Source organism: Symsagittifera roscoffensis, chromosome 1 (assembly GCF_963678635.1).
Source record: "Symsagittifera roscoffensis chromosome 1, txSymRosc1.1, whole genome shotgun sequence".
Classification (NCBI taxonomy): Eukaryota; Metazoa; Xenacoelomorpha; order Acoela; family Convolutidae; genus Symsagittifera; species Symsagittifera roscoffensis.
The window spans coordinates 52,823,854-52,968,032 of NC_087062.1; the positions used below are offsets into that span (position 1 = coordinate 52,823,854).

The window sequence follows — 144,179 nt, forward strand, 5'->3', positions numbered from 1 at the left end:
TATAGGTTTCTATAAATTTAATAGTTCCTGTCACTGTAACTTCTAGAATATTGTGAAACGCCTTAATGTTATAATCAAGGGATTTGTGAGATGTGAAACAAAGAGTTGTTCACGTGAGCTATAGCATAACGCAGATTGAAGAATACAGTTGCAATAGAACTTGGTCAACAATGACCTTGGTCTGAACAAACAACAAAATAAATATGTTCATTACAAAATTCATCAAGGTTACTGCCAGTGCAGTACCACATTCCCCGCTCAACATGACAGTTATAACAATACATATTAGAAAACTTTATAACAACAATAGCATTTTAGTGCTCAGATTTTTAGTTTTTTTTTGTAAGGGTATCCTGGTACTTTTTTCTCCTTTTTCTTCAATTGTCTACTAGTTCCAACCTTCAGCGCGGAAATTTTCTTGGGATCCAACAAGTTCTGCTCAGCTTATTTTTCTATTGGATGCCTTCTCAGCAGCCCACACAACTCTCAGACAGAGGCCAGTCTGTCATGTTTTTGACTTTAGATAATTTCCCTCTGTACGCTGGCAATGGTGCTTTAACTTCTCACTTGTGGATCTTTTTGACCTATGCTTTTTGAACATCCCGGTGTAGGGTCAAACTTCGAGTCCCCTTCCTCAATATGGTTGTTTTTCCTGGCTATTTTAAATGAGATCTTCTGTATTCCTCTGCTAGGTATTCACACTCCTTTCCTCCTTTCTCCTTTGTTACAAACCCTGAGGCTGAAACGCGTTGTCTATATCCTCTGGTTTTGTAGTTTTGTTTTTCTTTGCTCCGTTTTTTGAGTGTCTAGCAGCTTTTTAGATGTCAAAATAGTTCTCCTATTCGATCCTTCAGTTTCATCAACGTTAGTTTTCTCTCGCTACCCTTTAACTATTTGTACAGGTTTTTGCCTCGTTGCTTCTCGCACTTTTGGTTTCTTGCTCTTCTCCGATTGTCACTTGATACTCTAACTTCAAAGTTATTGTTTTTTATCCCACAGTTTTCGGTTTTGCTTCTTTGATAGACAAGTTTTAACTGCCCCTGCTTCGGTTCCGCCCTTCGGAGGTGACATGTGTGGGCTGATTTCGTTCTTTTGGGATTCTGGAATCGGCGTTTTGTTGCTGCCTACGCAGTTGTTTGTCATCCTCTGAGTCACTTCCTTCACTTCTCCTGTATTCTTCCGCCTTTTGGAGGTTGATATTCGCTTCTGCAACAAGGCTGTTTTTCGATCGTTGAATCGGCTCATTTGGTAAACTGGTTTTTGCTTCCGCGATGTCACTCGGCCTCTGGATGTCACAATTGAAACTCATGTTTGCCGTGGTTGCGCTGCTGGCGGAAAGGAAGTACGATGTGAAAATCCGTGACCCACTCGAGAGATGGAGAAGAAAAATTTGAGAAATGCTACAGAACGAAGCTACAGAACATCAGAACGTGAGATAGATGGACATTAAATTAGAGGCTTTGGTTTTGAATACTAATTCAGAGTCGAACAAGTGGTTGCGACCAAACATATACCCTGGACACTCACGCTACTTGATTGGGGACTTCATGAAACAGTCAATGGACTATCTATAGTATTAGTCCTGGCCTTGTTCGTGACGTTTGGAGCTGAGATTTTCCAGAAGTAACCTGTCGTACTGCTGACAGAGGGAGTGTGAAACCTTTGGCTCGATGTTCTGCTGAAATTTGTTGCCATAAGTTAGACATCAGACGCCGAGCAAAATCACGAACCTTTCAAGAAATTTGACATGCAAAAAGCAACGGCGTCAAGGACGAAGAAACTGAATCTAACATTTGTGTTTTCTGACCCTAAGTGGGTAACCTACAGGAGGTCAGTACAGCACCTGAACCTCATTTCAACATTTGATGAAACAACACTAATTGGTGCGTGCAGAGCGTTCTTAGAGAACCCATGATCGAGGATCTGTTGTTTGGAAAGAATACAGAACCAGAGTTGATAACAATCAACTTCAACATTCTTTTCTGTGACAGGATGGATTATGGTGACATAGGACCTATGGAAGTACACCAGGAATTCTGGAAACTTTGGCAGCACAAAAATATGAACGTGAAATTGACTAGGATTCTGAGACTGTTGAAAGAGAGTCTGAACCTCCAGGAGTATCGTCTAACTAAAAGAATGTTTCTCGATGCAGTATCCGATGTATAAGCACCAACGTTAAGAGCATTTAAAACGAATAGAAAAATACAGTTAAGAGTTACGACAGTTACGAACTGAACTGTCCTTTTTGAAAAGTAAAAAATGAGAAAGATCTGTAGTATGCAGAAGCGCGCGTTTCAGGGCCTGCAACACATGTTTATACATACCACAAGTCTTTCTTCAGCAAAGTTAGTGAAAAGCAAATCAAGTTTTTGTTTCTCTAATTATGGCGAGGAAACCTTGTTTATGCATAAACGTGCGTTTCGGACTTTGAAATGGACGTTTTTGCATACCGTTGGTCGTCTGACCCTATTTTTAGAGAAAAGATTATATTTATCAATTAATTGATCTTTTTCTTCAAATAAGATAGGGTAAGAATGATTAAAAGCATGAACGATTGTTTCAGAGCCTGAAATGCACGTTCATTCATTCCACGGGCATTCCCCGCCATATTCAGAGAGAAAAAATCAATTTATCAACCAAATGATTACTTTCTTCAAATACAGGGGGGAAGACCTTCGGTATGCATACACTTGCATTTTAGGCACTGAAACACGTTCGTGCATACCACAGGTCTTCCACAAGATAATCAGAGAAACAGCGATTAGTTGCAATTTTATGCGCGTTTATGCATACCGCAGATTTTTCCCCACCTTATTTATCAACTAAGATAAGGTAAGACATTATCAATTAAGATAAGGTAAGACCTGTGAAAAAATTAAACCAGCGTTTCAGAACCTGAAATGCAAGTTTATGCATATCACATATTTTAGTTGATTTTTCAAAAAATTGAAACTTACCGTTCCTATAAAATTGACTGTTTTGTGAACAAAATTATTCGCGGAAAAAATTCTTGGTTCCCGATTGCAATACCCTTGCTTATTGCAAGGGTAATTAATTCAAAACAATTGGTCGCAGGTGAAGTTTTTAAAATCCTTCCTGGCAAAAGAAGTCAGTCGGAGCATAAAATAAAAAGTGAAAAAGTAGGTACCGATATTCAGCAGAAGTACGCGTAGGCTTCAAGAGAGCATTGTTGTAAAAATGATTATACGAACTAAACAAACCATAGCGGACAGCAAACCCTCGCTGTCTGAAATTATGTCACTGTCTGAAAATATCATCCCTCAAATGTGGAAGATAATCCCCCTACCCAAACCCGAAAAGGACCATAAATTATCCACTTCTTATAGGCCCATCTCTTTACTCTGCCCCGCTGTTAAAATTTTAGAAAGGCTTATTCATCCTTTTTTTCACAAAGTATCTCCTTACCGCCACACATCAACATGGTGTTCGTCGTTTACTTTTAAATCATTTTTAAAATATGATTTAAAAATGATTTAATAGGTGTAAGCCAGCCTCGAACATGGAGAAAATTTTGGGCATCAGGATGATTTAGAGAACCTTTGGGCTGACCCAACTGTGATCTGTTACTTGAAGGCGCTTGTGTTAGGTTTCTGATAAACTTTTAAATATTTTTTCAATAAACCTTATCTACTATATTGAAAAAAGCTAGTTTAAGTACATTAAAGGGCGTTTAAGTGAGATCAGTCAAGGCTTCATCATTTTCAGAGCATTCTTTTTTAATATTGTGGCTTAGCGTAGATAGCTATTTAAATTGGCTCCTAAATGAAAATCTTTGCCCCCCCCCCCCCGGCACTTCGTAATATGTAGCCCATTAGCGGATTGATTAAATGGTTGAGCATATGGTATGTTTCTACTTAACAAACAAACGTGTCCTTTTCTTGCAATAGGAGGAGGCAGACTAGTTAAAAAGATTTCATACATCATTCCAAAGTGAGGTTAGAAAAGTTAGTGTAATAATAAACGCTGCTTCGATGAATCTTTTTTCTATACTATACGTTTTCGGTTCGTCTCGAAATTCATGTTTTCGCCCTGATACGAGCAGTCTTCTCTAGTTTCTGATGCACGTAATGTCTGAATCATATTAACCAGCGCTCAGAGTTAGGGTTACGTCTTCGTCTCTCAATGTCAGATAATCGAGGCCCACTATGATCCGTGCTTGTTGCTTGAAGGTGATGAGGCAACATTACCCTGCCCAAAAAAAAACAAAAAAAAATTGAATGCAATTCTCTGCGCAGAGCTGAAGCTGAGCAGCTTGTACGTTGCTCATTTCTCTTGTGGATGAATCGTCTCAACATTAACTTCAAAATACGAGACTTTGTTTGCTCCAATACTTTCCTCGAAACCTCATCGCCATCTTAGGTATAATTTTTGATTTGCGTTTTTGAAATAATCCCCCCCTCTTTCTCGCAAAAACCGTGGTTACCTACGTGAACATTCTGTGAGAACCGTTGATGACTAAAAACTATGTGAGAATCATTGCAAAAACGTTGGATTCATTCGTGATTAGTAGCGTAGTTAGTCAAACTTTCAATGCAGAAGCCTTCATTCTGAGAAAAGAAAGTTTTGAACTTACAACTTAGAATTAATAGCGATAAACTCAAATGTATTGTATGTTTAATGAAATGAATGAGATCAAATTATGACACAATCGCATGACTCATATATGACAAGAAATCACTCTTTCGCGGCTCTATTCTTAAAAAAGATCTTCTTTTTTAAAAATGATCAGCGGCCATTGAGATCGTCATACTGACTGCTCTTTCTGTGCCACACACAGGCCACGATAAACACCACGAGACCAAACAGGATTAGAAAGCAGTGAATTGAAAGGACCAGGACTAGCGAAAACAGGTAGAGAGTGTGGGTGCAGTATTCAAAGGGGGGCTGGCTCGGCATTCCGTAATGAGGGGGGTATATTCTGAACACTAAGTAGTTGCCCCATGCAAACCACCCGAGGAGGAACACGAGCATGAACATGTTGAAATATTTGGCGCCCTGCATGTTCTCTTGGCTCTCGTCCTCGCTTCCCGTGACGCGCATGGAACTGGAGGTGCTGTCGCTGTCGTTGTCATCATTGGAGTTGTGACGTAAGCCACTGATGTTTCGCAGCTGTATCACCAGGCAGAACAGTGCCACTATGCCGAATACTATAAGCCACAGAGGCAGTAGTTCCTCCGCAGTGCATTGATTGTAGCTGGAGCCTCCTGAAAAAAAGTTGGTTGTTAGAAGCGAAGCAGAGATTTTGATTGACAGAGAAAAGATGAAAAAAGAATACTCTGGCGTTTTTGTTATCATGCGAAAGCGTTGATTGACATACCGTATAAAATCTGTTCTTGCTAAAAACGTTTATCATTTGATGCTAATTTGATTTCAAACTGATAAATTCTTCTAGAAGTTTTTCAGTCGCCATCGATTGGTTGTTAAGTTGTACTGCTTTTACGTCAGAAGTGCGCTTCTACTGAGTAAATTAGATACACGCGGGTAAAAATTAAATACACACTATTGGGCAATTTCCCATTTACGAAAACAAACTTTTTTCGTTTCTGCTACTCAGGCAACATTTAAACTGTCAGAGGAGTTAAGCAGTAAATCGCAGTTTTGTTATATTAGTTGTAAAATCTTCTACCGACCGTTTGTGTAAACTCTGGTTTAATTAGCAAAAGTAGATCCTAATGACAGTGGCACAATTTTGATTTTGATGGTCTGCACAGTTTTTGTTATAAATGTTACTATTTGAGAAATATTGAAAGAACAATACTATTAATTCAAAGATGATAAGAAAAAAAATTTTTAAATAGTGACCGAAACGTAAACATTAAAAAAAGAAAAACAACCCACCAAAGCAAATTCCTGAGCATTCAGATTGCTTTTTAATATATTTTTTTAGATATTGCCTTTTCCAAAAATTATTCGTAGATAATAATCCGGCTTCGTGAATTCGGTTGAGTGTGATGTAATGACTCACCAATGGCGATCATGGCAACTGGCAGTGTGAGCAGGAACGCGTGGAAAATGAGGAATGGCCCTAAACATACACATCACCTAAACTTCAAACCCGGTGTGCCAAAAAAAAACGAAAACGAAATATAAATCATAGTTTTTTTGCTGAAATAATGTAGTAAATTAGACTCACAGTATGCTATTAAAACAGCACAAGGGTTTTCTCGATGACTGAAAATTTTGATAGATTGGATTGTGTATTTTTTTTTCATTTCATTCTATTTCATGCGAAAACAAGAAAAGTCAGTTGCAGTGCAAGTAGCTCGGAGTATTTTGGCAGAAAAACTTAATCAAAGCACAAATCAAACATCGAGTAGTTTTTTCAAGAAATGGATCACCTTGCTGTTATTTTTTTTAAGTAGAGGGGATAACTGAAAGACAATAAACAGCACAAATAAAGCGTAAAAATTGCTGAAATTAAAAAAAAAGTAGTTTTATAACATTAAAACTGTAGCAAAAGTGTTATCCGTACGGATATATCGGATATCAATAGAAAACTGATTAATACTAAAAAACTAAGCTTAAATCTTATGTGATAACCATACTTGATGATATTGAAACTTAACTTTTTCATACAGATGTCTGATTTAATTGAGTAACTATTAAAACTAACGCTATATTCAATAGGTGTTTTTGAGTCTCTATCTCTCTCATGATTTTGACGTAACTTTAACCGAATGAGTTCAAGTTGCTAAAGAATCTTCTGATTTTTATTTAAAACGTTTTACTTAGTTAATCTGTCAACGCATAGATCGCTTACCTATAAACTTTACAGGAGTAACAAAAAACCCACTGGTTATCGCACCGTTCTGGCAGAAAGCCTCAGCGGAGCCTCCGATCGAGTGGGGAAAATCGAATCAACAACTTATCATAGGCTTGATCGCAAAAGATGATTGCAAAAGCTGCTACGAGATCCACCCCCAATTAGAAAACCACAAGAGCCTCGATAGGAACTCCAAATAGAAGGAGAAACACAAACTCAAACAAGAGATAGAGGTATTCGTAATCAAGAAAAGAGAGTCTAGTGGGAAAATCAATCCGTTCAATTTGAAATTTTGGGACCCACAGTGGGCAGAATACCGTGGGAGGAAACCAATATTAAGGTTTGCAGCTACGTATATCTTACAGCCTAGGAAACGAAGGGCAATGACGAGTAAGTCAACAGTACCCAGACTTAAAAATCAAGGAAAACACAACTAGAAACTTTTGGACAGGACTACAACATCTATTCAACAAAGACCGCAATAATTCTTTTGACAGGTATGAAAGGTTCACAAGAAAACAGTCAAAACAGAAATACTCGAACAATTCCATTGCGGCTTGACAGAATTAATGGTAAAAGGAAACTTTAAAAGCCCTTATTGCCAGGATGGTGGTCTGGAATCATAGGAGAAATTTTACCGCCAATATAGTGAACAACGAGGTACAAAAAGTCTTCCTGGCGGAAACGGAAACTCCAGAACAACCTTTTGAATTCGCAATACGCAGAGAAAAGGGACGTGACAATCACATTCAAATCCGCAAACAGTTAGCACGAGGATTGTCAAATCAAGACAAATCAAGAGACGGGAATAAAATTTGAACCAGCTGGGATTCATACAAAGGAGAGGAAACAGAAGCAGGAATGCTTGAAGAGGCGGTAAAGGTTGTTCGCAACCGCAAAGGGGAAATTATTATCGCCAGGGAGCCGATCAAAAACAAATCTGTTTCAAATGTGGGAAACCTTTTGGACCTGGTCACCTTCAGCAATGCCCAGCGAAGGACAAAATTTGTAACAGATGCACTAAACGAGGCCACAATGCCATATCCTCCAAGATTAACGCTATCCAAGACGAACAAAGCCGAGAACAAACGACTCAAGACACAGATATGGCTGCATATAGTGGCTACCTACAGGCAGGGATGCAATTCCAGAATGGGAACTTTTCCAACCGAATGACACAACAAAAAAAGCTGTTCACTTCCAAGATCGACAGGTAGATCAAATAACGGGGACGACCTGAAAAGACACCTAAATAGAATCAGATCAGTCAATAACAACCCGGTCTTCATTGCCAATACAAGATTCCTTAAGTCGTTTGATAACAAAAAACAGCTACCACACCGCAATTATCGGTCAAAACGTCAAACGAATTCAACTGGGAGATAACGACGAGGCAAACAGAAGGGTGTGCTGCAACGGGTACAGAATACCACCATTCAGAAGAATTATTACCCAAAATGAATCTGGAGGCTGGACAGTGATTACCGCTTCTTTCATCGTGGTAGAAGACAAGAGGGCAAACATCTTGGGTAGAAACCTCTTAACCCTAATCGGCATCCACCTAAACCAACAAAAACTACCTGGTAAGTCAATGAATTTTGTCTCAGATGATAACCAATGAGAAACAGTGAAAACCTATTGGGTAAAATCAACATACTCAGGACTTCGCTTACGTATTGGACGTTCACAAAACCGCATGGTGCATAAAAAATACTTAAGCGACAGAAAAGCGCTCAAACAAAAAGGACGAAGAATCCCAATCAACATCCAATTAAATGTCGAAAAAAAATAAAATCTCTAATTGACCAAGGCCATATTGTGAAGTTCAGGGGCTGCAGCAATAAACAATTTATCAACCCTATATTTATAACTGAACTGTCAAAAAAGACCAAACTATAAAACTGGCCATGGACTGAAAACAAATAAGCAAGGCAATCCATATGAACGAAAATCAAATGCCTAATGTAAACGTTTTTCTACGCAACGTGGCTCAATCAGCGCAAGAAGGCAGCGACAAGCCCGGCTCCTCAATTTTTTTAACAATTGACCTCTGGTATGCATACAGTCAACTAAAACTAAATGACACAACTAGAACGCAGTGTAATTTCAGCATAATAGGAGGCCAAGCAACAGGAACATTACTTATCAGTTAGAAATTGGGTTCTACGGGCTAACGGATATTCTCGCAGAAATCCAGAAAGCCATTGATCTAACTTTGAATAATGAAAAGGACAAAGTCGGATTTTTAGACGATATACAGATTGTATCTCATGCGATAAAAGAACACCACATTGAAAAACTGAAAAAGGTTTTAGATAAATTAGATCAAGAAACCATGGTCATCTCTATAGACAAGCGCAAGTCGAGGAACCCTGCACAATACCAATGCATAAGAAAACCAAAGCCCTTACTTAACTCCAACATCCAACAAAATTGAGCAACTCAAAAGCTCTATAGAACCAGTTCACCGAAGCCATTACTTAACTCCAACATCCAACAAATTTGAGCAACTCAAAAGCTCTATAGAACCCGTTCACCATATAATTGATTTTATATCAAACCTTGCCAAACTATGCGACCCACTAAGACCGCTATCATCAACAGCTAATAAATTTCTTTTCGTATGGTAAAAAAAAACACAAAAAAGCTTCCAAAAACATTCTGGACGCGGTACATAATTTTACAGAACATTTGCACTTAAGCATTTTTACAGAACATAAGCAAGTAACCGTGAAACTAGAATAGTATGTGACGCAAGCCGATACGGTGTCAGAGCGGCTTTAGAACAAGAAACACCCGATGGCTAGGCTAGCATAGCGTACGCAACTCGCTTTGTGAGTACTCGTGAAAGTAAATACTCCGTGAACGCGTTGAAGTTACCGGCCGCGGTATAGGCCGTCGAACAGTTTAAAAGTCACCTATACGGTAAAATTTTTACCCTAATTGCTGACCATCAAGTTTTTGCAAGTGCAATTCCGAGCAACAAAAACGAAAAAACATATCAACTTCCTCTAACAAGATGAGTAGAATGTCTCCTTCCCTCCGACTTTCATATCAAACATCCTTCAGGCAGTAAAATGGGGCTAATCGACTATGTTTTATGTCACCCAGTGGGAAAACCCCAACTCGGCGTCCTGGGATGAATACTTCGTTGTAGCTTTTATTGAAAATTTCATAGCTTGCCTCAAAATTCAAGACAAAACTTTGTGTCGATTATAAAAATGAACTCAAATTCAACTGCAATCACTGTTAAACCTCAAATGCACAAGTTCAGTTGCAGAATTTGCTCTAACTCAGACTTTAAATTTCATAGCAATTCAAATCGATCAGTCCCCTCAAAATATATAGTGAATACAGTTAAATTATGCCAAACAACAGATTCAAGCCAGAACGTCGAATGCCAACTGATCAAGATGGACGTGGCGAATATCCCAATTTACCGAAGGAATTTGCGAACAGCCCTTCATATCGACTTTATAGCAGCTGCCACTAAAAGATACAGGCCTTGCCAGTAACTAATCAAAATGGTACGCCAGCAGAAATGGCAAAGCATGAAAGCCTGCTACGGACCCTACTTCTACAACGTACGAGACGAATTGTCAGTTTGAGACAATATCCTAATTTACGACGAGCGAGTGGTCATTCCGAAGTAAATGAGGCAAAAACTACTTGACTAATTTCACTTGACACATCCAGGTATCCATACCTGCTCCGAGACATTGGGTGAACAGCCGAAAACTGCCGAGAATGCCGAAAAAAGGGCAAGAACTTAAAAGTAATCTACGGGAATAGCATTTTACCACATTTGATGCAGTGGTGGAACCTATTGAACAAAACTAGTTGGACTTCGCGGGACAATTACCGGATGAAAACAACAATGTGTATACCCTAGTCTAAGTAAACAGCTTCTCGCGATTGCCGTCGGCAAAAGCTGTTGCTAATAATGAGGCTGAGGCTATAATAAAGTTCAAGGAAACACATATCGTAAACCGCAGCGTGCCACCGAACATTCGTTGCGATCAAGACAATCAGGACAAAGGGCTTGGAGCGAAAAAATTTATAACGAACTCTAAAAATAAAAATGTTAATTTGATCTTAGCACCGGTCGATGATCACCGTTTAATGGTATGGTCGCAAGATTAATTAGAACTCTTAAAAACTAGACTGTCAGTCATGACAATCGAAAAAAAGTTTCAACCGCATGAACTTGCCTCCGACGTAGCAGATTTACTCAAGGCATTGAGCATTACACTAATTGCGACCACAAAAACTACAACCTTCGAAGCCCACTCTGTGTGTAAGCTCAACGGACCACTAAGTGCTACATTTGCACATCACCTAAAGCCTCTAACCTCTCATGGGAAAACACAAAACTTTCGTGTTTAGTCAAAAAGATCCTAAAGAAAACTGCATTACCAGCCGTGGCAATGCGGATTTGGGAGCAGAATAGTGAAGATGAACTGGGCCATGTATATAGAGAAAAGAGTTGACATGCCCGAACCAACTTACAAACCAACGGAGGAGAATTCAGCGCAGGACACAACAACACCCAATCAGGGAGATCAAATGGATACAGGCAACCGTATAATTGGAAAAACAGAAGAAGACAACCTGGGACAGCTTGTGTCTAACAGATAAACCAGTCAGACTAGATAGCAGCGACAAAAACCAATCCGTTGGCTAACCGTACAATAAAAACAAAGATTAGAAGGAGCTCATCTAGTCTTTCTAAGAGATCGTTTTAAGGGACCACAAAACACCGTTGACCCCAAACTGCGAAAACATGTCGAACCAGAAACTAGAAAATTCGAAACAACAGCTCGAAAAACAAAAAACCACGGAGTGTTCGGTGCACAACTTAAAATAATTGAAAACGGATCAATCGTTAGCGTGGATACGGGAGGACGGTAAACAGCCACGGGTATTTAGGCATGACGTCCTAGCATTCGTACTGGACCCAAGAGTCTACGGCAAGTAAAGACCGGCACAATTAAAACAATTTGTTGCATATTACCAAGGGCAAAACCACATTTTCAGACGTAGGAGAAAAAGTAACCTTCAAGAAAATGGATGAAAGTCAACCCCAAAACCCGCAGACAAACCAGTACTACAACCATTAACATCAAAGAGTCCAAAATGCTAACCGATTGAAAACAAAGATGAAGTGATATGTCAGTCGATGAATAGAAAATTAAAAGAACCACAGCGAATCTTTAAACCATTCATGACAAAGGCGAAAAAGGCCCAGATCGATAAACAGAAGAAAAAGGAGGAGGCAAAACCCCTGAAAGCTACCGTTCAGAAAGGGGACCCCTGACGAGGAAGCCCAGTGTTAATCCCGAAAAGAGACTACACACTCATTCAGTTTGACTGCGATAAACCAATCTCCTTGTCATCGGACGGCTGCGAACTACGATGTAAAACACCGTCACCACAAGAGACAGCGGCAAAAAGAATGGACCTCAAATGTACGACGGATGAAAGCATCGCATCTGAAGTCCGACGCTCTACAAGAAGAAAAGCAGTAAACGCAATTCCGATTAATCAGGTCGATGAAGCAAATTCCGAAACAAGCATCAGTATAGGAAATATCGCTCTTACCAACACACCACCCCAATCTGAGGGCACAAAAATTTTAGTAAAATCAATCCAGGAGGACACACGGGAACCCCCGACGGATACTGAATGCATTAGAGCAGAAACAACCACTACAAACTCCCAGCCACACTGAGAACTGACATAATTTCCACGCCGAGAACCAACCAAAAAGAGTAAGGCAAACAGCGCCGAAAAATCCACACCGATTAGGTCACCTCAATCTTTATTGCAAAGGGCGGTAAGCTCGAGGTTTGTCATTGATCGACAAATTAGTACAACATCTCCGGATAGCGAATTCCTCAAAGACTTTGATGCCGCGATGAGGACACTAAAAGCTATTTCACCTACTAAATGTTCAATATCTTTTCAAAGGGAGTGCGAACAACACCATGCTCGAGTAAAAGCGGACAAGAAACAAACAACATTAAACACGGAAGAAAAACGTACCAGTGCTCCGCAAAGAGCGTTCAATACGCAACCAGCAGCAAGAAGTCCCAGCAAAGAAACACCTACAACGAGAAGATCGGAAAAGAAAACATTTTTTTAAAAAGTGCGGCAAAAACAGAAATATCACGAAAACATTATATCCAAAATGGGGGATTGTTATCCGTCAACATCATATATCGGATATCCATAGAAAACTGATTAATACTAAAACACTAAACTTAAACTTTATGTGATAACCATACTTGATGATATAATTACTTACAGTAATCATTTAGATGTCTTATCTATTTATATAACTAGTAAAATTAATGCTATAATCAACAGCTATTTATGAGTATTTATGAGTTTTCAGATTCGAATCAAACATAACTTTAACCGAATGAATTTAAGTTGCTAAAGATTCTTCTTGTTTCTTATTTAAAACGTTAATGAATCCTATCTGGTTTCCCAAAAACTTTTGTTCATCAAAGTGCTTATTTTTGCAGTCGGCAGCAACACTTTCCAAGTTGTGATGATAATTTCTTGAAGCTGGCTTTTTTGAAAGTTCACTGCATTGTTAAAAAATAATGGGATAAAATGAAGTAAACAAAATTTTCGAATTAGTTTCTCTCAAATTAGGTTATATTTAAACTAGAATTGATACGTGATACGGGACAAAAAGTGCCGAAAGTTATAGCAGCGTTTTCATGGTGCAATTTGCTCAGCAAAATTTCAAATCAAAATTACAACGGTTCACATCGTTTGGTTCTGATTTAAGGATGCAAAAAGGCACAAATCTTGTTATTCTCACATCAATTGAGCCTGTTTGCCTCCTTTATTTTAAATCGAACGAATTGACCTGTTTTAAATGTGTGATTTTAGAGTGAAATTTTCGAAAATCTAAGAAAATACATCATCAGAATTCGACACTTTTTGCTGCCGACTCTAAAAAAATCCTGAGCTATCCAAACAATCATGCTTTCTCGAAGATCCGCCAGTTTCTTGTCCAGTGGTACATTAAAAAATGGCACTCACAGGACAGCACTATAGCACAGAGGACCTTTGAGAGGAGGTCTCTGAAGCTGACGGAGGTCTCGTCTGCATCCCGCATGTACTCGAACACAGTCTTGCCCCCGTTGGGATCTACTTTGGGGCAGGGATGGTGGTGCCGTCTGTTCCCTCCCCCTCGCACTATCGACTGTCGCTCCTCCTCTACCTGCAAATACAGGCTTGCTTATCAAGCTAAATAAAAACAATGGGAAAATACACGGACTGACCAGGCTAAAGTTTGACACTGCATGCGTTTAATACTGCGTCCCGACAATTGTTTTGTTCAATCCTTCCTTTAGTTTTGCTGAAAGTGAAAACTATGGGATCAACCGTGCGATCATCTCTCCACACCAGCCCCATTCCACTTAAAAAGGATAAAAACGATACTTGGCGAGCATGATAAATCTTGTCAAATTAATGTTTCAAAAAAAATTGAGTGAATCAATTACTAAAAAAAGTAATATCCACAGAGTGCACTTTTTCGTACACAGTACAGTCGACCAAATTCTATATTGCTGATTAATCATATTGCAAAAAGGGGGAATTGGTTAAAGGCACAATTTCGTTTACGCTTAATCGTTGAATTAGTTCCTTTCTAAGGTGGAAACTCTATTTCGGGATTATATTATAAAGCATGAAGGCATAGGTGCATCTGCAATTTTCTGTGGGATTTTCTCGAAAAAATTTCGTCGACCTTGTTTTAATAGATTTTCCGTGCTCTCTCCAAGACATTTTACAGGTCCTAATTTTTCATAAATTTCTGCGACGCATGCATACGCTTTTGAAAAAAACAAGCCAAAAGTCAGTTTTTTGATGCTCTCCCTCAAATTTAGTATTAATAAGCTGCGATTTTAGCATATTGTACCCTTTTTAATTTAGTATTTGATGCAAATAAATATTTTTCGTTTTTTTTCAGAATGCGCCTCTTTTGGGTTCTCACTTAAATGAGTCTGCTTTGCTATTGAAAAAGTGATTTTGGCTGCGAATCACGCCATCGTCTCTCACATATTTTAATGTTATTTTACGTATCTGCAGTTTTTACGGGTTGCCTAGCGCGATAATCATGTGTGCCCGTTAGCATGCAATCATTGCTTCGATTAAATATTCAATCAGAGAAAAAGTTATTTTGGTTTTTATTTGATTATAGATATCATTGATTTGATGAATGAATAAAAATCATCAACTTCACTTCATCAAATATTCACCTAATTATTTAGGTTACCGCCAAAAAGCGGTAAAATTATCAATTCCCCATCATATGCGTTCATTATATTTATTGTTCTGAAATTCAAAGAAAAAGACGGATTATTTTTGCTCGGGGTAGTTTTTTTTTCTCCAGACAAGTTCCGGCTTTTTAACTAGCTAGCAACTTTAGACGGATCTTTTTAAATATCAGCCAAAGATACTTTTATCTAGAGAAAAACTCTGACAAGTTAATTTACCTAAGAATTTTTTTGTATTGACTTGAGTAGTATGCATATAGTGCGTTAGGATCGGGGGGGGTTGTCATACATGGATGACCATTAGGTATAAATCATAATGGTCACCATGTATTAAATGATCAGCAATGGTCACCATGTAATAATCCTAATTGTCACCACATATAATTTTATACCTAATGGTCACTATGTAATAATCCTAATTGTCACCATAAATAATTTTATACCTAATAGTCCTCATGTAAAACTTCGGTATATTATTGAGTATTCCCACTGAACGTTGTGGAAACGGGAATGGAATTAGGTTTTGGTCGGTGCATGTTTTCCCTTCTAAAGTTTGGGGGTATTGGTTTGTTTACATGTAAAATGACGTTATATACCTATTATATGCGACCAAACTATATGGTATATAGAAAAGCACAAGATTTTGGCAGCGTAGCTTAACTGTTGGCTGCGGTGAACGATTTCCTTCAAAAATGCATGTTTTATTACTGAATCTCGAAGAAAGCAAAATTCGTCAAGTGCGGCGGCCGCCACCTCTATTTAGGCAAAAATTAATAATCAATTTGACCAAAATAAGAATGAAAAATTTCGTTCAGCCAATTGAAGGTAAAAACAAAGAAAAATTATGGAACACTGAAAACTCTAAAATGATGAAATTGGCTTGAAAATTTTGACATTTCCATTTTCCGTGTCTACAAGAGACTGAAAAATAAACGTCTGAAATCTATGACAAAAACTTTGATTTGATAGAAAGGTTGAAAGAGCTAAAAGGTTGAAGTGGCTAAAGATCTTGAAAAACGAGAACACTGATGAAAGCCAAAAGTGCCCATTAATTTTGCTGCAACCATTTCTAAGACGTGTACCTAACTTGTTACTATAAAATTGAAGTGGAACAAAATTTCTTGGGGTCCGAGTAGAGGAAAACGCATGGCGCTCGACTCTCAGCCGAAAGGCGGCGTTTCGAAACCCGTCCGGAAATTGTACTGAAAGGAGGCAACAGTAGCTGGTATGGTGATATCCCCCCATAGATCGATTTTGTACTTTTTTTCTCACTTTGATAAAAAGCTTAACTTCTCGAATTACTGCTATTCAGTTAACAATTGGGTAAAATTTCAATTACTAAAAGAATGTATTGTTCAAAATTGAATTGTAAAATGTATAAATCAACCATATTAAATGGTTAGTTAATGGGTACGCATGTGAGTTAGGAAACGTTTCAAAACATGATCAGTTATATAAACAAAATCAGAAGCATCACCATTAAAGTTTTTATCAAAAATCAAATGTGCAATATAAATACAAAAAGAACCGCACATGGTAGAGTTTGAGTCTTGCATGGGAAAGTTTGTCATCAATTCAGTCACTTGATGAAAATTCTCGTTCAATCGTTTATACAGATTGGTGTACTGCCAGAGAGGAAGACCGAGAGGATCAGCGAAGTATAAAACATTTCTTCTGTTGCATATCACAATCCAATGTGTCCCCGGAGAATCTGATTTTGAAGTGTTCACAATCATAAAGATGTTGTTTGGGATGTGAGGTGGAAAATTGTCGGCTGCAAATACTCCAAAAAACTTATATTTCAGATGTTTACAATTCTGAATGAGGTCCTGCAACTGGATTTCATCCATTTTCAGACTGTCGAAATGGGAAGGACGTTCTTTGTAACTTTGCGGTCGGAGGTAATAAATACATTGGATGAGCGTATACCCCAAACAAAAATTTCCAGGTTTGCTGTCAAAGCGTTTGAGAATTGAAGATCGAGTGAAACTGAGCAGTTAGTAAGTTCTGGATGCAAGAAGTCATGAGCTGCCTGCTGTGTGCTAGTGAGATCAAAACACATAATAAAGTGCTGTTGGTAGTTATCCAGAGTGATTCCCAGCCCGCAGTGCAACAAACCCAGCGCTGATAGTGTGTTGAAGAAGAGACGCTTATGATCTTGTGTACTGATTGGTGTACTTGCTATTGGTAAACCATTTCGTCTCAAAGTAACTTGCTCCAGTCCAAATTTTTGATAATGAAAAGGATTCGTTCGGTTTGTTCCTAGAAATGCATTATTTGTGTTCAATGCTATGATAATTTGTCTCACCGGTTCACGAGCAAAAATATCTTCCTGTTGCCAGCTGCGCTGACCAGCTGTTGCAAGAAATGTTTTTGTAATTTCTTCTTGATATGGGTAGTTCGCAGGAGTTTTGAGCAAAGTTGATTCAATGGCAGAGAGCACATGGTCGGTCACAGTCATTTTTCTAACATATAGGTTCGCTTCGAGTATTTGCAGCTTGTAATGCTTGGCAGCATCTTCCGATATAATGAGAAAATCTTCATGAGAACGTCTGTAGGAAAGTCTGAGGGTAACACCGCTCAACAAATGCTTGTCACATGTGAAAAAATCAACTCCAGCGGGTCCATAGAACCAAATTTCCCTCGATTCACGGACCAGTTCTCGTTGAGATGTGAAATCAGCTGCATCTATTGCAGCGGGATTGTTTTCAAAACGATATCCCTGACACTTAAGCCATGAGTCCTTGGCTCCTTTGCTGTTAGAAACTTCTGTTCCAATAAAGCTTTTATGCGCAAAATTACTATTGGCATTTGAGATTTTGAGTCCATTAGCAGAGAGGGTACAGTCAGAGAAAAGGGAATACAGGGAGTTGTTTACGAGGAACGGTGAATCAGACACAGTAGGATCAGTGTTGTCGTATCGCAGATCAGCTCCACTTGATTGCGTTACTTTGCATCGTATTTCCAAATAAATTTTTTGCAGGTCAACAAAATTATTACGGTCACCGGTGATTTCAAATTCAAGCATTGGTCCATTAGGTGAATAAACAGGTCCAATTTTTTGATCAAAAGCGTTTTCAAAAGTAATCAAAAGAGGTTGTTTTTCAAACAAATCTAGAGAGCTATGGGTAGCTTCATTGGGTAACAAATTAGCGATCATTTTTTATGTTTGAGAAAAAATCTGCTCGACTTCTCACTGGTCTGGTTTTTCTTCGAATGGTTGTTTTTCTTTTTCGAGCCCCTACTGACCTTCTTCTTCGTAATCCATTCATTGGTGTCTTTCGACGACGTCGTCTACCACCACCGAGTTGTTTTCTTGCAGTTTTTGTGACAGTGTTTTTCAATGCTTGTTTAGGAGACTTCTTTTTCATAGCGACATCAATTAGTTCTGGCGCTGCACTCATCAAAAGTTCTCTGCCCAGTTTTTTCGCTGCCGGTAGAATAACCCGTCGTGCAAACGGTATAGCAACACGACCAATACCAGCAGCCAAAGCGCCAAATCCACTGCCGCGTTGTCGGTAGTGTCCAGAGAAATGAGGAAGTGAAGCTTGCTTTGCATAATATTGTTCCATTGGTTTTCAATCAAAACGCTTGAATTTTAGAGTCAACACAACTTTACCAGTTCCTGCAAAGGGCACTAGTCTTCCAGTTTCTGTGCGCAACTGTACCGATATTGATTGTACAGATGAAGTGAATAATTTTTTGTAGTCTAAATTAGTGAAGTTTTTTCGATGATTAGGTTCAATGCTGCAGGCACTACCGTTTTTGATGCGTCTATTTGAATCAATGACGCGTAACAATGGGGCCTTTGCATCACCAACAGTTTGGTATTGAATAATGTCAATATAGACAAAAATAAGACTTGTCCCACTTGATAAGTCATATGGGAAATGAGATTCGTACAGTTCGTTTCCCTCATAAGATGCATCGAAGGAGGGTATCATTTTGTAACCAATGTGATATTCACCGTTCTCATCAAGCTTTGCATTGTAGCCTAACAGACTGGGTATTTGGGGACTTGGGAATGAGATTCCTTCATTTGCGTTCATCCAAATGCTCATGCTATTCGTGATTTCTTGAGGACTCGCATCAAAATGAATTTTGTCTTTGAGTTTTGTTTTTATCTCATTAATCAATTGTTCTATAAAAGTGTACTCTCCTGATTTGATAAAAACTTTTTCGCCATAGTAGGGTCTGGAAATTGTATTCCGATTGCCAGCGTTGGATTTACTGGCTACTACTTCGGATGCTCTGAAGTACGTAAATTCCTCATCAGTAACATTGTTTAATTTTGTGGGGAAAATTATTTCTGAGAGAGCAACTCTCCAATCTCCGTCTAAAGCTATTTCTTCTTTACAAAAATTTCTAAAACTGGCCAAAGTGTTGCCTGGGAAATAATCCATTGATGCTGTTGAAATCAAATGTACAGTAAACTCATCACTGCCCATTTTCGTTATAATCAGCTTTGTTTCCAATTAAACTAAGTTCTTTTTCATAAATTTTTCCGCTGATTTCTTCCTTTTCCGCATCAATGAGACTGTATGTTGGAGGGTTTACAGTAGGAATGGCAACTATTTCAAAAACTTCGTCTGTAAAAATCTGCTTGTAACCTTTTCTAAAAGGCAAGTCAGTCTTCGCTATTCGAACATAGTCACCAACATAAAATTTTGGTTTCTGTACCAACTTCGATGAACTGTTTGCAATTAATGAAACTAAAGCAGGTACATGTTTTCTTGTGACCTTGTTTGGAGCCAATTTTGTTACTCTATTAACGCGTGAGTTAATCGTTTGAACAAAACTTTGTAATTTTTCAATATAACTGTAAGTCCATTCAAACTCCAAGTATTTGTACATAATACTTTTCAGCGATCGAATGTTTCTTTCGGCAAACGCTGATTTTTTTTCACTGTGAGTATTGTATTTGATGATTTCTCGTTTAGTACATAACTTTTCGAACTCTCCTTTAAACTCGGTGCCTTTGTCAACCCAAACTTTTTTTGGTTGTTTTGTTTTGATCATTTTTTTGAAAGCTTCGGTTGTTTCCTTAGCATATTTGGTCTTCAGGGGTTCCACTCGTAAGTAGCGAGAGAGGCAATCGACAGCAACTAACAAATATCGTACCCCTCGGTTATATTTAGCCAATTTATCAACATAAGCCAAGTCAAGAGACCAAATTTCGTTGATATCGTTAACAATCACTTTTAGCCGAGGATATGTTTTACGAAACAATCCATACTTTGTATGTGATGATTGAGATCTCAGAAATTTTTCAACTTTTTTTGGTGAGAGTTGACTAGCATTTGTTAAATTTTTAACGCTACCAAATGCAGCTGGACCTTTCGTGTAGAGTAATTTGAGTTTCTTTTCTTCACTGATAGTAGGATTTCCATTCTTTTGTTGACGTCGTCGCAAACGATTCTTTACTGCTTTCATAGTTTTTATCATCGTCGTCATCGTCGTCGTTGGTGTTGGGGAAAAATTATTTTTTCTGGGTTTTTCTTTTGTCTGATTGCTTGGTTCTGGGTTTGAGAGTTGTCGATCGAGTCTTCGAAGAGGAGGGTTTTGATCTCTTCGAGTACTCAGTTGTCGGGTTGTCGTCGGAGACGAAGGAGGAAGAAGTTGAGAAGGGCTTAGCTGCTTCGCTCTTAAGCGAGCGGAGAATCTGTTTGGCATAAGTGTTGGACACTAAGCTAGGATCAAGATTCAGTTCTTTCAAAATTTGTGGATAAAAAACACCCTCAAGTTTTTTTGTGTTTTGCTGTGTATCGTACAAAAAAGATTCAATTTTAACGAGTGTTGGTTTTCCTTGAATTAAAACATATCCGTCAACGTCTAAAGTCAAGGATTCAACTTTGAACAACTGCTTTAGCACGATGTTTGCCCTTTCCAATTTATTAGCTTCCAATAGCTCTTGAATGGATTCCATAACCTTTCGAAACACTTCAGCGGTTTTTCCATTCCTTTTTTCATCGTTTTTTTCTGTTCTCTTTGAACTTGTCTGCTGCAGTGAATTGTTTGATTCAAAATTTTTTTCTGCTTCATCATCACCGTCATCACTGAAATTAGTAAGTGCAGATAAATTTCTTTTTCGGTGCAGATTTGGTACTACATTATTAGGGGTTAAAGGAATAGGAGATGTTGGGTTTAATGGTGGTGGAGAGTCACGGCTGATATTTCGTTCTCGAAATCGTTGTATGTAATTGAGTTGAGATGATTTGTCGTTAATTAATGGATTATGAAGGATTTGAGATTGTGGTGCAGTTTTTTCATCTGGAGCATATGTTTTTCGAGGAATGAGGATGAATTCTTCAGCATACATGCCTGAGATTCTAGTTTTTCAAGTAAATGTAACACGATTCTCCGATTGATTTAACCAGTGGAATATTGTTTGCCAAAACTTTTCGTTTTTCTCGGATACTAAACTTAGGGTCAACAATTTTTCCAAATGGTATTTTCTTACTCTCGATGAAACTCTTGTTAGCTGGAACATGTCCCAGAAAAACATTTACAAAACAATCGCAAAGAAATCTAATAAAATTTGAATCAGCTTCTGTCAAAATTGATCTACAATGGCGACTATTGAGCATTTGCTTCAATATACATAATTCTTTCTCTTTCATTTTCAAGAGATGTGATAACTGCTTTCGAGGATGGTAAATAGAAAATGGTTGGTGATGGTGGAACTATGTTTGACGAATAACGAAGACATTCTGAAGTTTTGGGATCCAAGTCTATCAACAGATGACCAAAATCTTCTTTCGTTGCCAACTGATACGCATGACGGAGGAATTTTGCATTATTCAACTGTCTGCCTAAATAATCAATTTGTTGAATGTCTCGAGGTGATTTGAACAAAATTAAGTGAGTTGTATTCAAATCTATTGTACGTGATTGCTTACTTTGCTGAAATAAATTGTGCTTGACATAAATAACATGAACATTTTTATGTCGACCTGCTGTAGCTAATTTAACAAAATCTTTTTCATTAAAAATTTCTTCACAGGTATCATCAAAGACAATCATACAATCCCGTAAGTTATTAACAATTTCAAAGCTGGATAATTTTATAAATTCAATATCAAATTTGTTGTGAGAAACAAAGGAACGGTATTTGGGTTGATCGTGAAGATAAAAATAAAATATCTTGTTATACGATGGATAGAATGTACCTTTGAGAAGCATTTGAAAAATTAAATCAGTTTTGCCAGATCCTGAGGGACCTGAAACGGACATAAACAGACGATCTTTTGTTGAAATGATCTTATTCATTATTATAACTTGGGATTGGGTAACATGTAACCAACTGTACTGGATAGTATTGAAAGCCAAATGGCAGTCTCATCACAACTAAGGTTGTAAAAAGATAATTTTGAAATAGATAAAGAGAGCAAAATGAAAATGAAACAGACTTGCGTGAAAAAGACAACTTCTGCAGACGGAAGAGAAACAGAATTACAAAATTTCCAAGATCTGTTTTCGTGAGATAAAGACTTTTCGGCAACACCAATGTCAACAAAGTCGCAATCATTGTTCTCGACAGTGGTGGTTTCTTCAATTTCCATGTTTACCCGAAGACTTTTTTTGCTTATTTCTATCAAGGTTGATAGTTACAACTGCATACCAATCGCCTTTTTTTCTCTCTGATCTATTGCCGTTTGGTTTGTATTTTATTATATATCTTGCTATGTTTTTGTCTGTCAGAAGTATCCGAACAATTTTTTCTACGTTTCCGGTACTGATTTCGTCTAATAACTCTTTTGGTAAATTCTCACCTGTTAAACTCACATTTTGTGTGTTTTCTTTTGGCAAAAATATTTTTTTGAAATTTTGAATTTTCAAACACGACATGTTAGCAACTAGTAATCACACAAGATCAAAAGAAAATGAAGACAATCAATAAATATATTTATTATGATTCACAAAATTTGGCATATATATATATGTGATTCGTCATTTCGGTTCAACAGGCAAATCAACTCCTCGTTCAATGAAGAAAAACTCATATTTTGTGAATTTGTCATGGTTACGATTAGATTTGAACTTTACAACAAAATGAGCAGCAACTCTGATAGTGGCTTGAACTAAATGTATTTCCTCAACGTTATCAGTTTTGACTAATTCTTTCAGTTCAGCTGGAAGCTGATGGTCATGCAAATGAATTTGTCTTCTCTCTCCCAGCTGAGGTTGCAGCCCTTCCAGGTTGAGATTGAACAACGGAATTGACTGGCGAAATTCCTGGAGTCTGGACATTGTACAGGTGAAAGTAGTCAAGAACTGTAAAAAATTTCCGTAAATTGTCGATTTCGATATCGTTCAGTGTAATTTGTTCGAGTTTTTGCAGGAGAGGTTTTCCTCGACAATCTAATATGCCTGTCCGCGTAAGAGTAACTTTAATTCTTGGTGTTAAATTGTTTTCAGGACTCTGATTAGTCATTGAAGCGTAAACCACCAAATTTGGAGATAAGGTTGTTTGCATCATTGGACAGTTCATTTTGTAACCAATCGAAAAAAACTTTGGATTTTCTACGGGTACAATGCTTTAATAATTGATGTGAGGGAAGTAAATGAGAATGTCGTTTGCAAATATGTTTTTCTTGACCCAATAACTGTTCAATCTTTGGGCAGCCAAAATCTTCCAAATTTGTCACGGGTAATTTCAAGTATTCAGCTAATAAAACAGATTTTTGTGTACCTTTAGCAAAAAAATGGGAATTTGGGTTCCTCAAACGAATGCTGTCAAAAATTTGATCCAAGTATGAGTAAGGGTATTCACCTTCGTCCCAACGAAGCCCGTGTAGAAATTTAGATACCCAATTGTACGCTTTTTTCTCTTCTTTTGATAAATTGTTGAATTGAACTGGTGGCAGAAAATGAATTGTATCAATTGTATTAGCAGAGCAAACGGAAAGTTCCTTTATGATCAAAGGTTTCTTGCCACATTTAAATCCTTCAATATCTAAAATAATGAGATGGTTGAAAAACAATTTTTTAGTTTTCTTTCTTTGGGTTAACATGACTTTCACTCAACATTCCAACAAACGAAATAACTTTGGTTTGAATGCTTTAAGAAATAAGCAAAACGCAATACCTGTCACGTGACCCAGGTAACAGTTTTTTATTGGACAAGGCAAAACATATGTGTACCCAGGACCGGTATGATTTTTTTCTTGCAAATATCCCGCTGCGTCATGCAATATAGCATGTATTCTAAGAAACTTGAAATGTTTCAAGTGTTTGTCGAGCGACGAATTGTCTATTCCAATTAAACCACCATATGGTCTGTTTTTCAAAACAAAATCCAAATTAATATCAGCATCCAAATACAAACAAGTGGCTAAAAAATACTGAAATCTGACTGATTTGTCTGGATATTGTGATTTTAAGTCTATAAAAATTTCATGAATGAGTTTTAAATCGAAAGTTGAAATCATGTTTACTGAACTCAATATAATAAAAAGGGAATAATGAAAAGTATGTATCAATTAAAACTTAACTTTCTCTTCAACAATAAATTTCACAAATAGCACATCAGTATCTACATCAAGTTTTCCATATCCACTTGTCAAAATATCCATTATTTTGCAAAAAGCGGCAGAATGGGGTCCATTAATTAAACTTTCAAATCTTTTCAAAGTTTCTGTATTCATCTCATCTGTTTGAACATGTCTGCTTTCTGTATGTTTCTTTGAAACTGAAGTCGAAACTCTTACGGATTTGTTTGACGTCGACGATGCAGCAGGCGTAACTGTATTATCAATTCGTTTCTGTCCCCCAACGGCCGGAGATTTCTTGCAAACGTTTTGATTTGGTGAAGTTTGTTTCTTAGATGATGTTGCAGAAAGCAATAAATTGGGTAAACGTTTTTTGATTGCAGTGAAATCTAACAAATCGAGATTGGCTGCAACAGGTTGTGCTGAATAAGTGAGAGCTAGTTTAAGTTTGTCAAATAACTCACCGTTTCCTTTGACATCTTTAGCAGGAGAAACTAAGTATTTGAAGCAAGTGAAAATACAAGGAACACTGAAACATTTTTGGGAAGGAAAAAATTGGTTTAATTGTTCCTCTGAATCTACTTGAATCAATATATGGTAATGAATTTTTTTTTCATTCTCGACTGAAAAAGGGCAATATTCAGATTTGAAGTGGCTTCCAAAAACATAATTTTTAAAAGTAGATAAATTAGGAATTTTTTCAGTGATAACAAATTTGAAATTTGGTTGAAATTTTTTGAAATAATCAGGTAACACAACTTCGAACATAGCTTCTGCCATTTTGTAAAGGAAAATTAATTCGGGTCGTGCTTGAAATCCTTTGTGTTTGAGGAAAGTTGAGATTTCCTGGCTCGTTTACAGTTAGATTGTGGTTTGTCTTTGTTTTCAACAGTATCAGAAATTTCACTTGTTTGCGCTCGGATTGACTTTCCCGACTTTAGTAATTTTGAAAATTCTTCGCTGCCTAAGGAAAGTCTTTGTACACATTCAAATTCAGCGCCTTCAGCTGCTTTTTTGAAAACTTTCAGGAATACATAAGTTCCAGTTTGGTCATATGTTTTCAATGTAGCACGCACTAGTCTTTTACTGTTTTCCGAAATATCGAAATAGCAATCGCCAAAATCTTTATCTGCATCTGCTGTGGTGCTTGTTTTGGTTTTATTCATTGTAACGAGTAAATTTTCAAAGTAACTTGATTCAAAACTGAATAGAAAGAAATGAATGGTTCCGATTGATTGTATATGTCTGCAAAAGAAAGCGGCGTTGTATCTATTTTAATTTATATACACATGTAATTTATATCGCAAAGATATTGGATTGCAATTTAGTTCACATGGATAAGTATTTTGTGCATGTACAACTGATAAGAATTTTAATGGGTGTTAAAGGTCACAATGTTTAAACGTTATTTTTGATACAAGCTATTTGTTTGAATGCAATTTAGATAAACATAGAATACCACCCAAGGTAACATAAGTATTTTACACGCCCTCCCTTATTAAACCGATTAAAAACTACATAGGAGGTCTTGAAATTTCTAATTTTAGAAGAACCAATCCCTATTTTAATCTCTTGAGGCGTTTTCACAATTCATTTCAGTTTCATTTCTCTCCGCGTTACGTTTGTCATTTTCTTCCAACTTTTCTTCAAAAATGCCTTGTTATATTATTGCCGGATATTCCAATTACGAAAGAACCTTTTTTTATGAAACCGTTCACGGTAATTTTGTAGCAATAATTAACGAAGAAAAAAGTTTCAATTCTGATGAGTGGACTTGTACTCATCACGTTATGATTCCCAAAAATTTTTTTTTACATTTATTCAGTAAACTTTCCTTAAAAAATTCAAAGAAAGACGAAGAACTGAATATAAAGTATTTGAGTTACCTTACAAATTCTGGTAAATATACGGATCCTGACGAGCCTCTTGCTCTTCAGGTTGATATTTCAACTTTATCAAAACCAGTAAAAAAATTTTTGTATAAATACGATTGTGATGTTACTCCGATGTGTGAAAACCAATTAGAATACTTTGAAGAAATTGAATTTTTTGATCGTTTATGGGGAATGGAACAAATTGAGTCACCATCAGTAGTTACCCCGAAAGCTGATCCTTCCCCTGTAGTTTCACCATGGCTTGACGAACCGGGTTGCTCAACTCCAAAGCGTACCCCTGTGGCTACTGTGAGCAACCACATGGAAAACTTAACCCCTTCTCTCTGTCTAGCGCCAAAGAAAAAAAGGAAGTTAACAACACTAGAGAAAGCGCAGGAGTATTTGGACCTTATATAACTTTGAAACTGAGGTTGAGTTTTTTTGATTTTTGTTTGTATTTATTGTGTATAATAATTTAACTTTAAAATTGAGTTTGAGTTTGTATCTTGTATTTGTTCATTAATTATCACACGATTGGGTTCTGATTAAAAATTTATTTCAAAAGCCTTTAAAAATTGAAGTTACAAAATCATTTATTTTTATTAAATTGACTATTTTTTTTTCAATTAAAAACAAAAAAAAAAATCCGTAAAATTTTCATTTTTTCCACAAATAGGATTTAACATATTAACATTGAAGTTCTTATTTACATTAGTGATCTTGACAAAAAACTGAAAAGCATCCATATATATATGCTAATTTTTAGAAAACAAGATTAAAAAAATCAAATTCGTTTTTTGAAAAAAGATAATTAACGTCAAAAAAAAAAACTGTAAAAAAATAATTTTGGATGAAAACTTATGTTGTCATATGTTTATTCAAATAGTTATCATACAAATTAAACATAATGAAAAATAGTATAAAAGATGTTTAAAACCAACTTTTTGATAAAAATAATTATTTTTTTTAAGGTTTTTTAGTTAAAAATTTGATTTTTTAATTACAAAAAGGAAAAAAAAGCATTAATTTTTTTCTTTTTTTACAAATTGGAGTTACCATTTGATCATTGATACTGTTGTCTCCAAAAATGGTCATATTGAAAAAAATACAAGTATTCATCATCATGCAAAATATTTGAGAAAAATAATAAAAATCAAACTTTTTAATTGATGACTCATCGTTTTTTCATTTTTCCGAAAAAATGCGATTTTCAACCAAAGACGCAATTTTTTATTATGAGCAAGTGGTGTTATTATGAAAGTGCATTGAGGGGCACGACTAATGAGATTGTGGGAGTAGATGTTTTTTCATTAGTCTTCGAGAAAAACGCTAATCCCCTTAATCCCCCCCTAAAACAACGAACTCATTTCTCTTTACAGAAAAGTATTTTTTCGGACTTTTTTTTCAACTCGAAAGACAACTGAGACAAATTCATGGTGATATGGACCGTGCGACCGCTCCGTGATTGACATCATTGATAACAATGCGCCTGGAAAGTTAAAAAACTGTCATTTTTTAGATTTTGCTTTACTTATTCATCATTTCAACTGTTTTTGATACTAATTTTGACGTTTTTATAGGATATTCTGTCCCCATGACAACTGGGATATTTAGGATCTATCATGTGTTGTGACATGCTCAACTTTTATTTGCAATTTCGAAAATTTCATCAATTTATAATTTGAATTGATAAAATATAAAATTAAAACTTTTCTATCTTGGCTCTAAAATCATTTTGGATTAAAATTTAGCCCAAACTTGGTTGGCTTAGATTAATTTCTATCGTTTGTAATAATTATTAACGTTTCAAACAACAATTTATCTGTTTCGTCCAATCGAATTTGAGTTTGCCAGTTATGGCGGGAAATTCAAATCTAATTCAAATTTTGGCGGGAACTTTAATTCAAATTCAAAATTACGCGCGCAAAACACAAACCGTTTTCTCTACAATTGGTAGACGAACAGTTATGCTTCTCATTTACTGTTGTTTCTGAGTGTAATTTGAGATCACTTGATTCTTTTTCTTTCTTAAAATCAATAGCTTAACTTATTTCAAAAAATGTTCAAATGCAATTTTTGTCCACTGAAATATGCAAATAAGAGCAATAGAAGTCGCCATGAGCGTGACAAACATTTTGTTGAAAAAGGACTTATTGTTTATCGATGCAATGAGTGTTCATTCACGGCTCAAATGCTTTCAAATTTACAAAAACATATTCTTCACACTCATGGTCAACTTGGAGGTGTTTGTGATTATTGTCATTTGGGATTTCATTCGCCCAAAAACTTATCAGCTCATTTACTAGCAACCCATGGTCTACCTGTTATGAGAGCTGCCTCTGCTGATTTAGCCACTACAAGTGCCGCTGCTAATGCTGCTCTCGGTGATGTGCATGCTGTCGATGAAGACGAAATCAACGGCACCAATCTTCAAAAAAGTGAGTCTGCTTTTTTCGGTGTTCTTGAAACGTATGTGATCGGCGGAAACCAACCCATGGATGAAACTCAGCCGATTGACCTTTTGCAGTTTATGCAAGAGAAAAAAGATGAAATTCAAAGTCTCATAATCGATCGAGTTGCAGAAGGACCTAGAAAAGTTCAGTTCAGCGCTAATTTAGGTTTGGTAAAACCTAAAGTAATAAATGACTCTAGTAAAACTGAGCACGACGAGCGGATTGACATTTATGCAAACTCTGATATGAAACCTGTGATGAGCTTAGGATTAGAAGATGATGAGTTTTTTGAAATGGTCGAAAAAATGCAAGCAGTTTTGGAGACTTTTGCATCTTATGGAAGCGGTTGGGTTTTGCAACATGTAATTCAAGTTTTTGTTAAACTTGCAAAGTTTTCACCAATCCGTGGGTCATCTTATATTGACTTGCCTTTTCGAATTCGAATGTCCCAGAATTTGATAAACATTAGAAATCACGAAGATAATAATTGCTTCGAACTTTGCTTTACCGCTGCTTATAGTCTGAAGCATGGTGTTGACCTACTTCTAACTGATCAACAAAAAGCGAACCCAGCAGCTGCGCGGACACAACCTGATACATACACTGCAGAAAGTGCACACAAAGCCCAAGGTAATTTTGATTCACCCATGAGTTTCGCTTCAATTGGAAAATTTGAACAACTTAACGACGTGCGGGTAAATGTGTTCCAGTACCACAAGGGAGATTTGTTGCCTATGTATATATCAAAACGACCAAACCAAGATAACAGCACCCAAACTGAAATATTTGACATGGACCTGCTTCTCTTGTATGAGCCTGCAAAGCATCACTATGTACTTATAATCGATTTGTTAAAGTTCATCTGCGAAATCAAAGGGTGTAAGTATCGCCCAATTGCACGTTTATGTAGAAACTGCTTTCACATTAGTTGGAGTGATGAAACTCACGAGCAACACATCCAGTGTTGTAAGGATCATGAACCTGCTCTAGTAGTCATGCCTTCAGCAGAAAAAGGTACCAACAGATACGAGTTCAAAAACCTCCAGGCCTTGTGGTTTGTACCACTTGTGATTTATTTTGATTTTGAATCATTTCTGAAACCTGTAGATTCTTGTCCTGATAATCCATCGCGATCATCTACCCGAGTTGTACAAAAACACGAAGCTTGTGGGTATTCATTGGCTGTAATTGAGCACGGAAATTCACAGCCCTACTTCTTTGACTATGACAGCTCTGATCAATGCATGAAAAAGTTTCTCAATCAGTTGCATCAATTAGCGAGAGAGATATATGATCAAAAGCGACGGTTTCCTCAATTTCTAGAAAGCCAAGAATCGTTGAACAAAGAAAACACATCAACATGTTGGATTTGCTGTATACATTTTACCAATGAGCACGAAAAATGTCTTGACCATTGCCATTTTTCTGGAAAATTTTTGGGATGGGCACATGAAAAATGCAACCTCGCAAGACGAACTGTAAATTTCACCCCAGTCATTGGACATAACATCCAGAACTATGACCTTCACCACATTTGTCTCGCATTGCATGAATGCGAGCCAACAAGTACAATGAGTGTTATACCTAGCACCGACGAAAAATATATATCGTTAAGCATTGGAGTCCTAATTAAAACTATAAAAAGGAAAAACGGATCCGAGCAAAAAGTTTTTGAATACCTCAGATTTATTGACTCATGCAAGTTTTTGAATTCTTCCTTGCAAAAATTGGTTGATAATCTACCAGCGGAAAAAATGTCAGTTTTGAACAAGTATTTTGCAAACGAGACGGAGGAGCAACGGTGTCTGATACGACAAAAAGGTTTCTACCCTTATTCGTACATGACCAAAAGAGAAAAATTTGCAGAAAAAGAATTGCCTCCTTTGCAAAATTGGTCCGATGTTTTGAATGGAGGAAAAGTTGCAGTTTCACAAGCGGATCTGGAGCATGCAAGGAAAGTTTTTAGAATGTTCAAATGTCAAAACTTGGAGGATTATCACAACTTGTATCTCAAGTGTGATACACTCCTTCTTGCTTGCGTCTTTGAAGAATTTCGACAAATTAGTCACCAAACTTATGGTCTGGACTGCGCGCACCATTTTAGTGCTTCAAACTTAGCTGGAGACGCCTTCAAACGTATCTGCAAAGACTCGAATGTTCAGCTTTTATCAGACCGCAGGCATCTCGAAATGGTCGAGAATATGATGCGAGGTGGTACTGCATCCGTGTTCCATAGTCGCTTTTTCAAAGCCAACAACAAAGAATGCCCCGACTTCAACCCAGATCAACCTAGCACCTACGGGTTTATGATCGATGCAAATAACCTCTATGGCGGCGTCATGCAAACGGAGAAATTACCGGTGCGTAACTTTGAGTTAATAGAGCATATAGAAGACGAGGTGATTGTGAACCAAATCCTCAACATGACTGAAGACTCTTTGATTGGATTTATATTGGAAGTTGATCTCGAGTACCCAGAAGAACTGCATGAGGATCATCAAGATTACCCTTTAGCTCCTACTAAAGAAAGTGTACCCCAGGATTGGTTGAGTCCCTACCAAACGAATTTACTCGAGCAGATGAAAAATCAAGACATTGCAAGACGTTCAATTGGAAAGACCAAAAAGTTACTGCAGACGCTGCATGACAAGTCAAACTATACAATTCATTACAAACTATTGCAATTGTTTGTTAGGTTGGGACTTAAAGTTAAAAAAGTGCACCGTGTGCTGAAGTTTGAACAAGAAGCATGGTTAGAACCATACATCACATTGAACACGACTAAACGACAACAAGCTAGAAATAAATTTGAGGAGGATTTGTACAAACTACTGAACAATTGTGCTTATGGGAAAACATGCGAGTCGAAGCGCAAACGGATGCTTGTTCGAATAGTTAGAGATTATCATGCCGCTTTGCGAGAAATTAGTGCATTCGAATTTAAATCCTACAAAATTTTTGGAGAAAACTTGGCAGCGTTCACTTCGAACCCAACAAAAATCTATTGGGATGTCCCAACAATTGTGGGAGCTAGTGTTCTTGAGTTAGCAAAGTTTCACATGTATAAATTTCATTACGATATAATGAAACCAAATTTTGAATGTCAACTACTGTATTCTGATACAGACAGTCTCCTGTACCAAGTCAAAAGTGAAGATTTATACCGAGAAATTTCCGAAAAAAGGAATATTTTGAATGAACTTGACTTGTCAAATTACCCGAAGAACCACCCTCTCTACGACCCAAAAAACAAAATGGTTGTTTTAAAATTCAAGGATGAGTTTCCAGGAGACATTATAACCGAGTTTATATCCCTCAAACCCAAGCTTTATTCCATTTTGTCCAGAGGTAATTAATTAATTTCTATTTGCCTTATTTGTGAGCACGAATTTCAAAAAATTTTGATTTTTTGTGGAATTTTTTTTGGAAAGCAATTTCTATTTGTGGGCGAAAAAATTTTTTTTTTGTGGGCGAAAAAAATTTTTTTTGTGGGCGATTTTTTTTTGTGGGCGAAATTTTTTTTTTTTTTTTGTGGGCGAAAAAAATTTTTTTTTGTGGGCGATTTTTTTTTGTGGGCGCCATTTTTTTTTTTTTTTTGTGGGCGATTTTTTTTTTTGCGGACGATTTTTTTTTTGTGGACAATTTTTTTTTTTTTGGAAAAAAAAAATTTTTTTTTTGTTCGAAAAATTTTTCGGGCGAAAAAGTGTTTTTTTTTTTTTTGCAAAAAAATTTTTTAATTTTTTTTGGGATTTTTTTTTTTGTGTTGGTCGATTTTTTTAATGATGACTAATTTTTAAGGTCACACCTGGCCTTCATGTCATTTTTTTTTGTTGCACCTGACCTTCAAGTTAACATGATGTAGCTCCTAAAAAACACAAAACCACAGATTGCATTTGGTTCTTTTTTTACCACCACACATTAGTGATCATCAAAAAATTGATTAGAAATCATATAATTATATTTATAGATTGCAGAAAATTATCGGCGAAGGGTGTATCGAAAGCTGCTCAGAAGATGTTGAGCCATCAGCGATATCGAGACACCTTGACCTCTGGCTCGTTATTCAAAACTGAAAACAGTCGAATCGCATCCGAGTCACACAATCTGCAAACAGTGACTTCGACGAAAACATCGTTATCAGCTTTTGATGACAAACGCTACATCCTCGATGATGGTCAGCAGACTCTTCCCTACGGTCACAAAAACATCTTGGGTCAAACTGTGATTGGCATTGATGATAGTGATGACAACACAGCCGCTGTTAATTCTGACCCAACCGATGATGACGATTTGGAAAAATGGATGCCATTTTTTGAAGATCGTCAACAGCCAGTGTCGTGGGATTGTGACGATTTCCTAGATGGGGTGTCTGAAGAATTCGCTAACACTCAAAACATTAATTGGGACCATCCGGAAATTGATGATGAATACTCTGAGGATAGTTTTGCTGTTGAGAACACACAACCACATCGCTCGCTTCGACAACTGATGGACCAGGTCAATAGCAGTTGGCAAACTCCAGACCCCGGTCTGATTCGGGCAGCAGAAACCAACGACAGTGATATTGATAGCGGGGATATCGCGGATCTGGAGGCCAATACTTCCGATGAGGACGAGTCGTCATTCTTCAACGATTCGTTTTTCGATTATGAAGCAGTTGAAGTAGAAGAACCACGGTCAAAAAATCGACGAATAGATTAAAACACAAAAAACACCACATTAACTTTTGTATAGTAAATAAAATTCAGTTATTTAATATGAGAATTGTCTGTACATAAAATTTGACCTACCGTTTATTCCGCGTTTAGTGTGTATTTAAGTGCGAGATTTTGTTCAGCTTTGGAACTCAGTTAATCTGGGATATAAACATTTTCATTTAAGCGATAGTGTCTTAAGCATACTTTTGTATGTATTTGTATGTAATTTGAGTTTGAATCAAAGTTTTAAGAAGAATTGAGCAAACAGTCTATAGCGCAGTTAAACACTCCGGCTGGTTTCAGAACAAAGATTTGGCAAATCCTTTCCCGCTCCAAACATGTAACCACAACGTTCAGTGGGAATACTCAATAATATACCGAAGTTTTACATGAGGACTATTGGGTATAAAATTATATGTGGTGACAATTAGGATTATTACATGGTGACCATTGCTGATCATTTAATACATGGTGACCATTATGATTTATACCTAATGGTCATCCATGTATGACAACCCCCCCCCCCCGATCCTAACGCACTATATGCATACTACTGACTTGGGAGCTTAAAGGTTGTCAAGTTGGCTAGTTCGAAATAATTAACGCGCAATTTACTTCTTGCTACTAACGCGTAGGCGGAGATTAAGTCGTGGCATGGAGTTCCCCAAAATTTAAGAAACATAATAAATTTCCGGACATCAAAGCTATGTATTAGTCTTGGGTGTAGAGCCTACATGTTATTAATATAAGATTATAAATATTAAGACTTTTAATGTACCATATTAAGAAAATGATTTAAAAAATGATAAATTGTGGCTTTTGAGTGAGAATCTCTAATTTTCTGCAGGGGAACGTTACGATTTTTCGTTTCTTTCTATATCATTAGGAAGCGTTTTTGCAGAAAAATGAGTTTTTCCTCACTTTTTATAAAAAAAAATAAAAATAGGGTAGGATTTGAAATATTTTGAAATGTAAGTGGTTTTTTGAGAGTGTTAAAAACAATGTTGCTAACAGTATGTCAAAGTATACTAAAAAGTTCAGGAAAAAGATCAATTTTTTTCCAGATAAAAAACTAAATTACGAAGAAAGTATATAAACTACTGCATTGTGTATCAAATTTATCGTTACTTGCTTGTTATTTCTCATAAAATCAAAAAAAATACAAAGCGTAAGCAGTTTCATTACATTGCATCAGTTCTTAAACTTCAATGGTTTTATATTATTTCCATCATCTTGAAAATTTGTTTTGGATAAATTAAAAAAAGCATTTTTTTTTTCACTTATTTGTAACAAAATTATGATTTGCGGTTCCGAAAAATATTTTTTATAGTGTAAAAATGACTGCTTCCGGAAAAATCTCCTTTTTTTAAACAAATAACTGACTCTAGAATCTTCTAAAACCCAATTATTCAATTTTCTTCTGCTAAATCAAAAAACATATGATACGCTCTAAGAGCAGCAATCGGTTTTGTTACATAAATTTAGCATAAATATCCACCTAATTTCTCGTTTAAAAAATCAGGTTCCTTTTTATCATGCTTTATTTAGTGTTTCAACATGCTCGAGGAAGGAAGCTAGATTTAGCATCTGCCTGGAAAAGTCTATGAAGTCATATTCCTTCAGTTTTAACCATTCAGCTTTTTAATCTGGCTAGAAACTCCCAAAAAAGTTTTCTTCTGAATGGACTATTTGAAACAATTCTGAGTTCATCTTTGATTCGGCAAACCTATTAGCAACACAGAACTTGTCAATGAAGTTATAGTAGAGCTTCAAGACTCTCCGCTTTGCATAGTGCAGTATAGAAAAGCACAATAAATTATAGTTTTCTGCGCTCAATTGTTAATTTTAACCGTTTCACCTCAAACAAGTCAAGTCTTCCTCAATCGTATTTTTTTTCAATAACGTTTCACTGATCGATCGTTTTTCATTGTTCATTTGTTTCGTGTTTGTATACCTGGATGCACACAATTTTACATAACGTTTAGAAGAGTTACCTGTAAGATTCAATGCTTCTGCTACAGCTCCTTATAGAAGGTTATCAATTTCTGTTCTACCATCAACCATCGACTAGACGAAATAACTGTATTTTTTTGATGAAAAAATTGAACAAAACGGTAAGTTTTGTTACTTTGCATGTCAAGTGCCATATACCAATTGAGGATCGGAGCTGAAACTTTCCATTTTCTAGCTTGCAGCTGAAAGATAATACCCTTCCCTGGTGATGTTTTTCTTTTTTTTTCTCATTTGTAAAGTTCTTCATAAAACCACCGATATCATTTATTCCAAGGTCAGTATTTTTGAAAAATAGAGGAAAACTACAAATTTCAGTTTCAGTTCATCTGGAACAATTTTATCGCAGACAAAAAAGCCTAAAAAGATCCACCTTATATTCAACAAAATTAAAGAAACAGAACAAAATTCTAAAAAAGAGTAGTGTGACCCACAAATTAAAAGCAATCATAACAGAGCTAATGAGTTTCTGCACTAAGTTCTATGCTGGTACAGAATTTTTCATGGTTCTTAATTTTTCTTGAGTGCGTTCTGTTTTGCGTTCTATGATAGAGATTTCAGAATGGCAAGAAACCGAGAATAAAAGAATAACGGAGCTCAAAAACTGTTATCTTTATTTCAAATTTTTCGAAAGAAAAATACCGAATTTCCCATGAATCAAAGATGAAAATATTTTTATACAAGAAATTTTGATTTATTGAAAAAGTTTTAGCTTGCTTGAAATTATTATTTAAAACAAATGACTATTTTAGATGAAATAGTTAAATTTGATCTAACACAAAAGTATTCAAAAAAATTTTCAACCCTCTAAGTGTTCCCCTTTGTGATTGTCGAAGAAAAAGAAACAATTTGTGAGACAAAGTAGAACTCTTGAACTCAACAAAACGGAAAATCTCTGCTGTGAAGAAAACCATTTGTGGCATTTGATGAAGAAAACAAAAACAAACATGAAAACTGACTTTTATCAAACAAATACTATTTTATTTCTACACTCCTAAATAATTTCCTTGTTTTTTGTAAAAATAAGGTTTTCTACTTCAAAATAAACATTCAAAATCAGGTATCGCAAAATATAATTACTCACAATATACAGAAATAAGACCTCTAAGAAACCATTAACAATTTTCATCAATTCTTTTGTATAAAGTTGAAATTTTGATTTCTCTCTCGGAACGCTGAGCCCAGAGTTTAAGCGGATTCAAATTGTTGATTAAGTTTCAGGTATTATCCCACAAAATTTTTTCGGAGAGTCGTTTCCCTGCAAGTTTGGGCGTTTTTTCTGCTAATTTCATCCCAAAAAATGTTGAACTGCTCAACTAAGTTGATTGAATAGTGTATGTAACATTACTTTAATTGAGAATATATTTGTACCATAAGTCAAGTCTAATTCTTGATAACTGCAAGGACTTTTATCTAATCTCTGGAAAATTTGACCAGAAGATCTTCAAATTAAAACTAACTAGAACATGCAATTAACCAAGAAACAGAACGCAAAAGCTTACTATAAAGTTTTCGTAAAACTTATAGGAAAAAAACAGTGATTTCTCATTATAATTTCATTGAAAGCTCAGAAGAGCAAAAAAGATGGCAGCTGCAATCTGAAAAAAAAAATTTTGTTAACCACTACAAACTTCTGAAGAAGTAACACCAATGCAGTTAACAACCTTGAACAAAAAATACAAAACCTTCCATAATTGATATCTGTTCTATATGTGATAATCAAGATGACTCATTCACCCAAGCTCAATTTCTTCTTTTCCGTGTCTCTTCTACTGATTAGTTTGCCTTTCTATTTGAAAATTGTACTACAGAAATCTACTAGTCCCAACTATGGTGAGATTAGTAAAAATTAAAAAATTAAGAAAATTGCTTGGTCCGACAAATCCGACACAGTAAAAATACTTTGAACTGTGCTTCCAACTATTTAAAAAAAATTGAATATGACAAAGGAGAAGCAGCAACAAGGCTTAAAAAGATGATGAAGCAACCTCGGCAAATAGAATTACTTACGATGCTGAAAACCTTGGTCTTGTTCCTATAATGGAACCCAATTCAGGCAATGAGTCAACAATAGATCACGAGCTTGCCATCTGTAAAACACAGATATGACATAGCATCACCCTTCAACAGATAGAGTTTGTCAACAAATCTACAAGTAAAAATGATGCTGCCAAATCGAAAGAAACCTTCATAATGAGATAAGTGTTTCAACACAAAGTGTACACAATCACTATAAACAGAACCATGACCATCAAAAAAAATTAAAAATTTTTATAAAATCAGGTTCAGATATTGAGTTTTGAGATTTTGGATTGATGGAAACAAAAAGCCCAAAGTTTGTGGGGATGGTATTTTTATAAGAAATGTTTTTTTTTTCTTATGTAATTGCAACTTTTTATAAAGGAAATCAAAGAACTGTCTCAAGTTTTAACAATCTTTACGCTTAATGAGGGCTATTTTGCTCAATTTACTTTTCTCACTTTTCTAATTTAGTTTTTCACTTGGAAACGTACATTAGGAACTAAAATGGAAGTTAAAATCTAGTTTGACAAAACATCTAGTCAAATCTGAAGCCTGAATAATTTGATTTAATTCTCGAGCAAAACTAATACACTTATGGAGGGGCTCATAAAACGAAAAATGACGACAAACAACATCGCTTTGATTAATGTTTTGAAAATTAAATTGATACAAACTTTCAATTAAGAAAAACAGTTTGAACAATTATGCTCGCTTTAATAATTTCCTTTTGTATCTGCCAAAAAGACCAAAAAAAGCTGATAATGATGATTAGTCTGGCAGCAACATTGTTTTCAACTGGTAATAATCTTATAACAAAGAAATTTTGATATGAATCCAAAGTTTGTATTGAGTATGGATTAAGTATTAAAAAAGAAAATTTCCTGTCTCACTCGTCCTCATCTTTATGGTACCAATTGTATAGGCTGGATGTGCGTTTTCCCAATAATTTGAGAAAATTTAAATTCAATTATCGATTTACAATTTTCATAAACATAACCTATTTTTAGATTTCAAAGTATTGAAAAATCAGAGCAGTGGATACTTCAATTGTGAAAACCAAAAGATTCGAAAATTTCACAGGAAGCAATGGTCGTTTCGGTCAAATTTTGAGGTCAAAAGCATTAAGAATTTCATATGACAAAGCTCAATTCTGATTAGTTGACATCAACGTTGACAAACTTTTCTTTCAAGTGAATTTAATTTTGTTTTTCATTGCTTTACTCTAAATTATTCCAGGCTTTTGTGAGTTTTTTTCTGGAAGTCTTCAATTTCGGGACATTTTAGAGTACGTCTAAGCCTACAAAACTCTACAGTAGGTCTAAAAAGAATAACAGAACTAAAAAAACTGGCTTTGTATAAAAACTCTTCGAGAAAAGAAAAAGACTTTCCTGCGTATCAAAAAAGAGATTTTTTTCGGAAAAAATTTCTGTTTGCTTAAAACTATTATTGAATCGAAATGAATATTCTAGTTTAAACAGTTAGATTTGACATAAAACACAAGTATTCGAATCAAGACTTCCGTCCACTAAGAATTCCCCTATGTGGTTTGCAAAGAAAACAAAAACTGTTGAGACCATTGAGAAGAAAGAAAATCTTTGGTGAGAAGAAAACCTGGGTCACATGAGGAAGAAAACGAAAACAAGAATTAATTCAAGTTTTTTTCAATTAAAAGTTATTTTGTCTCTTCACAGTCTCAAATAAATTCTTTGTTTTTTTTTCAAAAATGATTTCGATACTTCAACTTAAACCTTGAAATTTGTAGTTTGTTTGATCACAAAATACATTTTTTTTACTATTTACAGAACTATGTCCATTTGTTGCATGAAGTTAAACTTTCGAGTTCTTTCTCAAAATCCCCAGAGTTCAAATGGATGCAAATTTTGGACTAAAACTCGAATATTTTTTCATGGTTTTTATTTCAGAGAGTCGTTTCTCTTCAAGTTTTGGCGTTTTTTACTCTTTTTTTTCCCAAAAAATGTTCTCTCTTTGATGCAACTTTACTTGATTGGAGACTTTTCTTGTATTTGAGACAAATTGTAAAATCTTTTTCTTGATAACTGCAAGGATAATTGTCTACTCTCTGAAAAAATTGGCTAGAAGATCTTCTTATTGAAGCTAACTAGAACTTAAAATTACCCAATAAACAGACCACGTCATGAGTAAGCACGAAAAAACCTTGCTTTATGATAATATTTTCAAAAAAACTCGTCATCAAAATCTAAATCAAGCTGAGAAAAGCCTAACAGATTGCAGCTGCCATTCGAAAGAAGGATTTTTGCTAATAATTATAGACATTTGTCGTAGTAACACCAATAAAGTTAGCAACTTTGAAAATTTCATACAAAAACTTCCATAATTGGTAACTGTTCCATAAATGTTATTCAAAATGAGTCATTCTATTTATTTCAAGTTTTACAACGCTCACATTCGTTTTCTTTTTTTAAAATTTCTCTTGTAAAGATATTTTACTGAACTATAGTCAGGTAACTGAAAATCTTACAGAAGAAGGGAGATTTGCGTGGTTTGACCGATCGTACAAGGAAAAAACTTTGAATGTTGCTTCCAAGTTTTCAAAACAAAGGAATATGCACGAAGGGGAAGCAGCACCAAGTCTGTTTTGGTTAAGAGGTAGAAGAAGGAACCTCGGCAAATAGAACTCTTTGTTACTCACGATGCTGAAAACTTTAGACTTCTCCCCATATTGGATCCCAATTCAGACAATGGGTTAACATTAGATCACTGCTTGTCATCTGTAAAACCAGATCTGACAACGCATCTTTCAACAGAGTTTGTCTACAAAACTAGAAAAAAAACATTAATTAAAAACTAACTGTTTCAAAACAGAGTGTACACAAACACTATATACAAAACTATGAACATCAATAAGGCAATCAAAAAAATTTCATAATTTGAGATTCAAATTTTGAAGTTTTGGATTTCTAAAAAAGCTGAGCCTAATTCTCGAGTAGATAGAATTTTTTATTGGAAAAGTTTTTTATGTAGATGCTCTTTTTGGGAAGGAAATCAAAAAACGGTCATTATTTCCAAGAGATTTTATGCTTTTTGAGCATTCTTTCAATCAATAAGTTTAGTGGATTTTTTTGTAAATTGTAGTTTTTTTGTTTAAAAGAAATGTTCCACACGGAAAACTCTATTAAGAGCTAAAACATGAGATTTTAAAAAACAAATTTTGACAAAAAATCCAATTAACTCTCAAGTCTGACTAGTTCATTCCAAAAAAGTTTGATTTGAAAAAAAAAATTTTCATGAAAACTTGATCAAATTTGGTGAGCTGATGGAAAACTGTACACTGCTGAAAATATTTTGAGATTTTTTTGGTCAATTTCCAGTTTTTTATGCAAAACATTTTAGATGTTTTGCGATTTTGATTGGTTACTTAGAATACTGAAAAGGGAGTCAATCACTAAAATAATCGACAAGTAAAATTATTTTTAATTGGTTAATCACAAAAAAATGAAAGGAGATACATATCAATTTTTTCACAAATCTTTTTCAAAAGAAATTTGTTTCATTAAAGCTGGTGTTCTTCAAAGTATTTCGAACAATGTGTTTTAGTTTAAAAAAGCTTCTGTCGAAAACAGTTTTCTTTTATAAAATGTACATTCAATAGATTTTGGTGCTAAAACTTTACAAAAAGAAATTGAGATCGGTTTGGTGACATGACGTTGATGAGCATCGTAGTAATTGGTCTTTGTGGAGAAAAGCTGGAGGGAAGATTTCAAAGCAGTAAAACTTTGCAAAATCTTTGAAACACTTCATGTTACGAAACTTGTCTCTGATTGAATGATCAAATAGAAAATAATACTCTTCAGAAAAAACTTTAAAAATGGCGACAAAAAACTAAATTTTGATTATTGTTTTTTGTTTAAATTTGATACAAAATCTCGAATTATTAGAAAATCTTTTGATCAAACACCCTCGCTTTAAAAACTGCCTGTTATGAAAAATTATACTACAAAAAAAAGCTGATACTGATATTTAGCTTAGCAGCAATATAGTTTTCACGATTCTGATTGGTTGATTTTTGCATCTACAAAAAATGAGAAAATTCGATTTTTTTTATGATCTCAATTGTTCCGGCCATTTATACAGTTTTTAAAAATTCACTCAATTTTTGGAGGATTTCAAAGCAAGGGTAAATCTTCCACAATCCACAATTTTTTTTAGATTGTTTTTGAATATCCTAGTTCGTAAACTAAGTTAAGTTATTTCTTTGCTCCAATTAAATTGAGTTGTTGTACCTGGGGAGAAACGGAAGAGTTGCATGTCTTGAGTGTGATCAAAAATACGCACGTCAGAAAGAGTTTAAAAATTTTAAAATTCGATGAGTTTTCAAATGTTTGTTCTAATAGTATTTTCATAAATACAGTAGCGAGTAGTGAAATTTGTGTCAGGAAGAAACAACCAACTCCTGTTCACTCTTCTTGTCACAATATGTTGTAAGAATTAATCAAAAACAGCGCGGATTAGCTGTCAAAAAAGATTGACACGCTCCACGGGAAAGTAAACCTCAAAACTATTACAGTATCGTAACGGAATCTATAGAAAAACTAGCAAAATTATTTATTTTTACATAAAATTGTACCCAAAAAACAATATACTATTCTAGAACATTTTGCCGAAGCAACAAAAGCTATACTAAAAACTAGCCGATAGGTTTCATTTGAAAGCTTTACTTGTGCTTTTGTTCAAAGAATAAGGTTGTTGGATAAAGCAATGATAGCAACAACAGCATGATAGCAATAACAATTTGTTGTTCCAAATTGTTTTAAAAACAGCAATGACTGTAATGATAGCAAACTTACGGAGACTATAGCATACTAAATTTCAAAAAAAATGAACAAGTAAACTTATACGTGGACATGCATGTACTAAAACTGTGTAAAAGTATCAAACATTTGACTAACTGAATTGTTTTGCTGAGTCATCATTTTATAATCGTCTCAAATTAGCAGCTATGGTTAGGTTCAAGAAAAGGAGTGTTTTTCATCCAGATGTTTTGGTGGAGGAGAGTTGTCCATGGAGGCTTAAGGATCGAAAATTTTGATTTTTTCTACTTTTTTCCAGCAGTTTCAGAAACTTTTTGATAACTGCATAAAACAGATGGAACTATTTTTTTGATGTTTTTATCAGGCTTCGAACATATCAGTATAATAATATGAGTGGTTCTGCTCTAAAAACTTGCTTCGAAAAAAATTAAGGGTTACAACAATCATGTCTAGTTATCTATTTCAGAGATTGCTTTGACAAAATACAGGGGCACAATCTAATCATGGCATTTTTTTTAAATTTCACAAACAATAATTACAAAGTTAGCGTAAAAACTGATATTAATAACTAATCTGATATAGTCTGGAACAGAAAAAAAAACAGATAAGTATATCTATGAAAGGTGAAAAAAAAACTTTTGGTCAAAAACGGAGTCTAATTTAAAAAATGACTCCGTTAAATTGGTTATTCTGAGGATTTTGTTGAATCATCAGAATTTTCAGCTACGCTTCTGCATAGTTTTAGCTAATTTGAGCATTTCTTTTAAGAGTTATGATACAAAATAAAAGAAAATTTTTTCTCAGATTAGATCCGATTTTACTGCGTTTTGAGTACCTTGAATCCAAAAAAAATCTTACCATCCTTCATTATACATAAGCAAAAAATCACTGATAGCTAACAAATAGATAAAGCGCCCGAGTTTTATTTGCAACAAATTAGAGATTACACAAGAAGCACTAAAATACCGTTTCTAATACCGTTTTTCTATCATGGTGCACACTGAAACCTAACATTTTTTATCGCCTATCCTAAGAAATTGTAGGTAGACTCTATATCCAAAATTAATACGTAGCTTAGAGTTCTGGAAATCTATCACATATGTTTAAAATGGGGACCTCAATTCCCCCCATCTACAACGTTTTTGTTCCGACTTTCGATACGAAAGTAACGGAATATTTGTGCTCGGGGTGGGTTTTTTTTCTTCAGACAAATTTCGAATTTTAAACTAGCCATCTTCTAAGCGGAGATTTAATCCGTCTTAGAAATTGTTCCAAATTGGTTGAAGGAAGCTTATTTGCCATAATATATTCGTTACTAGAAGCGAAATTTATCACTTTGTACTTTATATGGTGTGTGGGGGGATAATTTTCACAAAAAATCTCAAATTAAAAATAAATTTCAATTTGTTTATTTTTTTTACTAAGTTTTTTAAGTTTTTTCAAGTTATTACTGCTTCATAGACCATATAAGGCAGTCGGAACATTCAGGGCTTTGCGCTCATACAGCAGTCTTGTTCAATTTTGCTACTATATCAAACCATGTCCCTGACAGTTCGTTGAACAATCTTCAATTTTAGAGTTTGAGTATCCTGTCTGATCGTTCCTGTCTAGTGAAAAGAACTACGTTATGCTTGAAAAGTTTATCAACTTAAAAAAATTTTTTTATGTGAAGTTGCCTAATTGCTGTGAGATTCAATTTAAATTTCCAAACGTACCAGCAAAAAGCTCAGCGGCACTTCTTTAGCAAAACAAAAATGGTGGGAAAAAACAGTGGAAATTTCAAAAAGCAAGAAAGCAAGTTGTTGGTTAACCTTGTCCAGAAAAGGACAGCCTTTTATCCTTTTTAAAAAATTTTAGCAAATTAGTTTGTAATTTTGTGTGATAGTGTAATCTAGATGCACAAAAATTGGAAGTTCTCGGTTTGTTCCTTCAAGAAGGGGTTTTCACGAGAACAAGGCTATGTTTCTGTATTTCACCCTCATTCATTGAGTAGTTCCTACTCCAACAGCAATTGTTTTACGGGATGATTCAGACGCATGTAAAAGTTTCTATACTATAGTCCATACCTCTCTCAAATTTGAAAACCTACTAGTTTTCCTAAGTTTTACATATTTATTTTTAAAATTTCCTGGCTTTCCTTCCATGCTTTGAAATTGTACCGCTAGTTTTTGTTCCGACTTTCGATACGAAAGTAAGGGAATATTTGTGCTCGGGGTAAGTTTTTTTTCTTCAGACAAATTTCGACTTTTTAACTAGCCATTTTTGACGGAGTTTTCTTATATCATTCGAAAGCTATTGTTGTCCTGAGCTTAAATTTGAAAAGATATTTCACCGGTGATAATTTTTCGTAAAGTTATGAGGGTTTAAAGATTGCCATTTTGACCAATTTGGGAAAAATAACGCGCGATATAATTCGCGCTTTTAACACAAGCGGAGATTTAATCCGTCTTAGAAATCGTTCCAAATTGGTTGAACGAAGCTTATTTGCCATTAACCTTAAAAGGCAGTCGGAACAATCAGGGCTTTGCCCTGATACGAGCAGTCTTGTTTTTTTTTATTTTTCTATGTTGTTTCTGTTATTACTGTTGCTCCATAAAATCTGTTGCTCCATAAACGTTAAAAGGCAGTCGGAACTTTCAGGGCTTCGCCCTGATACGAGCAGTCTTGTTTTTTTGAAGTTTGCAAATGGCAGTTTTTTGTGTCTAAAATTTAGTTCACCTTTTAGATTTGCTATCAGACCGACACTGAAAAACAACAACCCATGCAGCAAATTGACATTTGAAATCTCATTCAATCAATGAACTTTCAAGCAGTAACATGACAATTTCACCTAATTTTTAATATATAGCGCAAAAACTTTGATATAATTTTTTAAGGCATAGTATTATAATTTTGGCGTTAATTTTGATATACCCAAAACCCGGGTTGGCGTTCATATAATAAAAAATGTCTATCATGCAATTTCATACATAGTGTCTATGAAAAAAAGGCTTAGTATACAATTTTCAAAGAAAAAAATTGTAAGAGAAAGATTTGGGTCGAGCAAAATTTCGAAACACAGCTTATAAGTTTTTTAGATACGGAAAACCAAAGGCGAATCTTATATTAGCTGTTTTACGAGTCCTCAATACGTAGAGTTTGATAAAATGCTGAAAAATGCTCCTCAAAAGGCTTCTCACAAAATTCTCTTCTTCGAAATTTTGTTAGATGCGTGGATTACAATCTCGGTGCGTCATTTGCAAGACTATTTTCTGTAATCAACCTAAGCCCGAGAGATGTCAGAACTGTAATAAAGTTTTTTGACATACGTTTCGATGGTTCAACAAAATCAATTTCTGAAACAACTCACACATAATTTAACTTCTCAGTAACTGTGATGAAAATATATTTTTCTCTCAGTTGTCGCAATTTGTTCAGATTTATTGATTGTTGTGTATCTTTGGTTTACTAACGATGTCATAAATGAGTGTTCCCCCCGAGGAAGTTCTGCTCACTGTCTGGTTCGAGTGGATGGACCCCACAGACTCAGTTAGAGAGACATTGCTTGCTCTCTTCCTTCTACTCTCAGCCTCTTGATGAACACTACTCATATCTAGGGCCCTAAGGATTGCTTCTTAGCTAAGGATTGAATGATATAAGAAAAGGGACAGGAAAAGGAACACTTTTCAGGGTGTGACGGGGGATAACAGGGAAGTGGACTCTAATATTTTGTTTCTTTTCCAAGTTTTGTTGCAATGAATTCCAGTATTTTGTAAAATTTGTGTTTTGATACTCAAATGAATGAAATAAAAACAAGAATGAAACAAAGGAATAAAAAATATATTGAAACAAAGCTTTAGGTTCGAAGTTTAAATTTTTTAAAAGGAATGATTAAAATTTCTATCTATTAATTTTTCTTTTCCAATATCTAATGACTCAACAAGTCAGTATTATTCAATATGAAACAAATTTGGCATCTGGCACATATTTAAAAAGGACTAAAAACACTATAGCGTAAAATAGTACATGAAGTTTAGAACTTATTGGCAAAAAAAAAACAACTATATAAAGTTCAACACCACGATACTCTTATGATCTGACATTAAACCAAAACTACTATCGCAATAAAAGGAAAACATCCAATTCAACTTCGTTTTTTAATGGTAGTTGAAAAAAATTGCGTTTGAGCTTCTTCGGCTGAGGAAAATTTTAGTACAACGGAATGGAAATGAAAATGAGACCGTTGCGTTTTTTCATTGCCGAATGTGTTTGAAATGAAGATTTGCCACGTTTGCCATGTAGTATCTCTATTTACTCTTTTTACTCTAATGTGATATTTTATTTACTCCTACTCCTTTTTCTAGCCTCTATGGCTCACTGAGATGCCTTCACGTGAATCAACTAAAATAGTATGACATGTCCTGGTTTCTTAAAAACATCAACAGTAGCTTAATAGTGGCCAAATAACAAAATATTAAATTAACAATGAGTTTTCATGTTGTCTTGAATAATTTTGTAAGCTGATGGAGTGTGTTTTGTTGTGAACTCAATATTGTGTGATCACCTACTACGTGTGTAGGAGTTTCAATTGAGAAAAAATGCATTGTTTTTGAATTATGTCACAAGCTCGCAACAAATGTTTGTTTATTTCGGTGAAACATGTTACCTCGGATATCAAATAACTATGTATTCCAAACTACCGAAAATCAAAAGTGCTTTGAAATAGTTATAGTTATAAAATTTTCCCAACCATAATACAACAATTGGTCAATTTTAATGTTTTTCTTTTTAAAAACGCGGATCGTTTTGGTAAAGTTCCAATAGATCCAAAATGTCTGTTTTCACATCGAAGCTTTGCATAACCAGAATTACAAATATTTTTTTTCAAATCTTTCATTTCATTCAAATATTTCTGCTCCGATTAAAATTTGAAAAAAAATGGATAAGTTCTATTGTTATGTTTTTTTCTGACTCTTTTTTCTTAAAAAAAACACCGTTTTCGTTTTGTCCGTAATTATCATCAACTGCTTAAAGATCAAGCAATTAGTGTCAATTAGTGTCAAAAACCAACAAGACTGCTCGTATGAGGGCGAAGCCCTGGATGTTCCGACTGCCTATTAAGGTTTATGGAGCAGTAATTACATTAAAAAATTAAAAGTAATAAAACAAAATGAAATTTTTTTTTTTAATTTGAATTTTTTCTAAATAAAAATCATCCCCCCACATGCCATATTAAGTACAAAAGGATAGATTTTGCTACTTGTAACAAATCAACTATGGCAAATAAGCTTCGTTAAACCAATTTGGAACGATTTCCAAGACGGATTAACTCTCCGCTTACGCGTTAATAGCGCGAAATATATCGCGCGTTAATTGTCCCAAATTGGCCAAAATGACAATTTTTAAACCCCAATAACTTTACGAAAAAAGATCACAGGTGAAATATCTTTTCAAGTTTGAGCTCAGGACAACAATACCTTTCGAATGATATTCAAAAATTCCGTCAAAAATGGCTAGTTAAAAAGTCAAAATTTGTCTGCAGAAAAAAAACCCACCCCGAGCACAAATATTCCGTTACTTTCGTATCGAAAGTCGGAACAATAAAAAATAAGACGTAGTAAAAATTCATTTAGTAAACCAAATTTGGCTAATTGAGTGATAGACTGGTTTCATTTTACGAAAGTGCATTGAAGTTCAATTGAGCGATGCCCGCTGTGGAGTTTCATTGATAATAATCAATTATAATGGATTTTTGGTGACAAAACTGTCGGACAATCTAATCAATTAGAGATGACAGTTTTGGAACTTAAATCCATTTTTAATTGTTTTTAATTACAAAATAATCCATAATAACTCTTTTTTTATTCATTATAATCAATTTTTTTCAACAAAATTTCAGGAAAATGGTTTTTTTTCTACGCAGAAATCCATTAAAATTGATTGTTTTCTGCCAAAAATTGTTCCAAATTTACGTCTGAACCCAAAATGCGCACGTGTTACAATTTGCTTTATGGATAGATAAACATTTTTCTTCCTTGAAGACAATCTAGACATGGTTCAATAACTTGTTGGAGTGCCTTTTTTGGCATCTTTTCCGATTTCTTTTTTTAGCAATTATGAAGTAATTATAGATGGATGTCCAGTCAAATTTTACATCCTTGGAGATATTCGAGAATCTCAGAGATACCCAAAAAAATAATTGTTCCAAGACGGTTTCCTAGAGATACCCAAGTGTTCTCTGCTGTTTGAAAAGGATTTCCATACGTCCCGACGAAAACTCAAAATATCCACCCATCTCAGAAACGTTTTTACAGATATCCAAAAAATCCCTAAATCGCAAAAAGTTTTTCCATGGATACACCGAGAATTCCCAATAAGAAATCCAATTGGCAATACTCTTGAAATTGAAAAATGGGAAAATTTCAAAGTTTAAAATATTATGTGGAAAAGTAAAAATCATGAAACATAAAACGTAGCAACTGCAATGATCAGGAAATGAGATAACAGTGAAAGTAAGTTGCAAATACATCAAAAACCTCTAAAAAATTCCATTATAAGCGATTATAACCGATTTAAAATGGGTTTTAGCGTTATAAAAACTTTGGGATTCTAACCCCTTTTTAGTTGATCATATTCGATTATATTTGAAGTTTATTGAGATTGACAGTAAGTATCGAATATGATCGACTTTTAACCAATTGAATGAGAGCACCACTGATGAAAAATTCCTATAATGGATAAAAAAATATTGCATCAATTTTTCCACATTTTCTTCTGAACCCAAATTGCGCATTTTTTTTACAATTTAGTTTTTTTGATAGATACACATTTTTCTTCCTTGATGACCATCATGATATTGTTCAACAACTTGTTGGAGTGCCTTTTGCAAATGTTTTTTTTTGCAATTATTCAGTAATTATAGATGGATATCCAGCCAAATTTTTTGCATCCTCGGAGATATTTGAGATTCTCAGAGATAAAAAAAAAACCAGAGAAACCCAAGTATTCTGTACTGTTTGAAAATGATTTCCATATGTCCCGACAAAAACCCAAAAAATACCCATGTCTCAGAAAAGTTTTCCCAAATATCCAAAGTTTTCCTACATCGCGATAAATATTTCCAGGGATATACCAAAAGTTCCCAATAGGAATTCCCATTGGCAATACTCTTATGATACACACTTTATCAATGGGATTCGTGTGGGTTCTGATGAAAATACTTCATTCTTCAGAAGGTTCACAAAAATCCGGTAAAATTTTCTGCGCTCCCGTAGGAACTACTAATAATTTCATCTTCTCTGATGAGGTTTTTATGAAATTTAACAGGACCCATGCGATGAGAAGTGAAAGTATCTACAAATGGGTTACAACTGAGTATCCCTACTTCTTCGCAGAGAGTCCGAAAGGGTCCTTAAATTTTCAGAGGAGATCTATAGCGCTTCTATGAAAACTCAGATTAGTTTCACCTTTCAAAGGCCACCACGAAGTTTCCCTACCTCTAAATCCAACGGAATTCAAATTGTACCTACAGCTTGCAAAAGATTTTTTTGTCTGCCTTAACAAAATCAAATTTCAAAAATTTTGTTCCTATAGTCATATTTGCGCTTTGCCGAAGAGCTCCGTGAATGAGCCCAAAACTATACAAGAAGTATACAGCATTTTTTGGATGGCTATTTTCGTTCATTCAATCAAAACACGACTATGAAGTACAATATTATACTATTTAAAAATTTCAACTGTGAAGCAGGTCGGCTACAATTTAAACTGTTCATATCTAGCTCACACGATACGTTTTCTATCTCTTGATGAAAGCTCTACTGCTGCTGCAGCTCATCAGGCTTGAGTGTTTATCTGAACCTGAATATTATCCACACAGATTTAGGACAATCAACCACCAAAAAAAATACGGAAACTGAAATGGATAAACTTTTTAGTGGCAATGATTTTTGTTCTCAAATTAATCATAGCTCCATTCCTCATAAAGCTCAAACTTTTTCTTAAAGCCTGCGGAATTCCTAAATTTTCCACGACAAAAACGTTCCCAGTTAATTCGGTTCAGTAATCAAAATGAGTCAGTCAAGGCAAGCAAAGTCCATTTGGAGTGCTACTGCTGCCCGGGTCACTTCAGTGACTTATTTTTTGACTTTGTTGGTCGCGCCGATGTTAATTTGCGACCAAAAATCCATAGTCTGGACAGGGTTTTAGTTGCGGATGAATTCTGGAATTACTGTATCTCAGTCGCAATGGTCAAAAAATTAGTCGCGGCATGGTCAAAAAATTAGTCGCCGCAGAAAGTTCAAATAGTTGCCTTTAGGGGATTCGAACTCCGGTCTACAGCGTCCAAACCTACCATGCTAGCCCAAAATCTTTTTCGCTCTGATATGTTGGAACTTGTACTTTAGTTGGATCAAGTTGTTACAATCGGAGAAAATATCTAGCCACATAAGCGAAGAATAATTCGCGAAATGATCGAAAATTAGTCGCGGCATGGTCGAAAAATTAGTCGCTGCGTGGTTGAAAAATTAAAAATTGAACGCGATATGGTCCAAGAAAAAAATTCCTCAGTTGATTGTTTTACCTGCGTCAAACTCAGTCGAAACATTTTTCTCCAAAGGTTTTCCCCTATTGCCGTTAAGCTTCCTTCGGTCGCGCCGTTCGCGGTTAATTTTTTCGATCGCGCCGGTCGCGGTTACTTTTCTTTTGGTCGCGCCGGTAGCGGTCAACCGTCCCCTGGTCGCGCCGGCCGCGTACACATTGACTCTGTCTGCAAAATCTAAAAATATCAAATTTTGGTCACATCGTTCTGAAAATATTCAATTTTGGTCAAGACCGTCTGTCTGATCATAAAAAAAAACAACTTCGACCCGGGTGTTACTTTCACCACACCTGTCACTTAGTCATATTTAACTTCATGTGCTAACATGGCTCCTTGCTGGTTTATGGCTTCTTCTATCTATTTTCGAACTATGTTAACTCGGGAACACATGCTACTTTCTCAGTTGGCAGCACAAAGTAGCTCATCCATTCAATAAACCATTAAAACTCTGGAACTGAAACCCACCTTTATTGCGGCTATGCATTCACACACGCTGGCTTCTGATAAAATTCGTCTGAAACCACAGACCACCCAACACTCAACAGGTAGGACTAACATATTAGCCTGGGTTGATCACTGATTGAACTCTTGCTGTGCCAAAAGTGTCGACGAACATTAACGCTACGCAATGGCAACAGAAACCCAAAACTGGAAAACTTACCAGGGTAGACAGGGATTAATGAGGAATTGAGTTCAAGGAAGTAACCACTCTTTAGCTCCAACCAGCAAAAATGAATTTAACAATGAGACCAAAAGAAAAATAAACGAGACATATGGGAAAAAAGAGCATATTTCGTGACAAATGCGCACAACTCGATTCACCCCGACTACTCGATTCATTTAATTCTATAAAGTTTTTCAGACAGGCATTGATTTGAGCGGATCACCCTTTGGGTTTGTTTGTGTTGACAATCTTATAAGAAACACAAACGTTTACCGTTTAAAGATGACCAAGAAAAAACCCAAAGTGATGTCTGATACTTTCCAGCAGCTACCAACCAAGAATCAAGTTGACTAGAACGATAGAATGCAACAGTTTTTTTGGTCCTTGGTTTTATTTTGCGCACGAGGACGACTGCGTTGTTGCTACTACCAATTTCGAAAGTGTGGGGGTCATGGTTCAAATACGCAGAAGGGCGCAAGCAAAAGGAAGATAAAATCAGAGCCCCAAAAACGATATTTACAAAACATATTGAAGAACCCGCACTCAGTAAAAAAGAAAAATAATCAATTATTTTACAATTATAATTGTATTTTTTATCAAAACTATAATGAATTATAAGCGCCAAGTTGAGAACTTAAACGATTTATAATCCATTACAATGATAACATTTTTCGTGACATTATAATAACGTATAATTAATTATAATTGATTATAATTTTTCCGAAAATCTCCTATAATCTCTTATAATCTCTTATAATCAATTATATTCTGTTATAATCGATTATAAACCTTTTTTTGTCAAAAGTCTCAAAATGTGAGATGTCATGTCACTCTTTGGTTCACCTGAACACAAACCTTACCACGAAACAAAAGTTTCATAGAGATCCCTTCATATTAGTTGAAAGAATCCCGCGGTATGTGAAATATAGTTTTTTTATGTAAATAATGAAACTAAAGCAGTGTGCTGATATTTTGGTGGTCAAAAAACTTAAAATGTGCATCATGAAACAACTATAATCACGAAGAAGGGAAAAAAACGTTAAAAATTTGAATTCATTTTAAAACATTTTTTCCCATTTTTCACATAATCCAACGTCCTACGAAAAGCATAAAACAAAAGAATTTCAGGTGTAAAGTCGAAGACAAAATGGACAACAAAAGAGATTATAAACAATTATAGTCGATTATAATGGATTTTTCTGCAAAACAAATAAATTAGAAATTCGGATAAAAATAATCGATTATAATCGATTATGATGTATTATAATTTATTATATTTGAATTCAAACAGAGAAATAATGATCGATTATTAATTAATTAAAATCAAATTTTCTATCAATTTTTGTAGAGCAGGTACTAAAATCATATTATAATAGATTATTAACACTTGAAACTGGATGCGGGAAAGTAAAAACATTACGAAGAAAAAAATAGGAAAAAGATAAGAATTAGCACACCAGAGTAATTTTCACTTTAGAAAACTTAACTTGAACACATTTGATTTGATTAATTCCAAGACTAAGTTAAAAAACAAAAAGATCCAATATAATTGCTCTGAAAGGGAGGGATTTAAACCCTCTAAGAATTCGTAGCGTTAAAATTTTTTTTGAATCAATTATAATCAATTATTTTAGATTCTTGAAGAGCCAGGCTATAAAATGAAGGTTTAATTGGTTACTTTTTCACTGGAGTTATATGAGAAACATTAGATTACAAATGATTGCATAGCCAAAAAATTCCATTAGAATGGATTATTCCGATAATTTTAGAACTTGAAAAGGATTTTAGGGTTTTCATAAAAGTCTATTTTTTGTACTCCAGTTGAAATCCAATAGGATAAATTCGGATTGATTATGTTCTGAATGAACGTGTTGCAAACTTGTAGCGCGGAACGGTTAAATTTCTCGGCGTTTTTTTTTACTTTTTCAAAATACCTTTCGAAAAAAAACTCAGAGAGAAAAAGAAATGCAGAAGGGACGTAAATGAGAGAAGGTAAATAATGGGTAGAAAAGGTAACTTTTACTTTAGAATTCCAACATGTCTTTTGCGAAAACTATACTGTCCAGTTTTGAGGTTATTGAATTATAATAAAAATACAATTAATAGATTTAAAATGAATTTTATTGCTTTTAAAAACAGTTTAATTTTGATTAACATCCTTTAGTTTAGACTTTTATAGAGATTTATTATAAAAATAATCAACTTAACATTTGCCTCACCCCCTTCAAGAACGGTGAACAATTGTTAAAGACATTATAACTTGTCGAATTTTCGACAAAATAATTATGCAGCAAAATTCGAATTTTAATTACAACGCTCTATTTATAGGGGTGGCAATTATTTGGTGGATATCAAAGGAAGGCTGACTGTTATGTAGTATAAAATGACAACGAAATCGATTATTTTTCATGGAAATCTGGTGCGGGTAATTTTTGTTTTTACATGTTTTTTTTTCGTTTGTTCACGTTGGTTCTAAAGTGTTGATCCAGTCACCAGAACCTCAGCATTGAGACGAACGAGGTCTACTCTGCTGGACGTTTGCGTGAGGTTGTGTAACTTTTTCTCAGCAACTGGGTATGACCACTTCTTCTGATGTTTCTAATTGTCCTGATCAGGGGCCGCCGTATCATCAACTGATGTCCACCAGCGGTCCACTGCGTCTCGCACTTTTTGTTCTGGCAATTATTGATTCTACAAATGCACGAGACTTGCGGACAGACAACAAGCATGCGGGTGCTGCAAAATCAGTTACACTGCTGATGCCCATTCCTGCTAACTTCACCGAGAAGGTAAGTTGCTGCCAGGTGTTTTCGTCTAAACTCACGTTCAAAATTGTTTGGAGTGTATCTCGGATTAAATCGTCAAACTTCTGAAGAAATGTCCCACGTTTCGCCCCACGCACATTTCGCCCCTCGCACATTTCGCCCCCTCATAAATTACTGGCACATTTTGCCCCTAAAATAGACATTAAGAAAGCGGCGGTTAATCAACTGTGTATAAGTTAGGGGCGAAACGTGCGAGGACGAAATGTGCGAAGTTATTCAGGGCGAAATATGTGAGGGGCGAAATGTGCCACTAGATTTAAGATGGACGAAACGTGTGGGGACGAAATGTCCGAAGTTATTCAGGGCGAAATATGTGAGGGGCGAAATGTGCCACTAGATTTAAGAGGGGCGAAACGTGCGAGGACGAAATGTGCGAGGACGAAATGTGCGAAGTTATTCAGGGCGAAATATGTGAGGGGCAAAATGTGCCACTAGATTTAAGAGTGGCGAAACGTGTGAGGACGAAATTTGCGAAGTTATTCAGGGCGAAATATGTGAGGGGCGAAATGTGCCACTAGATTTAAAAGGGGCGAAACGTGCGAGGACGAAATGTGCGAAGTTATTCAGGGCGAAATATGTGAGGGGCGAAATGTGCCACTAGATTTAAGAGGGGCGAAACGTGCGAGGACGAAATGTGCGAGGACGAAATGTGCGAAGTTATTCAGGGCGAAATATGTGAGGGGCAAAATGTGCCACTAGATTTAAGAGGGCCGAAACGTGTGAGGACGAAATGTGCGAAGTTATTCAGGGCGAAATATGTGAGGGGCGAAATGTGCCACTAGATTTAAGAGGGGCGAAACGTGTGAGGACGAAATGTGCGAAGTTATTCAGGGCGAAATATGTGAGGGGCGAAATGTGCCACTAGATTTAAAAGGGGCGAAACGTGCGAGGACGAAATGTGCGAAGTTATTCAGGGCGAAATATGTGAGGGGCGAAATGTGCCACTAGATTTAAGATGGGCGAAACGTGTGAGGACGAAATGTGCGAAGTTATTCAGGGCGAAATATGTGAGGGGCGAAATGTGCCACTAGATTTAAGAGGGGCGAAACGTGTGAGGACGAAATGTGCGAAGTTTTTCAGGGCGAAATATGTGAGGGGCGAAATGTGCCACTAGATTTAAGAGGGGCGAAACGTGTGAGGACGAAATGTGCGAAGTTATTCAGGGCGAAATATGTGAGGGGCGAAATGTGCCACTAGATTTAAAAGGGGCGAAACGTGCGAGGACGAAATATGCGAAGTTATTCAGGGCGAAATATGTGAGGGGCGAAATGTGCCACTAGTTTTAAGAGGGGCGAAACGTGCGAGGACGAAATGTGCGAGGACGAAATGTGCGAAGTTTTTCAGGGCGAAATATGTGAGGGGCGAAATGTGCCACTAGATTTAAGAGGGGCGAAACGTGTGAGGACGAAATGTGCGAAGTTATTCAGGGCGAAATATGTGAGGGGCGAAATGTGCCACTAGATTTAAAAGGGGCGAAACGTGCGAGGACTAAATATGCGAAGTTATTCAGGGCGAAATATGTGAGGGGCGAAATGTGCCACTAGTTTTAAGAGGGGCGAAACGTGCGAGGACGAAATGTGCGAAGTTATTCAGGGCGAAATATGTGAGGGGCAAAATGTGCCACTAGATTTAAGAGGGGCGAAACGTGTGAGGACGAAATGTGCGAAGTTATTCAGGGCGAAATATGTGAGGGGCGAAATGTGCCACTAGATTTAAGAGGGGCGAAACGTGTGAGGACGAAATGTGCGAAGTTATTCAGGGCGAAATATGTGAGGGGCGAAATGTGCCACTAGATTTAAGAGGGGCGAAACGTGTGAGGACGAAATGTGCGAAGTTATTCAGGGCGAAATATGTGAGGGGCGAAATGTGCCACTAGATTTAAAAGGGGCGAAACGTGCGAGGACGAAATATGCGAAGTTATTCAGGGCGAAATATGTGAGGGGCGAAATGTGCCACTAGATTTAAGATGGGCGAAACGTGTGAGGACGAAATGTGCGAAGTTATTCAGGGCGAAATATGTGAGGGGGAAATGTGCCACTAGATTTAAGAGGGGCGAAACGTGCGAGGACGAAATGTGCGAAGTTATTCAGGGCGAAATATGTGAGGGGCGAAATGTGCCACTAGATTTAAGAGGGGCGAAACCTGTGAGGACGAAATGTGCGAAGTTATTCAGGGCGAAATATGTGAGGGGCGATATGTGCCACTAGATTTAAAAGGGGCGAAACGTGCGAGGACGAAATGTGCGAAATTATTCAGGGCGAAATATGTGAGGGGCGAAATGTGCCACTAGATTTAAGATGGGCGAAACGTGTGTGGACGAAATGTGCGAAGTTATTCAGGGCGAAATATGTGAGGGGCGAAATGTGCCACTAGATTTAAGAGGGGCGAAACGTGCGAGGACGAAATGTGCGAAGTTATTCAGGGCGAAATATGTGAGGGGCGAAATGTGCCACTAGATTTAAGAGGGGCGAAACGTGTGAGGACGAAATGTGCGAAGTTATTCAGGGCGAAATATGTGAGGGGCGAAATGTGCCACTAGATTTAAGAGGGGCAAAACGTGTGAGAACGAAATGTGCGAAGTTATTCAGGGCGAAATATGTGAGGGGCGAAATGTGCCACTAGATTTAAAAGGGGCGAAACGTGCGAGGACGAAATGTGCGAAGTTATTCAGGGCAAAATATGTGAGGGGCAAAATGTGCCACTAGATTTAAGAGGGGCGAAACGTGTGAGGACGAAATGTGCGAAGTTATTCAGGGCGAAATATGTGAGGGGCGAAATGTGCCACTAGATTTAAGAGGGGCGAAACGTGCGAGGACGAAATGTGCGAGGACGAAATGTGCGAAGTTATTCAGGGCGAAATATGTGAGGGGCAAAATGTGCCAGTAGATTTAAGAGGGGCGAAACGTGTGAGGACGAAATGTGCGAAGTTATTCAGGGCGAAATATGTGAGGGGCGAAATGTGCCACTAGATTTAAGAGGGGCGAAACGTGTGAGGACGAAATGTGCGAAGTTTTTCAGGGCGAAATATGTGAGGGGCGAAATGTGCCACTAGATTTAAGAGGGGCGAAACGTGCGAGGACGAAATGTGCGAAGTTATTCAGGGCGAAATATGTGAGGGGCAAAATGTGCCACTAGATTTAAGAGGGGCGAAACGTGTGAGGACGAAATGTGCGAAGTTATTCAGGGCGAAATATGTGAGGGGCGAAATGTGCCACTAGATTTAAGAGGGGCGAAACGTGCGAGGACGAAATGTGCGAGGACGAAATGTGCGAAGTTATTCAGGGCGAAATATGTGAGGGGCAAAATGTGCCACTAGATTTAAGAGGGGCGAAACGTGTGAGGACGAAATGTGCGAAGTTATTCAGGGCGAAATATGTGAGGGGCGAAATGTGCCACTAGATTTTAGAGGGGCGAAACGTGTGAGGACGAAATGTGCGAAGTTTTTCAGGGCGAAATATGTGAGGGGCGAAATGTGCCACTAGATTTAAGAGGGGCGAAACGTGTGAGGACGAAATGTGCGAAGTTATTCAGGGCAAAATATGTGAGGGGCGAAATGTGCCACTAGATTTAAAAGGGGCGAAACGTGCGAGGACGAAATATGCGAAGTTATTCAGGGCGAAATATGTGAGGGGCGAAATGTGCCACTAGTTTTAAGAGGGGCGAAACGTGCGAGGACGAAATGTGCGAGGACGAAATGTGCGAAGTTATTCAGGGCGAAATATGTGAGGGGCAAAATGTGCCACTAGATTTAAGAGGGGCGAAACGTGTGAGGACGAAATGTGCGAAGTTATTCAGGGCGAAATATGTGAGGGGCGAAATGTGCCACTAGATTTAAGAGGGGCGAAACGTGTGAGGACGAAATGTGCGAAGTTATTCAGGGCGAAATATGTGAGGGGCGAAATGTGCCACTAGATTTAAAAGGGGCGAAACGTGCGAGGACGAAATATGCGAAGTTATTCAGGGCGAAATATGTGAGGGGCGAAATGTGCCACTAGATTTAAGATGGGCGAAACGTGTGAGGACGAAATGTGCGAAGTTATTCAGGGCGAAATATGTGAGGGGCGAAATGTGCCACTAGATTTAAGAGGGGCGAAACGTGCGAGGACGAAATGTGCGAAGTTATTCAGGGCGAAATATGTGAGGGGCGAAATGTGCCACTAGATTTAAGAAGGGCGAAACGTGTGAATACCCTTCTGAAGTGTTTCTAATCGTTTATGAGTGGGCGCTGTGCATAAAGTGTACAGCAGCTTCGGCATAAAAAGACAGTTTTTGATGAGATAGAAGGCTTCATGCGCGCCAACATGCTCACTCTTCTTCGCAGTAACTTCAAATTTTCTACCTTCCCATTCAAAAGTGCGTCTTGGGAGTTTTCGCCGTTAGGGGCACCAAGCATTTTGAGATTTGCGAGGTTAGTGACACAGATTTTGGAGAGAAATTTGTCAAATTCACGCATAATTTCTGCATCGCGATTTGATGATTTTCATAAAAAATCTGAATTCACTTTTGCCGGCATTGAGACTGAGGCCCAGGGATGTCGCGAAATTGAAGAAAGTACGTAGTTCTTCCAATATTATTCCCCAGTTGTCCCCATGCGAGATATCGTCAGGCAACCTCGTTTGAAACATGTTTTCATGGCAGATAGTCTTGGATGGATTGTTTTGCTGAAACCATGAAATCACCAAAGGATAAGATACTGTCAATACGCTCAACTGCTTCACGGAATATCGCTTCGGCTGATTTGTCTCGTCAAATAGCGTTAATAGCGTTTGCGAAGTCCAACTTGACTATAACCTCTTGATCATTGGCGGTGCAACTAAACGCACATTTGGCTTGGGCTGCAGCTTCTGCTCGTAAGGGTGTGCAACAACCCAGTTGAACAATACTGAACAGCGTTTTTGCTTTACTGGTTTTTGCTTCGCACCAGGTTTTTTAAGGTATCGGCAACTGCAATTGGTCGTACGTCAAGGTTTTTTTTCGCAAGGCTAGCAGTTTGGTTGTATGATAAGGGTGACTCTTCCTCTGAGAAGCATATTGTTACAAGCTGTCAATGTGAAAGCTAACATGTTGAAGTCGCCGTTTCCTTTATTGCTTTTGATATCTTTCAGATGTTGTGATCTGAGTCAGGAAATACCGCCAGCTGATCCGACTGAGAATGATTTCAGGGCTCTGAGTTGTTGTCCGTCGGTGGCTTGAAACGGCTGACACAAGTCTTCTGGGAAACTTTCCCGATTTACTGGTCAGGGTAGTGTTTGCCTTTGAGTTTTGCTAATAGGGACACTGAAGGTTCAAATACAGTATTATAGGAGCAAGCTAAGCGGACCGCACCTTTAACGCCGCCTTCGTCTAGTTTTTCAAAGACTCTTTTCATCAACTGGACGCGTCGATTGACTCAATTGGTTTGGTCTTTACTTTTTGTTGTAGTGGAAGCTCTACGCTGTCTTTATTCTGCATGAACGTCGTGGTTTGGCTGTTGACTTGTGTGGCCAGAGAGGTTCTGCTTGTTTTACCAGCTCTTGTAGGTGCTTGAGGGCAGGTTGTTGGAAGACGAAATAACCGTGGCCAGGCTATACGGGACTCGGGGTTTTTCAAGAATAACGCTTAGCACCTCACGTAAAGCAGAGGCAAAAGAAATACGGGATGCTTTGCGTACGAACTTTAGTACTCGTCGCCGTTTGAGGTATATATAACAGATTATGTCATCTGCCTTGTTTTTCTGCGTCTTCGGTGAAAGAAAATATTTCCGAAAGTGCACATCTGTTACCGGTCGGTCCATGTTGATGAAGTACCAAGTTCTTGGCCATCAATTTTATGGTCCTCTGGCCCTTGGGGCATTGTGCTCTTTTGAGTAATGTCAGATTTTTACCAACTGATGAAGCAATGGCCGGTGCTGCGGGTCTTTGGTCTGTGCACAAGTCAATTTCTCTTTTATTGATCGAAAGTTCTTCAAGTTTATCTAGAAACTCGGTTGGAAGAAACTCGGAAGTCTTCTACAGTACTAACAATAGCGATTAATTCTACTCCAAAATAGTATAAACTATGAACAAAATCGTTTTAATCACGTGTTCAGTTCAATTCAAATAGCTTATGGGCTAATCTTCTTTATATCTCTTTCTTTCTCTCTTCGGCCCTCTCTTCAGCTTTTACAATTCTTCTAGGAATTGCTTCTGGTCATCCTCTGTCATGCTAATAGTAGACATGACGTCAGCAATATCCAAATCATCAGTCGCAAATGGTCCGCTGGAATCACCACTGATGTTGGCCAAATCTGACAAAAGAAAATGGGTCTTTGGATCCATATTTCTTCCTTGCCATCCTCCTCCGAGTTATGTTTTCTCGTCACCGCAATGATCAGACTAGTCTCCATTGAAATCGCACTCGTGAAGAAATGCTTTCCCAGGAATTTCAGTGGCCGTCTGTCTCTTAGTGGTCATGTTTTGTGTCGAAATTGCGATGACCTAACTGCTGTGTCTATTGATAACTCGGCTGGACTACTCCCTTCAACAACCCCTGCCTTAGACAGTTTATCAACTCCACCCGCACTGACAAAAATGGATTAGGATCGATTTTAGTATGAAAAAAGTATGTTGATTAAATTTAGATCGATTTTAGTATGCAAAAAGTACGAAGATTAAATAAAAAAGATGAAGATTGATTTGGATCGATTTAAAATCGATTTAAATTGATCTTAAATCCAAGCTAAAAAAATTGATCCAAATCGATTTTAAATCAAATTAAATGCATTTTTTCCAGTCTGAATTTGTTTTCAATTTTAAGTGGATTAAAACGGATTTAAATCGATTAAAATCGATTTTTTTTATTCGAGTTTTTTCTCAGTTTCAAATTTTTATTGCATTTACTTCTTGCCTATCTTTTTTCATTTTTCATCCATAGCGTATTGTAGCATAAAAAAGACCAAATAAGAAGACCAAAATATTGATAAAATTCTATGATTTTCTTGCATATGTTGAGCTCAAAAACTGATCTATTTTTACCCTTTTCTTGATTCGTTTCATTAGTTGTTGCTTAAAATGTGATTTACTTTCATGTTTTTCTATGATTTTATTGCATATTATTGAGATCACAATTTGATTTTACCTGACGTTTTTCTGGTTTGTTACACAAGATTTTGCACATAATCTGATTTACAATGGTTTTCTATGATTTTATTGCAAATTTTAATGAATCCTTTTAATGAATTCTATAACATCTGGCAAGAGTGTTAGCAAAAAAATCGACTTTAGTGTGTCGGAAAATCCATTGAAATCGATTTAAACGATTTTTTAGGCACTTAAATCGATTTAAAATTTTCAAAAAGATCGATTTAAATCGACTTAAAATGGATTTGAGTGAGATTCTGATGGATTTAAGTGAGATTCGGATGGATTTTAGTGAGTCAAAAAATCCATCGAAATCGATTTAAATCGATTTTTTAGACACTTGAATCGATTTAAAGTTTTCAAAAAGATCGATTTAAATCAATTTAAAATCCATTTAAGTTCGTAAAATGTACATATTTAAAATCAATTTAAATCGACCGGGGGCATTTGCTGTTGTTGGGTTGCCGGGGGCGACTCGGCAGTTGGTTTTAAATCAGGTATCTTCCGTGCGTACATCGTGCTAACATTGTCTTTACTGTTATTGCTTGTATCAACCCATTGTTTCTGGCCGAGAACCTAAGCTTATCGAGAAAACAGGTTTGTGAATAATTTCCCCAGAAAACAAGGCAGCCGTATGATCAGATTGTCGAACTACTTACTCGTGGAAAACTTCAAAATGAAATCCCATTTACAGCGATTCTCATTGTTACTAAAAATTGTGAAGCTTTTTCTCTGAGCGTTCAACGCCGGTGCTCGGTGCTGACCATTTTCAGTACTAGTATTAGTAGTAGTAGCTGTTGTAGTAGTAAAAGATTTAGAGACAGTTCGCAAGGGTTCGCACCCAGATTCAAGTTCATCAATTTAGTTTTATCATGTTTGTGATGTTACAGTTTCCACATCTGCATATTATTCTCCATGTGCATTTGTTTTCCTCGGAGTAGTGTCTAGTAAAGAAGTGCCAGTAGACTTTCTTTAAGGTATCGTTGTTAATTTCGTTGCCAAAATAAGGGTACGTTCGTGATACTCGCAACTGTTCTGTGGGCGATCTCCATGGCCGTGGAGTCTGGGGCCAACGGATGTTCGACCCGGTCAAACTTTCCAATCATCGATTCGTTGTCATATATTGCGTAATTTTGCTTTATCTTCACAGGAAAAAAACTTCATGTTCTAATCTAATAAAAAATAGTATATATTGCCGTGACAGGTGCAACCGTGTGCCAGATAGTATTTAGTTTCCTACCAAAATGGAACTCAGACGGCGAACATTCTATCGACCGATGAGTTGTTATAAAAATAAACAAGATTTCGTTCAAAACTGTTTTCAACGCTGGCCTCACTACTTCAAACGAGCACGCCATTAAACGCCTGCGAAAGTTTTGGATGTACCACTCCACTAAAACTGTCGCCTTTTGGTTTTCTATTGGTGCAAAGATCAACTGTATAAAAAATTTTTTTTTAAAAATAACTGATTGATTAAGCAACGAAACTCGAATCTTGATCCGTTCTATCTATTCTTGATGTTGCGTGTAAGTTTATATATTTTTCTTAAAAAATACATTGCATTACAGCTGCGGTTGTTCGAGCTGTAACCTGAAGTGTTGAGAACTTCAGAAACTTCTCAAAAAAGAGTAGTAATTTTTTATTTGCATCCCAGATTGAAGGTAACGGCCCCAGGAGATCCAATTATATATCTTGATTCCGCTCTTCAGTTGCATCTAAATTCGTTTTAAAATTACTCGGTATTACGGATTTCAAAATTTAAACCTATTTAATGCACTCTCTGCAACTCCCCGCGGGATTTTGAATTTGCCTGTTCATATGAAGCCATCAAAAAAACACTGCCAGCATCTTAAACACACCTGATTGACTTTGTGAAAACTCCGAATGATTGGAGCACATAACTGCGGCGGTGCAGAGGATTCATTCTCCATAAACAAGATGGCGCTTGATGAGTGGAAATTATTAACATAAAGTGAATCATATATACTTTTTCGATAACGAGTCTATAATACAAAACAGTATCTCATCAACTCTAGTAACTTTTGCTATGATTTCTGCGTCGAACATCTATGGCCAGTCAAACAAAAGTGTTGGGAACATATTTTCGCCAGGATAACAAAAATCAATCGAAGTTGTGCGGTGCACCTTGATGGAAGAAAATTCCCTGGCGTCCTGCCCTTGGTTTTGTGATGAATCGTTCTTTTCGCCGCTTTCGAAAAGATCGATCAAATACCTTTTTCTGCAATTTTGAAGGGGTTTATGATTTTCAGTACAAGCTGGGATAAAGTTTCTAAACGCGTCGATATATTTCGTAGCTGCAAATTTTTCCGATTACTTAATTCTCGATTTGCTTTTGTTCTAAATGTGACATCATTTTGAACGTTTTTCAATTTTGCATGCTCACTAACCGAAGCCGCTAATAGCTTATTATCTACGTTCACTTGCGTAACGAGGAACGTGTTATCTAATTCGGAAACTTTAACGGCACTACCGACTGGATGGCTAAATTTTTATTCTACGAACCCCATGTTTTTCCTGAGATATACTCAGTCTCATAAACAAAATTTAGCAGTCTGTCGACCCATTGAAATAGTCTTGATTAAGTTGATTTCCTCTTTTTTACCTCTGAAAGGCACGCTTAGAATGATCTGTAATTATCTTGAATGGGGGCCGAAAAAATAAATGTGACAGTGAGTCACAGAGCGCACGAGCGCAAACAATTCTAACTTGCTTATGTTGTATTTTAACCCCGCTTCATTCAGAAATTCTGAGACATAAGAAATTGGTTTCCAACCTTCGGTATGCAATAGATCTACAGTATCCTACAATCTCTACTTCAAAGCATGACATATAACCCTCATGTTCTTTTTAACGTCAAATTGATGGTTCTGCACAAAATCACATTCAGTTCATCGTTTTAGCTCCCCTTCGAACAAAGAGTGCGTTGTCGTGAGATCACAAAGAAGTTCAATTTTGGCTGCTAAGTTCGATATGAAACGTATAAATTGGTAATCAACCAAATAAAGATCTAAACTCGATAATACTTCCTGGTTTTTGTTTTTCAGGATAGAATCAGATTTGTTTCCAAACGCTACCGTAGCTTTATTTGACAATTTGCTCATTACCATTCAAAATTTTTTTTTTGCAGAATTGGTACATTTACTCCAATTTACAATTTACTGCGGCAATTTTATCGTTCAAAACTTGGAGAACGTTTCGATTCTCACAACAGTGGCTTTTAAATTATCATTAAGATACAGAAGTACCCATGGCAAATGGCCAAACATAAGATCGATAGCTGTTGAAATTCCTTAAGCAACACATCACTTAAACCGTATAAACCCGTTTTTGGTTAAAATTTGCCGGTGATTTTTCCCCAGCTATACTGAACTTAAAATGCCGACTAGTTGCTTCACTTGAGATCATTATCAGGTTCGAGATCTTTATCAGGTTCGATACCTTTCCATTCATTGCCGATGCTGCATTATTAACCAAATCGGTCATGTTCGGTATCTATTCCGGTTTGTTTGTTTATTGATCATTTTTCAATTCAAAGTCAGTTTCATTGAACTGTCTCAATTAACTGTTATTACCGTTATCCTGGTAGGATAAACAAGTGCAATCACCCAATTCTTCAATATGCTCTTTTTTTAAAGCAAATCCTTGATTATTTCCTCCACCTTTGGCAACACATGTATAGGAACCTTTTTGCTTTTCACTTGATTGGGTTTAATGGTTCAAGGAAATGTGTTCTGACTTCGCAATTTTTTGAAACAATTTTTTTGACCAAACAGCTCTTTAAAGTCTCTTAGTGTATTTATATTCAAGTACTTGCGTTAAATTGGCGAGTACTCTATTGTTGTGTCTATTCCTCCATCTCTCATTAATGTCCTGATAACAAATACAACGATATCATTGTCAGTTTTGCGAAAACTCATTCATTTCCTCCACTTGGTTAATTGCCGCTTTCTCGTCGGAGTATTTTGCGAAATGCCCTCAGACAGGGGCGGATCTAGGATTTTCTCGAGGGGGGGGGGGCGGATTTTCAAAAAATTTTCCAAAATTTTGACGACCTTTTTTTTTTTTAGGTCGACCAAATTGATTTTTCGAGCTCTCCGAAAGCCCTGTATTGCCCCTTTTATGGCAAAATTTTCTGCGCAGCAGGCAAATTTTTGAAAAAACAGTCAAAAAGCCGTTTTTGGCACTTTTTGAAAAATTGTGACATAAAAACGCGTTTTTTTTTGGCGCGCGCTCCCCCTCAAAGTTAGTATATATTGGCGCCAGAGGCGCCTTTAGAAAAACTTAGGGTCGGTCGGCCAAAAATGGATTTCTGAAAAAGTATCAAAGGGGGGACCCTTTGTGTCGGCAGGGGGTCGAATCCCTGAGGGGGGGGCGTCATCCCCCCCCCCCCCCCGCTTCCCTCCTAAATCCGCCCCTGCCCTCAGATATTACAATTAATACAGATGTTGGTTTCGTTCAACACTATTCGCTATGATTAGGCTTCAATGGATTTCCGCAATTTTGGCATTTCAAAAATACTTGCCTTTTTACTTTATTCGCATAAATTTTGCTTTGGCCTGAAAAGTTTGGTATGCCCTAGTTAAACATTTTCCGCCAAGCTCTGGGAGCCTCCCAATGAATCTCTTAGAAAAAGTTTTCCTCTTTCTCTGACGACTGCGAGTTAGAGTGCTTAACTCGAACGCCTGGTTTCCCTACACAGTTGTTTCATTACTTCTTCGTTTTTCATGATGAATAGAAAGACACCCTCAAAGTCGTACCTTCGGGTCAAATCACTGAGGGCGCCAAAAAACTATTCCATAATTTCATTTTCCCTCTGTTTCCGGCCGGATAATGTAAGTCTTTTGTTAGTATAGTTTGCGTCTTTCATGAATACTACCGATGCTAGTTTCTAAAAATCTATGAATTTAATATCTACTATTTTCCGGGGTATATTTCTTGTAAAATTACCAGTCCTTGTTTTCGTAACGATAAAAAAAGATCCTAACCAATTATCCGTTTCTCCCGGTTACGCCTTTTGATCATTCTTCGCTCGTCAACTCGCCATGCTGCTATTGCATTGAAGCTCTTCGTCTTTCTCTCTGTCCGTGCTGCCTAGTCCTGGGTACTTAGAAGTTCTTTGAAAGTACGGCAATTGTTTTCCGGTAATGCGCTTACTTCTAATAAATCCTCAACGTCAACCTCCTCTTTCGCGATAACTACCATTCAGATTTTCAGGATCTGATCTTCCCATGGGAGCGGGGTCCCTGGAACTGTCCATTCCAAAAAACAACAAAGCCAAGATAGCTCTAATACCTTTGTGACTGCTCCATGTAAAAGTATGCGCATGCACAACTTACAATTTAAAATAAGATAATCAACTTGAATTCTTGAGCCTACGCCAGCCACTGGCTGGACGCACCATAAGTAAGCATTACACCGTTGACCTTGAGAGTCATAAAACATTAAGTAAAATTATATGTACATTAAATTATATGACGTGTCTCTACTCTTTTGTTTCCAATTTTTGAAATTTCAGGTTTCTGAAATGAAACTTTTTAGTATCACAGCGTGCTGAGTTTTTCTTTTTTATTAGGACAGAGATAAAAATTATTACTTCGTAGAAATGGTAAAAACAACTACCAATAACTGACACCTCCGTATGAAACAATAACACAGGATAAGTCTCATTAGCAAGCATCAAGCTTTCGCTTTTTTTGGAACATATTTTTCTCCATATTGTTCACTCACAAAAAAGGATTAAGGTTTTAAAATTGAAAAATAAAATAGATTTAAAATTGAAAAATAAAATACTATAAGCCTCCATGCAACTCCCGCAACAAAAAACCTGTATTCTAGAAAAGACGCATTTTAGATCTGCTTTTTCGATGTCGCGAAATCTTTTGACGTTTTTAAAGTGCTTTTTTTGATTTTTCAAAGGAGGATTCTCGAATTGCCAAAAAAATGAAGCTTCAAATTAAGCAGAAATCTGAAACATACTTTTTGGTTTGATAATTCATTTGCAGTTTCAAAAATTCATCAAAATTCATGGATGAAACAATTTTTCAGCTATGCATCCCATTTCTCATAAAACACAGTGCGTGTTGTTCCAATTATGGGAAAAACTGATAAAATAAATTGTTTTGCTATGTATCCCATAAAAATCAAATATTCCTCACAAAACAACGGGGCCTGTTGTTCCAATTCTTGAAAAAACTGACAGAAAAACTGTGCTGGGGAGATTTTTTTGGTCATTTCTTGAATTTTAAACAAGGCGTCTATAACGAAAAATTAACTAACTTGATAAAAATTGTTGTCTTGAGCTCAAACTTAGAAAGAAGTTTTTTTAATTGAATTTTTTCTAGATTAAATTTTGAATTCACTAATTTGACCAATTTGGGATTATAGACGCGCACTAAATTGCATTTGTATAACACGCGTAAACGGCAAGTTGAATCGTTCCAAATTATAGGGTCATTTACAGTCGTTCACTTTTTTAGAATACAAAACGTTAAATACAATCCGTTGTAATTTGCTGAGCATGAGTGGGAGTAAATTTAAATAATTAAAAGTTTTTGTACCTTCTTTTTAAAATAATTAATCAATTTTTTTAATTACAAACTTTTTAAATGTATTCTTCAAACTTATTCCCACTCATGCTGAGTAAATTACATAGAGTTGTATTAAACGTTTTAGTTTCTAATAAAAAGACTGAACGACTAAGAAGGACCTCAAGTTAATTTGGAACAATTACGCGTGTAATACGAATGCAATGTATTGCGCGTCTATTTTCCCAAATTGGTCAAATTACTGTTTTCAAAATTTTAACAAGGAAAAAAATCAATGATAAAAAACTTCTTTTTTTTTACGTTTGAGCTCAAGACTTGCCACTTACGTGTGTTATACCAATGCAATGTTTTGCGCGTCTATTTTCCAAATTGGTCAATTTAATGTTTTCAAAATTTAATAAAATTCAAAAAATCTATTAAAAAAAATTCCTTTCTAAGATTGTGCTCAATTTTTTGTAGTTTACTTAGCACGATTGGGAATAAATTTAAATATAAAAAAGTTTTAAAACTTTTTTTTTAAATAATAAATCAACTTTCTAATTAAAAACTTCTTAAATGGCCTTCAAGTACAGTCGGAACAACCAGGGCTTCGCCCCGAAACTCGAGATGTCCTGTTCTGTTTTAGCATATTAGAAGCTAAGCAAGACTGCTGGTAAATAAGCATTTAAGGATTCGATTGCACCCTAATGCCATTTCAAAGTCTTTTAAGCTAAAAAAAAAATTGACAACAAAATCGATAAACCGTTTATTTTTTTCTCAACACACGCAATGCACAAATGGATATGTTTAGCAACTCTTATCCTAATAATCAGACCAAATTACTTGCCTCGTTTCAGTTTGTATTGATAAAGCCCACCACTTATGCGTGAGTTAAAAATCCAATATATTGCGCGGTTAATATCTTAAAATGGCCAATTTTTAAAAGTCCCATCGTTTTGCGAAAAACTAACACAGGTGAAAAAATACTTTCACTTTCAGCTGAGAACAACAATCAACAATACCTTTTGGAAGATATAGAAAAAAATCTCTCAAAATTGGCTGTTTAAGAAAGTGAACTTTGTCAGGAGAAAAAACCGCCACGAGCTCAAACTCAAAAAATACTTCATCCGTGATCTTTTTTGTAAATTTTTGGGGTTTACAAAATTCCAATTGGCCAATTTCCGACGTTTAACGCGCAATATACTTCGGTTTATGGACATTTAGGTGGAAATTTAATTGTTTCGATTCTCAAAGAAAGCGGAATATTTATGCTTGGTGCTTTTTTTTATTCAGTCAATTTTTGGCGATCGAAATGAAAATTTTAAGCAACAAATTTTTTTCCCAATTGAGGATTTGAGCTCCCTGAAATCGAAATTTAGAAAAAATATTTCACCTTCGATCAATTTCAAGAGTTTGAAAATTGTCAATTTGGCTATGCTCTGGACTAATTCAAGGGCTCTTTGAAGATTTCATCCATAATCCCGAAAGCGTAATGCGAACTGTTTATGCGTGGCCAATTATCCCGCACAACAAAATCGTTCCAAGGCTAGCTAATTGGTCCTATTAATTTCGCACGACTTAAATTTTGATATTTGATATTGTCCAAATTTCCCGGGTTGACCGAAACTTCTTATCATACAATTTCCATATACGAGAAACTTCTTGTCATACAATTTCAAACAACTCCATATGTACAGAAAACTGTATGAAAACTCTATGATAAGCATTTTTCCATTTATGAAAATTGTATGATAGGTGTTTTTCCATACACCAAAAAGTTGACTTTTTGTTTCTAAGTATAACTTCTGAAAAAATTTTGGATTGCGTTTGTAACTTAACACAAGTGACAAAGACTTTGGTTTACTCAAAGCACCGAAGGTTGAATGATCTTGCATTTACAATGCTTAGAAAACGACCTGAATTGTCGTAAAGCGGTTTTTCACAAATTATATAACAAAAGTAACAAAATTTTGAAATTTAGCAAAATTTTTCAAAGATGATTATTTAAAAATTTGAACCTTTAAATTATCAGACATTGATCAAGGCATACATAAACATACCATACAAAAGAAATAGGAGTTTTCAGTGTTTTTGAAAAAAAAATTATACCGCGAAAAGGAAAAAAACCTACATTATTGTATCCGGGACTACGTTATGCACACAAAAAACTAAATTTTGCATGCAAAAAAGTTATTTTTTTGGAAAATGTTTGCGTACAAAAAACGATTTGCAGTAGAAAAAAAAACATTTTTGGAAAACTTTTTTGTGTCGCCATCAAAAAAACGTCAGTCATACAATTTCCATAAATGAAAATTGCATGATAAGCATTTTTTTCAAAAACGAAAACCTCGGTTTTTTTCTCACCAGACTATTTTATTAGAATCAAACAGCCACAGAAATAAGTTTATATCATTTTTCAAGCAATTTTAGAAATTGTATGAAAATTGTATGACAAGCATTTTTCCACACACTTGATTTATGGAATTGTCGGCATTTTCGGTGTATGGAGGTCAATCCGGGTTTATAGTTTTCAACATTTTCCCCCAAAAACTATTCGATATGGATTCAGGGTCTGTCGGAACCCTTCTGGGCGTTGCCCTACTATACGAGCACTCTTTTTCGACATTTTTTTAGGAGTCACACTTTTCCGCGCGCGCTTCCCTCACAATTAACACAAATTACTCTTTTCGAAAAGTTTTACGGTCGCTCGATAGAAAATGACATCGTAAAATAGTACCAAACAGATGCCTTTGAAAATTTGGCAACCAGAATTGAGTGTAGCGGTCAATCAAAAATGAAAAATGATCACATAGCATGTTTCTAAAACTAAGATTTATCATCAAACTATTTCAATTATTTGGCAATACTAACCTGTCTCCTTGCATTTTGGACAACGCTGAAGAAATCCGACATGTTTTGTTTTGTCTACAAACTGATGTTTTATTTGGGTAATATTTGATGTTTTATTTGGGTAATAATGAAATCAGAGCGATATTTAAGGTACCTTAGTCTTGCAAGGGGGAAAATAGGAATAGAAAATGGTAATATTTCTAATTAGCTGACGTCTGTGCGAGTTCAGCTGCGTGAAATGAGATGCTGACGAGAACAAAACGGTAACAGGTAACAGTTATTATACGATTATTGTAATACGCTGTTTTATAGTTGAGAAATGACAAAAGCCACCTGAAGTATTTACAAAAAAAACTGAAGTTTCGTCAAAGTGAATTAAGTTTGTTCAAAGCACGTATGGAAGTTTGACGGAGCTAAATGATGCCATAAATAAGAGTAAATTTTGATATGATACAAATTCAAAAGATGGAAACTAACGGCGTTCATTAAAAATTGATCTGAAGGAGCGGCAATCATTCGCTAATTTCTCAAATATGGTCTTTAAATTATTCACAACATTAAGGCCTAGAAACTGAACACCGCACAGGAAAATTACTTGCTATTTCACATGACCAAACAAGCACCAGAACGCAAAATAAAAACGTTCACCAATAATTATTCAACGTCTCGTTTGCTGAAACATTAACAGCTAAAAAGGTTTCTGACAGCCTTTTTGTGGCTAATTTTAGCTATTTAATCAGTGAAATTTTCCTGAAAATATTACAACTATGAAGCACGTGGTTTCGATTGACTTTGGGATGGAAATGAGTAGGAGTAAAGGTGGGCAATTGACTATGAAAACTAAATGGATTGCCGATTTTTTTTTGTTGATTGTTTTTCCTATTTGCTTATTTTCTTAGCTGATTTTTAGGAGCTTTCATATTGACCTTTTAACCCCTTTTCTTAGTCCTCCTTCAAAGCATCTCGGCAAGAGAGCGTATCTCTTTTTCCATAAAGCTCTACTGTCAGAAAATAGGGAAAAGTACAAGCAATAACTGCGAGAACATGTCAATCAGGACAGTTGTGAACACCTTCCATCAATATGCTTTTCAGTTGAATCTCTGAAAAGGTCAAATCACTAAAAACGGAATCACTAAAATCGGAAAAAGTGTACAATTTTCCTAAAAGCCAAAAGAGCTAAATAAAATTAAAAAAATATATATGGGCGGCTTTCAAGACCAATTTTCAATTCGCGCTCGTAATCAAAAAGCTTATCAAAATTCACTAATAAACATTCAAGATTTAAAAAATAGTTCAAAATTCGAACCTCCTTTCCTGTGAAGAACAAAGTTGCAAGATAAAAAGGTATTATATTTCTCACAGAGAAATTTGAGAGATCTAGAGATCGGGAATTGGTGGTAATTCGAGAAGTATCTGTGTTCCCAGAGCAGACTTCCCCCTCCCAGATAAAAAAATGGCGGTCGTTCATTCAAATGATTATCAATCAATAAATTAGACAAATGAGAGAATAGAAGATTGGTTTTATCATTCATGAAGATCTGAATGTGTGAACTTTTGATAAGATAACTAGGAGAAGTAATTTAAAGATGTAGGCGTTTTCATCGAAATAGTTTTAAAAAGAACTCTGTTTTCGTCAACTCTTGGCTTAGTCTATTTTTTGGTGACGGGCGGTTTAGCAACTGCTTCACAGTAATTCTTTTTTTTAAATGAATTGAAATAAAAACGCGGCGAAGAAGTTAACTGGAGGAGAAGAAATTGTTATCTACATTTCGTTGGTATCAAGTTCAAGTTTAAACCTCAGTGATCAAAAAGTTTTGGCAAATTTAAGTCCTTTTCGTAAAGAAGAGCTGAAAAAATTGGTTTTGGTCAGGGGGTGCGGATTTAGGGAAGGGGGCGGGGGCGTGCGCCATTCCTTCAGGGATTTGACCCCCTGACAAGCCAAAGGGACGAACCAATGAGATTTCAATTGTAGGCTGACACACCCTAAAACTTTTCTAAAGACGCTTTTGCCGCCAATATTTATTAAGCTTGAGGAGGAAACGTGAGCCAAAAAAACGCGATTTTTTTATCATAATTTTCCAAAAAGTGCCTACAAACGCCTTTTTTGGCATGATTTTTCACAATTTTGTCTGTGGCGCAGAAAAAAATGCCCAAAACAGGGTCTTCTTAGTGCTTTGGGAGAGCTCGGAAAATCAGTTTAGTCAACCTAAAAAAAGTTAGATAAAATTTTCGAAAGTTTTTTGAAAATCAGCCCCCGTTCTCGTGAAACTCCTAGAACCACGCCTAGTCATAACACCATGACTATCTTTATTTTAAGAACTTTTCCGAGGTTGACCATCATAAACTGAAAATGCTAATCAAAAGAATTCATTTGACCTTGTGGAAAAAGCTAGTCACGAAGTTGCGTTACTGCGGTAATTAAGTGATTTGAATGACTATCACTTTAAATTTCACAAAAATAGGAATCGGTTACAAAAATTTATGTTTAAAAAAATTCAAGTGCTAATAGAACATTCGAAGCTATAGAAAACACTAGCTTTGGGAGTTGGTGTTGATAGTAACCAGAGGAACTCTGCTTGGAATAAGGAAACTGAAAAACACAGAAAAAAACTGGAGCGAAAAACGATTCGTTTAAAAAAATTAGAAATTTTGGATTCTCCTAATTTTTCTTGCAAAAACGAAAAGAAAGCATTATAAAATTCCTCCTACCGCTTCTACATTATGGGAATCTTATGGTTATCGTTTGAAAACAATGCAAGCTATGAAAGCTAAACTGAAACAGAAAGCTGAATTTTTTTGAGCTTATGAATGACAGAACTCCTAATTATGAGACTCATAAACGTTCATCAAAGTGAAACAAGAGTAGCCAAGGACTGAAAATTAATGAAATCGAGCAGGCGCGGATCTAGGATTTGTCCAAGAGGGAGGGCGGAATTTTGGAAAAACAGTAGCAAAATTGAATTCAAAAATCAACAGTTTTTACACAAACTTATACAAAATTGAGTCTGCGATTTTTCGCGGCAAATTTGTCTATGACATCAAGAACATTTATTCGACTTCTTTATGGATATATTTTAAAGCTAAACTCAATAAGTGATGTTCCTTCATAATAGATCAAGGGAGTTCTTCAGCAGTCTCATAGTGGAGAAGAAGCGTTCTGCAGTGCAAACTGAAACTGAAAGGGTTGCTCCAATTTGGAGCAGTGCATAAACAACTGGTATTGTCGACTTATGACAGATTTTCAGGGCACCAGTGAAAACTTCTGATATAACGCTGTAAGGGGAAGCGCCACATGTTCCTGCAGACTTGGAATTTGCTGCCAAATTCGCCATCCGGCAGTACGTTCTGATATAGATCGACCAAGTCATCAAAATCTTCTTCAGTTGCATCTTTGCCCAAAATCCAGCGAGGAAGGAGCTTGCACACTTGGGAGCAAGACGCGGCAGCCGGTAATAACCCTTCCTGCAAGTCTAACAGAACGAATGAAAGCCAGGTAGACACTCTGACGGAAATGATCGTAGGCTGATGTAGCTGTAGGAGGCCGGCCTCTCCGACCCTCTAGTTGTACATCATCACTTGTAGCAGCGTCAGCATGATGGATCCTTTGATAGCAACCACTGCCTTCACCGTCCAGCCTTTGCTGGAAGAGAAGACGCAAATTTTTTGTGTTCAACGGCTTGGGGAATGTTCTAGAGCTGGGCTTTGGAGAGTAACACCGGTGGTTTTGAAGCAGCTAACACATGTTTTATGCTCATCTATGCCATTTTAAACTCTGATCGTAATATTCCAGCAAGGTACGCGCTGCAGTCTGAAGCACAACTTTCGTCAGGCCAGTTGCAGATGTCTTCAAATGTCGCTTCATCGACTGGCAGAAGCTGGAGGAACTTCAAGACAGGATCATGGCGCTCAACCCCTTTCGTATCAGGGAGCTTGGGAATAGCTGTTTTGCCGAAATTTGGCATAATCTTTCGTATGTGGCGCAAAAAGCATCCGAAGGCTTAGCTTAGTCACGGAGGAGAATATAAAACTTGAAACCAAGGTGAAGGCTTGCAAGATTGGTAGGACCATTGAATATTGACCAGAGTTAGGTTGAGGCAATGGGCAGTGCTGTGCAGATACATGGCTGCTGGGTACTGCTCTTTGATGATTGCTTATACTCCTCCACGATCACCAGACCTTGTGGCTGCCCCATTGTAGCTCTGTCCAACCCAGCAGGCTTCTCCTACTCCAGCTGATGAATTCCGTGTCAAGATGATATTCGCAAGTATTGTTGCCTTCGTGTCGAACGTGTCAACAAAACCTTTCAATTACTCTCGGACCTCGGTGACATCACAGTGACCAGTACCGGACAGAGATTGAGACCTGCTCCGTTCTTGAGATGCCAGTGTTTCGTCAGCAATCACAGTGAAGTATTTCGAAGCGGAAGTACTCTAGATACGATACCATCAATGATGATGCTCCTTATGATGTTAAGTAGCTGGTTTTGTGGCTGGTAGTTGATATAGCTGGCATTCCGTCGACATTTGTCCAGATGTTGCACCAGAACCTGGTCAACGCTTGCTGCTCGGAATTGAAGAAGAGCCTTGAAGTTTCCAGATGAGGCATTAATGGACCCAGTCGAGTCTGGGATTAGGAGAACTCCGTCATTTCTGTGGCCTCGGAAGAGAAGTCCAAGTCGAGCAGTAAAGATAATTGTACTGATGATCAGCGCCAGAAACTGCCTGTTTCTCTCCATTTTTTGGTAACCGCTCGGACCAGTGAAACATCGATGTGTCTTTCTGGTGCTTGACTGAATATTTATAATAAAAAAGTGTTCTGGATCTCCGCTTGAACTGGTTGTATTTGCACGAAAAAGCATCAAAGTTTCTTACGGCATTTGAAAACTATAATCAATCTTGCAATTAGCAATCTTAATCAAATCGTAGCAGAAACAGTTTTCCATGTCAGCAATTCTTCTAACAGAACCATTGAAATTGTGATAAATGGCTTTTTGTTTTTAGTATAATTTTTGCGTTGTTTGAGTTTTTGTATTTATTATGCACAGATATTTTTTTGACTCAATGAGTGTCTGTATAATTTTTGTTGGCTTTTTTTACTTCGTAATTGTTGTTTAGTTTTTTTTTTTGGTTATTTTGATGTACTTATTTTGTATCGCAGATTATGCGATGCAGCTACTTGCCTCTATAAAATTATACAATAAAGAGTTAACCGTTTTCTTAAGCATTTCCCCATTCTGACCAAAAAAAAATCAACTATGGTCAAACAAATTTGAACAAGATCATCACCTGAAAGAAAGTGAAATTTTTGTGGAGGTTTGTGAATATGACTGTCGTAACGGTACAAAACACTCAATGGTACAATTGACTATTTATATTTTTGTACAAACTTTGCAAAATAATGTCAAAAAGTTCAAAAAATTAATTAAAAGCCGGGTGAAATTAGAGACGGGGATGCCCCCTTTTCTTCAAGGATTCAATCTCTTCGCCGTAGAAAAAAATGCCCATGAGTAATTTTTTAACACTTCATTTTTTTTTTCAACCGAAAAAACTAATAGCTCAAACTATTAGGGAGGTTGTCCACCGGAAAAACCCTGTTTAATTTAGAAAACCTTCCAAAAAAACCCCACAAAATCTCAGAATGTTAGCAGACCAGTTTTTGCCTATGGTTTTTAAGCCAGCCAAAGAGCGGATGTTATCATTTAATTTTTTGCACGAATAAATCTTGAATTTTGATTAATTCTAAAAAATGTTTGTCTTCGTTTTTTTTTAATTTTCAATATGAGAAACAGAATATTCATTATTTGAAACTTCAATTCAGCGAAAGGAGTAAATGAATCCAAAAAAATAACCTATTATTTTCGTAATTTATTTTTTGTAAACTCAACTTGTTACTATAACTTTATAACTACATTTTTTAACCATAAACTTAGTTGAAGATCAGGGATTGACAGCAGATAATCTGAAGTTTAATTCAGACCGGTTAAATTGATAGATACAGTCATCTAATCCAAGCTTGTTGGCTATTTTTCACAACAAGGAAAAAATTAAACAAAAATCTAAAACGAAATAAGCTGGCGTAACGGATTGATCTCGTCGAGTAAAACAGGGTGAGAGCCCGAAAAATTGAACTTTTTGATAAATTTTCTGTCTTGGAGGCAATCTGCCTCTATATAACAGCTGGACCCGCTTCTTTTTCGATATGTATCTTAGCCGTAACTTGTCTATAGAAAGTTTTTAGCTTTTGGTGACAACCAAACAACTCACAACTTCGATACAGCAGTCAGTTTTTTATTTCAAAAAAAAACTTGAATGAAAAGACATTATTTCATATCGTGTTTTTTGTCTATTGGGTGTTGTTTTCAATATCATTGAAATTTAAACACTTAAGAAATATTGAACTAACAGCCGTAAAAAACAATCAGATCAACGGCACCCCATCATTTGATAATCTTTCGCTCAGAATTGAAAGCTAATTCAAAGTTGAGTCTATGTGAATACTCTAACACAACACTTATATATCATAATTTTGGGGGAGACAAAAAACATAGTTTTTCTACTTAAACGAGAAAAACTTGAAGCTGGAGAATTAAAGATAAATTCGAAGAGCTGGAATGCCTTTTCCTTCTCAAATGAAAAACATGAGGATTTCAACAAAAACTACAACAAACCAATGAGTCTTCTCAGAACGCAGTACAAGAATCGAAAAGCGCACAACCAAAAAAAAATTCGACGATGCCTTGTTAATAGTTCCTAAAAAAAATGAGCTTGAGGTAAAAGTTTGGTTCAGATTAAAATCACTATGAAACAACTGAAAATTAGCGAAAGAACATTATTTGCAAGGAAGAGTTCCTTGAAAGTTCACACGCTCTCAGTAAAAAGAGAAAATAATAAATTGTAATGGATTTTTATTGTCAGTCTCAATAAATTCCAAAAAAAGAGATTATAATCGTTTAAAAATGCATTGTAATGTTATTATTTTTCGAAGCAAAAAAAAACCCATTATAATCGATTTTAATCTACTATAATCCATTTTTATTCAAAAACTTCATAGCTTCATTTCATCGCTTCATTTCGAGCCGTTATTTATGTTCTGTTCCGTGTGCTTTTCAATTGGTTTCTTTTGTTACTGTTTACTGTTTACTTTCTTACTGTTTACTGCGGATGCCTTTTTTCAGGCATTCGACCCCCTGCCTGCCCAAAGGGATCCCCCTTTGTACTGTTTTGAGATGTTAATATTTGGTGACTGACCCTTTCGCCTTTGGCGCCAATAAAAACTAATTTTGAGGGGGAGCGCGCGCTGAAAAAAACGCAATTTTTTGGTGAAATTTTTCCATAAAATGCTTAAAAAAGCCATTTTTGGCCTGTTTTTTCAAAAATTTGCCTGCGGCGCACAAAATTTGTCCAAAACACGGTCTTTTCATTTGGTCCACCTAAAAAAATCCGTTAAAATTTTTAGAAGTTTTCTTACTTCGTCGATAGATTATAATAGATTCTAAGAGATTATAAGAGATTATAAGATATTATAAAAGATCTTGCGAAAAATATAATCAATTATAATTGATTATAATTTATTAAACTGTCATCAAGTATATTATCATTATATTGGATTATAAATCGTTTAAACCTCTAAAATTGGCGCTTAAATTTAATAATAATTTTGCTAAAAGTACAATTATAACTATAATATAATCGATTATTTTCTCTTTTTACTGAGTGCCAGCAAGGCAGGTCAAAATGTATGAAAAACTAAAAAAACCAATGAATTCTCACAAGGCAGTACCAGAGCCGAAAAAAAGATCGACGATGCCTTGGAAACAGTTTTAAGAAGATTGAGCTTTGGCGTCAAAATTTGCCGCAATTAAAACCAATATGAATAATAAACTGGAGATTAGCAAAATAATGACATTTGAAAAAAATATTTCCTTGAAAAGCTCAAAGCAGCTCCAAAATGAATAAAATAATATGCAAAGCAACAAACTCCAAGAATTGAATCCAGTCAATTGCATGGGCGGATCTAAGATTTTGTCGACCTTTTTTTTTTAAAATTTTTTTTAGGTCGACTAAATTGATTTTCCGAGCTTTCCTGAAGCACTAAAAAGAAGCTACTTTGGCCAAACTCCAAAAAAAAGAGATGCTAATTGCTTAAAAAGGCATAATAATGTTATTATTTTTCGAAACAAAACAAAAAACACATTTTAATCGATTTTAATCGAGTATTTTTTGAAAAATTTTTTCCTGAAATTTTATTGAATTACAATCCATTTTAATCTACTATAATTCATTTTTATTCAAAAGTTTCATAGCTTCATTTCATGGCTTCATTACGAGCCGTTATTTATTTTTTGTTTTGTGTGCTTTTCAATTGGTTCCTTTTGTTACTGTTTACTGTTTACTTTCTTACTGTTTACTGCTGATGCCTTTTTTCAGGGATTTGACCCCCTGCCTACCCAAAGGCTTCCCCTTTGTACTGTTTTGAGATGTCAATATTTGTTGACTGACCCTTTCGCCTTTGGCGCCAATAAAAACTAATTTTGAGGGGGAGCGCGCGCTGAAAAAAACGCAATTTTTTGGTGAAATTTTTCCATAAAATGCTTAAAAAAGCCATTTTTGGCCTGTTTTTTCAAAAATTTGCCTGCGGCGCACAAAATTTGTTCAAAAAAAGGTCTTTTAAGTGCTTTGGGGGAGCTCTGAAAATCAATTTGGTCGACCTAAAAAAAGGTCGTTAAAATTTTTAGAAGTTTTCTTACTTCGTCGATAGATTATAATAGATTCTACGAGATTATAAGAGATTATAAGAGATTATAAGAGATTATAAGATATAATAAAAGATCTTCCGAAAAAGTATAATCAATTATATTTGATTATAATTTATTAAATTGTCACCAAAAATATTATTATTATAATGGATTATAAATCGTTTAAACCTCTAAAATTAGCGCTTATAATTAATAATAATTTTGCTAAAAGTACAATTATAACTGTAATATAATCGATTATTTTCTCTTTTTACTGAGTGCCAGCAAGGCAGGTCAAAATGTATGAAAAACTACAAAAAACCAATGAGTTCTCAAAAGGCAGTACCAGAGCCGAAAAAAAAGATCGGTGATGCCTTGGAAACAGTTTTAAGAAGATTGAGCTTTGGCGTCAAAATTTGCCGCAATTAAAAACATTATTAATAAGAAACTGGAGATTAGCAAAATAATGACATTTGAAAAAAATAATTCCTTGAAAAGCTCAAAGCAGCTCCAAAATGAATAAAATAATATGCAAAGCAAACTCCAAGAATTGAATTCAGTCAATTGCAAGGGCGGATCTAAGATTTTGTCGACCTTTTTTTTGAAATTTTTTTAGGTGGACTAAATTGATTTTCCGAGCTCTCCTGAAGCACTAAAAAGAAGCTACTTCGGCCAAATTTTGTGCACCGCAAGCAAAGTTTAAAAAAAACGCCAAAAAATTGTTTTTAGGCACTTTTTGAAAGTTTTAAACCAAAAAATCGCGTTTTTTCGGCGCGCGCTCTCCCCTGAAAATTAGTATATATTGGCACCGAAGGGGCCTTTAGAAAAATTTAGGGGTCCGTCAGCCAAAAATGGTTATCTCTAAATAGTTCAAAGGGGGACCCTTTGGATCTTCAGGAAGTCGAATCCGTAAGGAAAGAACACCCCCCCCCCAAACCCGCCCCATTGTCTTTGCTTTGAGGTTAAAAAATGAGAATTAAAGTTTGAAACTAGCTTGCCTCAATTCAGTTTAGAATAACATAATGACAGCGAAACAACTGACTTACTTGATAGCCCACCAACACTGAAAAAAAATTGAATATAAAAAAGTGGTGTTTATTGTGTTTTCTGTTTATGTGATCTGCAGGGGTTTTGATTCAAGATGACTCAAATTAACACAGAACTATAACCACAGTTCCGACATTGGAGAGACAACATTGAAGTAGATGAAATGAAAAATACAAAAACAGAAAAAATAGCTATTCCGCTGGTTTTTTTTTAACTTTCCGAGGCTACTTCAACCAAACTGCTTTTACTTTGCTAACCAAAAACTTCCATAGAAATTAAGGAACCTTGCGTCGTGCAGCGCAACATCTTTCTGTAACCACGGAGAAATAATTCATGCTAGCCATTGAGGAATTTTTCAGGTTTTGAAGATGAGGCAAATTGAAGAGCAAAAAGAAAGAAAACAAGCGAACAACAATTTTTCTGCTCAGTTTGTGATTTTTTTTTGAGAATTGAACGTTGCTTTTGATGAAGGAAGTTAACCTAAGAGAAATATGAAGTGTAGTGCCAGAAAGGGGCAATTTGGATATCGAGGGGATCTCTCTCAATTCGATTCTGTGAAATTAACCATCGTCACAAACTTTGCGTTGAAGAAGTTTTGCTTCATGTGTTTTTTCCCAGACAAAATCAGTTACAACAAACAAATGCCAGATAATTAGAGCTATCATGTGCCATTAAATATACATCAAAGTAACTTCAGTATCATAAACTAAGTAATTTGGAGAGCAATTAAACAAAACTTTTTTTATGGCACACAAGGGTAAAATTATTTTTTTCTCAGACTTTCAAAGCTTTTGATATGATAAAATTGGTCCACAACTAATGGAAAACGTTTACAAGAAATGAAAAATGACACTTTTTTGGGGAACTAATCAAAACTTCTATCAAAAAAACTTTCGAATTCGCTAAATGACCGTCTGAACATCAGCCAAGGATTTTTTGAGGGCAGCTATTTTAAGCTGACCAAAATGAGTTTCCGAGCGCTCACAGAACAATAGAAGACCGTAATTTGACAAATATTTTGAAAACGCGCTCCTCTCTCAAAATTAATATATAGATTGGCGCCGAACATGCCTTTAGAAAAGTTTTAAGGTCGGTCAGCCAAAAATGGATTTCTGAAAAAGTACCAAAGGGAGGACACTGTAAGTCGGCAGGGGGTCAAATCTCTGAGGGGTGGTGGGGGGGGGGGGGGGGGGGGGTGGAAAAACATCTGTGGCAGACCGCTTCGAGCTAGTTTAACAGCTAATGGTTTTTGTTTCGACCACTGAAAGCGGAAAGGCACTTTGTCTTCGGGCGTATTTTGAAATATTCATTTTAAGCATAATTTCGAGCAAGTTTAGTCTTTGAATATGAATTTTTATTAGAGCTGAGGAAAAACTTTCACTTCAGTGAAATTAATTTTTGTAGTTTCACCGCCTTCTTTAAAATGGAAATTTTTAAGTAAAAACATGAATAGCCGGTTACTGTGCAAGTAGCACAGAATGTTCCGACCACAGTTCCAAAAAAAACACAATAAAATTTTTTGTTCCGACCCTTAAAAATGGGTACGACCTTTGTATTCGGGTAGATTTTAGTTTTTTTTGTTTTTTTTTCGACGCAAAAATCAGGTACCACCAATAATGATCGGACTGGGTTGATTGATATAGGCCCTTTCAGTCGAGATTCGAGCCACGTTCCCAGTGTCGAGAAAAACCGGTTGCAAAATTTTGATTTTTTGATCGGATAAAGCAGCAAGCGAGCAGGCTTCAACAGCTGAAAAATACCTAATTTAGGACCTTAAAACTTAAATTTGAAGAGGGAATAATTTGAATAAAAACTTCAAAAATTTTGAAAAAAATTTGTGTAAAATTTTTAGTTTTTCTAGTTATTTTTCCATAACAGTTTTTGTGCAAATTGCCTATTTTACTATGACTGTCTAATATGCCTAAATTACATTCTTACGTCAGATGCTTTTATCACACCAAGCAGAAAAAAAACTCCGCTAACTTGGAAAAAAAACTTTCCAAACCGTAGTTTTCCAAAGACTTTGGTCGGAACAGTCTGTGCTATTTGCACAGTAAACGGCTATCCTTGTTTCAAATTGTTGTCGCCATAAAAAGATCTAAGCAAAAAAATAGAACTTAGGTATATTGGAGAGTCATAGTAGAATAGGTCTATTTGAAAACAATTTTTGAAGAAAAATGACAGAAACGAAAAAAAAATCAAAAACTTCAAAATTTTTTTCACATTTGTTGAATTCTCAAGTTTTCAAATCCCAAAATTGCGCTAAAAAACTTCAAAAACTACCTTTACTTCAATAAAACCAAAACTTTACGGCTTAAATTGAGCTTAAGTAAGCTATTGTAAGCCTACACTGTCGTCTTATTAGTTCGAAATTAGACCAAAAATCAAAAATTTCAAACCGGTTTTTCTAGACATGGTGAAATTTTTTTACAATTTTTATTGTCCTACGACTCGCGATTGAAAGAACGGTAATTTGATATATCACTCAACGCAGTCCGATGATTATTTGTGATACCTGACTTTGCGTGGAAAAAACTAAAACACACTCGAATACAAAGTTCCTCCCCATTTTCAAAGGTCGGAGCAAAAATTTTACAATATTACAAAAATTATAAAATTTGATTTTTGTTTTTATCCTAAATTTTTCTTAAATCTTTTTAAGATAAAACTGTTGTCGAATGATCTTAATTTAGTCTAACTATCAAACATGTCTAAGTCTAAGGCTTTCACTCAAATCCTCTCAAACACCATCGACAAAAGATTTTTTGCTGTAGTTTTTTTTTGTAGTCGGAACTTTCTGTGCTACTTGCACAAAAACCGGCTATTTCTGTTTTTATTCAGCTTTTTTCTGTGAAAAAAAAATCAATCAATTCCTATCTCGTTCAATCAAAAAATCGATCAATTCCGATGGTGTTTCGAATTCAATTATTTTTCGAGGTTTTGTTTTCGTATGTAATTACCGCCTCATGGAGGTGTTTTTTTTTCATCTGTTATGAGATGCAGTCGCTTTAGGAAAGGCCTTTTTTCCGGAATGAGATCTTTGATTTTTTTTCTAGTCTTCGATGATCAATAGAATTTCGAATTCAATTTGTGTTTTCAAAGCTAATTACAATTAAGCAACTGGTTGGGACTCTGGCTGAGCTTTATTTTTCTAAGGTTGTGGAGAAATCGTAGTATAATTTATCGATTTAACACCTAGATTTAATTTTTTGCAGTCAATATCATGCGTAACTAAATGATACCCCGGTTTAGAATCAGCAATTGCTGAAGAAACCCAAAGATGCCCGCGAGAAGAAAGGCTATTAAACAGCAAGAGTGAGTTTGGAATTATGATGTTTGATGTCTTTATAATCCCTGTTCTGTTTAATCCCTGGCCTGCCTAAGACTAGAAGTACACGAGAGACCAATTTTCTGTTCCAATTTGAGGAGAACTAGTTAATGACTTTTCTGATAAATGATCAATATTTTGCCATTTATCATATCAAGCATCATAGCGTCAATTAATTTGTCAAATTTTCATCAGCGAAATTTGATTTTAGAATTAAAGGGTGCAGCATGTACTGTCACGAGACGTATGAATTGCACATTTGTGATAGAGTAATTGAAAATATGTACCTAATGTTTTTGGCGTTTCATCTGCAACTATCTAAAATATAGGTTTGAATATTTGACAAGGGCGGATCTAAGATTTTCCATTTTTTTCTAAATTTAGGTCAACCAAATTGATTTGCCGAGCTCTCCTAGAGCACTAAAAAGACGGTTTTGGCGAAATTCTCTGCGCCGCAGCCAAATTTTAGCCAAAACAGGTCAATAAAAGCCGTTTTTGGGCATTTTTTGGAAAATTTTGTGTCGGCAGGAGGTCGAATCTCTGAAGGGGGGTAGGCGAAGCGTCCGACCCACCAACCCCCCCCCTCTAAATCCGCCCCTGATTTTTGACATGAGGCTAGAAATTAATTAGAGGAAGCTTGTTTTAAAAGTTTTATATAGCTTGTTGCTTCAGAGGTGATCTTGCACTAGAATTATTGCGAAAACAACATAAAGACGTTGAATTTATGCGCTCACGACAGTTTTTTGAAGCTAATGAGCCTAACGTACTTTTTATATTGCGAAAAAATGAGAGACAGAAAAACTGAAAAAGTTACTTAGCCCAGCGACAGAAAAAGGTCGTATTAGTGTTGTAGATACAGATATTAAAAGGTCTTGAAGGCGTATGCCAGAAAGAAAGTCTGACAAATCTTAGAAACAATGTGATTTTCACGAGAACTGAGAGTCCTGTGCCTGGATAGGAGTGGTCATTTTGCCAAATAAATTGCTTTTACCAGTTCTTTATGTCTTAATTCGACCCTCAACTCAAATTTAATAATTTAAAAATAAGCTTTTTCAATGACAGACGAAGTTGCTTTTTTTCTGCTTTCTGTCGTTTTTCTACGTCATGAAAAAAAACTCCAGTTCATCAGCTTGCCAAAAAAATCAAATTGAGCCAGTGAAGAAATGAGCCAGTTGCGGAGAAAACGATGAAAACTTGACAAAAAGTTTTGTTCATTTGATTGTTGAAATCAACGATGCCCGGGGTGTTTCTGAAATTACATGGAACTGGTTCTATTGAGGCTGTTTATATAGATTCGAGAAGTACTGCTCTCCGTCATTTATTACCCTTTTCTTGATTTCAAAAAAATTGTAATGCTGAAATTGACATTAACATATCTGCCTTCGATAAGTTTCTGCTCCAAAATTGACATCAAATGAAGTGAATGATTAAATTCTTTGCGAATATGCGGAAAACGCACAAAAACTAGCAGTTCTTAAAATGTTACCTTTATCATTGACGAACGGAATAATGCCAATGCAACGAGGATCCAGATGCTCGGCTTACATTTCGACTTTGAAAGTCGAGCCAGTGCAGTATTTCGAATAAAGAAGCACTTTTAAGTCGAGCACACAAACAAATCTTACCCGATTTCCGCCGAGAGAGTCGAAACATAAATTGAGCACAGTCGATACACACTCAATTGTGGCCGAGGAACTGGAAACATAGGTCGATCACAGTCAAAACATTGGTTGAGCTCACACAGATTTTTTTGAAGAATTTAATTAAATTGGAAACAGAGCAAAAAATCTGCTAAGAAAAAACCTCCGTCCGATAGTTGCAATGAGCAACAAAAATTTAAGGAGACTTGCTTGACGCAAAATTAAAACTCTCTGAGAGAACTCTTCACAATTTTGAGAGATACTTCTTGCACATCCCAGAATTAGTCACCCGCTTGGATCGAATCTGAGTTGGATCAAATATTTTTGGGATTTTTTTTGTTTTTGTCTGTCGAGAAAGTCGAGACAGCTGAAACATGACCATTGTTAGTTGAGAAAGTTGAAACTATTCTATGGGGGATCCAACAATTAAACTTTTTAAGATGCCGACGAAACAGTCGAACAGTCGAAACAACAAAATTTGGTCAAGAAAGTTGAAAGATATCTGAATTTGATCGAACAAAGTCAAACACTTTTTTTTGGTTGAAAAAGTCGAATATACCATAAACTGGTCGAGAAAGTCGAAAACTTTCAAAATTTGGTCCGATGAATTTTAAAACGTATTGACCAAACGCTAGCTAGGTAAAATGAATGAGAAAGGACAGCGTTTAGCCGAATGCAGCAATGCAAATAACTTTGTTACGCTTTTCAAAAAAGCGGGCCAATAAAAACGGAACTGGAAAAACCCTGATGATAATAAAGGAAATTGTTTTTGTTCTGATTAGGAACTCTAGCAAGAATATCATTACCGACTGTAAAGCTGCCCGACCCAGTAAGAAAACAGTAAATGAGTTTTTGTCTAGCGTCAAAATTAATCCGCTTTAATCATGATTACGAGGCCAAACTGCATTCTCTGCATTGTAAGCGGAATCCGCAACAGGCCAACATCAGATTTGTCGCGGAATCCGCAACATTCCTACTTTTCTTTGATCTTCTTTGCTGTTTTGGATTCCACAAACAAATACCTAAATCATTGTACCGCTCAAAATTGCTCGAAAAATAGGCGAATTTGCGGAATCCGCAACTGTATTTGCGGAATCCAGAACAGTTTGTGGAATCCACAAACAAATGATAAAACATTTGTATCGTTAAATTGAGCTGTTGCGGAATCCGCAACTGTAAGTGGGATCTGCAAACTGTAAGTGGAATCCGCAAATTGTAAGTGGAATCCGCATTCGGTTTGCGGATTCCCTTTACATATATTTACATATAAATAAATGTAAAGGGAATCCGCAAACCGAATGCGGATTCCACTTACAATTTCCCTTTAAAATTATATTTTTTAAATACATGATTTGATTTCACTAGAATAGAAATTTACTAGAATAGAAATTTACTAGAATAGATCAGTGTTTGGGATTAATGGAATCCCAATTATTGACCAGTACTTGGGATCGATGAAATCCCAAATACTGAACTTATTCGACGATTTGCTATGCGTTGGGTTTCTAATCACTCTCAACCACATGGCTCCAAATAATGGATATATTCCATATTTAATCCACATTATTCCAGTTTTTGGGATTCCATCAATCACAAAAACTGACCAGTGTTTGGGATCAATGGAATCCCAAATAAAGAACTAATTCGACGATTTGCCATGCGTTGCGTTCTAAATCACCCTCAACCTAATGACTCCAAATAAGGGATATATTCGATATTTATTCCACTTTGTTCCAGTTTTTGGGATTTCATCAATCCCAAATACTGACCAGTATTTGGGATCGATAGAATCCCAAATACTGACCTAATTTGGCGATATGCTGTGTGTTGTGTTTCCATACACTCTCAATCCAAAGACTACAATTACTGAATTTATTTGGCGTTATGCTTCCAGAATCAGTATTTGGGACTGACGCAATCCTAAATACTGACCAAATTTGGGGGTATGCTGCGTGTTGTATTTCCATACACTCTCAACTCAATGACTCCAAATATTGAATCTACTCGGTGTTGTGTTTCGAAATTACTAAAAGTTGACATCCAACGATTTAGGTAACCAATGTTTCAAGACTTGTTCGTGGATTCCGCTGACAATGGTTAATTCTTTTCTTTTAAATTCCGCATTGCTAGAGATAGGAATTTCTGCTCAGCTTTTAATTGTTCATATGCAAGTCCAGTATTGAACAAAATTCGGAATCCACTTACAGTTTGCGGAATCCACTTACATTTGCGGGTTCCGCTTATATTTTGCGGAATCCATTTACAGTTGCGGAATCCAGAACAACCTGCTACATTTGCTTGTTGCGGAAACCGCAACAAAAAAAACGTGCCGACAAAATTTACGTTACAGGTAGATGTATGCGGAATCTTGTTGAAATTTTGTTTGTGGAATCCACTTACATTTTGGCACAAAAACGAGCAGTTCTTAAAATGTTACCAATATCACTGACGAACGGAATAATGCCAATGCATTGCGGATCCAGGTGCTCGGCTTATTTTTTGACTTTGAAAGTCGAGCCAGTGCAGTGTTTTGACTGAAGAAGCCATTTTAAGTCCAGCACACAATCAAATCTTACACGATTTCCATCGAGAGAATCGAAACATAAATCGAGCACAGTCGATACACCTTCAACTTTGGTCAAGGAACTGGAAACTGGTCGATCAAAGTCAAAACAATGGTTGAGCTCACCCAGATTTTTTGAATAGTTTAATTAAATTGTTCAGTATTGAACAATATTCAGTATTGAACAAAATTCGGAATCCACTTACAGTTTGCGAAATCCACTTACTTTTGCGGATTCCGCTGAACCTTTGCGGAATCCATTTACAGTTGCGGAATCCATAACAACAAGCTATATTTGCTTGTTGCGGAAACCGCAACAAAACAAGTGTGCCAACAAAATTTAAGTTACAGTTATATAAATGCGGAATAAACTGAATTTTTGTTTGTGGAATCCACTTGCATTTTGGAAAATGTTTTAAGACTTTTCTCTGGTATCCAGGAACATACAGAGGCAAACTTGTGCTCCTATCCAGTGCACAATTTGGCCTCGTAATGATGTTCTGATGAAAGAGCGGAATGAGCTCAAAAAACAGGGTGCTTAAGCAAAATAGCCTATGAAAAACACTAAAGAAAAATTGATTCACGAACGTTGCAAGCATATAAAAACTTTTACTATCAAATCCCCAAAAAAATTCACTAGAACGTTTATCGTATCACTGCAATCATATGAAAATATTTTCATTTTCTCTTCCAGTGCTCCCGAGTTGACACTGTCATATATTTCCATGCTATGAAAAATATGCTTGTCATGCAATTTCATACGTTTTCAAAGACTGAAAAAAGTTTCAGAGAATGGCAATTTTCCTACACATAAAACTTTATAATGAGCGTTTTATTCGACTCTCTGGAAATAAATCACAAGTTTTTTTTTAAAAACCAATGTGAAAAACCTACAATATTGTTGTGATATTGTGTTTTTTTTCTCTTAATTTGACCTCTAGCTACTAATTGGATACTTGATAGGTGTGTCAGAGCCCAAGTCTATTGGATTTTGCGTCGCTTGAGTTTCTATTTAGACTGAATCTGTTTGATTCAAACAGATTCAAATTTATTCTCTTAACCCTAGTTAAGTTAACGTTAGTAGATCAGTGGTATTTGAATCATTATTTTTATGCGGCAGTTAACTAATTCAAATCTGAGAGGAATTGCCGCCTTTAGGCCAAACCATACTGTAGAACCGCACAACCAATGGACAAATTGTATTGATCAATTTTGGCCCCCATTGCCAGATAAAACTTATATAGAGACAATTTGAAAGAACCATTGGAGTCGCAGACAGAAATCCTTTTTTAAGAAGGCGCCCGAGACTCAGAAAATAAAACACGGAGGCGGAAAACCAGGGAAGCCAGGAATAAAGAATTGATGCGAGCTTATGAAAACGCTAGGAACAGAAGTGTCGCGGAGGAAAAACCATAACTTGGTGGTATGAGAAGAAACGAAGCTGATGAAAGAATTAGATCATTCTATTCTTGGCCCTAGGATTCGAGGGGAAAGAGTGTCTTCTCAGAAACACTTTAGGGTGAAAATTTTATCTGTCACCTTAGAAGAAGTTTCGATCCTCTTCAATCCACATACGTGAACATCATGTTTGAACGGTACAAAATATTGAGCCGCAAACAGAAGAACAGAGATTCCTCTGTACGATTTTGGGGAGCACTCTCTATATCTAGACATTGTGAAATATAACAAATGCAAAACAAGAGTTGATAAGAGATGTGTTCTTCTTCAACATGAGGAGCTGCGATCCCCAACGGAGACTGCTGTCACAAACGTTAAATCCATTGGATGCAGTTAATCAGACAATTATTGATTAGAAAGTTTACCATAAGCATCTTAAGTAAGCCAATTTGACGAGGGCTAACAACAACAACAGCGGCAAAAACTTTATTTCTCTGAAAAAAAAACAAAGACTGGACATAGAAAAATCAAACTCTTGTATGAATTGTGGAAATGTTTTACTGAAGGTAATTTAAACGTTGCCCGGCAAAAAAAAAATATTAGGTAAAATATGTAAATACAAAAAACATTTTGGAAGACTTTGTAAATGTGAAGCGCGAAAACCAGTTATAATTAGTGTAGACAAAAATGTACATACTCAAATTTGTCAAAATTCTCCAATGAAACCACAACCGAGTCAAGAAGAAAATTTTTGTGGGGTGATAAACGCTCGGTCAGAAGAGGGAATTACAAACAATGATGACTATTCTGTAATACATATAAGAATGATCCATGACGCCAGCGGTTTGGAAACGAAGAAAGTTGTAATTATCGGTATAGGTGACGACGCATTTGTAAAAATGATTACTTCTGTGGATTTCAGTAATTATTTGGAAAAAGAACGTGTTCTACGAGCGAAAACTCAGAAACCCGCAATTGAAGATTCTACCCGTGATTATGAAAGCCTGCGGCTTCACAAACGAGACGATAAATATAATCGAAAAGATTTTGGTTAGAATACAATCCAATGGAGGAATTTTAAATGCTGCCCCATTTTTTATCATGGCCGGACATGCGAGAAACATCTTGGGAAATGACAATCCCACATGAGAGAAACATCTTAGTAAACAACAAATTTGGAATTGAAATTGCCCAGAAGCAAATTCTCTTTCCAGTTAACTTGGTATCACTTCCGGATACCTGTAAGTCTAACATTCACTCGAATACAATTCTTACCTTGTACAAACAATTCAGAGCAGAATAGGGAAAATCTACTGGATTTGAAGAACACGCATTTTCATACTCATTTTAAACCAATTCAAACCAAGGGTAGGAGTAGGATAGTCCCATTGCTTTTACTAGATAGCGTAGTTTCTGAACTGACATAAATGGAGAAGGAAGGGCACATCGTTCAATTAGACAGAAGTGACGAAGATTGTTTGATAAGCCCGAAAGTGATTACAAGAAAGAAAGATGAAGAAAAACATTTAACCCTCGACTCTAAGTTGCTAAACGATCAGATATTTCAGAAAAATTATCAAATGCCGAATATACTAGAACTCATTGACAGTATCGCTTTGCACCTCTCAAAAAAATGAAGTTTGTCTCAATAGCTTAGACTTGAAACAAGTTGTATGCAATAACTCGAGCAATCAATGTAGTTTTCTAAAGTGGTTAGCAAAACCATCGGAGCCAAACGATTTCAATTGAAAAAGGGATTCCTTGCTAGAATACATACAATTTACAAACTGCTATATGGAAGATATTTCAATTTTCTCGAAGGGTTCATTGAAAGAGCATAAATCCATCCTGCGGAGATTTTTAATTATCCTAAAGAGCAAACAAATGGCAGTAAACTTGGAGAAACGTGCTCTTTTCGGAAAAGATATGGAATGATTAGGCTTCAAAATTTTGACACAGAAGTAAAACCATCGGTGGGAAAATCTGATACAAAAAAAAACCTCACAAACCCAAAGAATGTTTCAGAACTAAGATCTTTATTCGCTTAAAAAAATCAGCCAAACCTGTCAATTCTGAGTTCTCTCCTAAGCAAACGTCCGCTCCTAAGCAAAAAATCGAGTTATCTGTGGAATGATTCTCCTCTTTTGGCTTTCGAAGATCTGAAAAAAAACAAATTGTGAATATAACCGAAATTAACCACTTTCTTATCAAAAGAATGTCAAGATTAAAAACAGATACTTCCCATAACTGATGAGGATCACTACTTGAAGAATGGAATGGGAAACCTTGGATAACTATCTCATTCAAACCAAGTCTTTTAAAAAGTCATTGAAAGAAATATTCGACTAACGCTTTAGAAGTTTAAGAAGTTTTCTGGCAACAGAACAATTTAGAAAGTATCTATACGGATCAGAGTTAGAAATTGTGACCGATCATACAGCATTACTATCAGCGCTAAGTGCGAACCACAGGAATGAAACCATGCACAGTACATTGAACTGTTGGTTAAGCCGACTTTTGTTTTTTAACTTTAAAAGTAAACATATCCAAGAGAGAGAAATGGGACTTGTCATTTTTATCAAGACTCCCTTCCGGAAATACTCTCCCTACTTCACATAGGACAACGCAATTGAGATTGCTAAAAACAACAAGATAACAGAAAATTTACTTGTTAAAAGCGACTGTAAACAGAAGAATTGAACAATTTTTTTTTAACAACTTTTTTCTAATACCATCATTATTACATTACCTATCAAAAGTAACCCCCGAAAATAAATGCGAGTATTTCAGTATTTAAACTTTTAAAATTAGCGGTATCTTCAAAAAAACAATGGGTTGTAGTAAAGATCGAAATTGATATTATGTCACAAACTCTTCAAAATTTAGTTATGAAAAACAAGGGATAGTTAGAATTACCATCATCCCATTAGTTTTCCTTGATAATTGCTCAATTAAGTTTTTACTTTTGATGAAAACTGATGAAAAATTCATGGCAACAGTCAGTAAAGCGTTAGAAGGCGGAAAACCACAGGAAACATTCGTGGCATACTTGAACACTTATCAACGGGACATCCATATGAAAGAAGGACTCAACTTCAATCGTAGAATGTCTAATATACATTGTAAAGGCGAAACTAATGGCAATCGCGTTCAACAAGCCCAAATCCACACTAAGTTCTGCGGTTGATAAAATCATCTGGAATCTTCGTTCAACGATGCAATCATCCAGTCGATGTGCACTATTCTTAAAAAACTTAAATCGATCACCTAATTTTTTCATTTTTTGGGAAAAAATAGTTTCTCGCGCGATTGATTTAGATAAAGGGAATTCGATCATGTTAATTTTTATCCGTCAGCTTAAGAGAGTTTTTCGATCTCCTGAATCCGCATTCGTTAAACCAGAGAGCATCAGGCTTGAGAGGTACAAATTTTTGAGCCAAAAACAGTAGGTAGGAGCGTCCACTGAATGAATTGAAGAGCACTCTCGGATTAAGCCCTTGTGAAATAGGAATGAACGCAGAAGAAGAGTTGGATAAGAGATGTATTTATCATCAACTTGAGGAACTGCGACCTATAACGGAGACTGATTTCAGAAACGTTACATCCCTTGGCTGCAGTCAATAAGGCAATTATCGACCAGAGAGGATATAACAATCATTTTAAATTAACCAATATGTCGAGGGCTAACAAAAACAGCAGCGGCAAGATGTGTAAAAGAAATACTTCTCTAAAAAACAACAAAGCTTCTACATAGAAAAACTCAATTTCTGGTTTGAAATGTGGAAATGCTTTTACCAAAGGTCACTTGAACGTTTGCCCGGCAAAGAAAATAAAAAATAGTACATGTATAAACAAAAAACATTTTGAAAGACTTTGTAAATCTAAAGAGAGAAAACCAATTGTAAACAGAGTAGACGAAAATGTACATACTCATAATTGGCAAAACTTCAATGAAACCACAGCCTAGTCAAGAAAAACTTTTGTGGATTGATTAACGCTTTGTCAGAAGACTACGGAAATAATAACAGTGAAGACTAATCTGTAAAATATATAAGAAAGATCTACGACGACAACGGCTTGAAAACGAAGAAACTTGTAAATATCGGTATAGTTGACCACGGATTTCTAAATATGATTATTTCTGTGGATTAATTTATTCCAGTATTTATTTCGAAAAAGAATGTGTTCTACTAGCTAAAACTCAGAGAGTCACAATTGAAGGTTGTACCCGTGGTAAGAAAATCTGCGGCTTCTCTTACCTTGGCTGAACACAGCTGAACTATCCTCATCTAGAGGCCTATTGGGTTTTTCACCTTCGAAGAGGAGCAAAACGGACGTTGCCAACACTAAAGTCTTTTACTAAGTAACATCAGGTTCAACGTCGTCCTTAGATTTAGACCATCGAGACAACGTCTGAGACGTTTACCTGGGCGCGGATTCCGCTGTAAAATCTCTTTCCCATTCTTTCATGCTCGATAACTCTATAGATTCCTCAAGACGACAACCATCCGATGATCAAACAGCCTCTGGAAATTAAGCTTATCCAAGGTAGAGAAATGGGATTTTTGATTATTTATCAAGACTCCTATTCAAAAGAGAAAAAGCTCTCCCTACTTCACATACGCCAACAAAATTGTAGTTGCTACAGTTATCATGATAATAGAAAACTTGTTTTTTAATAAGGATTGTAGACAGAAAAAATGTACAGTTTTCCTTTTTTCTTCAACAACAATTTTCTATCACCATCATTATTACATTTCCAATCAAAAGTAACCCCCGAAGACAATTTCGAGTTTTCCGATTCTTTTTACAAACTTCACTATATTTTTTAAAATTAGATGAAATTTCAGAAAAACAATGGATTGTAGTACAGGTCGAAAACGATATTATGTAACAAACTCTTCAAAAATAATTTATGAAATACAAGGGATAGTTAAAGTTACCATCATCTCCTCTAATATTCCTTGATTCTTGCTCAAATAAATTACAAGTTTTGATGACAAACGATGATAAAATCCTGGCAGAGGTCAAGAAAGCGTTCGAAAGCGAAAAAACAAAGGACAAATTCGGTGCGTACTTAAACAATTTTCAACGGGACATCCAATAGAAAGAAGGACTCCTCTTCAACATTAATAAATTGATTGTTTCAGCTGCCCTCAAAAATCCCTTCAACACCTACGTTCACGAAACACATCCAGAACAGTTCGACATTAAGGCACTGGTAGAAAATATCTGGTGGCTACATTTACACCGGGAAATTTACCACAACGGCAAAAAAAGTACGCGCAATGTATAGAAGCTGGAAAGATCTAAAAGTCATTTTGGGATCGGCTAATTTGTAGAAACTACTGGACTTGTCGGAGCCCAATGAAGGTTTTAACCTGGATTTCACCGGTCTATTGAATTAAAACTGGGGCACATCGAAATACTTATTATTATGCAACAATATATTCTCTAAAGCTCCTCCGGCGAAAAGGGTAATTAGTACGTCCAAGTCCTCAACAATAAAACTTTTGACTCATTCCTGGAACAAAGATTTCTGAAATCACTTAGAGTAGATTATGTAGACCAGGATTTTACTCAACCGATTATTAAGAAATTCTGCGAGAGAAGAAAATTAGTCTAACTTGATGTACGGTGGGGGATCATAGATCCAATAGAGTCATGGAGCGTCTAATCTACACTGTAAAGTCGAAAGAAATGGCAATCTCCTTCCACGAGTCCAAGCTCAGGCTAAATTTTGCAATTGATAAAACCATTGGACAAACTCAATCACCCAAAGGACAAACCCAGTCACCAAAGAACGTAAATGGTTAATGAAGACTAGTAATAGAAAAGAAGACCAACCGAACTTTAAACCATTTCTCGGGCACTAAATACAGGGTAACTCTCGATAATGGCCATGTAGTCAAGAAGTTAGACCTAGCATGAAAATCATCTAATGGCTGCAAATAAATTTACCAGCAAATCGAATACCTTAGTTAATACTGATGAGTTTGCAAGAAAAAGAAAGAGAGACTCTCCTTACAAAAAATCAGACTCGAACACAACTGAACTATCCTCATCTAGAGGTCCATTGGGTTTTTCACCTTCGAAGAGACGCAAAACGGACGTTACAAGTACTAAAGTCTTTTACTATTTTTTTTTTCAAGTTCAACTTCGTCCTTAGATTTAGACCATTGAGACAACGTCTGGGACTTTTACCTGGGCACGGATTCCGCTGTAAAATTTTTTCCCCATTCTTTTATGCTCGATAACTCTTTAGATTCTTCAAGGCGACAACCATCTAATGTAAAACAGCCTCTGGACCCATATCAATACCTCAACGCACTAGTGAGAATTCAATTGCTATAATGAGTTTGCCAGAAAAGTGCGATGAAATAGCTCCGGCTATGATCATATAGCAGCTCAAGACCAAGAAGAAACCCCGGGTCTCATATGTTTTATGGAATTATAAGATTCATCGGACAAGTGTCTCCAGTGACAGCGGTAAACACAGAGGAGGAATCAGAAGAGGAGCCGTTAATTTTACTTATATCATCGCACAGGAGCCGAGCTTTTAAAACATCTGAGTCAACTTCAGCTTTTTGACACCATTGGCAGAGTTTCAACTGAAATCAACATTGGTAGCTGAAACTACGCAATGCTCTCTTTCAATCGCTTCATCCTTGGACCAGCAACTAGTGGTTTTGGGATCCCCTACCTCCGAAACTCAGACCGAGGACAAGTGCCAGGACAGCGATATTTCTTCTTTAATCGACACGGAAACTAAAGTTGAGGTAGACACTTTTCATAAAAAAACTTGAATTCTGTCGAATAAAATTTTTTGAACTTAGAAGTCTATTTTATCTTTGTTTGAATTTATTACCATTGGTCGTGACATCAACCCATTCAGCTTCCAATAATGGATTATAATTTGTTTTATATTTCTTAAGGTATAGTAGCGATGTTTGTTTTTTAAATTTGGACACTAGTTAGATACAGCCCTTGATTTATCTATCTATATTCTATATATCCCTAATTATACATTTAAGTTTTGGCTCTTTCTTTATTTCTGTATATATCTGTAATGAATTGGATGTAGCCTGCAAATTGTAATACCATATTCATCTACGTGTACACTTGTATATTCTCTTGTAAATTCCATGTTCTTGCTGTAAGTTAGATACTTTTTGTTTCAAACTTCGAGTCCCGTGGGGTGAAGTGAGAATGGAATATGTTTGTGATTTGGCTATTGATCATATGGTCAGATATTAGTTTTTCCTGCATTGGAGAATTTTGTAATCTTGTGTTTTATTCTCTTAATTTGACCTCCACTTACTAACTAGATGCCTGTTATCTGTGTCTTAACTGAAGTCCATTGGACTTCGCGTCACTTGATGTTCTAATTAGACAAAGTCAGTTTTATTTCAAACGCATTCAATTTTTTCTCTTAATGCTAGTTCAGTTAATATTAGTTGCCATTGGTATTTGAACACTTCTTAAAAACTCTAAATAAAATTTCAAAAATCGAACAAACCGTAAAAGGTTGGTTTGGACTCAAAAATAAGCTTGCAGCGAAAAAAAAAGAAACTTTATATTGGTTTGTATAAAAATATGAAATTGTATGAATGATATGCCGTTGTATGATAGGAATTTCCCTTTCATTGTTTGCATGGACGTCAGAACGGGCTGTCAACAACAACAATAAGGATAGTGATGGAGACTCTGTGCAATGAAAGTAGCAAAGAATTAACACTGCAGAAAGACTGAGCCTCCCTGATTCTCACTGAATCGGCGCAAATTCAGGGCTGAAAAAAAAACACTGTAATAACCAAAAAAAATCCTGATTTTTGCCGACTTAGCTCTAATTCAGGGCTGTAATAACGTTCCAAAAGTCCCTGAAAGTCACACTGAAAGTCCCATCCCTGATTCTTCAGTGAACCTGAGCGTGGTTTTTCACTATGAATTAGCGCGGTTTTCATCAGTTTTGAGCTATAATGTCTATTTTCACCGAAAACACGACACATAATAAAACTTGAAATTCAACTCGAAATTCTTAACTTATTTGACCTCGCTGATTCGGGGTTTTAACATGGCTATTTTTATATTCATGATTATCGCTGAGGAACAACCATGAAATAACGTAGCCATGAAATAACCCTGAATAAGAGCTAAAAGTTTCTTACAACTGGAGTATCTCTGAACCAGCGATATTTATCTATGACTGGTCAACCCGGGAAATCATCCGGGCCTGATGAAATAGCGGCTTAAAATCTAATCGTGGTGAATTTTGGTGAAAAAACCGTAGCCGGAATTTTGAACTCTTTTATGACAGCGGAGTAACTCTAATCTTCAATGTGAAAATAGTTTCATTTGCTGTTCCTATGAAGAGTAAAATTTTAAAACGTGAAATTAACCAAGCCATTACCTTAAAATCACACTTCACAAAAATTTTACTGAGAATTCCCTTGAAACCAGCTTGATATTATAGTAGCAATCAACCAAAAAGGCTGTTTTTACTCTTGAAAGCCTGATTGAGAATTCAATCTAGATGCAAAAAGATGTTTTGCCGAGTTTAACCGATTATACTAAGGCGTTCTGCAGTACTCCTCACAACAAGATGATCTATCATCTAGGTGATATCGGCCTTGATGGCGAATATATTCGCATCATTCATTATTTTTCTCATCAGCAAACCGCTAATGATCAGAAACAAAGGAAGCATAAACAAATATACCCAAATTATTTCGTTATCGAACCAAACCATTCAATTTAACAATCTGTCAGAATATCTGATCTGAAATACTTTTTTGTAAAACAAATTAGGCATGCATTTTCAAATTATGAAAATAATATCACTTGCATTTCAAAAAAAGTTCCGCTGAGACAGGGGCGGATTTAAGGGGGCGGGGGGGGGGGGGAGGGGGGGAGGGGGGTTCGGACGCCCCCTTCAGGGATTCGACCCCCTGCCGACCCAAAGGGTCCCCCCTTTGATACTTTTTCAGAAACACATTTTTGGCCGACCGACTCTAAAATTTTTCTAAAGGCGCCTTTGGCGCCAATATATACTAACTTTGAGGGGGAGCGCGCGACAAAAAAAAACGCGATTTTTTTGTCAAAATTTTACAAAAAGTGCCCAAAAACGGCTTTTTGACTGTTTTTTCAAAAATTTGCCTGCGGCGCGTAAAATTTAGATTTAGCCAAATTAGGGGCAAAACAGTGCTTTGGGAGAGCTCAAAAACCAATTTGGTCGACCTAAAAAAAAAGGTCGTCAAAATTTTGGAAACTTTTTTGAAAACCCCCCCCCCCCTCGAGAAAATCCTAGATCCGCCCCTGCGCTGAGAGATCATTTTTAAAGTCTTTTTTTTTAGCCGCAAAATCAATTTTATGCACAAAAAAATTCAACAAAAAAAACAAAAATCAGAATATATGTTTTGGGGAAGCCAGAGTTCTTTTTGGTTTAAATAGTAAGTTAATCCTAACGCCTGACAAAACAACAGGCCTTAATTTACAAGAACTCGCATTGTTAAAAAAAAAAGTTTTTTTGGTCGTACAAGAAATTTATAACTTTTTGATTTACCGACACGGGACGTACACGATGCAAGTTGTAGTTTTTAGTTTCTAAGCAATAAAATGAATGAAATGACGTTTTGTTTGCAAATATTCAAATTATAGGGTCAAAATGTTGACAAAACGATTCCTAAGGAGCTAGCTGCATCGCATTTTGATAAATTTTGCATTTTTGAAAGCGTTTAAAAAATCATTACATCATAAATGGTTTCAGAGGGGTTCATGCTGTGGAAAAATCCAAGAAACACAAAGAACTCAAAATAATATAGATTCAATACGTGTTTTTGAGGATCTGATGCCGCGAAAAAACAACAGAAAGTAGTATTGAAAGATTTAGTTCGTCCGGCATCAGAAATGGCAAAAGTTTATGAGTAATATGAGTAAGCCAACGAAAAAACTGTTTTAGCAATCATTTCGGAAAAATGATTGCATCAATCCATGCACGTTTGAAAAAATTTTGGTATACGCGCTCACGACTTTTTGATAGCTAAATCGTCAAAACAGATAAGACCTTTTTTGAAGCCCAGACCAAAAAATCTTTCTGTTTGTTTGTCTTTCGTTCGGTCCTGTGGAGCTTATTTGTGGAACTCGAAACTTAACTTACACGGCAAAAATCCGAATGCAGCTTCTGTATGGGATTGGTGGTGTCACTTAACCTGTTGGTTTTGTCATATGAGAAAATTCATGGATATTGTATTTTATGACTAAACACACAAAAAACATAAATCCGAACTTGAAGTTTTGTGGGTTTTGTGAGAAATCCGTTTTATGAGTTTTCCCTTAAGGAGAAGACATTTATCTAAACATGTGAAATTCTTGCTCCACAAATTAAAAAAACAAGAAAAAGAATCGGGGAAAACGATCAAACTCTGATTCTGGCGAACAAATAAAAAAAACTGACTGTCTACATTTCCGAAGAAGCAAAAAAATGTGCTAAAACTCATAAGCGAAAATTACAATAAAACGTTTCATGATCAAAAATTTTGATCACACCGCGATAATTTGTTAATTATGAATTGGAAATTACCGTTTTTTACGTAATGCATGTGAAAGATTATTCACATCATGAATATCCTCGGGAAGGGCATTAGTTACGGAGACCAGAGATTATCTCGAAACATCAATTATTGGTTCTCTTTTTGCGCTAGCAGAAATCTTTTCCCGTTTCAATTCTGCTAAGAGTAGGAATTTCGATAAATGCAACTAAAGTCGTTCCACGCCCTTAAACGGGATACCTCTTGTAGCGAGATCGGCTGGGTTTCGTTTACCAAGTATATGTTGCCACTGAAAGGCGTCATAAACTGACAGAATTTCATTTATTTTTTTTGCACACTAAGATTTTTGCTTGTTTGCTTAATCCCAACTCATACCAGATCGCCAAAGCTTTTCAAGCAATATTTTGAGAGTTATCACAAACTGTGCGATCAATCCCAGTGGATCAAAGAATATGGCTGCAGTAGATCGTAAGTTTACTTAGAGAAATTTCTTTAGCCGTTAAGTTGTTTTTCAGTACGGGATTAATGATGAGTGTGTCGTTCGTAGTATCCCATTTTTTAAAAAGCCGATGAGTAGTACCCTTGTTTTCAGTTTTGAGTTTGTTGAGAAAATCAAGCACTTCCGTAGTACTCGATATAAACTATATTAAAATGAATCCTCCTTTTGGAGTGCCACCTTCAAACCTTTAGTTGATTCCTGGCTTCCAGCAGATTGTCATAGGAATGAACGAAGACATTCATGTAGAGGCTGTTATGAATTGGTTTCTGTCTGTTGGGTTCATTGTTGCAGAAGTCGACGGCTGTTTGATGTAGTGCAAAGATGGCTATTGCTGGCGAGCATTAAGCTCCAAAGACTTGACGCGTGTATCGATATTGCTTAACTCCTTGATTAGTCGGCCACAAGAACCGTAGTACATTTTGATTGAATTCTTTTATGCCTATCTGCAAAAACAAGCCTTTAATATCACATGAAACTACTGTTCGTTTTTTTGAAATCTCATTAGCAAACCAAATCATGTTTGTGAGTAGATACGGTCCTGTCTGTCAGAAGGATTTGAGACAAGTTCCCTTGATATTCGATACAGCATTTGTTACACGTCGACTTTTACTAGGTTTCTGAAGACTTATAACCGGATGGTGCGGTAGTTACCATACTCGTGACGGTGGCGGATGTAGGAAAGTTACGGGTATCACATAACCATTATCAATATCAGTTGATAATGATTTGTCATGGAGTTGCATCGTGAATTTAACCTTTTGTAAATTCAAGTTGGGCTTCAGCAATAACGTAGTTGTTTGGCAACGTTATGTTCTTCTTCCAAAGCAAATTAATTCAGTAACAAGTTCCGTCATGTTGATTGCTTTGTTTCATAAAAATTATTTGCTTAGTATACTTGCTTGACAATGTTCCTTTAGTCACGTTAGAAGTTGTGCCGGATTCTTCAACTTTTCAGTATTTTTCAACAATTTTATTTAAGGAAGCATCCTCGTGTTGCTTTATGTCAATGAAACTGGTTAGATGATAGGATGATAGTTGTACTGATCTTTCAAAGACTTTCGATGAAGCGGGCCGGTTATAGTCCAACCCCGCAAGTTGCACACTCCATACTTTCTGCTGGGAGGGCTTTTCAAAATTTCCCTCTCTGCGATATGCCATAAACTGGAGTTGGTTTTTCAAACTGGGTTTTGTAATCACTTGGTTTTCCAGTTTGATATTGTTGGATATGTCGCTGCGCAGTTTTATCCTGATTTCTATGAAAATTAGAGTGGTGTTGTACAACATGTTGCAGAAGTACAGTCAGTTGACCTATAGATATCCAGGTAGTTGAAGCAAACTGCTTATTCTTCACTAATGGATTTTTTTGTTGCGTAGTTTGCTTTGAAATACAGTGATCTTCATTGTCCAGCAGTTATAACCGTTCTAATTTTATTGGTTCATTTTTGAAGTGAGGCTTTTTTCAGTATGCTGGCTGTTACGCATGATTACAAATGATTTTTTTAATGATAGTTTTTCTTATTTTTGTTTCCCGTAAAAGGGTAAAGCGTCAAAGTTCTCGGAAGGTTTAGAGTAGTTATTGAGCCAGTCCGTGAAATCTTTGAGCATAGCATAGTCCATCCTATTATGTACGCAATATTTTCCCACTTGAACAAGACTGCCGGAGGAAGCTCAGAGCAAGCAAGTTGAGTAAGGTTTCTCGAGTTCAAATTGGAGTAGTAGTTGTTTAGTTCGAAATTGTGTACCAGCCTACCTAGAAAAGTAGCCAAACTGACGAACGTTTGAGGTTCAGTAACATGCAGTCAATCAAAGTTTCTAGCTCTCTAATAAAAGCTGTAACAACGAAATTAGGGCTGCCACATCTGCGAATATGCTCCTCTATTGCTAGAATATACTGTGAAGAATTCGTGCCGTATATCTTCACAATGGTTTTGGTTTTATCAACGCACAAGGACTGCATGTAAATTATTTTTTTGCATCAGTCAATTTGGGATGGATTGTTTCCTATTCCAGTTTGGAACAGCTCAAACCAATTATTCTACTCTAATGAAACTTTTGGGACCGTAATGAAATGTGTTGTTGCTTGTGTTCTGAGCAGTACAACGGAGGCCGTGATTGGCTGGAGTCACAATTCTTGAACACGTCGATCCGTAGAGTGCGTCTTGAGACCATTAGTACCAGTCTGTGGCTGTTGTAGTGACGAATTCAAGGGATATTGATAATTTCCTGAGAACTCTGGGTTCTCATAGGAATCAGGTCGATCTTATATATGATCATATTGTCGTTGATGTGATGATATGAAAACTGTTGCATTGATCTCGAGTTCTCTGTCGTAGTGTATATTCCTTGAGCTGTATAGTCGTAACAGATTGGCAGGCGAAACGCAAACGTGATAGATGGTACCGTTGTTTTAGTAGTATCAAAACTAATGGGTGCCGTAGAAACTCTGTACGTGTTTTTTATAAAATGTTGTGGTAGTTCGCACGTGAAGAGTACTGCTGGCTGGTATGGTATGTGAAAATAATTTCAGAGTAGAGTGACTAGAGGAGTCATCTATCTGTATCCTGCTGTTTTGTTTTCCGTATCGTCGCATTTTTTTTTCAATAACGATCATTTGCGGCTTCCTAGTGAACAGACGTCCTTAAGAAGGTTTTGCACGTCTTTCAAAGGTCTCGCCGCTATATAATCTGCAAATTCTTCCAAATCTTGCAAACATTCCAAAAGCTCGTTAACCGTTATTCCAACATCCTCTAATTTCAAAGATTGTGCAATTTCGCTGCTAATTTGTCGTTCAAGACTCTGAAGAAAAGTGTAGTCAAACGTCCATTTGTTTATGAGCGCTTGTTTTGAGATTGTAGAGCCATCGTTAAAGTAGTGAAAAAATAAAAAGGTTATAGTAATGGTATAATAATGATAGAAGAGAAGTTATAAAATGGATGAAAGTGAGTTTAGGTAACAATTGTTTTTCTTTTGTAGACAAAAAATACGAACAATCCTGTTGGCACTACGAGCGTGCGTAATTCGCGTAGGGCTTTTTTAAGCTTTTAAAAAGTTATGAAATATCATGTCATGTACATCAATTATTAAGTACTAAGTCTTTTTGACAGTATATTTAGGGTTGATATTTGGCTGAGAATACGATTTAACCTGTTGAATCAGATAAGAATACTTTTTAAACCTCACTGATTCAAGTTCTAAATGGAAATGTTACGCTATGAGCAATCTCATGCTTTTTCACAATTTTCGAGAAGTTATTGGAACGCTACATTGCTTGCCTTTTTTTCCTTGTTTAATTTTTTGTTTAAGTACATTTTGGCTACTTGTTTTTGGCTATGGTGTTTTTTATCAGAAAAAATTTACCTTTGCACACCGAGGATTTAAAATTAATCAGGATTCATATCAAAGTTATGGAACTTAAGCTAATAATGATTACAAAGCACCGTGGGTATGATTTTTGAAAATTTTGGCACGGTAATGAGAAAAAAATTTGAAAACATGACTGATTCTGAGGGGACTGGGAAGAACTGGAGAAGAGCTGGCGAAGAGCTGGTAGAATGTTGGCATGGTTTGCTGGCCCTGAAGATGCAGACAAGTAGAAGAGGTACTGTTGACTTTGATGTTTGGAATCAGGTCGATCGTATATATTAACTTAAGCTAATAATGATTACAAAGCACCGTGGGTATGCTTTTTGAAAATTTTGGCACGGTAATGAGAAAAAAATTTGAAAAAATGACTGATTCTGAGGGGACTGGGAAGAACTGGAGAAGAGCTGGCGAAAAGCTGGTAGAATGTTGGCATGGTTTGCTCGCCCTGAAGATGCAGACAAGTAGAAGAGGTACTGTTGACTTTGATGTTTTCGTTTGAGGGGAGAACTCTGAGACCGTCCTCGCAATCGCAGTCGCAGGGGGACCTCTGAGACCTCTGAATTGACGTTGAGAGCAGCTGGGGAACCTCTGAGACCGTCCTTGTTGTAGACTTTGGTGTCAGCTCTATAGGGGACCTGCTGCCGCTCTGGAGTCAGCTCTGGACCTTTATTTTTGCTTTTCTGTGGTTGCCAAATATCCAAGACTCTTGGTTCTCAAGTCTTAAGCTGTCATCTTTTAAGTGGTTTTTACATCATCCAAAAATTATGATCACACTCCGATAAATTGTTAATTGCGAGCTGGAAATTACCCCTTTTTCAAGTTTGCATGTGAAAGATTATTCGCATCATGAACACGGCCCATTTTTTCTCTCTATTTTACACTCAAAAAGTAAATACGAACAGGGGTGGGTTTAATGGGTTTGGGGATAGGGGAGGCGGAAGCTCTCCCCTGCTCAGAAATTCGACCTCCTCACCCAGAGCGGATTTAGGGAGAGGGGTGGAAGCCGGGCCCCCGTCAAGGATTCGACCCCCTGCCGGCCCAAAGGGTCCCCCTTTTGTACCACTTTGAGAAATCCAGTTTTCTAAAGACGCCTTTGGCGCCAATTTATACTTATTTTGAGGGGGAGCGCGCGCCGAAACAATGCAATTTTTTGGCCACATTTTTCAATGCAATTTTTTGGTCAAGTGCTTAAAAACGCCTTTTTTGGCTTGTTTTTTCAAAAATTTGCCTGCGGCACAACAATAAATTTGGCCAAAACAGGGTCTTTTTAGTGCTTCGGGAAATTCAATTTGTTCAGCCTAAAAAAAGGTCGACAAAAAGTTCGAAATTTTTTTGAAAATCCTTGTTCCGCCCATGCCTTTACCAACGGAAAGGTCCGCCTTTTTTGTTATAATCTTGTGACACCCTTTTTTGCAGACAGATCCTAAATATAATAATTTTAAAGGGGGTAGTGCGCCCAAATAAAGCAATTTTTGAGGCAACAATTTCTGACCTGTTTTTTCAAAAAAAGCCCGGTTGCAGAAAATTTGGCCAAACTAGGTTCCTTACAGTGAATTTGGAGAGGTCAGAAAATTATTTTGATCGACCTAATAAAACAAATTGACCAATTTTTTTTGAAAGTCAGCCTACCAGCTCTCGAGAAAAGTTTAGATCCGTCTCTCTTAAAAATATTTGTTGTTTCAACTCGTTATCAGAAAAACGATCTTCGGCGTGAATTTTGGTAAACATTGATCTTTCAAATTATTTATCTCAACATACCCTAAAAAAGATAAGACTATCAAAGTCATCACAGAATAGTTCAAATCTTTTCAATAGGCCGCACCTCCATTTATCTTAGTTTCAGCAGTTATATACAACTACCAACAGTACCTAATTAGTCGTTTTTTTGGAGTGACCTTCATAGAGTACCCCCAGCATTGACAGAAAATCTAAGCATATTTGTTAGCAATGTATTCGCTCTTCATTTTGAATTACAGTCTCAATTTATTTTTCAATCGTATAGGCAATCGTGATTAACTTCATACTTGGCAGCAACTTTGCTAGTGTCAACCAATGGATAAGGACAGCAACCATCTATCTGGTAAAGTCTACCGAGCGACCTCTAACATTCATTGGTAGCAACTTTGCTTGTCCATCAATGGATAAGGGCAGCAACCATCTATCTGGTAAAGTCTACCGAACGATCTCTAACATTCAGGTATAAAAAAAATTCGATTTTCAAACGCTTAAGCTTCCAGTGCTTTTAAATCCCTGGGTGGAGGTACTCAATTTATGTTTCGAAGTTCGTGACCAAAAATCGGTTTCTTTTGACCGTCTTGACCAAACTTTGCTGTGTTTTGACTTTCTCGACCAAGTTTGGTACCTTTAGACTTTTTCGACCAAGTTATGGTATATTTGATTTTCTCGACTCAACAAAAATAATGTTCAACTTTGTTCAACCCAGCTCAGATATGTTTCGACTCACTCGACAAAAGTTGGATAAGTTTATATTTTCTCGATTGTATCGATTAAAATTTTTTGAGAAACTTTAATTGTTCGACCCCGCATAAGTGTGTTTTGAATTTGTCGACCAAAAATGGGCAAGTTTCGACTGTCTCGTTAAACAAAAAAAAACGTTCTCGCTTTTTTGTCCGCTGTGGTTGCTCCAAAAGCTATTCAAAAGGCTTATTTGGTATCTGGCTTGAATTTTTTTTCCAAATTTTGGAACTGAAAACTTAAGTTATTAGATTTAGCATTTTATAGTTTTCAATACCAATCCAATAGCTCAGATAATAGGACTGTTTCTGTTCCGCCTTTTTAATTTTCATCTTTTTTGGTTAATATTTTTTTGATACAGTCGATTTGCAAAAACGGTACCAAAAAAGCCTGCTTGATCTATGTTTCGACTGTGCTCGAACTATGTTTCGATTGTGCCCAAACTTTTTTCGACCACAATTTGGGTATGTTTCGACCAAATTCGGTTATGTTTCGACTTTCAAACAACATGAATTATCAAATTTAACTGTTTTAATTTATGTTTTTCGGTAAAATCTTATGATGCTTTTTTATCAGAATGAAACGATTAGAGTTATTTGCAATTAAAATGCATTGTAAAGATGAACTAAATTTAAGCTATTAATTTCATCTTTTGGATACTTTTTTTTTAAATTTGAGTTATAAATATATAAAAAATTGAAAAAATTGTTGAATCCGATTTACCGCGGGCGTGACAATCGATTTTTTTTACCGTGCTCGAGGTATGTTTCGACTGTGTTCGACCTATGTTTCGACTGGGCCCGACGCTCGACTTATGTTTCGACTGTGCTTGAGCTATGTTTTGACTTTCTCGACGAAAAATGGGTATGTTTTGACTGTACTTGACATATGTTTCGATTTTCTCGACTTTCTCGATTATCAAATAACATGAGTAGAATTATGTATGCTTTTCAGTTGATTTTTTTTACAATGCTTGATTTGAAAAAATAACTATAAGAGGCTATAAAATTCAAACATCATCCATCGAAAACTATTTTTTTCAAACTTAGTCCCAGTTTCTGCTTTTGTTGTTCCGATTTTCGAAGAAAGAGGAATATTTATGCTCGGTGGGGTTTTTTTATTCAGTCAATTTTAGCAGACCGAATTTTTTAGTTTTCGACCAACTTTTTTCAGCCCCATAGAACATATTGAATTCCTGAGTTGAGCACCTCGATCCGGTTGAGACCAATTTTAAATAAGCGCAGAAAAATCTGTCAAAATAGGGTGCTTTGGTGTTATGTGAGCGCTCGGAACATCAATTTGGTCGACTTTAACAAAAAGACGACAAAATTTTAGAAAATTACTCTCGCCCTCCCCCTCGAAAAAATCTTAGATTCGCCCCTGGTTCAAATGGTCTCTGTTTTGCTCCAATTTTCGAAGAAAGTACGGAAGTGAGGGACTATTTTATGCTTGTTATTGTTAGCTTGGGCTGACCAATTTAGCTGATCGCAATAAAGCCATCATCAAACTCAGAAAAATATTTTGCCAACGATGCTTTAAGGTCAATTCTGTGGGTTTAAAAATTGGCAGTTTGGCTATGCTGGGAGAGAAAAACAAATTATTCAATTTAAAAAAAAAATGTATTCGAGACCAGTTAAACGCCATTCGAGACCAGTTAAGGGGCAGTCGAAATATTCAAAGCTTTGCCCTTACACAAGCACTATATTCTTTCTGTTACATTTGAAAAGTTTATCGCGCATAAGCCAAACTGTCAAATATGCAAACTGAAGTGGAAGCAGGTTTAAAAAATAGGCTATGGATGCATGCTGACGTATTTCGTCGACTGTCCTATAATTAAGATGTGAGACAATAAAACGGTAATGAGGTACTTTAAAAGATGTGACTGAGATGTTGTCTTCATTCAGTTTGTAGACATTCATGTCGTGAACCAACAATAAGGACGCGCTGGTGTTTAATACGCTGACACGTAATGCTCAAGGGCTCCAGCAAGGGGTTCAAAGCTTGAAAGGACAATTAAATTGTTCTCAACAATTAATCTTTTGAAAGGAAACCTGAAAAAAACACAACTTAAGAAATCGTTGAGGAAATTGCAAATTTAAAACAAGATAACCAAACAGTGGCGGAACTAGGATTTTTCAAGGGGGGACTATTATTTTAAAAATGAGAAGTTGGTCGACCTTCTTTATAGGTCGGCCAAATGGAACTTCTGAACTTTCCCCAATGAGTAAAAAGACCTTAGTATGGCCAAATTTTCTACTCCGCAGGCAAATTTTTTTCAAAAAAATAATCCAAAAAAGGCACTTTTCAGAAAATTTTCACCAAAAATTTGCAGTAAAATAGTCATCTGATGAAGTAATTGCCAATCACGTCAAGAGGCTGTACTTAATTGTCAACAAGACTGATCGTATCAAGGCAAGGCTCTGAATGATCCGACGGTTTTTAAATAAATTTTTAGTAAACAGTTTCTGCAATGTTTCAAAAAGCAATCACTAAAAAATTTGAATTTTCCAAAATCTCCCCTAGCACACAAAGTAACAGAAATATTTAGAAACTTCACGCGCTTTTAAATAACTAATGTTTTCCCAACTTCGAACCCGCATAGCATCATTGAAATCGCTACAAATGAAACTTTTTATAGAATAAAAATTGAGCTCAAGGCATCGATTAGTTCCAAATAGTGTTAAATTCCGTCAAAATTATTAAAGTTAAAAGTTGAAATTGGTCTGAATAAAAAACCGGAATAACTGAACATTACATGTCGTTCTGTAGATGTTACTAGAAAGTTGGTTGCTGCCGTTATCCATTGGTGGACTACTAACGTGGCTACTAAGGATGAAGTAAAGCACGATTACTTATACGATTGAAAAATAGATTAAGACTTTAATTCGAAATGAGGAGAAGAGAGATTATACTCCTGACAACGGTGCTTGCGTTCCCTGCCAACGTTGCGGTATCCTATGAAGAAGTCAATATTGTGGGTACCCAAAACACACAACGACTTATTTGGTATAGATGGTAGTTGTATATACCAGCTGAAGTCAGGATAAAAAGAGGCGCGGCAAATTGAAGGAATTTGAACAATTACGCGATTACTTTAATAGTCGTATCTTTTTAAGGTATGTAGAAATAAATGGTTTGATTGACCAATGTTTAGAAAAAAAAATTTAACGAATTTTTTTAGCTTGAACAAATTGATTTTATTACCTCTCCAAAATTACTACAAGGACCCTATTTTGTCCACATATTTTGCGTTCCAGGCAATTTAAAAAAAATTGTGAAAAAGCGTATTTAAGTTTTTCATAAAAACGTTAACAAAAAAACGCTTTTATAGCCTGGCCTGCTTTTTAAACGATAACAGGTGATAACAAGTTTTTTGAAAAAAGATAACAAGTAGAATGCTTCTGTAATTTTGAGCTTCAAACAACAATTCTTTTCAGATGATACTAAAAACGTCAAAATTGGCTAGTTAAAAAGTTCAAAATTATCTGGAGAAAAAACCACCGCAAGCACAAGTGCTCCGCCACTTTCTTCAAAAGTAGCAAAAACAAAAAGTTGTTCACAAAAACCACGTCGGTAACATCAAACAAAATAATCAATAGCAAAAAGTTGGAAGAGACAGAAATGATTAAAAAGAAATAGTTCCTACTTTTGAAGAAAGTGACGGAGCACTTGTGCTTGCGGTGGTTTTTTCTCCAAATAACTGTGATTTTTTTAACTAGCCAATTTGTTTTCTTCAAAATTAGTTTTTTTTTTTTCAAAAGTAGGAACACAAAAAATTGTCGGTAACATCAAACAAAATAATTATTAGCAAAAGTTGGACATACAAAAAAAATCCAAAAAAATCATTTCTTCTTTAAAATTAAGAACATTATAAAATCGTTCTTCAAAAACACGTCGTTAAAATCAAATAAAACTGTCCGTATATGAGGATAAAGCCCTGAATATTCCGACTACCCCCTATTTCATAAAGAATAGTTTTTGGGGGAAAATATTGAAAACATATAAATTTTGGACAAAATCAAAGTGGGAAATTCTGAGTCCTACGAAATTAATACGGCCAACTAGCTCGCCTAATTTCAGTTTGGAACAAATTTGTTGCGCTGGATAATTGCCACGCATAAAAAATTTGCGTTACGCTCTCGGCATTATGAATGAATTCTTCAAAGCGCGCATTATTTACCCACAACATGGCTAATTTGGCAATTTTCAAGCCTCCAGAACATTACAAAAATTTTATTGGAGGTAGAATAGTTTTTTATTTGAACTCAGGAAGTCAATATCTTCAATAGGGTATGAGAAAAATTGTTAAAAACTGTTATTTTGATCGGCGAAAATTAACTGAATAGAAAAATCCACATCGAGCATAAATGTTCCGTTTTCTTCGAAAATCGGAACAACAAAAGAATTAATAGCCAAAAGTTGGAACAAACAGAAATAATTAAAAAGAACAATCTGCCAAATCTGAGAAGTTTTAGCGTGGAAACTGAGCTTTCAGGTGGCCTTGAGTCATGTTTTTTGTCTGAATAATATGTTTCTGCATGCAATGCAAAAACTTCTGAAATAGGTCAATTGCCCTTTTTTTTAGCTAGACTAATTGTAACCATAATTCTTATAATGAGTAGCAAAAAGTTGGAACACGCAAAAATAATTTAAAAAATAGCAATCTGCCAATAGCAATCTGCCAAAAGTTCCCTGAAACAGACCATTGCTGTTTTTAATGATTTCTGTTGTTCCTTTTTTTGCAAATCTCAAGAACAAATTTATTGGACAACGTCTTAAACTTCTGAAATAATTCTGACCTTGAGACAGTGAAAAAGAATTGAAATTACAATCGACATTTTGAAATTGCAATTTAACTGTCAAACAATCCAACCAAATTGTTTAGTATTTTGACTGGTCAGTTTTTGAAAACAATTTCAAGCCCTTAACTTCAGAACAAATTTCATTCAGCAGCGATCTGACATGCATTATTCGATAAAAAAAGAACTCATAAATCGCCGAAAAAAGGCAAACGCGAACTTCAAAGAAGTTTTTCTCAAAATTTTCAGCTTGAAGGTCAAAATTCTTTCAAAAGTTTCTGTTATAGTTGTTAAAAAAAATAAAGCCAAAAATTTATGCTCGTATTCATTGCTCGTAGCTTTTGAATAGAAATGAGCTTGCTAGTATTTTAAAATAAAAAAGCAAATTAACTTTGTTCTGCTTTTGAAAATTGTTTTGGGAACTCTACGAAACAAATTGCTATCAGTTTGCAAAACTTAATTTAGATTTGTTCTTCTGTTTTCAAAACTTTCTAATTGAAAAAGCAATTACTAAAATTTCGGTGAGCTTTTATATTTCATTAGGAAGTCTCCATTTTGAGTTAATTTGATTCAAGTTTTCTATTTAATACTACGATAAACAGTAACTAGGGAAAACGAAATAGTTCCTAAGTTAACGATTCAGTTTCGTGTGAAGGAAACTGAAATAAAAAAATCGAATTACTTTCGAATGACAGTTTTAAAAAGTTTAATTGCTTATTGTTAGTGATATAATGTTTAAATGTGAAGAGTTAATTTTTAGAAACAGTTGTTGTCCAATTCAAGAGTCAGGGGCATGCTCAAAGTTTAAAAATGACTGAGGCAAACATTTTTGTTTTTTGATATGCTAGCCAATTCGGATGAACTGTACAATATCCCCTCAAATCGATTCAGGGGGGGGGGGGTGGGAGAACATATGGAGTTTTCAGGAAAGAAATTTGTGTACAGCTTAAAATTATAGAAAACACTTTCTTAGAGAAAATGATTTAAAACTAATGCTTTTGGTTCTTAACAGCATTTATGTGCAAGCTCGAAAAAAAAATGACAACCGTTTTTTACATGCTGGTTTGATCAAAATGTTTTCTTATACACTTAGGGGAGGAAATTGTACGGTTGATCTGCCACTTGAAATAAATCATCTTGTAAATTACCTAGCGTGTTGCGAGATAAAACTTCTACAAAGAAACAAAAATGAGTCACTAGTTCTCAGTTTTTTTTTTTACAAATTGTTGTTCATAAACCTTTTTTAGGAAATTAGAGGCATCCGGATCACTCAAAACTTCGCTCTAAAACGAGCAGTTTTTTTTATAAACTTTTAGTGTCAAAAAATTGGAACCTTTCCATATTGATTTGAAGGACTCGTCGGGTGATGACCGTTGGATGGCACCAAATTTTCTCATACTACAAGGAATTGATGGTTGTTCCAATTTTCGAAGAAAATGAGGAAAATGTATACTTGGTGTGTTTTTTTATTCAGTCAAAATCGACCGGTTAACTGAGAGTTCAGGACGGAATATTTTATACCATCTGAGAGAAATTGTTTTTTTGAGCTCATATTCAAAAAGATATTTCACCTGTTATCATTTTTCAATAAGTTACGGGCGTTTAAAGATAGCTAACTTGGCCAATTTGGGACAATTTAAAGGGCACTTTATTGCGTAATTATAACGCGCATACGAAGCGAATTATTGCGTTCGGAATTGAATCGAGGCCAGCAACTAAACCCTATTATCACAATACGAGACGCTAAACACACTCTTTGTATTTTGCATATAGTGTGGGGGAAAAATGAAAAAAAAATGAAAACAAAAACTAAAAACTTTTCCTTTAGCTCGAAAATTTTGTCAATTTGCAACCAAAAAAAAACTTCATTCGGCCTTTAGTGCAATCGGAACATTCAGGGCATTGTCCTGATATGCGAGTAGTCTTATTCCATCTTTCGTAAAGAAAACAACGGAATACGTAAGCTCTTTTTCAAACATATTTTGTCAAACATATTTTCAAACATATTTTAAGTAGCTATTTATGACGGAAAAGTTTTTTATCACTCAAAAATATTGTTTTTCTGATCTTAAATTTGAACGGATGTTTCACCTGCGGTCATTTTTTGTAGAGTTATAGGCTTTTTTTTGGCATTTTGGCCATTTTGGGACAATTAACGCGCGCTATATATCGCGCTTTTAATGCGTAAGCGCAGATTTAATCTGTCTTAGAAATCTTTCCAAATTGATTGAGGGAAGCTTGTTTGCCATAATTGATTTGCTACTAGGAGTGAAATTTATCACTTTGTACTTTATTTGGCGCGTGAAAGGATGATTTTCACATAAAAAATCTCAAATTTTTAAACTTTTTTTTAAATTTTATTTTATTGCATTTAATTTTTTCATGTTATTACTGCTCCATAGTTTTTAAAAGGCAGTCAAAACATTCAGGAATTTGCCCTGATACGAGCAGTTTTGTCTGATTTTCTATCAATTTGAGTATCTAACGTACTTTAATTGTTTATCGCTGAATTAAATATAGAACATTTGTTTTTTTTGAAGCTGTGTTTTATTGAAGCTGTGATGGTAGGAACTCATCACTACCTAATAATCAGATTTGAAATTAGCTTTACTTTTACAAAAAAGGTTCTTCAAAAATTCAACTAAATTAGGAGTAACATACTTTTTTCGCTAACTTCATGAAACTCTTTTGTACATAACTAAGGAATTAAATTATTCCGGAAAACTTTGATTTCTAAGATCAATTATGGGAATTGGAGGAGTCACCATTTGGTAACCATTTTTTAATTTTTTTTCGAGCTGTTTGGGTTTTCCAGTTACTCTTGACTAACTCAGGTCCTGCCTAATGTGAAAAAGCTCTAATGAATCAAACGAAAATATTCGCCCAATTTTTTACACAATAAATTTATCACAACCTCTGAATAAAACCGCAGAAAATTGAGCAAGCACTCTGTCCTTCCCCATCTCAGCGCTTTTATAATTCCAAACATTTGAAAGCGTTTGCTAACGTTTTCCGATAGCAAAAATTGTTCCTGTAATTTGTGAGTAATTCTGCACGAAAAAATGTGACGCATCACATAGATCGAGTGTTAAACTCTGATAACATTAGTCTCAGAGAAGCAATTTTAGTGCATGGATGTCAACCCGGGAAGTCGTCAGAAGCTCTTGAGTTCATGTCTCGGAAATTTTTAAATCCAGGCAACGGGGATCCGTCTATTAGCTCCATTTATGTACTCAATGTCAAAGCTGGGTGGGCTTTGACATTTAGTATGGCTACCTATTGCGTTTGTTTTCCTTTGGGGGTTGTTAGAAGGGATTACAGTACATTCGAAAACCAAGAAGTAGATTTGGCGACGGGCGAGGGGTGCTCGTCATTCAATCAATACAGAACCCAAAAAGTTTTTCACACTAATCATATATGACTGAAATCATTTTGAGACCAATAAAGTCAAAAATTGACGGAGGATCAATTTCATCAAACGAAACCTTGGAAAAAAACCGTAAAACAGCGCTTCGCATTTTTTTGCAAATATCGTTTTTTGATTGCTTCAAGAGAGCACAAAAAATTAACTTTTTTTAAAGTTTTATCTGCCATAAAATGCCCATATTTTTTTAAAATTTGATTTATTAATTCAATTCGAATCAATCCGATTTTCATAGATCAAAATTGATTGCGGCTTTTATAGACTTAGTAGACCAGCACATGATTAGATCGACATACGAACAGTTTTCACTTAAAGTTCGATAGTTGCCGCTCTTGACTAAATTGACAAATCTGCGATTAGAGCAATCTGGACATAGACACTGAGGCTCCATCCATCGTTAATTGAAAGCATTATTATGACGTAATAGCAGAAAACGATTGCGAATATCTTTTTAATTTGGCAAGTTATCTCTTTTTACATGTCAAACTAAGTATGTTTGATTGTATTGATTGAGTAAATTTAGTTCTTAAAAGCAGTTTAAATACTAAGCAAATACTATCAGCTTACAAACTTCAAATACTTCCCTCAATATTTTCAACTGAACCAGTTTCAACTGAAAAACCGTCCCATTTATAAGTGAGCCCCTTCGAAAAAAAATTGACCAGCGCATTTTTCTCAAACAGGTTTGAAGTCCTTTTTTTTTCTTTTATAGCATTATTAGACAAAAATAAAATTACAAAAATAAAATTTCAATGTTGCCATGTGTCGCTTAAATAAACATGTTTAAAAAATTCTGATGATGCAAGTAAGCTAGTACTCAACTAAAAATCTAATTTTATTTCACATTTTTTTGGATAATTAAAAAAATTGAAAAACCTATTCAATTTTTTTCTCGTATAGTTATTTGTTTTTTTTTTCAAACAATTTGATCGTGGTTAAAGGGAAGTTGAAACACATAGTTCTTAGCTTTTTCCTTCATCATTCTAGTTAAGGAGTCACTTGGTATTGGATTATTATTGTGAAAAGCGAAAAATGAAAACGAAACTTGTCTTCAAATGCGTCCCATGTCACTTAGCACATCAATCGAATAGGACAGTTCTTATTGCATCAAAACCGTGGCTATATTCAACTTAAATTAACTTAGTTCATATTGAGATCATTATACAACATACCAATTCATCCAACAGTCTTTGTGGCTTTTTAGGGACTTGCATTAAATCTTATTTGCTCCGAAGTTTCCTTTTAACCACTGATTTAGGTAGATAAAGTTCGGGTTTTTCACAAATTAAGTTCGAGGGCGAAATAAATTGATCTAGATAATTGGAAAAATAACTGAGACAAGTGTGAATAATAGTTTTATCAATTAAGCTATAAACTGTTCGATATATGTAAATTTTCTCAAAAAGTATTTTGCGCGCTTTGCACGAAGTGCGAATAATACGGGACCAATTATCAATTTAATACGCAGCTAGTTTAGTACCGTGGAAATTTTAGGTTAGATCACCTATAAAGGGGAGGAAGGGGGAGGGTTAGGATCCAAAATGTGAAACGTTTGTGAATAAGCAGCTTGAGAACAATTAAAACTAAGTATAGTTAAGATGCTTATTTAATTGTTCAAACTTTCGAAGAAAATGAGGGAATATGTGTGCTTGGGGTGTTTTCGTTTTCTCCAGACAAATTTCAGATTTTAGCCTAGCTTATTACCTAGCAATTTTTTGTTCGTATAATATTCGAAAAGTTTTGCTTTCATGAGATCAAATTTAAAAAGGTAATAGTATGGGGGTTTAAAAATGGCAAATTTGGCCAATTTGGGACAATTAATGCGCAATATATTTCGTTATTTTAATGCATGAGTGGAGAATATGCCATCCTATAAATCGTTCTAATTGGATTGAAGCATGCTATCTGGTCTATTACACCGTACTTTGCATAGCCTGTACGGGATGACTTTCAAAAAAATGCAATCGGAACATTCAGGGCATCACCTCGATACGAGCAGTCTCGTTCATCTTTGATTCGTATTTTTTGAGCAGATCGCAAGCTAATTTTTCAACTACTGTACTACATCAAGGACGAAAGAAAATTTTTTCATGGTTGACTCATCCTCTAGAACTAGAAAATCAAATTTTGAAAGTAACACAAACATTTTAATTTTTTCTAGGAGTTTAGGATATTAACGCATTCCATGGGTCTGTTCTGTTATACGGTCGAAAACTGATATTGTTCATATTTTGAAAACTGTATCATACTGCTCAAATTTGATAGCTTAAATATGTTTTCAGCTATTTGAACAACTACAAAAATGATAATTTTAGACCGTTTTAACAGAAAACACCGGAAGTTTTTGAGAGCTCTTTTTCTTATTGACTTTTGAATAAGCAAATCTGCTCGTATCGGGCACAAACTTGATTTTTTAACGTCTTTAGTAATTTATTTTTCATAAATGTTTCCCCATCCTTCAACTTCAGATAAAAATTTATTTAATTGTTCAGAAATGTTTCCTATCTATGTGCAAAATGTTTGCAGAAATAAACTGCCCTCAAATTTTTTAATAATAGTTTATTACTCAAATAACCTTCATGCGTGCGCTACTTGATGAAAAAAAACGTAATATGCGTTGAATACCCAAAACTTGCCAAATTTTAAACGGTTGCAGTAACATAGCGAGAGGCCGGTGATATTTTCGTATATTTCGACGAGATTCATTTTTGGCTGGCCAACATCAAAATGAAAATATGCGCATTTAGCGCCAATATAACTAAATATGAGAGGAAGCGCGCGCCGAAAAAACGCAATTTTTTGGACAAATATGTTTTAAAAAGGCTCGAAACGTCATTTTTAGCCTGTTTTTTTTTTTGTTAAAAATTTGCAAAACATTGCCAAAACAGGGTCCATATAGCATTTTTGGCAAGCTCGGAAAATCAAACTGTTCGACCTTAAAAAATTGAAAAAAATTAATTCAAAAATAAGGTAAAATAACAATTTTGATAAAAATTTTTAGTTAAAATGTCACATTGGTTTGAAAAAAAAACGTATAAGTGGTAGCATTATCACAAAAATTTCAGGGAAAATTTCATAGCACATCGAGTCATTCTTTTATTGCTCTTCTGAATGAAGAACTCTGATCGAACATCTGTTTTAAAACTATTTTTGCTTCCTTATGGGTTATCAAGGAGCCAAAATTTTTGGTGAAGGCATGATTGATCAACTTTTGCTTTCTGGCGTCTCATTAATCGATTAACCCATAACATTTGATATGATATTGATTGCATAAAAACATTCCACTAAGCACCGCGAACTAAAGAATCAAAAGATATCTATAATAAATCATTTCACACATAAAAATTCAATCACTTCTTTCAGTCCATCACATGTTTTTCAACTTTCTCAAATAATTGGTTCAATACACTGCAAAATAGACGTAAAAAACAGTAAAAATACGCTCGGCATCATTCTTAAACGTTTGAAGACCAACATATTACATTTAGAAGCCTAAAAAACATAAGTGCCTTTTCCTTGAAAAATTTATATACATTTTTTTCAAATAAATTTGAAATACAGGACGATCTGAGTTACTCCGGTTTGCAATTTTTGCTATACTTGTTGATTTGAGCCTGAGTATTTGTACAATGACCCTTCTTGATTGCTAATTTGAGTCAAAATATCAAACTAAAGGCCGCTTTAACCACTTAGTTTGTCTTCAAAATAACGTAAGAAAAATAAATTTAAAAACTCTTGGATTTTCGAATTGACCATCGCATTTTTCTCAAACAGGTTTGAAGTCCTTTTTTTCTTTTATAGCATTATTACACAAAATTAAAATTTCACAAAAGGCGGAATGTTGCCATGTGTCGCTTAAAAAACATGTTTAAAAATTTCTGATGATGCAAGTAAGCTAGTACTCAACTAAAAATCTTATATTATTTCACATTTTTTTGGATAATTAAAAAAATTGAAAAATCTATTCAATTTTTTTCTCGTATAGTTATTTGTTTTTTTTTAAAACAATTTGATCGAGGTTGAAGGGAAGTTGACACACTTATAGTTTTTTAAATTTTTCCTTCATCATTCTAGTAAAGGAGTCTCTTGGTATTGGATTATTTATTGTGAAAAGCAAAAAATGAAAACGAAACTTGTCTTCAAATGCGTCCCATGTCACTTAGCACATCAATCACATAGGGCAGTTCTTATTGCATCAAAACCGTGGCTATATTTAACTTAAATTAACTTAGTTCATATTGAGTTCATTTTACAACGTACCAATTCATCCAACAGTCTTTGCGGCTTTTTAGGGATTTGCTTTAAATCTTATTTGCTCCGAAGTTTCCTTTTAACCACTGATTTAGGTAGATAAAGTTCGGGTTTTTCACAAATTAAGTTTGAGGGCGAAATAAATTGATCTAGATAATTGGAAACTTAACTGAAACAAGTGTGAATGATAGTTTCATTAATTAAGCTATAAACTGTTCGATATATGTAAATTTTCTCAAATTTTTTTTTGCGCGCTTTGCACGATGTGCGAATAATACGGGATCAATTATCAATTTAATACGCAGCTAATTTAGTACTGTGGAAATTTCTAGGTTAGATCACCTATAAAGGGGAGGAAGGGGGAGGGTTAGGATCTAAATTGTAAAACGTTTGTGAATAAGCACCTTGAGAACAATTGAAACTAATTATAGTTAAGATGCTTATTTGATTGTTCAAACTTTCAAAGAAAATGACGGAATATAAGTGCTTGGGGTGTTTTTGTTTTCTCCAGACAAATTTCAGCTTTTAGCCTAGCTTATTACCTAGCAATTTTAATTTTTGATTGATTTGTTTGTATAATATTCGAAAGTTTTGCTTTCATGAGATCAAATTCAAAAAGGTAATAGTATGGGGGTTTAAAAATTTTTGTAATAATGGTGGTTTAAAATGGCAAACTTGGCCAATTTGGGACAATTATTGCGCAACATATTTCGTTATTTCAATGCATGAGTGGAGAATATGCCATCCTATAAATCGTTCTAATTGGATTGAAGCATGCTATCTGGTCTATTACACCGTACTTTGCAAAGATTGTACGGGATGACTTTCAAAAAAATGCAAGCGGAACGTTCAGGGCATCACCGTGATACGAGCAGTCTCGTTCATCTTTGATTCGTATTTTTTGAGCTGATCGCAAGCTCATTTTTCAACTACTGTACTACATCAAGGACGAAAGAAAATTTTTTCATGGTTGACTCATCCTCTAGAACTAGAAAATCAAATTTTGAAAGTAACACAAACATTTTAATTTTTTCTAGGAGTTTAGGATATTAACGCATTCCATGGGTCTGTTCTGTTATACGGTCCAAAACTGATATTGTTCATATTTTGAAAACTGTATCATACTGCTCAAATTTGATAGCTTAAATATGTTTTCAGCTATTTGAACAACTACAAAAATGATAATTTTAGACCGTTTAACAGAAAATACCGGAAGTTTTTGAGAACTCTTTTTCTTATTGACTTTTGAATAAGCAAATCTGCTCGTATCGGGCACAAACTTGATTTTTTAACGTCTTTAGTAATTTATTTTTCATAAATGTTTCCCCATCCTTCAACTTCAGAGAAAAATTTATTTATTTGTTCAGAAATGTTTCCTATCTATGTGCAAAATGTTTTCGCAAATAAACTGCCCTCAAATTTGCGCAAATAAACTGCCCTCAAATAAACTGCGCTACTTGATGAAAAAAAACGTAATATGCGTTGAATACCCAAAACTTGCCAAATTTTAAACGGTTGCAGTAACATAGCGAGGGCCCGGTGATATTTTCGTATATTTCGACGAGATTCATTTTTGGCTGGCCATCATCAAAATGAAAATATGCGCATTCAGCGCCAATATAACTAAATATGAGGGGAAGCGCGCGCCAAAAAAATGCAACTTTTTGGACAAATATGTTTTAGAAATATGCTCTTCAACTTTCTCAATAGGCAAGAAACGTCATTTTTAGCCTGTTTTTTTGTTCAAAATTTGCAAAACATTGCCAAAATAGGGTCTATATAGCGTTTTTGGCCAGCTCGAAAAATCAAACTGTTCGACCTTAAAAAATTGAAAAAAAAATTGATTCAAAAAATAAGTTACCATAACAATTTTGATAAAATATTTTAATTAAAATGTCACATTGGTTTGAAAAAAAAAAACGTATAAGTGGTAGCATTATCACAAAAATTTCAGGAAAAACTTCATAGCAAATCGAGTCATTCTTTTATTGCTCTTCTGATTGAAGAACTCTGATCGAACTTCTGTTTAAAAATATTTTTGCTTCCTTATGGGTTATCAAGGAGCCAAATTTTTTGGTGAAGGCCTGATTGATCAACTTTTGCTTTCTGGCGTCTCATTAATCGATTTACCCATAACGTTTGATATGATATTGATTGCATAAAAACATTCCACTAAGCACCGTGAACTGAAGAATCAAAAGTTATCTATAATAAATCATTTCACGCATAAAAATTCAATCACTTTTTCAGTCCATCACATGCTTTTCAACTTTCTCAATTAATTGGTTCAATACACTGCGAAATAGACGTAAAAACAGTAAAAATACGCTCGGTATCATTCTTAAACGTTTGAAGACCAACATATTAAATTTAGAAGCCTAAAAAACATAAGTGCCTTTTCTTTGAAATATTTATATATTTTTTTTCAAATAAATTTGAAGTACTGGACAATCTGAGTTACTCCGGTTTGCAGTTTTTGCTATTCTTGTTGATTTGAGAATGAGTTTGTGTACAATGACCCCTCTTGATTGCTAATTGTAGTCAAAAAATCAAACTAAATGCCGCTTTAACCACTTAGTTCGTCTTCAAAATAACGTAAGAAAAAGAAATTTAAAAACTCTTGGTTTTTCGAAAAGAATGCACTAATCAGCTGGTTGGGAACTTTATCTCAAATAATAAAACGCTCATCTCAAAATTCAACGATCCTTAAAACAGCAATAATTTAAATTTTGTTTGTTGATTCCGCTGACCATTTTTAAGTCCTTGCTTGAAAATTCTTCATTTGCTAGATAAAAACTCTAGCTGTACTTTTTAACTGTTCATCCGCAAGAACTGGCTAGTTCAGTTTTTTCAACAAATTTGGGGAATTTCCTCACAGTTGCGGAATTCAGAACAGCCAGCAATTTTCCCTTGTTTCGGAATTCGCAACAAATCAAATGCCTCAACAAAAAAAATACATTTCAAGTAGAACGCAGAATCCACATGTATGTACGCAGAATCCACACAAACTTGCAGAATCCACACAAACAACCATGTTCAAAGAATTGTCGTTGAGTTTCATTGACCTACAGACACTAAATTGAGCAACTATTCAGTGCGCTGTTTGGCCTCGTAATGAAACAATATTAAAAAGCTGCAATAAAACGCAATCCAAATATCGAATGAAAAAAGTTGTATTGCAGCTTTTTAATAATGTTTCATTACGAGGCCAAACAGCGCACTGGATAGTTGCTCAATTTAGTGTATGTAGGTCAATGAAACTCAACGACAATTAATAGACAATTATACATTATTTGCACAGAAGTTTATAATTTTGTTTGAACAGAGGTGTTCAATGTTTTTGTTTTTGATGTTATGATTTTTTCTTCGAGAGGATACAGGTGATTTGCTTAGCTTTTGAGTAACGATAAATTTATTCAGTTGTGGAATCCATTTTTTTTTGTTTTATTACCTTAGAGAATAAATTTAATAGTTCTTATACGTGTAACTCATTGATTGAACAAATGTTCTATGTTTTTTGCTATCATTTTTGAGAGATTTCTTTAGACAAAACGCAATCCAAATATCGAATGAAAAAAGTTGCGTCACAAGAAATCTTTCAAGAATGATAGCAAAAAACATAGAACATTTGTTCAATCAATGAGTTACACGTATAAGAACTATTAAATTTATTCTCTAAGGTAATAAAACAAAAAAAAATGGATTCCACAACTGAATAAATTTATCGTTACTCAAAAGCTAAGCAAATCACCTGTATCCTCTCGAAGAAAAAAATCATAACATTAAAAGCAAAAACATTGAACACCTCTGTTCAAACAAAATTATAAACTTCTGTGCAAATAATGTATAATTGTCTATTAATTTTATTATGATTATCATTAAAAGTTTCCAAAAGAACCTAAACAAAACTAAGACAACTGAATGCAGAGAAAAGAGACACCCATTTGATTGGTTACGACTACTTCAATCGTTTTTCGGTACCATGCATTTATGCTTTACAAAAAAATTAATGATCGTAAATCAAAATCTAAAAACTATTTACAACGTATAAAAATAATTTTTTCATACTGTCTACGCGTGTTTGGGTAAGTAGCCCGCACTCAAATTACTGAAAAGTATGGCATATAGAGAGGTATATATAAAAGTGATCCAACTTTGTCTTCTAATTGGAGAGACTAGGAGAGGTTGGAGACTGAATTAAAGCTATGTGGCAATTCATAATTTGAACTAAAAACACTTCTATATGCTAAATGAAAAACACTTCTATGAAAAGACTTCTATATTTAGCTGGAAAGGTTGAAAAGTGCCTCTGGAGTCTTCTAGATAATGAAGAAAACGAGTAAGGATTTGACTTGATTTGGCACCGGAGCGTAAAACAATTTCAATGATAGATAAGTTACTGATTCAAGAAAAAGATTTAACCTTGGTTTAACAACAATCTTTCATATTTTTTATTTGAACAAAAATCAATGCTTATACTGCTAGCCATAAGTCGATATATTTTTTGTCAACCAAACTTTTAATAATTAGTAACAAATATATCCAGTTGCTGTGCAAGTAGCACAGAGTTTTCCTACCACAATATTTCATTTAACAATCAAAAATGCTGAAAAAATATAAAACCGATAAATAAATCCTTTTTGAAAATTAATTTTCTTTTTTTTCCAAATGTTCAATTTTTGTTCTCAGTAGTGCTATAAAAGGGTAAAAAAGTGCAAGTATGAAAAAAAAATTTGCATTGAGCATTTAAAAAACTTATAAACTTATAAGCTACCGTCTCTGTAATTTGACTGTGTTATTATGTTTGAGCTCAGTGTCATCAAATTGTTGTAGATAAATGAAATCGGATCTTGAGAATCGGAGATAATCCGTCTAACTTTTCCCCACACTGCAAAAACTTTTTTAATTTTTTTCGGAACCCGAATCAGGACCATAGGGTTTTTATATGATACCAGTTCGACCCCTTACGACCTGTCTTTGAGGTAATCAGGGGCGGATCTAGGATTTTCTCGAGGGGGAGGGCGGATTTTCAAAATATTTTCGAAAATTTTGTCGACCTTTCAAAATTAGTATATTGGCGCCGAAGGCGCCTTTAGATAAATATTAGGGTTCGTCGCCAAATATGGATATCTCAAAAAGTACAAAGGAAGGGGAGGACTCTTTGGGTCGGCAGGGGGTCGAATCCCTGAGGGGAAGCGTCCGCCCCCCCCCCCCCCTTCCCCCTGAAGTCCGCCCCCCCCCCCTTCCCCCTGAAGTCCGCCCCTCCCCCCTTCCCCCTGAAGTCCGCCCCTCCCCCCTTTCCCCTGAAGTCCGCCCCTGGAGGTAATCAAAATCGGTCGAAAAAAAAACAAACTAATTCATATTTTATTCCAATGATTCTAGGGGAGTTTTCTGAATAAAGCGAAAAAAAGTGCACTCCAGTTAACCAAGGCAGTCTGAATTTGGTTCTTAATATCACCTCATTCTACTCTTCTCTCATAATTAAATGACATCTCGTTTGAAAAATCGAGTTTAGAAGCGTAAAGGCGGGCGTAAAACTAAAACTTTTGGTTAATCTAAAACAGAAGGGCGGGCTCTTGAAATTGAAAACTTCGGCGATTAATTAAATTTCAACCAATTTGATTTTTCCGTTCTCTGTTTTTTTCTCAAAAAACAAAAAATCGGACCAAGTTCAATATAGCAATTCTAGTCTCTGGATTTAATAACTCCATGATGGCACTGGAAATTTAGCAGAGGAAATTAACACCATGGTTCATCTAATGTCATTTGTTAGATATAACTCAATTTTTATTGATTCTGCCTTTTTATCATCAGAATTATTTCCGCGCTTGGCACCGATCCACAAACTAATCTGTAACTAACTTTTCCGGCGAGTTAATCAATCGAATATTGCTGCTCGTTTTATTTCTTCTAGTCAAAATATCTGGCACAGCAACAAAATTCCAACAACTTTTACCCCCGAAATTAATTTATGTTCATGTCCGTTCCAGCAGGTCAGTGAAAATTACATAGAAACATTTGAAAAAAAAATCAACAAAAATCAAAATTTGTGCTGCACCTTAACTCCATTAGTTTCTCTAATGTATTCAATAAACGAATTACAAGAACTGTTCAAATAATACTCATCATTTTTGTAATCGCCCCAGATCTTTTATCGTAATCAATACAAATAAGTAGAACGTTATCCGCTTTGTTATGGCCGCGCAGTGCCATAAACTTTATCTTAGAAAAGATGTCTGCTCCAAAAGTGAGTGCGAATACATTTTTCTCCCTCGTGAATTCAACCCATTCCCAACCTAAAGGTATTATTTTTGGCAACCATTTTTGACCGACCACGTCTAAATTGTTTTATATGTAATATTCCTCGAAGAACCAGATGCAAAAATTTTGTGCTGCAATGTTTAACTCCGAAAAAATGGTCATTTGGAGCCTATTTTTTTCAGAATCAGACAATCGAGCCTAGCAGTTTCGCCATCGATAGTAAATAACAGAAAAAGTTATTTTTGGTGAAAAACGGTAGCAGTTGAGACCAACTGAAAGTTCCCCCTCCCAAACCAGTTAGGAGGTATGACCAGCATTACGAGACCAAACGGTTCATTTAGTGAATTGTATGTGGATTCCGCAAAAAGGCAAAACAGAATTGTTGCGGAATCCGCAACATTACAACTTTTTTTTAATTTTCTTTGTTATTTGGATTCCACGGACAAAATCTAAAACAATGTATTGCTCAATAGTGTTCCAAAACAGGCAACTTCCGCAACAAAATTTATGAAATCCGCAATCAACTTTGCGGAATGCGGAACACTTTAGGGAATCCATGAGCAAATAAAAATATTTGTGTTTAGTAAACTTAAGCTATCGTGGAATCCGCAACTGTAAGTGGAATACGCAAATTGCGCAAATTGTACGCGAAATCCGCAAATTGTAATTGGAATCCGCAAATTATAAGCGGAATTCCCGAATTGTAAGCGGAATCCGCATAAATGTGCGGATTTGACTTACATTTTTGGAATCCGCTTACGTTTGCGGAATCCGAACAACTACTTATATTCGCTCTTTGCGGAATCCGCAGAAAAACTAATCCTCCGACAAAATCACGTTACAGGTATTTGTACGCGGAGTCCACGGAAAATTTGTAAATCGATTCCACTTGCATTTTGGAACATAACTAAAGACTTGTCTTTGGTGTTCAGGAACAAGCAGACCCAAAATTGTGCGCCCATTCAGTGCACAGTTTGACCACGTATTGAATTTTTTAGCCAATCAGATAGAAATAGTTTGCTCAAAGCAAAACTGTGTTCCCACTACAGAAGAATGTTCCCACTGTTTTCATTTTTGCCTCAAAGCAAAACACAGAATTTTGGGAAATTCTATCAATTTTTTTTCACAGGCAAGCCTATTAATAGTTTCACAGAGTTGTTGATTACTCTTTTAAAACAACTTGACCAAAACAAAAGCTTTTTACTGATTTCAAAAGCTTCGGCTAGTCTTTCGGTCGATCAATTCTGACGTTGGAAAATTTTTTTTCTATTATTCTAAGTTGCTGATTTCTAATTTTCAGCAACTTAAGCAACATCTAATGGTCTATTTTGGTTAGAAATCGTTCTCAAGGGTCTCCAGCTTTAATTTGGTGTTGGCGAATTAACTTTCACGCTTAAGTTACCCTTTACTTTGTTTATACATTATGTTCAGATGATCGAAAATCACAGTGCTGGTCCCCATATTTTTTGAATACCATATTTTTTGTGAACAATTACAACAAATTAACTGGTTGCTGTGCAAGTAGCACAGAATGTTCCCAGTATTTTCATTTTGCTCAGAGCAAAACACAAAACTTTGGGAAATTCGATCATTTTTTTTACAGGCAAGCCTATCAGTAATTTCACAGTTTTGTTGATTACCCTTTTAGAACAACTTGACCAAAACAAAAACTTTTTATTTATTTCAAAAGCTTTGGCTAATTATTCGGTCAATCGATTTTGGCATTCGAAAGAAAATTTTATATTAACTGAAGTTGCTTAGTTCTAAATTGCTAATTTGGGCTGGCGATGGCTCATTTGGTCTACTTTGGTGGGAGATCGTTCTCATGGGTCTTCAGTTTTACCATGTTGTGGGAGAATTAACTTATACGCATAAGTTACTCTTCACCTTATTGATACATTATGTTCAGATCGAGCATCATCACAGTGTTGGTTCCCATATTTTTGCGAGACCCATAAGTTTGAAGACAATTTAAAAAAATTTTGGTTAAGTTTGTGTTTTTAGCGGGTGGTGTGATTCGAAAACATTACAATCGCGTAAAAAAATGATGATTTACGCATGATCAACCACATTTGTCTTCAAAAAATGAATTAAAAAAAACTTTATGCCAAATCAGCGCTAGTTTTTTAAAGGAAAATCAACGTTTTCATCCTAAAAACTTTTTAAAAACGAAATGAAACGTAAATTTCCATATAAAGAGCTTTACTTGCCCGAAATTAGACTAATCCTCAAACAGTTCAAACCAGTTTTTCTCGACACTGAGACAGTTTTCTGAATTAGTTCAAATATCGTTTGAATCACAACTGAAAGTGCTATGATATGATATATCACTCGAACAATTCCGATAATTGATTGTGCTATCTGATTTTGCGTGAAATACAGAAAAAAAAAACGAAGAAGAATATATGCTCAAACATACTCGAAAACAAAATTCCAACCCATTCTAAAGGGTCGGAACAATTCCATATACAATTTCAAGGAATAGGGAAAACTGCAATATAGCTGCCATATCAACAAATTGCGTTATCTTAAGGCAAAAGGCATCTAAATCCTCTAATCCCTAAACATATTTCTCCGATAAAAAAATATCTTTCAGCTGTGTTCAACGTAATTTCTGTTCTTAGTAAAAGCCTAACTCATTGAACTAAACTTTTATTAATAGCTCCAACCAGATAAATTAGGAAAACAAAAAATTCAAAAGTTTTTGAGTTTTTTCATATTTTAAATGAAACGTTGTTTTTGTTTCAAAAGTAAAGAAAATAATTACTTTTGACGTTTTGGCGATCGAAATAAAAGCTATCAACGAAAATGTTTTTTGTTTCAAATAAAGATAGTTTCCTTTTGAGCTCAAATTCAAAAAAAAATTTAAGGCCAGTTTTTTATTTGGAGCTAATTTAAGTGCAATTTCATTTTAGTTCTGTAGCTTTGAAACTTGCTAGTTTAATTTGCCAATGTTTTGGAGTATATTATGCTAGCTTTGTAAAATTTGGACTACATTATGCAAGCTTATCAAAAATTACCTATATGTGACGAAACACACCGAGCAGAAAATGTTTTCAAATTGAAATCTGGCAAGCTAATTGATCGTAACTATTCTCCATTTGACACAAACTTAAAACTTTTTTATACTGGTTTTTGGCGGACAAAAAAAATTTGCATTAAAATTTTGTAAAACTATCATTTTTTTGTGCCAATACTATTTGAGACCCTTGCACGTCAGTTGAAATGTGTGAATGTGTGGTGTTTTTTCTCCCATACTGCGCTATAAGTATGTCGGCTTAATAAAAAATTAGGCTGGTTTGCCTACCACTTTAGATTGTAAATATTTAAACGCAGGCTATTTTTGTGACCCAAATCTTTAATACCTCCTACCTCCATGAAGTTAAAAGAATAGTTTCTAAACAAGTGCATACTTGTGACAAAAATTGAGCCTTTTAAAAAAATTCTTCAATTATTTTTAAATTTTGTGTTCAATTCGTGCTGCATCTTTCTTAAACTGATCATAGGCCTGGGCGTAAATTATTATATATTTTTTGAACTGTAAATCATCCTCACAGTGATTTTCTGCAATTTTTGATGGATCAAAACTCTCGGAAATTTCGAATGTAGTTCTCGAAAAATGTAGCTTTTGTTGAATCTTTCTATTTATTTTGGCAATCGTTTCAAATTTTCATTTTTGATTTATTTCTTCAATCGATAAAAAAAGCTATTTTTTTATCAGATCAAATTGCTCTTCTTCCTCAAATTATTTAAGCTCGAGGATATAAAAGTAAGAGGGATACTAAGAAAAGTAGTTGCCATGTGAACAAAAATAAACTTTTGCATTATTTAATTTGTCTGGTTCGTTTTTTGAAAACAAAGTTAAAAAACTTTCAATAGATTTGCAGCAACTTTTAACATGAAAATTAGCGTGGTTCAATGCACTTAAAAGACAGGGCTGATCGTTTGTTGAAATTTTCGAGAACAAATAGCAAGGGAGTAAACTAGCAACTTATTACTATACTAATGGACAATACATGAAGCAAATCTGGGTCGCCAAATTGAACTTTTTGCGGCCAGAAATCCATACTCCTGAGGGTGCTTGAGTCTCGCCAAATTGCAACATGGGTCGCGCTAAGACGCAACATTGCTAAAAATGGGTCTTGAAAAATCGAAAAAAGGGTTGCACAAAGTCGCAACTTGGGCCGCGCAAACTCAACGTGAGTATGAGCGTATTGATCAAGTTTGGGTGATATAAGCATTATTGGTTAATTTTAATAAAACTAACGAAATAATAAAAGTGTCTAAGACCTACATCAGTATCCTGTCCTAAACACAAAATTATCGTAGCTAGAAAACAGACGGCTTCCAGATGAATTCAAACCAAAGTTAAATTCCATCTTTTCGTGAAAAATGTATCAGTAGAAGCGCTACAGTAGGTGCGCTAAGTACGAGTACGACCTTTTTGCCAATTAATCTAATTTTTTTGCGAAGTCATGTTTTCACTTCAATCCTATTCACATTTATCATAGGGTCTGTTCTCCTCCTAGACAAAAAAAATCTAAATTTAAATCAATTATTTCTATTAAAAAATTTGACTTAACAAATTCTGAGAGAAGTTTTGACGAACTTTTTTTAAGTCGACCAAATTGGTTTTCCGAGCTCTTCTAAAGCACTAAAAAAGACGCTGTTGTGGCACAATTTTCTGCGCCGCCGGCAATTTTTTGAAAAAATAAGTGAAAAAAAAGCCGTTTTTGGGTACTTTTTGAAAAAGTTTGACAAAAAATTGCCCCTGATTTACTTGCTGAACTTTATAACCATTGTTCATTTGTTTTTTAAGACACCATTTTGTACAAAAACGACGCACTCAGAAACCATGAAAGCGCAGAGAATGCCAGTCAATAAAGAAAATTTTTGCATATTACTTTCAAAATTTTAAAAAATCAGGCGAAAAAGACAAAAAAAATGAAGAAAAAACAATTGTAGCTTTGATCATGAATCAAGATATTGACAAGATTTAAATTTCAATGAATTTAGGCAAAACACCAGGGGCGGATCTAGGATTTTCTCGAGGGGGGGGGGGCGGATTTTCAAAAAAAAATCGAAAATTTTGACGACCTTTTTTTTTTTTTTTTAGGTCGACCAAATTAATTTTTCGATTTCGAGCTCTCCCTAAGCCGTTTTAGTCTCTGTTTTGGCAAAAATTTCTGCTCCCAAAGCACTGTTTTGCCCCTATTTAGACAAAATTTTCTGCGCCGCAGGCAAATTTTTGAAAAACAGTCAAAAAGCCGTTTTTGGGCACTTTTTGAAAAATTTTGACAAAAAAATCGCGTTTTTTTTGGCGCGCGCTCCCCCTCAAAGTTAGTATATATTGGCGCCAAAGACGCCTTTAGAAAAATTTTAGGGTCGGTCGGCCAAAAATGGATTTCTGAAAAAGTATCAAAGGGGGACCCTTTGGGTCGGTAGAGGGTCTCGAATCCCTGAGGGGGGGGGCGTCCGCCCCCCCCCCTAAATCCGCCCCTGCAAAACACGATATCTGACTATCGTCGGTCGGTAAGATTCGCATAAAAAGAAACATATTTTAGGAAAGCCCAAGAACTTCAAGTTGCTTTACCTGTTGGTATTGATAGCCAAAAAATAACAGAAAACTATTCTGATTGACAACAATTGGTCTAAGCTTCAGCGCTCAGAATAACATGGAAATGGCTGAGAGTACAAAATCGTGAAAAAAAACTGAGAATCGTAAAAAGAAACAACTAAGTGAAACCAGTCGCTGCCTGATACCACAGTATTTTTTCATCATTTTGATCATTACGACACCAAACTAGTTGAAAACAAAAAAAATTGGGGCAGTATTGAAAGGGTTGAAGAGATCCTGCAATGTTCTGATGGAATTTTGAAGTTGGTTTCCTTAATTAAATATTTTTTTAAATAAAACAATCAATGTAAAATGACTTTAAATTAGAAGCGATTATGCAATCAAAACAATATAAACAAAGATAGCTGGTTGCTTTGCAAGTAGCATAGAATGCTCGCACCATATTCTTGAAGAGTTTGCATTCAGTGTGTAGGTGATCAATGGAGCACTTCTTCGTACACCCTGTCACAACACGGAGTAATTGGGTTTTGGTCTGTTGAAAGATTAGAACATTACAACAAGGTTTCTTCGGATTGTTCCAAATTCATCCGGAAAGAGCTTCCGGGGTCAACATTCTGCACACATCATCCAGAGCGATTTGCTTACAATGCTCCGCAAAGTTGAAGGACGGGTCGAAAGTCACTCCAACTACTTTTTTTTTCAACCAGGAGAACGGAGGAGAACTTTTTTGTGGGCGCTGAACAATCTCACTGATCTTTTCGATAACAAAACACTAGATGTGCCATTGAGCTTGCTTATGTGGATAATTAAAATGCCAGATGCCTCGACGATATTACTTGATTGTGCAAAATAAGAAAAATTGACCGCGTAAGATTAAAGCCTTACTTCGGTATTGGCGCCAGCTAACGTAATTTTAGAGCCATCTGACTGCTCGCTAGAGCTGTGCGGTGTTTTGGCTAAAGTACGGTGGCATAGCGTATCGAAGGCTTCTGACAGGTCAAGAGCAGCAAGTACTATTCCTTTTGGGGTTCTTTTGGTTAAAACAATCGGATACAACAATTTTTTTTGTAGGCAGGACTCTAGTGGAATCGTCTGACACTTTGTTAAGTGGGGCTTCTGGTAGATGAGCGGCGGGTTTGGGATAGACTAGAATTCAAAAACTGGACTGAGGATCAATTCCGGTCGATTAGATTTTGATATTTGAAATGTTTGTTGGGTTTGGGTAGATTTTCGAAACTTGAGGATTTGCCTTGTAAGGGGAGGAAAAGTTAAAATTATGGGTGAGAATATCAATTGCAATTGGCACTAGATATTTAAAAATTATGGTAAACAAACCAACTCGACCTAGCGCCTTGCAGGGCGTAGCGGATTTGATAACTGTTGTCAAATCTATTGGATAAAATTTAACTTGGTTTTCTCGCTTGAGTTTTTAAATTTTTCATCCAGTTTCATTCGGCATCTTTTTTGATTGATGTTTTCATAATTGCGTAATATGGATTTTAAAAGCATTTGAAATGTCTTTGGCTGTAAGTTTTTTTTGCCATTGGATGAATCTTTGCTAAATCATTTTCTCCGTTTAGGGAGCCAAGAAATTTCCAGAATTTGCTCTAAGATGTGCGGTGACTGAACGTCTGAAGGTGCGGTGACTGAGCGAGGGCTCCATTGATCACCTACACACCGAAAGCAAACTTCTATCACTGCAACAGCACCATAAGTTTTTATCGTCTCATTTTTTTGTGAAGTCGTATTTTCACTTCAACCCTCTTCACTTTTATCATAGATTCTGTTCTCCTCCCAGACAAAAAAAACCTAATTCAAATCAATTGAAAAAATTTGACTTAATAAAATCTGAGAGAAGTGGGCTTAACAAGTTTAAGGATAATAATGAACAAAGAAACCTCGTTTGTAATAATTTCAAATAATTTTTAAAAACGATTAACACAAACCCTGAAATAAATTCAGACAATGACGTACACCCTAGCAAAACTCGCCTGCTGCGCCAGCCTGATAATTCCCCGACTTAGGAACTGCTTTCCCATTCAACATAGAGCACATTAGCACCGCTCAGATCCGGTTATTTCCCCTTTTTAAATACTTATCTGAAGAGAATGGAATCCCAATTTCTCACGAAATGTCTCCACCGTTCGTCTCCCGACACTAACCTCCACCTCTTTAACTGCCAACCCACCCGACCAAGTTTACCCCATTGGGGCTGTGGCCAGCTAAAGCAGCATTGTGTTTTATACGCGGGCCAAGCCCAAAAGACGCAGCCCCTGTGGACAATTAACACCAACGACAATCATATTCTTAAAAAGATACAAAAAAAAATTAATTCATGCTTTTCAAATTATTGCTGTCATTTGTTCGTGTTGCGACGAAAAAACCTGGAGTCAAGCAAACGTTTTTGTCGAAGAGTGTTCAGGAAAAAATGCGAACACATTTCAAAAAAAAATTTTTTGAAATTTTTTTGCAGACCTTGGTTCGAGTTTTTATTTTCAAAAAAGGCATGAACAATTTTCAAAAAATCCTTTAACTGGAAGTTTTTGGATTGTACTTTTATAATAAGAATGTTCGCGATTAGATTAAAACACAAAAAGTTCAAACCAATTTTTCTCGACATGAGACAACAATCAAAATTTTTTGCCGTCGCTCGAATCAAGACTGAATTTTTTTTTGGTTTTTTGTATCATTCCTTTCGATTACAATGAATATTTTTGATAATTTGTTTGCTTGAAATACAAAATAAGCCTGAGCATGCTTGCTCACCTTGTTTGCTCAAAGCTATCCCAATAATCAAAAACTTCAAACGGGCTTTTCTCAACACCGAGATTGAGTTTTTTGTCTTTGCTTTAATGTCGTTGCAACCGAATATATCGATCGTTTGATTTTGCGTGCAAAAAACTAAAACATACTCGAATACTAAATCCCTACCTACTTTTCAAATGGTTGGATTAAAAATTGCGCTCTGAACTTCAAAACTCCTCTGTAGTTGGAGTATGATCGACGCAAAAATAACTCAAGAAAGTGGTCGGAAACTTTTAAATTATTGTGCTTAAACACAAAAATTCTTTTGAAAACTCATTTAATTTCATGCACAGCTAATATGTGCAGAAAATTCAGAGCAATCGAGACAAAGCATGACTCCGTGTTTTCCGGTAGAGCTGCATGATGGGTCATGTGTTGGGCTTAAAAAAAACAATTTTTGAGAACTGTTTTAAAACAGATTTTTGAATTTGTAACTTTCAAGTTTGAATATATATTTTGAAAATTGCTCTTTCAATGTCAAATATGTTCCTTTTTTAGACTTTTTTCATTGCAGAGCGGATGAGTTTTTGTTAATTACCCTACATCTTGTAAAGGCTGCTAAAATAATCGAGAAATTGATAAAGAGAGGGACAAAACAAAAACCTAATTTTGAATGAAATTTTTTGAAACGGTGATTTTGGCATACTTTCCTCCAAACGTCTCAAAGTTTTTGCCTAAATTGGGCTTTTTCGGAGTTTTGGAGAGCTAACTATAAATATGGTAGCTAAAAATCTTGAAAACAATCTAGTTGTCGTAGTTGAGTTCTTTAGCCAACTCAGAAAAAATTGGAAAGCAGTCGATAGTTTTTGGGGAAAAATACACACCTCCCTTTCAAAAGAAAAAGCAGATCTGCCTCTGTCACTATCCGAGAACCATCAAAAGAACTTTCTTTTGTAACGATTTTTCTTTTTTTGCAATTGCAGCGATATCTGAGTTGGATCATTCCTCCACAGAAGGTCCTACTCTTGTTTCATCATTGGGCTCGATATCTTCCCAATGCTAAAAATAAGCTGAATTCAATTATCAACTTTATATAATATGCATCGAGTTTGCTTTGGAGCAAAAAGTATCAGCTGGAAGAAATAATATACTGATTTTGTTCAAAAAGCGAGAAAAAAACTAAATATGACCAAATAGTTGCTCGACAATTATTCAAGCTCGACGATTTTTCATCTAAAATAACGAGACTTCAATGGCTTTTTTGCTGTTTAAATTGTGAACACGACAGCTTTAAGGTCAGTTTCAGCACAACAGTGATTTGAAAGAAAGAGGAAGAACGCCCTTTATATCTTTCTTTCTTTCCGATCAAAATAGTGTTGAAAATTCACATATAACTGTCCTCATCACCTTAAAATTAAAAAATTGGCGCCTGAAGATCATAAATTAAAGATTCAAGTTTAATGTCAACAAAATTGCTGGGTTCAGTGGCAAATAAGAAAAATGCTTATCAAACAGTTTCATACGTAAATCTATGGTAAAAACAGTTTTCGAACAAAATTGCAAAAAAAAATTTTTTTATTGATTTCTGCTGCTATTTGAATCCAATTGATCTGTCAAGTGAAAAAATCTAAGTTTATATTTATTAGAAATTTCGTTTATTTAACATTTTTGAACTATGGAAATTGTATACCTAGCATCAAAGTTTAAAAAAGAAAAGTATTTATAAGACGTTTTTCATAAATGACAATTATTCGCAAAAGTTCTATTCATATAATCTTCATATAAGAGATTTGTAATATTTTTTGTACATATAGATTGAAAAACAATGCGTCACAAGGAAAATTTCGATATGAAATTTGTATGATAAACGTTTATTGGTCAGCTTGGGTCTTTTATTTACTCCTTATCGCTGTAAGCATCAAATTTCCTTTCACCTTAGCTTTAAGACTGAATAAACTGATCTAGTACTCGAGCTCAAGGTAATTTTTAGTTTTTCACAGAGCCTAGAAAACTTTATAAGTCATCTCCAATTTTAAAAGGTTAGAGACAAACAATAAGAACCGCAAGAATATTTTGTTAACGACCAGCATGCCAACTGCATTTTCTTTTCACCATCAGTCATTTTATCCTTCAAAGTTTAATTAGATTTGATTTTATATTATTAAAAAGTTATCAAAATTATCAAAATCTTATTCATTATCACAAAAATAGTTTGTTTCCACTTGATTTAAATCAGAAGATTGCTAAACATTTTTCTTGAAATCGTATTTCTTAAAAATATATATTTTTCAATTTAGAATTAAACTAGGAATCATGAATAATATTCTCCACGTGGGATTTCTCTGTGCCAGTCTGTTTGTTGCCGGTTCCTTCTGGCTCCTCCCTTCGGTTACTTCGGAAGAGGTTGAACCAGGGGAACGTCTGGCTCTGATGAAACGAGGAATGGCGTGGGACTTCACCAAAAAGGCGGGACCCTCAGGTAACAATTAGTTTCTACTTAAAAGTCGAGTAATAGAGCCGAAACAGAGATGCACCAAAATCTTAACATCTCTTCTGCAATCGCAAAAAGTTATCAATAAAGTTTGGTTGGTAAACTTTGATCTTTTTTCAACAATAACTGTTTTCTAGTATAAGTGTTTTTGGATAGTTAATAAGGATATTTTTCTTTTTTTTTAGTTCATCTGCGAGATTGTTTCAGCATAACTGCACTTTATATTTGAAACGATTTTGAAGCTTGAAAAGAGTCTTCGTGTTTAGATGACAAACGAAGCATGGCTTGGGACTTCGTGCGTCGTAGCGCTTCGGACGACGATCAACCACTCTCGGAAGACAAAAAGGGAATGGCATGGGACTTCACGAGGAGAAGTCTCGACGACAAGCGGAACTCGTGGAGTTTCATGCACCAACCTCCCCCCTACTATGCCGCAGCAGACGAAAAGAGAGCCATGGCATGGGACTTCACCAAGAGAACACCTCAGGTATTGCATTCATAATCTCGATGGAGATCAACGTTCTATTTGTTAAAACGTATCTTCGAAATAATCTCCGTTTTCTCTAAATATTTGAAATTAAATAACAAATGAATATTTGAAGAATACAATTTAATTGTGAGAAATTTTGTCGTCTTAGGCATCTGCCATTTGAAGTGCACATTACAATATAATGAGAAATCATTCGACAAGTGAGGCTAAACTTAACTTGATCAATCTAACTTTCTAAAACACGAAATTTTTCATTTCGGTTCATGCTGGTTGATTACAGGCTAAACGGGCAATGGCATGGGACTTCACGAAGAAAAAATTTGACAAAAAACGTGCAATGGCTTGGGACTTCACGAAGAAAAACACTGACGATAAACGTGCGATGGCTTGGGACTTCACGAAGAAAAATCTTGACAATAAACGTGCAATGGCTTGGGATTTCACGAAGAAAAACATTGATGACAAACGTGCAATGGCTTGGGACTTCACGAAGAAAAACAATGACGACAAACGTGCAATGGCGTGGGACTTCACCAAAAAGAGTTTCAACGACAATGGCGGTAAAAGAGCCATGGCCTGGGACTTCACAAAGAAGAGCGCAGTTCCGATAGAGATGCCTGAAGGGTATGAACAGAAAAGGGCAATGGCCTGGGACTTCACCAGATAGACAGGCAAAAAGGGAATAGCCGATTTGATAATTATTCATAGGACAATATGGATCCAACACGCAAAAACCTCCCTAGATTGGAAAAGAAAACACCCCGCTTTCTAGCAAACGACCATCACATCAACTATTTTTCATGATATTTTCAAAAATTTGATGAATATCAATACGCCAAGCAAACAAATATTCTAAATTCAGCTGTTTCCGAGGGAATTTGTTTTATTTCGAAGACATAAAGTTTTCGATGTTCTTTAATACATGCGTAGGCATGAAAAAGCGTAAGTTTGTTTTTGATAATTTACGCAGACCAGGGGCGGATCTAGGATTTTCTCGAGGGGGGGGCGGATTTTCAAAAAATTTTCGAAAATTTTGACGACCTTTTTTTTTTTTTTAGGTCGACCAAATTGATTTTTCGAGCTCTCCCAAAGCACAGTTTTGTCCCTATTTTGGCCAAATTTTTTGCGCCGCAGGCAAATTTTTGAAAAAACAGGTCAAAAAAGGCGTTTTTAGGCACTTTTTGAAAAATTTTGACGAAAAAAATCGCGTTTTTTTGGCGCGCGCTCCCCCTCAAAGCTAGTATATATTGGCGCCCAAGGCGCCTTTAGAAAAATTTTAGGGTCGGTCGGCAAAAATTTGATTTCTTAAAAAGTACCAAAGGGGGGACCCTTTGGGTCGGCAGGTGGTCGAATCCCTGAGGGGGGTGCGTCCGCCCCCCCGCCCCCCCCCCCTAAATCCGCCCCTGACGCAGACATTTGTTATTGCATAGATTATCCTTTGCCGCTTTTTTTGTTGAACACTTGTTCCCATCCACATTTGATGTGTTTATTCTGAGTTTCGAGCGAATCGACAGAAAGAAACAAATGGTCGAGCGAATCAAACCAGAAAAAATGTTTCGACCGGCGGCCTGAAAAAAAAACAATTAACCAGTACAAGGCAAACTGTGCATTCTGTGCATTGTAAATGGATTCCGCAACAGGCCAAAATCTTTTTTGTCGCGGGATCCGCAACATTGCTACTTTTCTCTGATCTTCTTTGCTGTTTTGGATTCCACAAACAAATACTTAAAACATTGTAACGCTCAAAATCGCTCCAAAAATAGGCGAATTTGAGGAATCCGCAATTTAATTTGCGGAATCCAGAACATTTTGTGAAAACCACAAACAAATAATAAGAAATGTGTATAGTTACATTGAGCTGTTGCGGAATCCGCAACTGTAAGAGGAACCCGCAATTCGTTAGTGGAATCCGCGTTTTTTTTGCGGATTCCACCTAAATTTGCGGACTCCTTTTACATTTTGCCGAATCCACTTACATTTAGAGAATCCAGAACAACTAGCTATTTTGCTTGTTGCGGATTACGCAACAAAACAAATGTGCCGACAAAGTTTACCTTACAGGTATTTGTACGCGGAATCCACTGAAATTTTGTTTGTGGAATCCGCTTACATTTTGGAACATATTTAAAGTCTTGTCTCTGGAATCCAGGAACATACAGACATAAAATTGTGCGCCTATCCAGTGCACAGTTTGGCCTCGTAATGACCGACTCGAGAGAAAAAAATACTTGCTAGACTGTAAAACTGAAATACGACGTCTCAGAGCGATAACTATCTAGCTTGTTAAAATGATCGTATCAAAAAATTCGATCTAAAGTGTTTGTTTTTTTTCGGATAATATCAAAAACGTCAACAAAAAATGGTTAGATAAAAAGATGAAAATTGCCTAGAGAAAAAATCACACGGAATACAATTATTCCGTCGTCACTTTCTTTGAAAAACGCAAAAGAAACATTAAAAAGATTTCGATACATATAACAAGACTACTCGTATCAGGGCAAAGCGCGTATCAGGGCGAAGCCCTGAATGTTCCGACTGCCTTTGAAAGTTTATGGAGCAGCAGTAAAAACATTAAACAATTAAATGAAATAAAAAAAAATGAATATTTTTTTTCTAAAATTTGAAATTTTTTATGAAAACCATACCCCCACACGCCATATAAAGATTTCGTTCCTTGTAACAAACCAATTATGGCAAATAAATTTCGTTCAACCAATTTGGAACAATTTATAAGACGGATTAAATCTCCGCTCATGCATTAATATCGCGAATTATATCGCGCGTTAATTGTCCCAAATTGGTCAAAATGGCCAAAATGGCAATCTTTAAACCCTCATAACTTTACGAAAAAAAAAATCACAGGTGAAATATTTTTTCAAATTTAAGCTCAGGACAACAATGTCTTTTGAATGATATAAAACAATTTCCGTCAAAAATGGCTAGTTAAAAAGCCAAAATTTGTCTGAAGAAAAAAAAAACACACCCCGAGCACAAATATTCCGTTACTTTCGTATCGAAAGTCGGAACAATAATAATAATAATAATAATAATATTAATCTGATAATGTCAGTTAAGTCAATTTAAGATAAATCAAAAGTAATTGAGATTTGAAAACTTGCTCGGAACTAGAAAAGTGGAATAATTGGATTCATAACATGGATTCGATCATCATTATTTACATTTAACTTGGTACGAATTGGCTTGGGCGGGGTTGTTGGATTTGCAGGTTAATCTGTTAGCATGAAAAACTAAACTACGTTGTATTAAGACCGGTGTAAATTAACGAACGTCTGATTGATTGACAGGTGTGAAAAACGCTTATTGTTAGGTCGAGCTTCCCTAATTAGAACCTTCATCTCACGATTTTTCAACCAAACTTTATTAGGCTCGAAAATAGAACAGTTTCAATAAGCAGCAAACACTGAACAAGACTGCTCGTATCAGGGCGAAGCCCTGAATGTTCCGACTGCCTTTTAAGGTTTATGGAGCCGCAGTAATAGCATAAAAAATGAAATGAAATAAAATAAAATGAAAAAGTTAGCATGTACTAAAAAACTTAGTGTTTGTCGGCCGAAAATGGATATAATAAAACTTACCAAAAAAGGACCCTTTGGTTGGTGAGGGGTGTCGAATCCCTGTGGTAGTCAGACTTTTGTTGTTAATTAATTAAATGAGAGTAAAAAAAATTAGCCAATCCAATCTCTTAAAAATTTGAGCATTTTTTGTCCAAGCAAAATGCGTCTCAAGTGTTTTCTGATTTAATTTAATTAAAACCGGAGGTATTTTTTTTTCGGCTATCCGGGAATGCGGCTCCGTGGGTACGCACCCAATTAACGCGCGATATAGTTCGCGTTTTTAACGCGTAAGCGGAGATTTAATCCGTTCTAAAAATCGTTCCAAATTGGTTGAAAGAAGCTTATTTGCCATAATTGATTGTTACTAGCAGCGAAATCTGTTTTTTTTTTGTACTTTATATGGCGCGTGGGGGGATGATTTTCAGAAAAAAAATTCAAATTTTGGAAGAAAAAATTTCATTTGTCTTATTACATTCAATTTTTTTTATGTTATTACTGCTCCATAAACCTTAAAAAGCAGTCGGAACATTCAGGGCTTCGCCTTGATACGAGCAGTCTTCTTACATTTCGGGATGGCAAACAAATAAGCAAAATCAAAACACTGCGAGTTTAACAGAACTTACTTTTATTTCAAACAAATTTTTAATTTTTAACATAAGATTGTCTCACAGTGCCTCTCAAAAAGAAGACTGAACAAAATTATACGGCCCAAAATTCATCGTTTTCATATTTGGAAAATTTGATGATAAAAAGCTTGATTTTGATTGGATGAATAAAAAAACAAAAGTGAAGAAACCTGAAGCCTAAATTCAAGCATACTAACTCATTCAAAGATTTGATATTTCTGGGCTGCATAACGGAAAAGACCCCATGAAAAGAATGCAAATGTTTTGCAATAAGGGAGATGAATCGGGAGGTGCACTGACTGCTTTGCCAGACAATTGGCCGGCCGCTGAGTAAAAATTGCTAGCAAAGCATGGTTACAGACGGAACCCAGCTTTTTTATCCTTCAACGAATTTTGGTACAATTAAATCTAAGTATTCAAAAACACTTGATACCTCGCTTACAGCTATATCAAAAACCCCCCGATAAATCTGCATTTAGACACATATGCAGATTATCTGAGACAGGTAGAGCGACGCACTGAATCGAGGGCTGTACGAGCGTTGTTGACAACGGGTGGCCTCGAACGAAGAAACTTCACCGGCGCTACGTGAAAGTCTATGGACTTTTTCAAGTGATGTTGAACGTTGGCGGGATAAGTATCTACACTAGGCCCTACGTCAAAACAGATAGCGACCAAATGGGGCAGATCTATTTGGGACAAGAAGAACTTAAGGTCTGCAGAATTGGCCATGATGCCATGATGGAGCAAGATGCAGTACACATAGGGTAGAAGGCAGATGTGACTGCACATCTGCTAGATACCAATGGGAAGAAAATTGGAGTAACAGGACTACTGGATACAGGAGCAGTGGTAAGCGTGATGCCAATAAAAACATGGGAAGGAATGGGCTTCACGAGGGAAGATCTAATTACAACGAACCTCATATTGGCGGCCGCCAACCGCGGAGCAATTTACGTGGCCGGAAGGACACCAATAACGGTCCTTCACATGGGAGGACGCAATCTTTCGATGCGCTTCCTGGTGGTTGAGAATTTAGACGACTCAGACCAATTCATCCTGGGCCGTGATTTTGTCTGGAGCTTCGATGTGATGATTGGCTTGAACAACGGTCTAATAGGGATTAGAAACCCGCACTGGAATTATGTTAAGAAACCAATTAAATGAATAATAACAGATGAAAACAATGTACCAATCTTTTTAGATAGAAAGGTAAAACTACAGCCGAGTCAAGCTGTAATAGCAATTTTTAGAATGAGAAATTTAAATTCGTTAAGTGATAGTAAACAGGTTTGTTTTGGTACCCGACCCATATAGTCAAAACTCGATGATTTTAGGCCAGAGCTTTTCCGTAACACGAAACGGGCTGTGTACCAGTGTGTTGTTGAACACACTGGACACCACGGTTACGACCCATCGTGCAAAGAAACTTGGTTACGCTTTGCCGATGAAAACCGACAATGAGGAGACACAACACTTGAAGAGATGTAGTGTGAAAGACTGCCCGAATCATGCTGATAAGGATACAATTTTAACGAGAATTGATGATAATTTTAAATCTATTGTTAAACAGTTTTCAATGAAATCTGAAACGGATGACGGCTTGTCGAGCTACTCGAATTTTCCAGAAAGCCTCTCGTCATACAAACTGGAATCCGACAAACCGGTTTTGCTGGAAATAGAACACTTGAGAGGGAAAATAGGTGAGGGAGATCTTGAGTCATTAAGCGCGGTTTTAAATCGGAATGCGGACGTATTTTCAAAACATAAGGCGGACATCGGTTGCTGGAACTTCGTCGAACACGAAATAGAATTAGAGGAAGGCGCCATTCCTCATAGGGAAGGCGCAAGCCGAATGAAGCCTCAACAATTGGAACCTTGTGATGTGTTACGTGGATGACGTGGTCATAGCAACACGTACCCTTGAAGATCACATTGATCGGCTAGGGGAGTTCTTTGGCTGCATGAAGAGAGCAGGTTTGAAATGTAAACCATCGAAATGTGAGATACTAAGGGATTTAATCAAGTATCTAGGAAGAATGAATTTCACGCTCATCTAGATTAAACAGAACATAGATTAAGCGGACTTGTTGAATTGCTTTTTACAACTTACGTCTCTAAAATTGTAGAGCTATGGAGATCCAAAAACACATGGTTAAATTCCCTTCATTTTGTTCCGACTTTCGATACGAAAGTAACGGAATATTTGTGCTCGGGGTGTGTTTTTTTTTCTTCAGACAAATTTCGACGTTTTTACTAGCCATTTTTGACAGAATTTGTTTTAATCGTTCGAAAGGTATTGTTGTCCTGAGCCTAAATTCAAAAGATATTTTACCTGTGATTGCTTTTCGTAAAATTATAGATTTAAAAATGCCATTTCGGCCAATTTGGGACAACTAACGGTGGCGTGTCACGTAGCCGATTACCCGGAGAGCCAAAAAGTAAATTCGTCCCAGGATAGCCGAAAAATTAATCTTTTCCCGGATAGCCGAAAAATAAATTCGTTCCCGGATAACTGAAATTTTTGATCTATTAACAATTACCCCCCTACCCATTTCTTATTAATAGGCGGGGGGGGGGGGGGGTTTGTTGTTTGTTTCTAGGGACAATAGGGAGGACAAAACTTGAAGAGATCATACAAATTTACTTAAAAACATTGTTTTGTTTTCCTTTATTTGGAGTACCCCCCTTTCTCTAACCCCCCCACCCACACACTTAGTCGCATCTTCCCTCCTTCCCACTCCCTTCCCCTCTCCCACTCACCCCCTCCTCCTACCCCACATTTACCCCACTATGACCCCCGGCAAAAAAAAAATAAACGCGTTTAAAAATAAACGCCGTTTTTGGGTTTTTTTGAAAAAATTTTATTAAAAAAATTGCGTTTTCAGCGCGCGCTCCCCTTTAAAGTTAGCATATACTAAAAAAATTTAGGGTTTGTCGGCCGAAAATGGATATAATAAAACTTACCAAAGAGGGACCCTTTGGTTGGTGAGGGGTGTCGAATCCCTGTAGTAGTCAGACTTTTGTTGTTAATTACTTAAATGAGAGTAAAAAAATTAGCCAATCCAATCTCTTAAAAATGTTCAGAATTTTGTAAGCTAACAGTCTACAAAGTTTTGAGCATTTTTTGTCCAATCAAAATGCGTCTTAAGTGTCTTCTGATTTAATTTAGTTAAAACCGGAGGTATTTTTTTTTCGGCTATCCGGGAATGCGGCTCCGTGGGTACGCACTCCAATTAACGCGCGATATATTTCGCGTTTTTAACGCGTAAGCGGAGATTTAATCCGTTCTAGAAATCGTTCCAAATTGATTGAAAGAAGCTTATTTGCCATAATTGATTGTTAGTAGCAGCGAAATCTGTTTTTTT

The 144,179-nt window shown here is 35.8% G+C and overlaps 2 protein-coding genes across 5 annotated transcripts; one reads left to right on the forward strand and one right to left on the reverse strand.

The window, feature by feature from the left end:
- Window positions 1–4,619: 4,619 nt before the first annotated feature.
- Window positions 4,620–71,810, reverse strand: LOC134856794 (transmembrane protein 272-like). 2 transcript variants are annotated; one of them, XM_063873072.1, is made up of 4 exons: window positions 70,999–71,810; window positions 13,847–14,027; window positions 5,990–6,049; window positions 4,620–5,228 (listed from the first exon to the last, which is right to left on the reverse strand). In XM_063873072.1, exons 1-4 carry the CDS (start codon window positions 71,038–71,040, stop codon window positions 4,750–4,752), a joined length of 762 nt encoding a protein of 253 aa, XP_063729142.1. In that variant the 5' UTR covers window positions 71,041–71,810; the 3' UTR covers window positions 4,620–4,749. The 2 variants fall into 2 exon arrangements, with proteins under 2 accessions (XP_063729142.1, XP_063729141.1); XM_063873071.1 differs by lacking the exon at window positions 70,999–71,810 and adding an exon at window positions 45,874–46,438.
- A 43,479-nt stretch (window positions 71,811–115,289) lies between these two features.
- LOC134856795 (uncharacterized) lies at window positions 115,290–137,478 on the forward strand. Of its 3 annotated transcripts, none has more exons than XM_063873074.1 (4): window positions 115,290–115,477; window positions 135,927–136,108; window positions 136,387–136,607; window positions 136,891–137,478. In XM_063873074.1, exons 2-4 carry the CDS (start codon window positions 135,943–135,945, stop codon window positions 137,275–137,277), a joined length of 774 nt encoding a protein of 257 aa, XP_063729144.1. In that variant the 5' UTR covers window positions 115,290–115,477; window positions 135,927–135,942; the 3' UTR covers window positions 137,278–137,478. The 3 variants fall into 3 exon arrangements, with proteins under 3 accessions (XP_063729144.1, XP_063729143.1, XP_063729145.1); XM_063873073.1 differs by lacking the exon at window positions 115,290–115,477 and adding an exon at window positions 124,843–125,038; XM_063873075.1 differs by lacking the exon at window positions 115,290–115,477 and adding an exon at window positions 125,048–125,292.
- Window positions 137,479–144,179: the final 6,701 nt, after the last annotated feature.

Excerpts from the sequence above, each read along its gene's own strand:
- LOC134856795 (XM_063873074.1), top strand. The coding sequence starts at position 135,943 with ATGAATAATATTCTCCACGTGGGATTTCTCTGTGCCAGTCTGTTTGTT. Across the intron at positions 136,109-136,386 it reads CAAAAAGGCGGGACCCTCAG|ATGACAAACGAAGCATGGCT; the intron begins GTAACAATTAGT and ends CTTCGTGTTTAG. Across the intron at positions 136,608-136,890 it reads TCACCAAGAGAACACCTCAG|GCTAAACGGGCAATGGCATG; the intron begins GTATTGCATTCA and ends GGTTGATTACAG.
- LOC134856794 (XM_063873071.1), bottom strand. The coding sequence starts at position 46,011 with ATGAGTAGTGTTCATCAAGAGGCTGAGAGTAGAAGGAAGAGAGCAAGC. Across the intron at positions 6,050-13,846 it reads CTGTGCTATAGTGCTGTCCT|GGCCATTCCTCATTTTCCAC; the intron begins GTGAGTGCCATT and ends GTGTATGTTTAG. Across the intron at positions 5,229-5,989 it reads AGTTGCCATGATCGCCATTG|GAGGCTCCAGCTACAATCAA; the intron begins GTGAGTCATTAC and ends ACTTTTTTTCAG.